Source organism: Haematobia irritans, chromosome 3 (genome assembly GCF_050003625.1).
Source record: "Haematobia irritans isolate KBUSLIRL chromosome 3, ASM5000362v1, whole genome shotgun sequence".
Taxonomy (NCBI): Eukaryota; Metazoa; Arthropoda; class Insecta; order Diptera; family Muscidae; genus Haematobia; species Haematobia irritans.
The window spans coordinates 233,052,743-233,196,921 of NC_134399.1; the positions used below are offsets into that span (position 1 = coordinate 233,052,743).

Genomic DNA, 144,179 nt, shown 5'->3' on the forward strand with positions numbered 1-144,179 from the left:
CATTCATATGAGCACAAAGGCCAACCAAAGGAGAAAAAGCTACTCTTGAAATTCTTTTAAATATTGCACAGAGAGTGTAATTAACTTTTTAGCGATGTGTCCCACATTTGGTCAAAATCGGTTCAGATTTGAATATAGCCTCTATAAATATATAGGATTGCTTGATGGGGAAATATGGCTGGAATTATCACATTTTTCCACCGAAATGAACGAGATTTTAGACCAGTACATTTGATATTGTACAAAGAAGATAGATTTAACATTCTTCTTAAATGAACCTATTTTTATCTAATTATACAATTATTTTTCGAGCTTTATGGACAGATATAGATTAAGGAACATGGTTAATAGAGCCATTGAAAAGAAAACGCCAGATACCAATCTATACACGCCTGGACTGTACATGTTTCGGTTCGGGCGAATGAACCTTTCCACAGCCTTTAGTATAGATCTGGCTGGGAGAGATAACTCAATTTTGGGCCCTTTATGCTAACTCCTTATGGAGAAAACATTTGGGAAATTTCCTCTTACAAATTGAATCATCTTTTCTCCCACTGTACATCATCTTTTCATATAACTTACAAGTCCCTTAATCTTATTTTTATTTCGTTTTGTTACATAGTAATGCAACAACCCGAAATTTATTTTTAGAAAGCTAATTTGTTAGAATTCACCTAAGTGGTGAACAGTCGAACAATGCTTATTGTTTCTACAGTCAACTACAACATATGACAATTAACAGAAACTGGTTTCCAGGATACAACAACAATTCTAACGCGTACATTAGTCGTGTTTTTCCTAGTTTTACGACGGGCTCATCGTTGCTTATTATATTTCATGTTAGCCTGATAATGAAACAGGCAATTGACGTCCAAATGCATTATATCTAATTATACAATTATTTTTCGAGCTTTATGGACAGATATAGATTAAGGAACATGGTTAATAGAGCCATTGAAAAGAAAACGCCAGATACCAATCTATACACGCCTGGACTGTACATGTTTCGGTTCGGGCGAATGAACCTTTCCACAGCCTTTAGTATAGATCTGGCTGGGAGAGATAACTCAATTTTGGGCCCTTTATGCTAACTCCTTATGGAGAAAACATTTGGGAAATTTCCTCTTACAAATTGAATCATCTTTTCTCCCACTGTACATCATCTTTTCATATAACTTACAAGTCCCTTAATCTTATTTTTATTTCGTTTTGTTACATAGTAATGCAACAACACGAAATTTATTTTTAGAAAGCTAATTTGTTAGAATTCACCTAAGTGGTGAACAGTCGAACAATGCTTATTGTTTCTACAGTCAACTACAACATATGACAATTAACAGAAACTGGTTTCCAGGATACAACAACAATTCTAACGCGTACATTAGTCGTGTTTTTCCTAGTTTTACGACGGGCTCATCGTTGCTTATTATATTTCATGTTAGCCTGATAATGAAACAGGCAATTGACGTCCAAATGCATTATATCTAATTATACAATTATTTTTCGAGCTTTATGGACAGATATAGATTAAGGAACATGGTTAATAGAGCCATTGAAAAGAAAACGCCAGATACCAATCTATACACGCCTGGACTGTACATGTTTCGGTTCGGGCGAATGAACCTTTCCACAGCCTTTAGTATAGATCTGGCTGGGAGAGATAACTCAATTTTGGGCCCTTTATGCTAACTCCTTATGGAGAAAACATTTGGGAAATTTCCTCTTACAAATTGAATCATCTTTTCTCCCACTGTACATCATCTTTTCATATAACTTACAAGTCCCTTAATCTTATTTTTATTTCGTTTTGTTACATAGTAATGCAACAACACGAAATTTATTTTTAGAAAGCTAATTTGTTAGAATTCACCTAAGTGGTGAATAGTCGAACAATGCTTATTGTTTCTACAGTCAACTACAACATATGACAATTAACAGAAACTGGTTTCCAGGATACAACAACAATTCTAACGCGTACATTAGTCGTGTTTTTCCTAGTTTTACGACGGGCTCATCGTTGCTTATTATATTTCATGTTAGCCTGATAATGAAACAGGCAATTGACGTCCAAATGCATTATATCTAATTATACAATTATTTTTCGAGCTTTATGGACAGATATAGATTAAGGAACATGGTTAATAGAGCCATTGAAAAGAAAACGCCAGATACCAATCTATACACGCCTGGACTGTACATGTTTCGGTTCGGGCGAATGAACCTTTCCACAGCCTTTAGTATAGATCTGGCTGGGAGAGATAACTCAATTTTGGGCCCTTTATGCTAACTCCTTATGGAGAAAACATTTGGGAAATTTCCTCTTACAAATTGAATCATCTTTTCTCCCACTGTACATCATCTTTTCATATAACTTACAAGTCCCTTAATCTTATTTTTATTTCGTTTTGTTACATAGTAATGCAACAACCCGAAATTTATTTTTAGAAAGCTAATTTGTTAGAATTCACCTAAGTGGTGAACAGTCGAACAATGCTTATTGTTTCTACAGTCAACTACAACATATGACAATTAACAGAAACTGGTTTCCAGGATACAACAACAATTCTAACGCGTACATTAGTCGTATTTTTCCTAGTTTTACGACGGGCTCATCGTTGCTTATTATATTTCATGTTAGTGTTTTCCAAATATTGGCAGAATACCCATTTTTCCCTGGTCAAAAAATTTCTTTCGAAAAATTGTATTTATTTTCTTCTTCTATATTTAACTACTCATCTGGGTTTGATACCATACTGGAGTCCGCAGACGATCATAAATGAAAACCTTGACGCCGTAACAGAACAAATTTTCATGTAAATCTATGGCAACCCTGGCGGAAGAAAAATAATTTTCAAAATCTAAAATTTAATACAAAATGGTCAAAATTCACCGTATTAATTAAATAGAAATGTTGTAGAAAGATGGCGGTTTAAAACAAACCGAAAAAAGGAAAATTTTTGTAAATGTACCGAAAATATCACAGTCCCTGAAACATGCGGAAAATAGCAGAAAATATCGGGGACTGTCCCCGAAACATCGAAATGTACCCAAAATATGCGATATACGGAAAAAATGTACCGAAAACATGCGGAAGGCATACATATATATATATATATATATATATATATATATATATATATATATATATATATATATATATATATATATATATATATATATATATATATATATATATATATATATATATATATATATATATATATATATATATATATATATATATATATATATATATATATATATATATATATATATATATATATATATATATATATATATATATATATATATATTGTTACGTTTTTATATTTAGGCGTTTTTAATTACCCGACAATTAAAACACAGTTCTTTTAAATAACGACAATCTACAATTTATTTACTATGACTTCACACTTTACAATTCGTTCACACTGAAGTTATTCGTTTGACGCTTTAATTAAGACTGACTCGTTAGCAGCATGCGAACGCTTTTATATATGACGGTGTGGCAATACGAGAACATTCTGGTAGCACTTCAATATTCTGGCAACGCCAGAACATTCTTAGACAATGCTAGAAGGATCTACGACCATTAAGTTGTTTACCTGGTGGCTGCCAAACACATACACACTCACATAGATATATGCTCGCATTACTACAACAACAATGACAATAGACAATGAGATGAAATGAGAAAGCAAAATAACAAAGCAAAGGGGTTGTTATTCTATGAGAGAGTAAGAACTAACATTTCGGTAAGCAAACAAAAGAACATAAAAGAAATTCAGGAAAATACTAGAAAATGAATAGATGATTCCAAGAAGTGATAGCGAAATTTTATCGTTACAATTTGAAATTTTAAATTAACGGAAACTAATTTAAATAAACTTATGTCTATAATTATCAAATTCGTAACACTGCCTCCCGCTTAAGCCTGTTCGTCCCGAACAGGCACAGAACCTGTTCCGTAAGGAGCTAATCGTTCCAGATGTACAACTTTCATCTTTGATCTAGGGCTGTCGTCCTTCTGAATCCGGTATACAACATCATTGATCTTCTTGATGACTTTGTATGGGCCTTCCCACTGTGTTTGCAGTTTAGGACACAATCCTTTCTTTCGTTGCGGGTTAAATAGCAGAACCAATTCTTCTTCTTGGAAGCCCTCAGTATTTACAGCACGATCGTATCTCGCCTTCATTCTGTTGCTGACCATTTTTATTTTGTTGCGCACTGATTCGTGAACTTCACCGAAAGTGTTTGGGATGTCGTTTCTGTTTTCTTCCATGGCAAGCTCATTAGGTTTAGCGCCGAATATAAGATCTCCAGGCAACTTCAACTCAGTTCCGAATAGAACATTGGCCGGTGTTCGAGAGGTGGAATCATGAATGGCAGATCTATACGACAGCAAAAACTTTGGTATATACTCGTCCCAGTCCCTCTGGCCGTTGTCCACTACTTTTCGAAGATGTTCCTCCAGAGTGCGATTAAACCTTTCTACCATGCCATCGGATTGTGGATGTAATGGCGTAGTCCTCGTTTTCTTGATACCAAGGGATTCACACATCTCTTTGAATATGGCCGATTCAAAATTTCTTCCCTGGTCTGAGTGAATCTCGGACGGCACACCGTAGCGACATATCCAGTTTTTGTTGACCACATCCACAATCGTTTTTGCCTCTTGGTTTGGAATTGCATACACCTCCGGCCATTTGCTGAAGTAATCCATGACCACAAGGACATAACGGTTTCCAGAATCACTTACTGGGAAAGGGCCTGCCACGTCCATTGCTATTCTTTCAAACGGGGCTCCTGGTCTATATTCTTGCATAGGACCTCGACTTCTCCTTGTTGGACCTTTCGCCTTCATGCACTTCTCGCAATTGGCTACCCATTCAGCAATTGATTTCTGGCATCCAACCCAGTAGAATCGTTGCTTCACTTTCTCGGCGGTTTTGGTTATTCCCAGATGACCTCCACTGGGACCATTATGGAACTCCGCCAAAACGTCTCTTATTTTGGAATCTGGAACGATGATCAAATTTCGGCTGCTCTTGCCATCTTCGCTTTCCCATTTACGTTGCAGGGATCCATTGACTAGAACTAAACTATCCCATTGAGCCCAGTATGATTTCATAAGTGGACTTTCGGCTGCTATGTCTTTCTTACTGGGCTTCTTGTTCTCTTCCTTTGCCGAAATAATTTTGTTCAAAATGGGATCTTTACGCTGTTCTGTTGGCCAGTCCACTCCAGATTCGATGTGTAACAGCCGAATATCAACAATCTCCTCCTTATGTTCAGCTTTCGAGCAGTGCTTGCATTCTATTCTGCAAGGTCGACGTGACAAAGCGTCAGCGTTACCGTGTTTTCCACCTTTTCTATGCTCGATACTGAAATCATAGCTTTGGAGCCTCTCGATCCAACGTGCCAGTTGAGCTTCCGGATTCTTGAATTGGAGCAACCATCGTAGAGCTGAGTGATCAGTCCTGAGCAAGAAGTGTTGTCCATACAAATATTTATGATAATGTTTTACACCCTCTATGACGGCTAGCAGCTCTCGTCGCGTTACACAGTAGTTCTTTTCGGGCTTGGACAACGTTCGGCTGAAATATCCGATGACCTTCTCCTTGCCGTCTATCTGTTGGGATAGCACACCTCCAATACCATGCGCGCTAGCATCTGTATCCAAAACAAATTTTTCGCCCGGAATAGGGTACGCTAGAACAGGAGCTGAACATAAAAGTTCTTTTAAATGTTGGAATGAATCCTCCTGTTCGTCGCTCCACTGGAACTTCTGACCTTTTCGCGTCAATTTATGGAGACTAGCGGCGATGCTGGCGAAGTTTGGGACGAATCGTCGGTAATATGTACATAACCCAAGGAAACTTCTTAATTCGTGGAGATTTCGAGGTCGTGGCCAATCTCTGACAGCTTGGATTTTGTCTTCATCGGTGGATATGCCCTCTGCAGTCACATGATGACCCAGGTATTTAACTTCCCGCTGGAAAAGGGAGCATTTCTTTGCGTTAAGGCGTAGACCAGCGGCTGACAATTGCTGGATAACGTCTTTCAAGTTCTTAAGGTGCTCGTCAAAAGTTTTGCCCATCACTATGATGTCGTCCAAGTATATCAAGCACGACTTCCAGTGCAACCCCTTCAGTACCCGCTCCATCAATCTTTCGAAGGTAGCCGGAGCGTTGCAGAGCCCGAACGGCATTACATTGAATTGCCAGAGACCGCCATTAACGCCAAAAGCCGTCTTTTCCTTGTCTTTCTCGGCGATCTCTACTTGCCAATATCCACTCTGCAAATCAAGCGTAGAAAACCATGTTGTTCCGGCTAGTGTGTCCAACGTGTCATCAATGCGTGGAAGCGGATAACTGTCCTTTTTGGTGACATCATTCAGTTTTCTGTAGTCCACGCAGAATCGGGTACTTCCATCTTTCTTTTTGACCAGCACAACTGGGGAACACCAAGGACTTGATGATGGCTCGATCACTCCACTCTCCGCCATTTCCTTTATGAGCTTTTGAACTTCGTCTCTTTTTGCCAGGGGAACACTTCGTGGTGCCTGTTTTATGTGCCTTTCTTCTGCGGTTTTAATTTCATGTTTCACTACAGATGTTCTTCCTTGATTTCCCTTTTCAGAAGCAAAAGCAGAGGCGTTTTTCCACAACAATTGCTTGGCTTTATTTCTCTCTGACGGCGATAGATGACGTGTCCAAGCCTCGAAATACCCTTCTAGGTGTTTTCTCACTGCTCCATGTGTCTTTGATGAGTTGCCTTCCAAATTGACTATTGCCTCGGCTGGTGTACATTTTCCAATATCAGAAAATTTTACAATTTGCTCATGATTGTCAGACAAGTTCAAGACACGAACTGGTATTAGTCTCTCTTCGTTCGTTGTTACCAGGGCATTTGCTATCAAGATGTTGTTGCTTTTGTTTTCTGCTGGTTCAACAACCCACAATTGGCCGACTTCACAATCTCCATTCATAGAAACCCATATAATTGCTTCGGCGTTCGGTGGTATAGACTCTGACTGGCTCGTTGTCAAACGTCTGACAGGTGTATTCTCGTCGTATCCCATGTTTACCGTTATTTCGGCATCGCACCATGTCATTACACGACGCTTCATATCCAGATTGAGGCCAAAAGCAATCATGAAATCCGCTCCAATTATAACTTCGTCTACTATATCGGCCACAATGAAATCATAAGTAACGGATTTGTTAGCAATAGTTAATTTTACGGCGACCTTTCCATATACGGTTGCGGGTTCCCCTGTAGCCGTGCGTAGCTTGACTCCAATCAGTGGTGTAACTTTTCCTTTTACTAAATCAGATCTAATGATAGACTTTGATGCACCAGTATCCAACGTCAAAGTACGCTTGTCGCCATTAATAACACCCGCAATAGTTAAATTGTTATTTTTCTGTTGAACTATTGCTATGGAGATGGTGGGGCCATCGTCTGTGGGAGCCAGCTCTTGCCCCGCTGAACTAGCTCGATTTAGTTTAAAGGTGACTCACTTGACTGTGGGGTCACCTTCTTATGGCTATTGTTTAATGGAGATGGTGATGTGGACCTTGACCGTTTGCGTCGTGCCTTGCATTCTCGAGCTAGATGTCCCGGCTTATCACAGTAATAGCATTTGATCCGGGATTTATTTGCCTCTTGCTTCATTTCTTGCATTGCCTGCTTAACGGCTTCTTTCACTGAATCAATCACGGAATTTGATTCGTCATTCTCGGTCTCCACCTTACGTACTTTGTGAATTTGAGGACGTGCTAGTACCCTCGCTGTCTCTTGTGTAAGGGCAAATGTTACAGTTTCCACAAATGTAGCTTTTTGTGACGCATATGTTGCACATTTTATGTCTGGGTCTCGAATGCCATTCACAAAGGTCTCAATTTTGATGCGGTCCACAAGTGGGTGACTCTCTCCTGGGTATGCCAATAGCACCAACCGCTCAACTTCTGTTGCAAAATCTTGTAGAGTCTCATTTGATTTCTGGACTCTTCCTCTTAATTCCATTCTGAAGATGTCTTGCTTATGTTCTCCACCGTACTTGCGTTGTAGCGCAGCTATTACTTCCTTATAGTTATTTCTGGAAGAAGTTGGGATACTTTGTATTACATCGGCAGCATTACCCTTCAATGCCAACAGAAGTTCAATTGCTCTGTCGTTGTCATTCCACATGTTTCTGGATGCCACCGTCTCAAATTGGAATTTGAAAACATCAAATGAAGATGAGCCATCAAAAACAGGAGTTTTGGTTTTTGGGCCCTCGATTACGCGCACTGGACCACCTTTCATTTCTAGTTCTGACATTTTTTTCTCAAGGTGTAGAAATTTTTCATCGTGAACCACAAATTTCTTATCCAATTCCACAATTTGACTTTCAATGTGGTCTACGCGTTTCTCCATACCTTCAGAAAGTTGTTGTAACTTTTCATTAAGAATTCTAGAATTTTCGTCAAATTTCTCCACCAAAAGAAGAGAATTTTCTTCCATCATTTTTCTAGAATTTTCTTGCATTTTTAGAGCGTTTTCTTCCAGCAATTTTCTAGAATTTTCTTCCATTTTTAGAGAATTTGCTTCCAGTTTTCTAGAATTTTCTTCCATTTTTCTAGAATTCTCATCCATGATTTTTCTAGAGTTTTCCTCCATCATTTTACTCAAAACACTGAGCATTGATGTGTAATCTACAACACTCGAAGCCACAGACGGAGTTTCTACACTGCTGGTATTGACGAGTATTGATTCATCAATGTCTTCCTTATAATCAAACTCATGCGTCGCAATGTCCATATTACGCCGTTCAAACTCTTCCAGTAGACGCTTTTGAAGCTGGGCCTTATTGCCTGTTGTCGGCAGCTCCAGTTTGCTCAATTCCTTTTTTAAGTCTTCCACTCGAAGCTCATTAAACTTCATTGTAGATTTTTTTCCCGTTATCCCACTTCTGACTCCAATTGTTACGTTTTTATATTTAGGCGTTTTTAATTACCCGACAATTAAAACACAGTTCTTTTAAATAACGACAATCTACAATTTATTTACTATGACTTCACACTTTACAATTCGTTCACACTGAAGTTATTCGTTTGACGCTTTAATTAAGACTGACTCGTTAGCAGCATGCGAACGCTTTTATATATGACGGTGTGGCAATACGAGAACATTCTGGTAGCACTTCAATATTCTGGCAACGCCAGAACATTCTTAGACAATGCTAGAAGGATCTACGACCATTAAGTTGTTTACCTGGTGGCTGCCAAACACATACACACTCACATAGATATATGCTCGCATTACTACAACAACAATGACAATAGACAATGAGATGAAATGAGAAAGCAAAATAACAAAGCAAAGGGGTTGTTATTCTATGAGAGAGTAAGAACTAACATTTCGGTAAGCAAACAAAAGAACATAAAAGAAATTCAGGAAAATACTAGAAAATGAATAGATGATTCCAAGAAGTGATAGCGAAATTTTATCGTTACAATTTGAAATTTTAAATTAACGGAAACTAATTTAAATAAACTTATGTCTATAATTATCAAATTCGTAACAATATATATATATATATATATATATATATATATATATATATATATATATATATATATATATATATATATATATATATATATATATATATATATATATATATATATATATATATATATATATATATATATATATATATATATATATATATATATATATATATATATATATATATATATATATATATATATATATATATATATATATATATATATATATATATATATATATATATATATATATATATATATATTAGATGTGTGAGAGGACTTCCTGTTAATGAAGATATAAAATTGATGAGATGTGGCAACATGGAATGGTATTAGGTTAGGTTAGGGTAGGTGGCAGCCCGACTATTCAGTCCATTGTGATACATTGGTGAACTTCTCTCTTATCACTGAGTGCTGCCCGATTCCATGTAAAGCTCAATGACAAATGGAATGGTATTATATTTTAATGTTTATAGGCAGTTGAAGGTAGATCCTGGGATACATTTGATTCCTTCATTTAATTTGCGCTACATACATACGTTAAATGTGGAATATTATGATATGATAATTGTAGACTAAGGTGATTATGATATGATAATTGTGGACTAAGGTGATTCATGTGGATTGGACCATGAGTGTGGAGTGTGTGTGGATGGTCCATTTCTCTCCGGGGAAATGTGTCAGCTCTGGTAATTGATTTCCTGACATTTTTGGTTTTGATTTATTCATAAGCAGCTAGTTCCATACCTTAGATTTCCAACATTTGTTTTTATGGTGTGCGAAAGGAACAATACTGCTCAGGGATGGAAATTCACATTTTCAGAGTTTGGTTCAAATATAAACCTTTATGCATCGTAAACGTTTCTAATTTGTGTAGGAATTGGCAAATTACAAAAGGGAAAACGAGAGAGAACATAGGCGTGCTCTTGTTTTTCTTCGTTTGTTCTTAATCGGCGGAACTGTCATACAGTGTTTGACACTGATAGATCATCTATTTATGTTCTATGGTATATGGATTGGCCTACTTGGATGTACGGAGCTAAGGACGTACCAGGGATACATAAAGTGACAAAGTCAGTTATGTTGGTTAATACCTATGATAATCCAAGATAGTAGTAAAGGTAGATTTGTTTGATAAGGCATGGGACCATTCATGTCCGATCATAATGCATCAGACAGGGTATGGACAAAGGCCATCGGGGAATATGCAAACATAATGCTTCTATATAAGAATATAGGTATATACATATATTGATGAATATATGACATGGATAGAGCTCACATAAGGTGGATATGTGATAATAGATCACGATGTGGGTAATAGGAAAGGACAAATAGGTAGGCGGGAGATAAATGTGGAGAAATCGCATTTCATCATTTAGCATACATAGTTGATGATGGTATGTGACCACACCTATAATAATTTACTTATTCTCTTCCATCACGCAGATATATGGTATTGTTGATTTTTGACATTAGTTATTTTAATTTTGATGCTCACTAGTTAGCCATATTTTAGCATATATCAATTACAGTTATTTAATTTATATTAATTATTTTTTTCTTCTGGTCCAGATTTGCACATTATACCATTTCCTTCGTGAATATCATTAATTTAAATTCTCTAATTGCACAATGTGGTTACTAATATTTACATCGCCGTATGAACAAACAATATTTACATTTTTTTCTTTTAAATGGTTCTATTGGCACTTCAATGTTATGGAAGTTATACCGTCCGTGAATGGTTTCGAGAAAACTGCGTTGTGGACAAATTACAGTGGGTGTTTTAAAATCTCCTATGCTAAGTATAATTCAGAAGTAATGTTTGAAGATCGTTTACTTCACGATTATTTGAAAAATACTGCAATGACAACAACATTCAAAATTAAGTTCGAACCCCGAGATATCTTCCCAATAAAGGGGGGGGGGTCTCCCCCTACAAAATAGCGTGCAGTATTTCTTCAAACTATGATTTTATATCATTGAATTAAATATTCTGGTTCCTTCCCAACTACAAGAATTTATTTTTTTTTTCTTTTTGAGGTATCTTCACAATGAACGCACAATGTAGCTTTAACCCTTTACGAGAATGTTGCTACCTACGACAATGTTTAATTGACAATTGTGACAAATAACATAAAAATTCAAAATAAAATTATTTTATACCAAAAATTTTGAAATATTCACTTTGACTTTTCCAATTGATAATTGTTGATAAAAAAATATATTTTTTTCATTTGAGCAGAACGTTGATTGTCGGTATTTGAATAATATCATAGGCGTAGCTAAAGGGGGTTTAAACTATGATTTTATATCATGCAGTATATTATATCATGCAGTTTCTTCCCAACTACAAAAATTTATTTTTTTTTCTTTTTGAGATATCTTCACAATGAACACACAATGTAGCTTTAAACCCCTTACGAGAATGTTGCTAGCTACGCCAATGTTTAATTGACAATTGTGACAAATAAAAACAAAAATTCAAAATAAATTTATTTTATACCAAAAATTTTTGTTTTTGTAATACTAAAACTATCTTGCTAAATATGACTTAATAGCAACATTAATAGTTTTATCATGGTTTGGAACAAACTGACTAAAAACATGAAATAATTTTGATATAAAGGTGGGTATTAAATTCGAGTTTAGGCGCTAAAATCGTCACAATTACTTTTCATTTTAAGGAGTATAAACGTTATGAAAAGTTGCTTTGGGCTATTCCCCATCAAATTATAATAAAATTGGCATCACCACCTTAAATTACTATTCAGTTTGACGATAAAGAAATAATTCGTTGCAAAAGATAGAGTAAAAATAAAAAGAAACAGCCACTCGTATAAAATACCATTGAAACATTTCATTGAAACGTTGATTGTCGGTATTTGAATAATATCATAGGCGTAGCTAAAGGGGTTTTAAACTATGATTTTATATCATGCAGTATATTATAGCATGCAGTTTCTTCCCAAACACAAGAATTTAATTTTTTTCTTTTTGAGATATCTTCACAATGAACACAAAATGTAGCTTTAAACCCCTTACGAGAATGTTGCTAGCTACGCCAATGTTTAATTGACAATTGTGACAAATAAAAACAAAAATTCAAAATAAATTTATTTTATACCAAAAATTTTTGTTTTTGTAATACTAAAACTATCTTATTAAATATGACTTAATAGCACCATTAATAGTTTTATCATGGTTTGGAACAAACTGACTAAAAACATGAAATAATTTTGATATAAAGGTGGGTATTAAGTTCGAGTTTAGGCGCTAAAATCGTCACCATTACTTTTCTTTAATAATCCATTTTAAGGAGTATAAACGTTGTGAAAAGTTGCTTTGGGCTATTCCCCATCAAATTATAATAAAATTTGCATCACCACCTTAAATTACTATTCAGTTTGACGATAAAGAAATAATTCGTTGCAAAAGATAGAGTAAAAATAAAAAGAAACAGCCACTCGTATAAAATACCATTGAAACATTTCATTGAAACGATTTATTATCTGTATGGTTTTTTTAACGTTAATGATTTTTTTTATATATTCAAATTATCCACTCAAATTATTTAAATTTGCTTTATACATCTTGTCTTATTAATTAAATTGATCAATAAATTAACCGTGAAAATCTGCTGGTTTTCGGCACGGAAACCGGACATAGTACCCAACACAAAAACATCTAATATACTATATAAATCGTCAAGTCTAGGGCTGGAATGGAATGGACCACCTTGAGGAAGAAACAGCTAGAGCCAGTTCATTCCCAAGCCGCGTATAGGCTCAAGTAACACAATGCAGGTGTCATGGAAACAATAGGGGAAGGCATATAATATGGATGTGGATATCGATGAGGTGGCCTCTGAAGTGGGCAGTAGGGAGATCTTCCACTCTGCAACAAACAATAAAATTTTGTGGAAACAAAAGAATAAATAAAATATGTGAAGCAATACAATTCATAAATATGGTTGCTCATGGAATAACAACAGATTGTTCGAATGTAAAACACAAATATAGTTTGTATAAAAACTTCAACAAAACTTCCTTGCCAAAAGCCATATTATTATTATTATTTTTTTAATTTTTGCACTTACGTATGGATATGAGTAGTCAGGTACACCAACCGCCATTGGCATAAAAGGCAGAAGCATAGGTGGTTTTGATTCATGTATTCTATTGTTGTATCTATCCTTATTTATTTCTCTTCTGGTCTTAGGATACGTGTAATGTCCTCCACTTTCGTGTAGCCGCCGATCATTGTTTGGGGATCGTAATCGTCTTTTTTCAGTGTGGGTTATTCCAGAACGATGCTGTGGAGAATAGCTATTATGGGAGGAATCAATTGGATGCGGTGAGCGTTTTCGGGTTCTGTACATCGAACAACTTCGTCGTAAAGAATGGCACCTAATCGCGAAAGCTCTGCGATCATTGGAACTACTCAGATACATAGAGCGGTTTCGCTTTCTGGAAAGACATCGGTCTCGGGATCGACTGCTTCGACTTGGCCTACTAAGTGACTTCCGTCTTGGATGACTAGAACGTGTCGTTTCGTAGTTCGGAGAAGAGCGAGGACCATTTTTATTATACATATGTTGAGGACCATTTTTATCATACATATTCGATTTGCGTTTGTCGGACGTTTTTGGTGTCTCCTTCTTAACATCATCGTTATCACTTTCGTGTTTAGAGATTGCATTCGCTTTAACATCAGCACGATCAAATATAGGTCTTACGCCTTCACCTACAGGGAATGGTTTTTAGATTACTACTTTTCGATTTGTTATGAATATTTATTACTTTTACCCCAAATAAAACTCAAAATTTATTATCACTCTAGATATATATTTATTACACACAAAATATACATATAGCCTCTAAATTGAAAAAAATCCAGCAACAGCATTCTTGTAGTGTGGTATGAGCTAAAGCAGGATCTTTGGTATTATGGAGCGTACGTAAAATTGTGAGCCGAAGTATGTATTTCCTATGGATTTAAATTAGAGAAAATGTATTCAGATTATGGATTTATGAAAAGCCCTTATATTATATCATGCTTTAGGTGGGTACTAAGTTCTAGTTTAGTTACTAAAGACAAAAACAATCTCTAGAAGTACAAACAGCATATAACTTTTTTAAAGGCAATTGGAAATGCGATCTTAGTACCGACCTTATGGAATGATATTATGTTAAAAAATTAATGAACTTACCTTTTTCGAAGCAAAATAATAAAAATACAAATTCCTGTATGACTTCACAAAATTATTTCAATTCCTTATTCCTTTCCTTTAAAAAGTGTGCTTTGCCATATACAATTTAACGAGTGTCTATTGACATTGAGCAATTCGATAATATGACAACTTAACATATTCTTGTATTTGTTTCCATATTTCATTGTAGTGATAAACGATAAAATTTGTAAAATTACCTAAGTATTAAAATGTGAAAATTTCATTAGAATATTACGAAATACTGAAGAAATTAGCATGAACCAAGTTTACTTTGCAAAATGTTCGAATATTTGTCTATGTTTTGTATACATAACTGAGATGCCATATTGTAAATTTTAAAATTTTTTCTAGGGAAACAATTGGAAATAAAATATGCAAATGTGTGGATAATAAAAAAATATGAAAGTATGTGAAAAAGTTTAGCAAAATTCAGAATAACCCCAATATTCATGAAAATTAACGTTAACTTTAAATCTACTGCTACCATACAAATTCCTTCGATAAACTGTCAGTATATTATTGTGTATATGAGCATAAGTGTGGAGCGTTCCGGAAGGCGGTAATCTGTCCTGTGTAGAACCAATTAAGACCCATAGAAAGAAAAAGGTTTAAAAAACAATCAAAATGTATCTGATTTCTTAAAAACGTTTGCATTTGAAAAAATTTGCATTGGGTGTAGGTGGGAGCTATAATTTAAGGCATCACATGGATCACGTCTCATGCGAATAGTATGAATAATAATGTCGTTGACTTAAGCTGGTTCAATCCAATTGTTTTCAGAGAAGGTACCCAAGCTTATTCAAAAACCCTTGGAAAATTTCAACATTGGGTCTCACGATAAAAATGATCGCTAAATATTTTCATCCACTGTCAATGGTGAATTTAAAAAGTTTGCAAATTGCAAGCATCAGTAATACACAATGACATTTAGATATACCCTGACGAAAAAATACCAAATAGTGAATATGAAATTGGCTCTAAAAATTTGAATGATTGGTGAAAATCTTTTTCTAACGAGACCCATATATCTACAACACTACATTTTATAACACTAGAATAAAACTGGATAATGTAATTTGCTTTTCTATACTGTTTTTAAATTTAAAAAAAGAGGAAGATATTATTAAAAAGTGCCCACAATGTCTTTTTTAATTTTTTTTTATAAAAGTAACGAGTAGTAACGAGTACTCAATTCAAAAGTAACGAGTAGTCAAAAGTAATCAAAATTTACAACACTACTCTCGATGATGTTGAAATATGTGGTATTGACACTTACATATAAAATTTACAAAAGCTTTAAAATAAAGGAAATTAACAGGAATTTTGTCTGCAAAGAAATTTTTGAAAATCAGCAATTTGCCGTACCAAAATGGATATTGGTAATTCGCCGTGGACAAATTTTCAAACCAATGAAAAGACTGGTAAAGCTGTTTGTAAAAAATGTAATCGATCAATGAAATCTTTAAAACTGGCTTACTATCGTGTTTAATATTTAGAGGGTTATATACAAATTGTATATGAACACAATAAAAAAAAAAAAACAAATTAGAACTCTCAACGTGTTTTCCCATCCATTCGTTTCATTTGTATTTCAACAAAAAATACACATATGGCATCACCAATTGCAATTTGTGTCACACATTCTACTACAGCATCGTCTGGAATTGCGGCGACTCTTCTAGATACCGGTTGTACTGCACATTCTGCGCTTAAGTTGCCACTCAATTTAAACACAACTGATACTCCAACATGGAATATTGAGTGCACAATGGTATATTAAAAATCAATTGAAGCACATAACTTCATACTGAAGGATCTTCGGCGAAGTAACATGCAGGCGATTTCAAGCAGACAGTGCCAGTAATTCTCCGTGGAACGCCTGCAGATGAATTGAATCATCACCTTTATGGAATAACGTAAAAACATTATCGCTAACAACTAATATGAGAGTTCAGAATGATCGAAGTGCTGCACAATTCTCAAAACAATTGTTAGCTCTTGGAAATGGAAAAGTCCCGGTTGATGCGACATCTGGATTAATTATTCTTACCAACGACTTTTGCCGATTTGTAGACTCTCAATTAGCTCTTATTGAGAATGTTTTTCCAAACATTAGTGGGAATTATCAGATTTATGCTGGCGATTTGGTAATATACAAATCCGTTGATTACGTAACAAATCCCGATTGTGTTGTAAATTATCCAACAGAGTTTTTGAACTCTCTGGACTTAACAGGATTTCCACCACATAACTTGAAACTCAAAATTGGTACGGTTATTATGATATTGCGTAATTTGAATCCAGCACGACTTTACAGCGGTACTCGACTTTCGGTAAAAAGACTTATGCCGAATTTGATTGAAGCAACCATTATTAACGGAAAGTAAGCATGTTAAAATGTATGTGTGTATTCGTCGAATACCAGTGATTCCGACTGATCTTCCGTTTGACTTCAAACTATTGCAATTTCCAGTTCACCTTGCGTTAGCAATGACAATTAACAAGTCGCAAGGCCAATCGCTTAGAGTTTGCGGGATAAATTTAGTAAATCATTGTTTTTCACATGGGCAGTTATAAAGGGTGATTTGTTAAGAGCTTGATAACTTTTTTTTAAAAAAAAACGCATAAAATTTGCAAAATCTCATCGGTTCTTTATTTGAAACGTTAGATTGGTCCATGACATTTACTTTTTGAAGATAATTTCATTTAAATGTTGACCGCGGCTGCGTCTTAGGTGGTCCATTCGGAAAGTCCAATTTTGGGCAACTTTTTCGAGCATTTCGGCCGGAATAGCCCGAATTTCTTCGGAAATGTTGTCTTCCAAAGCTGGAATAGTTGCTGGCTTATTTCTGTAGACTTTAGACTTGACGTAGCCCCACAAAAAATAGTCTAAAGGCGTCAAATCGCATGATCTTGGTGGCCAACTTACCGGTCCATTTCTTGAGATGAATTGTTCTCCGAAGTTTTCCCTCAAAATGGCCATAGAATCGCGAGCTGTGTGGCATGTAGCGCCATCTTGTTGAAACCACATGTCAACCAAGTTCAGTTCTTCCATTTTTGGCAACAAAAAGTTTGTTAGCATCGAACGATAGCGATCGCCATTCACCGTAACGTTGCGTCCAACAGCATCTTTGAAAAAATACGGTCCAATGATTCCACCAGCGTACAAACCACACCAAACAGTGCATTTTTCGGGATGCATGGGCAGTTCATGAACGGCTTCTGGTTGCTCTTCACTCCAAATGCGGCAATTTTGCTTATTTACGTAGCCATTCAACCAGAAATGAGCCTCATCGCTGAACAAAATTTGTCGATAAAAAAGCGGATTTTCTGCCAACTTTTCTAGGGCCCATTCACTGAAAATTCGACGTTGTGGCTCGTTAGTAAGTCTATTCATGATGAAATGTCAAAGCATACTGAGCATCTTTCTCTTTGACACCATGTCTGAAATCCCACGTGATCTGTCAAATACTAATGCATGAAAATCCTAACCTCAAAAGAATCACCCTTTACGTTGCGTGTTCACGAGTTGGTAAACCATCCGCTTTGTTTGTGTAAACGACAGACAAAAAACAAAAGATGTGGTTTACCAAAGAGCACTTCAATGAAACGGATGATTTGCGGACACGTATAACGCTTTGATTCATTAATTACTTTGATAAGTTCTACTAAATAACAATTCATTTTTGAACGGAGTACGCCTAGTTTGCTAGTGGTACATACATATAGGAAAATATTAACTAAAATATAGAATGCATTCTTCCTAATTTCTACGAAAATCATATCGTTCAAACAAATAAAATTGTCTTTGACGCTATACCAAGTTCAACTTTGTTCAAAATTATTTCATTTTATCTTAAAGAATGTGACTTTTTTCTGGGTGTGAAAATTACGATTAATGAGTTCACTTTTCTCCTTGATGAAATTTTATGGGTTTTGCCAGAGGAATCTGTGAAGGTCTGAGGAATCTCTGAAGGTATATATTTTATTCCAAAATAAAATATTTTTTATCGCCTTATTTTTTAATATAATTTACGTTAACTAAAAAAGAAAAATAACATAAATAAATGAAAAAAAGTATAAAGCAAAAAATACGTAATATAAACAAAATTAAATAAAATAAGAAAATACGACGAAATTACAAAATAGTAAAAAACTAGCAAATTGAAAGAGTAGAGAACAAAAAAGAACTAAAATGAAATTAAATAAATAACAATAATATAAAATTTAATAAACGAACTAAAATATTTTTATATATTTGACTTTATTATTTTTTTGTGTTTTATTTTTTTGTTTCTTATTTTATTTTATTTACTATATATTTCATTCTTCATATATTATGTTTGTTATTTTATTTTTATTTCAATTATTTGAATTTAATTTTCATATTAAGGATTATTTTATTCCCTGGGATGGGAGAGAGAACCCAAGTGGAAAATTATACGCAACATATAAAACCGCCGGGCAAAACGACTTGAATGCGACAAAAGCGCCTCAAAAATTGAGGAAGCGGTAATGGATATAGATATATGTGAGATTCCAGAAGTGGATGAGTTGGTAGCGACGTCCATTAAAACATGGAGAACATGAAGAACGTTCTCCGTTGTCTGTCAACTTCATGTAAATTTAAATAAAAATAAAATTATGTACGGAGTTCCCATTTATCGACAATCCTTTATTTTCTATTTTCAAAAAATCGGACAAAAGGGTACCCCCTCTTTCGCTCCTCCCCGACCAGATATCGTAAATTCATGTTCCCTATATTCATTTCACAAACTACCCACCTTCACTATTCCCCTTCCCCAACCAGACATCGAAAAATCATGTACCCTGTACAAATGTAATCATCTTCTCCCAATTTTAAGTAAATCGGAGAAGTTTAGATTTTGCTCTATTTTTTGTAAAGGGTCGTCACTTTCTCTGCAAATTCCAAGAAAATCTGTAAACTTTCCTTCAAGTTTCATCGTGTGTGGCACGATATTGATTTCACCATATTGATTTCATAACCTTCCCCTATGGCCTTTGTAAATTTCAAGTAATTCTAGTTTTTTTCAGTTTTAGAGGAGGTCTCCCAGAAAATCTCAAGCAAATTAAAGGTCCAATTTTAAAACAGCAGGTCAAGGGGAGGCCCCTCTTCCCTTCCGAATATCACAAAATCAGATATCCATTATAATAATAAACGTACCACACATCCTCTGTAAATTTCAAGTAAATTGGAAAAGTTTAATCGTTTCACGGTATGTACTTGAGAATAAATGAAGTCTCCCTATTCCCTTTTATTTCTCTCTGACCAAATATTAAAAAATCATATACCCCCAAGTTCTCCGAAAAATTTCAGTAAGCCGACAAATTTTAGTTTTTTCACTGTACTTAAAAAAAAGTCGGACAAATCGGATAATTTTGTTCCAATTTTCAAAAATAAATTCGTAACCTCACGGCACGTTCTCTGTAAATCACAAGTAAATCAGTTTACTGTTGGTCCACCTCTTCGACCAAATATCGAAAAATAAAGTAGCGGGTCTTTGTCTAGACATCACCCCTAATCTTTCTTGTAAATTTCACCCAATCGGGGGATGTCCCCCTCCCCCACCAGATATCAAAAAATGAGGTACCCTATTTGCACCACATTATTACTCTCTGCGTTCTCCGAACATTTTTCAAGTGAAAAAAAAAAAATACTTTATAACAAAAGTAACTGCGATGAATTCAAATTATAAATTTTTGTAATGTGCGCTGTATGTACAAAAATATTTTCCCGCTTTTCCGTTGAAACTTTTCTTGAATTTTCTTTGCTGTAAACTTCACAGAGCTCGAGACCTTTCCAACGAATGCAAAACCGTGGAGGAAATAAATTTGAACAGAATCCACCTCTTTGAAGTTTAGAATCCCCACAGCTGAGCAGCGTAATTTTGAATTGATCTACATACCGCTAGGTACATACAAAGTCTTTTGGAGGAAATACATTTTAAAGAATCCACCTCTTTGAAGTTTCAGAATCCCCACAGCTAAGCAGCATAATTTTGGATTGATCTACATACCGCTGTGTACACTTTCCATTTATTTGCCAGCGATATTTCTCTCTTCCCTAAAAAGTTCTTCCAGGTAGACTTTATGGCACATTTTGCCTGTAGCGTTCTATTTTCAACATGTGATGTGAACCTCATTTTTGGTGTTAGCAGTACTCCCAAATATTTATATTGATTTGTAATTTTCAGTTCGTTTCTTTTATAAAACCATTTTTCTTATCGCCGGATTCTTCCTCCATTTCTGAACACCATTACTTCCGACTTACTAATGTTAATTTCCAGATTCCACATGTCGCAATAAATTGCCAGGTTTCTAAGCATATTGTCACTATTACCATGTCGTCCGCATATATTAGTAGCAGAATATTCTCTTGTTCAATTTGGGTTCCTCCTCCAAGATTGTATATTGAGATGTGCAGCTTGCATTTTTAATTCCTTTACCCAAAATATGTCCTTTTTTAGTAGCAATAGAGCTGCAAAACTATCGATAGCACTATCGATAGTTTTATTTTTAATGTACTATCGATATTTATTTTCCGATAGCGATACTATCGGAGAACCCCAGATCACTAAAAAAATGCCACCGACGCTATGTACTAATGTAGGTAAAAATAAACCAAAAATGAACAATTCTGATTTTTTTTGTCTAAAGATTTATGCCCATATTCATAATAATTTATAGGCAGTTTATCAAAGAAATTTGTATGGTAATAGTAGGTTAAATAAAAGTTTACTTTTATGGCAATAAAAATTTTTCCTGTAGTTGACGACTTTGCATTTAAATGATTTGCCTCTCCTCTTATTTTGTAGCAAATATTTTTTCCATACAATAAACACCGGGCAGCTCAAGTTAACATCAATTAAAAAACTCAAATTCAACACGATAGGTTAAAGTTGCAGCCCGATTTATTTCAGTCTCACATATACAATTCAGTCCATTGTGATAAATTTTGCATTGATTTTCATCGGGACGTCGGTGAAAAATCTTGTTTTTTTTTTACATTCCAGCTTCCACGGAGTCTGGATGGATGTTCAGCAAAACTGTTTGAAATCAGATAATGTCAGCATGTTCTCAATCTACCATTATTCGTTTTGAATAATATAAACTCATAAAATGTGAGTTTCAATCGTACAAGAAAATCTTTCAATCGTTGAAAAATCTAGGACATTAGGTTTTTTTTATATTCCAGCTTCTACGGAGTCTGGACGGATGTTCAGCAAAACTGGATCCGCCATTTCAATAAGAAGGACTTGTTTGAAATCAAATAATGTCAGCATGTTCTCAATCTATCTTAGTAATTACCATTATTCGTTTTGAATAATATAAACTCATAAAATGTGAGTTTCAATCGTACAAGAATATCATACTTTTGTTTAATGAAAAAGATATCAAAACGGAAATAATTAGTTATTTCACAAAATCCGATAGTATCGATACTATCGATTATTTTTATTAAAACAATCGAAAATATCGAATGGTGCGACTATCGATAGTTTTGCAGCTCTAAGTAGCAATGTTAGCATATGTGGTAGTCTATTCGAGTTGTATAAAAACATAGTTCGTTCAATATACTTCAGATGAAGGCGTAGCGAAAATAGATGTGTGCTTCAATATTTGTTTCCAGCATAAGTGTATAGTTGGCAGTGTGGCTAGGTAAATACAAAATCTGTTTGAGGAAATAATTTTGAAAATAATCCACCTCTTTGAAGCAGAATCCACACACCTGAGCAGCATAATTTTGAATTGATCTACATACCGCCGTGTACACTTTCCATTTATGTGTCAGCGATATTTCTCTCTCCGACCTGTATTCACACTTGCACATGGAATTTTATTGATTGCCGACCGCTGGTGAGCAGAATATCGCACATTTTTTCAAAATATTATGTTATAAGCACAATATAAAGTCACTGGAAGGTGTTTTGTACACATATACTATTAAGTGGTTAATATTGCTTCAGCTGTGCTCTTCTATTAAAAGATATGAAGAGATGCTAATCGATAATACCCGATAGCACGCAAACCGTATGAATTATCGAATGACATATGCTAACATATTCTATAACCGATCAACCACCCCATCGTTTGGACTGGTATCCTAAATGTATGCTAGTAACTAATGAGTAATAAACGTCCGTTACTTTCAATATCTCCCGAACACAACCAATCAACAAGTAAGAAACATTCTCCATGCCAGAAAATGAGTCAAAAAAACCAAGCTGATGTTTTCTCTTGGAGCAAATTGTGTGATTTATTCGATAAAAAGTTAAAAGTTGTTGCAAAGAAGGAAGACCTCGTCAATATAAAGGCTGAACTGGATGAAATCAAACAGCAGAACGCTAAATTGAAAGAAGACATAAAAAAGCTTACTAACCGCTTAGAAACTATCGATCGCAAGACACGTTGTGTTAGTGTTATGGTCAACGGTCTCCGAAGCACGAACACATCAACTGCGAAGAACGAGTTTAGAGAACTTTGTAAAAATGAATTAAATATTGAAGTGAATATAACTGAAACCAAAAAGATATCCATGAAGAGATTTATTTTCACCTTAGAATCCAATGGCCAAACTCAGAATATCTTAAACGCAAGAAGAAACTTAAAGAGCAAAAACCTTTTCATACAAAAAGATTATACCGAAAATGAACGGAACACCCGTTTTCACCTCAGAACAGCAAAACCATCAACAAATCTCGCAAAGATGTGAAAGTCCGTCTTGGAGAGTTCTGCATATTTCTAAATGACAAACTATTTACTTGGGTAAACGGAAAAATGGTAGCAACATCGGAGAACGACTGCAAATTTTTAAGGAATATTATATCCGATTGTGATGGCTCCTTTGATATTATTACTAAGAATAATGTAGACATTAAGCAATTTAGCACGTGTCATTTAGTATCATATAACGTAGCAAACTTGCAAAACGCATAAAACTTTGGAAATTTTCTTAATTACTTGAATAAGTTCGACTACTTTTTCCTATTTGAAACGCATGTAATGAACGGCAGACAACCTTACTATTCTTCATTTTTCCGAAACTATCAAATCCAATGGGTAGATGCTACTAAGAGTCATAAAGCGGGCCGTGCAAGTGGAGGCTGTTTGTATGGGTTCAAAAAGGAAATACAAGAGAGAATGGGAATATACATTCTGCGGCGTAATGGGAAGCTCAGTCATCGATTTTTGTATTTGTTCAGCGAACTACTTAGACTAGTGATAGCCTCTAAACCATTCTCGGACCATATGCCACGATGCCTAGATATCAAATTCCCACTGCTGTCACGATATTCGAATCAATCGACCAGTGTTAAAAGATTGTATTGGGAGGACAGATATCGTTCGCAGTATCGGAATAGACTGGCAGCACTGGCTACAGGGATAGGGTTTAAGGATATTTCACCGGCTGATGACATGCTACGCCAAATAACATCGAGTATTGCGGATACACAGATCCGAAAATCTGGTAGGAAAGTCTTTGAGCCTAAGCAGAAATGGTTTGACTGGCAGTGTTTTCGCTTGAGAACACTTATGAAGAAGAGTCTAAAGGACTTTAGAAAACAACATACAACTGAGAATAAGGAACGCTATTATTCGTCTAGGGCAAAATTTCAGGCCTTATGCCGCGAGAAACGAGTATCGAGTTATAATCAAGACATTGCGAAGTTAGAGAGGGTAGCCGATGGAAGGGATTGGTGGAACCTCGCGAAGTCTTTGAGAGGAAAGTCAGGTAACGGAAGATCACATATAATCGCGGGGGATTTTCTATCACATTTTGGTTCATTACTACTTGACGACCCTAATCACTTAACTATGAGTTGGTGTTCGCCTTACTTACTAGATCCAATTTTGGACTCGCCGATTGAGTATTGTGAACTTTATCATGTCATAAAGGGTCTCAAGACAGGCAAATCACCCGTACGAGTTCTATAAGTATGCGCCACAGTGTTTCTTGCAACATGTTTTATAAATGTTCAACTACATCTTCCTCCACGAGGAAATCCCATTGTCTTTCAGGGAGTCTATTTTAATTCCCTTGTATAAGAAGGGAGATCCAAATGTACCTACGAATTATAGAGGTCTCCTTGATTGATACAATTTGCAAAATATTCTGCATAATGAATGAATCGACCATAACCAAATTTTAAATGAGTATCAAGCAGGATTCAGGAAGGAGTATTTCACCGTCGACAATATTTTTAATCTGACCAACATAGTTTACGTCAATAGATTAAATGGGAGGCCTACATACGCCTTTTTCTTCGATTTTACATCTCCCTTTGACTTAATCGCTCGAAACAGTCTATACTACAAACTTTCTTGTTTCGGACTATCGTCGAAGACTATCAGGTTAGTAAATCTTATATACAAGAACGCAAGGAGTAGAATTTGGGATGGTAGTGAATTTTCAAGTTATTTCGAAGCGCAGTGTGGAGTTCGACAAGGCTGCATTCTCAGCCCCATACTATTCTCTTTATATATTAACGACCTGCCCGAAATTCTGCAAGGGGGAATTGTCGTAGCTGGGACGACTATCAAGGTACTCCTGTATGCGGATGATATTGTTTTACTGTCTGATACGCCTAAAGGGCTGCAGCTAATCATAAGTAATTTACACGAATACTGTTTCACATGGAGCTTAAGGGTAAATTTAACTAAATCGAAGATTCTTATATTCCGCAAAGGGTCAAGGATCCCATCTGGCTTGAATTGGGTCTATGGAAATGAGAATATAGAGGTTGTAAATAGTTACACTTACCTTGGAGTTCACTTTTCGTACAACCTATCATTTAAAATACAATACATAGTAAACTTTCAGTCGCGAAGATTGCCATTAATTCAACTTGGTCTAAATATATGAAGCATGCTAGAATTTCAGCTAGGAACAAATTGAAGATTTTTGAGGGTTGTTCTCGATCCATTATGTTATATGCAGCTCAGGTCTGGGGGTATGAGCGTTACGATGATATAGAGAAACTTTTCCGGTTCTTTATAAAAAGAATTCTACACCTTCCACAAAATACTCCGAATTATATACTATACTTGGAGACTGGAATTAGCTCTATGTTCATATCAACACTAAAATTTCATTTTACGTACGTAAACAAGGTACTGCGACTTGGTCCCAATAGATTGCCATGCATACTAGCGGAAAGGATAATTGGACTTGAAGTGTTTTGGGCAAGTGAATGGAGGGCAATTTGCAGCTCGATACAACTTTCTATTTCGGATACAGGAACCCATTTATGTTTGTATGAACGTCAGATTCGATCATCTATCGAAATGGGAAATATCTGACTTTGCCAATCGCGCATTAAATTCACAATTTCATGATTTATACAGCAAACTTGAGTATACCGCTACTCATCGTTTCTGGTATGAATCTCCGACTCATATGACAAGTTTAATCATCAAGGCTAGAGGAGGACTTCTAAATTTGCAAGCTAGATGTTTCAAGAATAATACGGATTGGATATGCACTACATGTAACCTTGATCTCCCAGAGAATACTCTCCACTTCATCGGCATATGCCCAATATTTAAGGAATATAGAAAAATATACCTAGGTGAACACACACTCAGTGAGGAAAAGTAATAAATATACTAAATGGCACGGATTCTTTTTCTTTATTATATAAGTACATTAATATATGTTTGAAGTACAGAAACTTTATATTAAGTGAAGATAGTTAAGACTAACAGTTGAAGAAGAAAAATGTATTAATTTTCATACACAAGGCAAACAGCATATATGGTTTGCTAGATATAGGTTTTTTTCACAAAAATTTATAATCTGCATAGAAAATCTATTGTATGTAAATAAAATCTATTAATAAAATAAATCAAAAAATACAACAGATGAAGGGGTAGCGAAAATACATGTGCTGCTTCAATATTTGTTTACAGCATAAGTATATAGTTAGGAGTGTGGCTAGGTATATACAAAATCTTTTGGAGGAAATAAATTTGAAAAGAATCCACCTCTTTGAAGTTTCAGAATCCCCACAGCTGAGCAACATAATTTTGAATTGATCTACATACCGCTAGGTAAATACAAAATCTTTTGGAGGAAATAAATTTGAAAAGAATCCACCTCTTTGAAGTTTCAGAATCCTCACAGCTGAGCAACATAATTTTGAATTTATCTACATACCGCAAGGCAAATACAAAGTCTTTTGGAGGAAATAAATTTGAAAACAATCCACATCTTCGAAGTTTCAGAATCCCATAACCTGAGCAGCATAATTTTGAATTGATCTAAAGGGTGATTTGTTAAGAGCTTGATAACTTTTTTTTAAAAAAAAACGCATAAAATTTGCAAAATCTCATCGGTTCTTTATTTGAAACGTTAGATTGGTCCATGACATTTACTTTTTGAAGATAATTTCATTTAAATGTTGACCGCGGCTGCGTCTTAGGTGGTCCATTCGGAAAGTCCAATTTTGGGCAACTTTTTCGAGCATTTCGGCCGGAATAGCCCGAATTTCTTCGGAAATGTTGTCTTCCAAAGCTGGAATAGTTGCTGGCTTATTTCTGTAGACTTTAGACTTGACGTAGCCCCACAAAAAATAGTCTAAAGGCGTCAAATCGCATGATCTTGGTGGCCAACTTACCGGTCGATTTCTTGAGATGAATTGTTCTCCGAAGTTTTCCCTCAAAATGGCCATAGAATCGCGAGCTGTGTGGCATGTAGCGCCATCTTGTTGAAACCACATGTCAACCAAGTTCAGTTCTTCCATTTTTGGCAACAAAAAGTTTGTTAGCATCGAACGATAGCGATCGCCATTCACCGTAACGTTGCGTCCAACAGCATCTTTGAAAAAATACGGTCCAATGATTCCACCAGCGTACAAACCACACCAAACAGTGCATTTTTTGGGATGCATGGGCAGTTCTTGAACGGCTTCTGGTTGCTCTTCACTCCAAATGCGGCAATTTTGCTTATTTACGTAGCCATTCAACCAGAAATGAGCCTCATCGCTGAACAAAATTTGTCGATAAAAAAACGGATTTTCTGCCAACTTTTCTAGGGCCCATTCACTGAAAATTCGACGTTGTGGCTCGTTAGTAAGTCTATTCATGATGAAATGTCAAAGCACACTGAGCATCTTTCTCTTTGACACCATGTCTGAAATCCCACGTGATCTGTCAATGCATGAAAATCCTAACCTCAAAAGAATCACCCTTTACATACCGCTGTGTACACTTTCCATTTATTTGCCAGCGATATTTCTCTCTTCCCTAAAAAGTTCTTCCAGGTAGAGTTTATGGAGCTTTTTGCCTATAGCGTTCTATTTTCAACATGTGATGTGAACCTCATTTTTGGTGTTACCAGTACTCCCAGATATTTATATTGATTTGTAATTTTCAGTTCGTTTCTTTTATACTTCAGATGATTGTTGCTTACCGAACGTGGTGGATGTGTCGCGGAGGGTTACTGGCATACATCGTAATATCTTCAGAAAACAACATTGGTTATTGTTGAAAGACAGCTCTCCGACCTGTATTCACCCTTGCACATGGAATTTAATGATTGCCGACCGCTGGTTAGCAGAATATCGCACATTTTTTAGCAGTACTCCCAATTATTTATATTGATTTGTAATTTTCAGTTCGTTTCTTTTATACTTCAGATGAAGACGTAGCGAAAATAGATGTGCTGCTACAATATTTGTTTACAGCATAAGTATATAGTTAGGAGTGTGGCTAGGTAAATACAAAATCTTTTGGAGCATAATCTGAGCAGCATAATTTTGAATTGATCTACATACCGCCGTGTACACTTTCCATTTACGTGTCAGCGATATTTCTCTCTCCGACCTGTATTCACACTTGCACATGGAAATTTTATTGATTGCCGACCGCTGGTGAGCAGAATATCGCACATTTTTTCAAAATATTATGTTATAAGCACAATATAAAGTCACTGGAAGGTGTTTTGTACACAAATACTATTAAGTGGTTAATATTGCTTCAGCTGTGCTCTTCTATTAAAAGATATGAAGAGATGCTAATCGATAATACCCGATAGCGCGCAAACCGTATGAATTATCGAATGACATATGCTAACATATTCTATAACCGATCAACCACCCTATCGTTTGGACTGGTATCCTAAATGTATTCTAGTAACTAATGATAAATAAACGTCCGTTACTTTCAATATCTCCCGAACACAACCAATCAACAAGTAAGAAACATTCTCCATGCCAGAAAATGAGTCAAAAAAACCAAACTGATGTTTTCTCTTGGAGCAAATTGTGTGATTTATTCGATTAAAAGTTAAAAGTTGTTGCAAAGAAGGAAGACCTCGTCAATATAAAGGCTGAACTGGATGAAATCAAACAGCAGAACGCTAAATTGAAAGAAGACATAAAAAAGCTTACTAACCGCTTAGAAACTATCGATCGCAAGACACGTTGTGCTAGTGTTATGGTCAACGGTCTCCGAAGCACGAACACATCAACTGCGAAGAACGAGTTTAGAGAACTTTGTAAAAATGAATTAAATATTGAAGTGAATATAACTGAAACCAAAAAGATATCCATGAAGAGATTTATTTTCACCTTAGAATCCAATGGCCAAACTCAGAATATCTTAAACGCAAGAAGAAACTTAAAGAGCGAAAACCTTTTCATACAAAAAGATTATACCGAAAATGAACGGAACACCCGTTTTCACCTCAGAACAGCAAAACCATCAACAAATCTCGCAAAGATGTGAAAGTCCGTCTTGGAGAGTTCTGCATATTTCTAAATGACAAACGATTTACTTGGGTAAACGGAAAAATGGTAGCAACATCGGAGAACGACTGCAAATTTTTAAGGAATATTATATCCGATTGTGATGGCTCCTTTGATATTATTACTAAGAATAATGTAGACATTAAGCAATTTAGCACGTGTCATTTAGTATCATATAACGTAGCAAACTTGCAAAACGCATTAAACTTTGGAAATTTTCTTAATTACTTGAATAAGTTCGACTTCTTTTTCCTATTTGAAACGCATGTAATGAACGACAGACAACCTTACTATTCTTCATTTTTCCGAAACTATCAAATCCAATGGGTAGATGCTACTAAGAGTCATAAAGCGGGCCGTGCAAGTGGAGGCTGTTTGTATGGGTTCAAAAAGGAAATACAAGAGAGAATGGGAATATACATTCTGCGGCGTAATGGGAAGCTCAGTCATCGATTTTTGTATTTGTTCAGCGAACTTTTAGACTAGTGATAGCCTCTAAACCATTCTCTGACCATATGCCACGATGCCTAGATATCAAATTCCCACTGCTGTCACGATATTCGAATCAATCGACCAGTGTTAAAAGATTGTATTGGGAGGACAGATATCGTTCGCAGTATCGGAATAGACTGGCAGCACTGGCTACAGGGATAGGGTTTAAGGATATTTCACCGGCTGATGACATGCTACGCCAAATAACATCGAGTATTGCGGATACACAGATCCGAAAATCTGGTAGGAAAGTCTTTGAGCCTAAGCAGAAATGGTTTGACTGGCAGTGTTTTCGCTTGAGAACACTTATGAAGAAGAGTCTAAAGGACTTTAGAAAACAACATACAACTGAGAATAAGGAACGCTATTATTCGTCTAGGGCAAAATTTCAGGCCTTATGCCGCGAGAAACGAGTATCGAGTTATAATCAAGACATTGCGAAGTTAGAGAGGGTAGCCGATGGAAGGGATTGGTGGAACCTCGCGAAGTCTTTGAGAGGAAAGTCAGGTAACGGAAGATCACATATAATCGCGGGGGATTTTCTATCACATTTTGGTTCATTACTACTTGACGACCCTAATCACTTAACTATGAGTTGGTGTTCGCCTTACTTACTAGATCCAATTTTGGACTCGCCGATTGAGTATTGTGAACTTTATCATGTCATAAAGGGTCTCAAGACAGGCAAATCACCCGTACGAGTTCTATAAGTATGCGCCACAGTGTTTCTTGCAACATGTTTTATAAATGTTCAACTACATCTTCCTCCACGAGGAAATCCCATTGTCTTTCAGGGAGTCTATTTTAATTCCCTTGTATAAGAAGGGAGATCCAAATGTACCTACGAATTATAGAGGTCTCTCCTTGATTGATACAATTTGCAAAATATTCTGCATAATGAATGAATCGACCATAACCAAATTTTAAATGAGTATCAAGCAGGATTCAGGAAGGAGTATTTCACCGTCGACAATATTTTTAATCTGACCAACATAGTTTACCTCAATAGATTAAATGGGAGGCCTACATACGCCTTTTTCTTCGATTTTACATCTCCCTTTGACTTAATCGCTCGAAACAGTCTATACTACAAACTTTCTTGTTTCGGACTATCGTCGAAGACTATCAGGTTAGTAAATCTTATATACAAGAACGCAAGGAGTAGAATTTGGGATGGTAGTGAATTTTCAAGTTATTTCGAAGCGCAGTGTGGAGTTCGACAATGCTGCATTCTCAGCCCCATACTATTCTCTTTATATATTAACGACCTGCCCGAAATTCTGCAAGGGGGAATTGTCGTAGCTGGGACGACTATCAAGGTACTCCTGTATGCGGATGATATTGTTTTACTGTCTGATACGCCTAAAGGGCTGCAGCTAATGATAAGTAATTTACACGAATACTGTTTCACATGGAGCTTAAAGGTAAATTTAACTAAATCGAAGATTCTTATATTCCGCAAAGGATCAAGGATTCCATCTGGCTTGAATTGGGTCTATGGAAATGAGAATATAGAGGTTGTAAATAGTTACACTTACCTTGGAGTTCACTTTTCGTACAACCTATCATTTAAAATACAATACATAGTAAACTTTCAGCCGCGAAGATTGCCATTAATTCAACTTGGTCTAAATATATGAAGCATGCTAGAATTTCAGCTAGGAACAAATTGAAGATTTTCGAGGGTTGTTCTCGATCCATTATGTTATATGCAGCTCAGGTCTGGGGGTATGAGCGTTACGATGATATAGAGAAACTTTTCCGGTTCTTTATAAAAAGAATTCTACACCTTCCACAAAATACTCCGAATTATATACAATACTTGGGGACTGGAATTAGCTCTATGTTCATATCAACACTAAAATTTCATTTTACGTACGTAAACAAGGTACTGCGACTTGGTCCCAATAGATTGCCATGCATACTAGCGGAGAGGATAATTGAACTTGAAGTGTTTTGGGCAAGTGAATGGAGGGCAATTTGCAGCTCGATACAACTTTCTATTTCGGATACAGGAACCCTTTTATGTTTGTATGAACGTCAGATTCGATCATCTATCGAAATGGGAAATATCTGACTTTGCCAATCGCGCATTAAATTCACAATTTCATGATTTATACAGCAAACTTGAGTATACCGCTACTCATCGTTTCTGGTATGAATCTCCGACTCATATGACAAGTTTAATCATCAAGGCTAGAGGAGGACTTCTAAATTTGCAAGCTAGATGTTTCAAGAATAATACGGATTGGATATGCACTACATGTAACCTTGATCTCCCAGAGAATACTCTCCACTTCATCGGCATATGCCCAATATTTAAGGAATATCGAAAAATAAATATACTAAATGGCACGGATTCTTTTTCTTTATTATATAAGTACATTAATATATGTTTGAAGTACAGAAACTTTATATTAAGTGAAGATAGTTAAGACTAACAGTTGAAGAAGAAAAATGTATTAATTTTCATACACAAGGCAAGCAGCATATATGGTTTGCTAGATATAGGTTTTTTTCACAAAAATTTATAATCTGCATAGAAAATCTATTGTATGTAAATAAAATCTATTAATAAAATAAATAAAAAAATACATCAGATGAAGGCGTAGCGAAAATACATGTGCTGCTTCAATATTTGTTTACAGCATAAGTATATAGTTAGGAGTGTGGCTAGGTATATACAAAATCTTTTGGAGGAAATAAATTTGAAAAGAATCCACCACTTTGAAGTTTCAGAATCCCCACAGCTGAGCAGCATAATTTTGAATTGATCTACATACCGCTAGGTAAATACAAAGTCTTTTGGAGGAAATAAATTTGAAATGAATCCACCTCTTTGAAGTTTCAGAATCTTCACAGCTGAGCAGCATAATTTTGAATTGATCTACATACCGCAAGGTAAATACAAAGTCTTTTGGAGGAAATAAATTTGAAAAGAATCCACATCTTCGAAGTTTCAGAATCCCATAACCTGAAAAGAATCCACCTCTTTGAAGTTTCAGAATCTTCACAGCTGAGCAGCATAATTTTGAATTGATCTACAGCATAATTTTGAATTGATCTACATACCGCAAGGTAAATACAAAGTCTTTTGGAGGAAATAAATTTGAAAAGAATCCACATCTTCGAAGTTTCAGAATCCCATAACCTGAAAAGAATCCACCTCTTTGAAGTTTCAGAATCTTCACAGCTGAGCAGCATAATTTTGAATTGATCTACATACCGCAAGGTAAATACAAAGTCTTTTGGAGGAAATAAATTTGAAAAGAATCCACATCTTCGAAGTTTCAGAATCCCATAACCTGAGCAACATAATTTTGAATTGATCTACATACCGCTGTGTACACTTTCCATTTATTTGCCAGCGATATTTCTCTCTTCCCTATAAAGTTCTTCCAGGTAGAGTTTATGGAGCTTTTTGCCTGTAGCGTTCTATTTTCAACATGTGATGTGAACCTCATTTTTGGTGTTAGCAGTACTCCCAGATATTTATATTGATTTGTAATTTTCAGTTCGTTTCTTTTATACTTCAGATGATTGTTGCTTACCGAACGTTGTGGATGTGTCGCGGAGGGTTACTGGCATACATCGTAATATCTTCAGAAAACAACATTGGTTATTGGGTTACTGGCATACATCGTAATATCTTCAGAAAACAACATTGGTTATTGGTGTTGTATTCACCCTTGCACATGGAATTTAATGATTGCCGACCGCTGGTTAGCAGAATATTGCACATTTTTTAGCAGTACTCCCAAATATTTATATTGATTTGTAATTTTCAGTTCGTTTCTTTTATACTTCAGATGAAGACGTAGCGAAAATAGATGTGCTGCTTCAATATTTGTTTACAGCATAAGTATATAGTTAGGAGTGTGGCTAGGTAAATACAAAATCTTTTGGAGGAAATAAATTTGAAAAGAATCCACCTCTTTGAAGTTTCAGAATCCTCACAGCTGAGCAGCATAATTTTGAATTGATCTACATACCGCTAGGTAAATACAAATGCTTATATGCAAAACAATTTATTGACAGTTTATCGAATGAATTTATATGGTAAAAGTAGGCTTGAAGTTTTCTTTAGCTTTTTTGCATATGGGGGAGTCTTTTGGAGGAAATAAATTTTAAAAGAATACACATCTTTGAAGTTTCAGAATCCCATCACCTGAGCAGCATAATTTTGAATTGATCTACACACCGCTGTGTACACTTTCCATTTATTTGCCAGCGATATTTCTCTCTTCCCTAAAAAGTTCTTCCAGGTAGAGTTTATGGCCCTTTTTCCTGTAGCGTTCTATTTTCAACATGTGATGTGAACCTCATTTTTGGTGTTAGCAGTACTCCCAAATATTTATATTGATTTGTAATTTTCAGTTCGTTTCTTTTTTAAAACCATTGTTCTTGCCGCCGGATTCTTCCTCCATTTCTGAACGCCATTACTTCCGACTTACTAATGTTCATTTCCAGATTCCACATGTCGCAATAAATTTCCAGGTTTCTATTGTGTAACACTATATCATCTTCTGTCAATATTACAATGTCGTCCGCATATATTAGTAGCAGAATATTCTCTTGTTCAATTTGGGTTCCTCCCCCAAGACTGTATATTGAGATGTGCAGCTTGCATTTTTAATTAATTTACCCAAAATATGTCCTTTTGTAGTAACAATAGAGCTGCAAAACTATCGATAGTATCTATAGTTTTATTTTTAATGTACTATCGATATTTATTTTCCGATAGCGATACTATTGAAGAATCCCAGATCACTAAAAAATACCACCGACGCTATGTACTAATGTAGGTAAAAATAAACCAAAAATGAACAATTCTGATTTTTTTTAAGTCTAGAGATTTATGCCCATATTCATAATAATTTATAGGCAGTTTATCATAGAAATTTGTATGGTAATAGTAGGTTAAATAAGAGTTTACTTTTATGGCAATAAAATTTTTTTCTGTAGTTGACGACTTTGCATTTAAATGAATTACCTCTCCTCTTATTTTGTAGCAAATATTTTTTCCATACAATAAACAGCGGGAAGCTCAAGTTAACATCAATTAAAAAACTCAAATTCAGCACGGTAGGTTAAAGTGGCAGCCCGATTTATTTCAGTCTCACATATACTATTAAGTCCATTGTGATAAATTTTGCATTGATTTTCATCGGGACGTCGGCGAAAAATCTTGGACCTTAGTTTTTTTAAATACCAGCTTCCATGGAGTCTGGACGGATGTTCAGCAAAACTGGATCCGCCATTTCAAAAAGAATGACTTGTTTGAAATCAAATAATTTCAGCATGTTCTCAAACTACCATTATTCGTTTTGAATAATATAAACTCATAAAATGTGTTGAGTGAGTTTCAATCGTACAAGTAAATATTTCAATCGGTGAAAAATCTTTGACCTTAGGTTTTTTACATTCCAGCTTCCACGGAGTCTGGACGGATGTTCAGTAAAACTGGATCCGCTATTTCAATACGAAGGACTTGTTTGAAATCAAATAATGTCAGCACGTTCTCAATCTACCTTAGCAATTACCATTATTCGTTTTGAATAATATAAACTCATAAAATGTGAGTTTCAATCGTACAAGAATATCATACTTTTGTTTAATGAAAAAGATTTCAAAACGGAAATAATTAGTTATTTCACAAAATCCGATAGTATCGATACTATCGATTATTTTTATTAAAAGAATCGAAAATATCGAATGGTGCGTGTTTGGAATTTTATACTGTTTTATATATTTTCTTTAAATTGAAACTTATGGTTAAAATTATTTAAATGTAACGGTCGATATAGTATGTGTTGTTATGTAGTGTTTATGATTCTTAGTATTACGATAATAATCATTGCTGAAAGCTTAGTTATAAGAAAAAGAACGAACGTTAAATTTTCTCTATATTAAGGCGATAAATGAGATGTGTGAGAGTTGTTGTCGTCAGTCCTCTGTAGCTGCAAGTAGTGTTACACAATCTGGAACACCAATAAAATTTTGTAAAAAGTAGAACTAAAGATTTTTATTTATCCGTAAAACAACGTGATAACATTTTGGTGCCGAAACCCGGGAAGAATGATATTTCCTCCAAACAAGAAAAGTTAATTGGATAAAAATTATGTGCATGTAAAACAGTTTGTGGCTAATGTACGCATATACTAGTACATGCTGTAAAGTTGACATCCATGTAATGCAAAGATTATCTATTAGCACAGACGTAAACCACTGTTATCGCTGATAATTGCACTCAACACATCTCTTAATCATCTGTTAATTATTTATGGCATGTGTCAATTGAGTTGACGTATGAGCACATAAACGAGAGTCAAAACAAAACAAAAATTATAAAGAAGTTAGAAGTATTTAACAGATGTAAACAAAATCATTGCTTTTGAGAGAAAAGCTAATTGAATTGTGGTTTAGATCATTGTAAGTTAAATACAAATAAGATGGCTCCACCAGATGGAACAAGTGAAAGTGAAACGAATGGGGTTGCAAGGCCACAGCAAAAAATGGAGCAATTGAAAGCATTGCGGACAACAACAAAAAATTGTATGTTAAGAATTCAAAAGCTGATTGCAAAAAAGGGTGTTACATTGGCCACGGCTGAGCTAAACTGCAGATTGGATATGTTAGAAGAATTATTTAAGAAAATAAAAACTGTGCAAGATGGGATTGATCAGATGTGTGTGGACGAAGAGGCTGAGGCAAACGAAATGTTCACCATCGAAACAGAGGATTTGTATGTGGCCACCAAAACGAAAATTATGGGTTTGCTGTCCAAGAGGCGACCGGTAGTAGACGATGTGAGCGTTCTGAATACAACCGCAGCTGGGACGGTAGCTAGACCGCGACGTGAAGTGAAACTTCCGAAATTTGAAGGGAAGTATTCCGATTTTCCTAATTTTATTTCTCTTTTCACCAAACTTATACACCAGGATGAATCTTTCGACAACTGTGAGCGATTTTTAATACTTAAAGAGCACTTGGGATCTAAACCGCTGTCGGCTATAGATGACTTCGATGTGACCGAAGAAAAGGCACTAATGTTCGAGGAACATATTTCAGCTTTATTTTCTTTACCAAAGTCATCGAAAATATCCTCGGCTCATTTGAGATATGTGATTAACTCGGTTAATGCACATTTAAGCGCAATGTTGTCACTAGGTGATTACACAGCCATAGCGAATGCGATGGTAATACACATCGCCATGGAATGTGTCGATGCGGATACACAAGTGAAATGGGAAGAAAATGTAGATTAGTAAGCTTTCTACGTGGGAGGAATGCTCCTCCATTTTAACAAGGCGTTGTGAGAACCTTGAGGCCCGTGAATCGAAGCTTAAACAGGACGACAAAAAGCAGACAAATAGTCATAAGGTCCACGGTGGCAAACGTTACAATCCAACTACTCTCGCTGTGACTAAATCTTCGTGTGTACAATGTGGTGGCAATGGGCACAGTTTGCCCCAATGCTATCGATTTAAGGCATTAACCATACAAGAGCTAAACCTAAACCTAAACCTAATCGGCTTCAAATACGACCTAAACCTAATCGGCTTCAAATACGAGTGAATATGTGCCTTCTACGTCGACTCAAGCAACGGCCATAACGCAAATAGAACCTAGAAATGCAGTATTGAATCTTGTGGCCAAACCGGAGGTGCTTCTTGCTACTGCTGTTGTGTTGGTTAGAGATAATTGTGGAAAATATCACCGTGCTCGAGCTGTGTTAGATGCTGGAGTTCAGGTTAATTTAATGTGCGAAAACCTTGCTCAGAAGCTGCTTCTAAAAAAGAAGGTCTGTAACATTGAAGCCAGCTTAGCGGGGGAAGTGCCAACGTGTTTCAAGAGGAGACAATCACCAGCATTAAATCATGTTTTAATGAATTTGAAGCCAGCTTAGAATTTTATGTATTGCCAAAAATTACAAGCAATAAACCGTCGGCGTTTTACGACATCGCTTCCTGGAACATACCTAAAAACATTCAATTAGCAGATCCGATGTTTAACAAACCATCTCGTGTCGATTTGTTGATCGGTGCAGAAATATTCTTTGACATGCTATGTGTTGGAAGAATTCATCTTCGTGACGACTTACCACGGCTGCATAAAACGTTACTGGGATGGATCGTAGCTGGCAAAAGCAAAGAAAACGTCACCAGTTTGCCAAAAATAGGAAATGTGTCTGTGAACAAAGTACAGATGGACACTGATTATGTAAATACTTTGGTGGAAAAATTTTGGCAAATGGAGCAAATTCCAAATAATACCGTTTTCCTGACTGAAGAAGAATTGCAATGTGAACAGATTTTCAACGAAAATATAAAGAGAGATAACAATGGCAGATTCATAACAAAAATTCCGTTCAAATCGGTAAGTGAATTGGGTTCGTCCTAAAGTGCTGCCGAACGCCGATTTGTAAGCCTTGAGCAAAAATTAATAAATGATGACGAGACAAAGAGAGCCTATAACCAATTTATGGAAGAGTATTTAGCTTTGGGGCATATGTCTCGAGTAGAAGAGAGTGAGAGAAACAAAATAAAATATTATGCTCCCCACCAGATTGTGTTGCGTCCCGATTCCACCAGCACCAAGCTGCGAGTGGTGTTTGATTGTAGTTGTAAAACAGATAGTGGGTGGTCATTAAATGAAGTTATGATGAAAGGGCCACGTGTGCAAGACGATTTGCTATCTATAATACTACGTTTTCGGTGCTATAAGTATGCTCTCACTGCCGATGTGACCAAAATGTACAGGCAGGCTTGGGTTACTGAGGAGGACTCATATTATCAAGCAATTTTGTGGAGAGCTGCACCAAATGAAAAAATACAAGTCTACAAGTTACAAACGATTACATACGGCACTACAGCCGCACCATATCTAGCAACAAAATGTTTACAAAAGTTGGGTGAAGATTGTAGAAACCAATTTCCTCTCGCATTAGCAAAGATTTTGTCCGACTTCTATATGGATGATTTTATAAGTGGAGCAAATGATGAAAATGGGCTTGCTGAAATTTATAGGCAAGTCGCGGCTGTAATGGAGTCAGCTAAGTTTACACTGAGAAAATGGTTTTCCAATAGTAAAGTTTTCAATAAATTTGTACCGGATGCGGATAGAGAAAAAACAATACGGTTGTATGATGAGGAAATCATAAAGACACTTGGCATTGTCTGGGCGCCATTAAGCGACTCCTTTCATTACGTGTGGCCAAAATTAGATAGCTCGAGAGGCATTACAAAACGCATCGTCCTAGCAGAATTGTCGACGCTTTTTGACCCACTTGGTCTCATTAACCCAATTATAGTAAAAGCAAAAATATTTATGCAGGATTTATGGATTTTGAAAGTCGACTGGGACGAATCACTTCCCGTAAATCTGCATACTCAATGGGCCGATTTTCGAGAACGGCTAAAGGAAGTCGAAAAAGTTAAAATTCCGAGATCTGTTGTAGCCAAAAGTAAAGCGGTTCGAATTGAAATGCATGGATTTTCGGATGCATCAAAAAGAGCTTATGGCTGCTGTATCTACATAAGGTCATTTTCCGAAGACAACGTCGTTAGTGTCCATTTGTGGACAGCAAAGTCCAAAGTTTCACCTCTAAAGACACAATCACTACCTAGACTAGAGCTACTAGGGGCTGAACTCTTAACAAAGTTGGTGATAAAATCTAAGCACAATTTCCCAGTCGATTTTGACGCTACTTACTTGTGGACCGATTCGGAAATAGTTTTGGCCTGGTTGAGCGAACACCCTTCACAGTGGAATGTATTCGTAGCCAATAGAGTTTCTTTCATCCAAGAGAAAACGAAAAGTTGTGTGTGGGGTCACGTACCAACTAAAGATAACCCTGCGGATATTATTTCTCGAGGTGCGTATGGTGATGAATTAATTAACTCCATTTGGTTCACAGGTCCACAGTTCCTAAAAAAAACCCTTTGGCGAGTGGCCTCAAAATAAGATCAGAAAGCGGAACCCTATAATTGATATTGAGAGAAGCCAACAAGCAGTTCTATTTGTTGATATGTATAAGGACAAACAAAGTTTAGGAAATACTTCATTGATTCCTACTGAGAAATCAGAAATGTTGATCTGGATGGAAAAATACAGTGATTTCGAGAAACTGCAGCGTGTTGTCGTGAAATTACTTTGTACTCGGCGGCAAGCGAAAACACCATGTGAAGAAAGAGAAGAAGCATTGATTCGCATTTGTTTTTGTCTACAACAATTTTATTTTCGAGATGAGTTAGAGCTGTTGTTAAATCATAAAACATTACCTGCAACAAGCAAATACAAAAGCTTAAGTCTTTTTGTAGAAAAAGGAAGTGGTGTACCACTTCTGCGAGTTGGTGGTAGATTGGCTCAATCTGATTTGCCGTATGATGCTAAGCACCAAATCTTGTTACCGACACAGTCAGAGACGGTTCGAGCATTGGTTCGCTTTCTTCACTATAAAAACCTGCATGCGGGCACACAAGCACTTATGGCCATACTCAGGCAACGATTTTGGATCGTCCACTCCCGAGGATTGGTGCGTTCGGTTACTCGAAGTTGTGTTCGGTGTTTTCGATGTCGACCAAAACTAAGCCAGCAGGTCATGGGGGATTTACCAGCTGCTAGAGTGTCTGTGGCTAAACCGTTCGCAAGCACTGGTGTAGATTTCTGTGGCCCAGTGACAACATACAAGCTACGTGGTTGCCGCACTACTAAAAGCTACATCGCCGTGTTTATTTGCTTTGCGACAAAAGCGGTGCACATGGAGGTGGTTTCAGATTTGACAGAAAAAGCATTCCTAGCATCGTTGAAGAGGTTTGTAGCACGGCGTGGGTTGTGTTCAAGATTGTTTTGCGATAACGCCACAAATTTTGTGGGTACTCGGAGAGAATTAGAAGAAATGAAAAACGATTTTTTGATGAACAAGTGCAAGGTAAAATCTCCAAATATTGTGCGGCGAATAATATCAACTTTCACCACATACCCCCAAGGTCACCACACTTTGGAGGTCTATGGGAGGCCGCGGTGAAGTCGGCCAAATACCACCTCAGCAGAATCTTAGGAAACGCTTTCCTAACTTTTGAAGAACTGTCGACAGTGGTGGCGGAAGTTGAGGCGGTGCTCAATTCACGACCGTTGACCATAATATCCAACGATCCAAATGACGAGCAAGTTCTAACTCCAGCGCATTTTTTGGTTGGAATATCTGAGTCGACAACAGACAGCAAAGAATGGTCTCACTTAGAAAGATGCACACAAAAAAAAAAATTTCTGATTCAATCACCAAATTAATTGATCCAATTAATTTTTTAATTGAAATGTCTTCAATCACGAAAATGATAGTATCAATCACAGTTTTAATTGGGCATAGAAAAAATTCTTGATTAAAGAATTAATTGATTTTTTCAGCAAATTTCAATTAATTTTTTAATTGATTCAATTAAAAATTTAATTGATGTTGATTGCAAAACTCAATTAATTTATTAATTAAAAAAGGTAACTATTTTTAATTACTTTCTGAATTGACTTAGAGTTTTATTTGGATTAACAAATCATTGTTTGAAATACATTTTTAATTAAAAATTAAAAAAAAATCAGCACTTTTTTTAACTGAATAAGTCTTCCGAATTTGATTAAAAAGTTAATTGTATCAATTAATTTTTTAATTAAAAATTTTAAAATTTTCAATCACTGGCTTAATTAACTTAATGTTTCCATCATGATTAAAAAGTTAATTGTATCAATTAATTTATTAATTGAAAACATTTTCAACTTCAATTAACTTTTTAATTGGAAATATTTTGGTGATATTTTTTTCTGTGTGGTTACGAATTTCTGCAATAAAACAGCATTTCTGGAAGAGGTGGTCTTTCGAATACCTGCACGAACTCCAGCAAAAGGTCAAATGGACAGAAGTCAAAAACAACTTAATGGAAGGTGACATGGTTTTAGTCGCAGAAGATACCTTACCACCCAAGTGGCTTATGGGGAGGGTAATCAACGTTATTAAAGATGAAAGGGGTTCAGTGCGAGTAGCAGACGTCAAAACGAAGCATGGAGAAATACGAAGAGCGATCCAGAAACTATCCCCACTACCGAAAGAGATTTGATGTATTTATAGATACATCAAGGGCGCCGGCATGTTTGGAATTTTATACTGTTTTATATATTTTCTTTAAATTGAAACTTAAGGTTAAAATTATTTAAATGTAACGGTCGATATAGTATGTGTTGTTATGTAGTGTTTATGATTCTTAGTATTACGATAATAATCATTGCTGAAAGCTTAGTTATAAGAAAAAGAACGAACGTTAAATTTTCTCTATATTAAGGCGATAAATGAGATGTGTGAGAGTTGTTGTCGTCAGTCCTCTGTAGCTGCAAGTAGTGTTACGCAATCTGGAACACCAATAAAATTTTGTAAAAAGTAGAACTAAAGATTTTTATTTATCCGTAAAACAACGTGATAACAGTGCGACTATCGATAGTTTTGCAGCTCTAAGTAGCAATGTTAGCATATGTGGTAGTCTATTCGAGTTGTATTTGTTTCCAGCATAAGTGTATAGTTGGCATTGTGGCTAGGTAAATACAAAATCTTTTTGAGGAAATAATTTTGAAAAGAATCCATCTCTTTGAAGTTTCAGAATCCCCACACCTGAGCGGCATAATTTTGAATTGATCTACATACCGCCGTGTACACTTTCCATTTATGTGGCAGCGATATTTCTCTCTCCCCTAAAAATTTCTTCCAGGTAGAGTTTATGGCACTTTTTGCCAGTACCGTTCTATTTTAAACGTGCGATGTGAACCTCATTTTTGGTGTTAGCAGAACTCCCAAATACTTATATTGATTTGTAATTTTCAGTTCGTTTCTTTTATACTTCAGATGAAGGAGTAGCGAAAATAGATGTGCTGCTTCAATATTTGTTTAAAGCATAAGCATATAGTTAGGAGTGTGGCTTTGAAGTTTCAGAATCCCCACACCTGAGCGGCATAATTTTGAATTGATCTACATACCGCCGTGTACACTTTCCATTTATGTGGCAGCGATATTTCTCTCTTCCCTAAAAAGTTCTTCCAGGTAGAATTTTGGCACTTTATGCATGTAGCGTTCTATTTTCAACATGTGAAACTCATTTTTGGTGTTAGCAGTACTCCCAAATATTTATGTTGATTTGTAATTTTCAGTTCGTTTCTTTTATGAAACCATTTTTCTTGTCGCCGGATTCTTCCTCCATTTCTGAACATCATTACTTCCGACATACTAATGTTCATTTCCAGATTCCACATGTCTCAATAAATTTTCAGGTTTCTAATCATATTGTGTAACACTATATCATTTTCTGCCAATATTACAATGTCGTCCACATATATTAGTAGCAGAATATTCTCTTGTTCAATTTGGGTTCCTTCCCCAAGATTGTAATGTATATAATTTACATACAAGGCAAACAACAAATACGACATTAAACAACCTTGTTTAACTCCGGATTTTGCGGTAAAATAATCCGGTATTTCTTACCCAATTCAAACCGCCGATTTCGTGATTTTATAAATATCTTCAATGAGGTTTGTAAATTTTGTTGAAACAACCATTGTATGAAGTTTAAAAATAAGTGCTTGCCTCGATATTTTATCAAACGCTGCCTTGAAGTCTACGGAAAATGTAAAGATTTTTTCCTTTATGTGAATTTTAAATTTACTGTAGCAGATAAGTTAAGACAATAGCCCAGTATTTCTCAATTGGGCGGAGCTCTGGCGTGTTGGCAGGGTTCTTGTCCTTGGCAACCACCTGCACGTTTTTGGCGGCGTACCACTCCATGGCCTTTTACCGTAATGGCAAGATGCCAAATCCGGCCAAAACAGTACAGAACAACCGTGTTTATTCAAACACTCTTTTCACGTAAATTTCTTGGTTGACAGTCCCGGAAGCTATGAAAATGCTGCTTTTCAAGCCACAGGTACAGATGGCTTGCCAAACTAGATATTTCTTTGCGAACTTTGACAGTTTTATGTGCTTGAAAATATCTGCTACTTTTCCCTTCCTTTTGCCGTATAAAACTCCTGTCCCGGAAGCTGCTTTTAGTCGGCTTTGACGTAGGTTTCGTCGTCCATTACCATTACGCTTGAAACTACCGGCAACTCTCTTTGCTGACTCAGCGGCTTCCGGTTTTCGATTTCCCCCCGATCCAGACTTCCTGGCTGTCGACAAACGTTCCCCAAACACTTTAATTACATTTGTAACAGTTGATTTGGCAACTTTTAGCGATTTTGCCAGCTTTGCTTGCGAGTAGCTCGGATTTTCGCGATGCGCGAGCAAAATTTTGGTACGCTGCTCTTCTTGCTTGGACGGCATTTTGACAACTGAAGAGTGAATACCAAAATCAAAATAGGAGCAACATTCTATACACACACACCTTCAAAATGAGGGGTGTTCAGGTTTTTTAAATGCAAAATTGAAAGAAATACGTCAAGTTTATATTGACCAAATTTTGACCGTATCACCCTTTATAGCAGATAAGTTATATAAATTACCACTAGGAGAATAGTTCTTGCGGAAGCCGGCTTGATATTCAATTAAGATTTCCCTGTTATCTGTCCAATTTACCAGTCTTCCATTTAAAATTCCCATCATACTTTTTACAAGGCTATTCGCGAAAGAAATACCTGGATAGTTGTTTGGCTACCTTGGGTCTTCTTTTTTGTGAATTGGGAATATAACATTTTTCGAAAAACACTCTTCGGCTTTACCGCTTTCCAATATCTTGTTATATACCTTTATTAACTTATTGTGAAATATATCTCTTGCATTTACAATGTGTTCATATGGAATACCATCTTCCCTTTTAAACCAATTCAGTTATGGAACAAATACAGACGACATATGTGAAGATATTTTGCTGAATGAACAGCAAAAACAAATATACGAAACATTAATGCAAGCGGTAGACAATAATACTGGTGGTCTATGCTTCCTGGATGCACCTGGAGGAACAGGGAAAACGTTTGTCATTTCATTGATTTTGGCCACTATTCGATCAAGATGTTGATGAAATGCAAGCTCACTGTTTGGGATGAGTGCACAATGGCACATCAGAAATCACTTGAAGCACTTAACTTCACACTGAAGGATCTTCGGCGAAGTAACAACGTCTTTGGCGGTTTGATTATATTGTTGGCAGGCGATTTCAGGAAGACGTTTCCAGTAATTCCCCGTGGAACGCTTGCAGATGAATTGAATGCTTGTCTGAAGGCATCACCTTAATGGAATAACGTGAAAACATTATCGCTAACCACCAATATGAGAGTTCAACTTCAGAATGATCAAAGTGCTGCACAATTTTCCAAACAATTGTTAGCTGTTGGAAATGGAAAAGTCCCAGTTGATGCCATATCTGGATTAATTACTCTTACCAACGACTTTTGCCAATTTGTAGACTCTCAATTAAATCTTATTGATTTCCAAAAACATTAGTGACAATTATCAGTATTATGCTTGGTTAAGTCAACGAGCAATTCTTGCCGCAAAGAATAATGATGTACACACACAGTATTTCTAGAGATGCAAAACTATCGATAGTATCGATAGTTTTATTTTTAATGTACAATCGATATTTATTTTCCGATAGCGATACTATCGAAGAACCCCAGATCACTAAAAAATGCCACCGACGCTATGTACTAATGTAGGTAAAAATAAACCAAAAATGAACAATTCTGATTTTTTTAAGTCTAAAGATTTATGCCCATATCCATAATAATTTATAGGCAGTTTATCAAAAAATTTGTTTGAAATCAAATAATTTCAGCATGTTCTCAATCTACCATTATTCGTTTTGAATAATATAAACTCATAAAATGTGAGTTTCAATCGTACAGGAAAATCTTTCAATCGGTGAAAAATCTTGGACCTTGGGTTTTTTTTACATTCCAGCTTCTGCGGAGTCTGGACGGATGTTCAGCAAAACTGGATCCGCCATTTCAATACGAAGGACTTGTTTGAAATCAAATAATGTCAGCATCGTACAAGAATATCATACTTTTGTTTAATGATAAAGATTTCAAAACGGAAATAATTAGTTATTTCACAAAATCCGATAGTATCGATACTATCGATTATTTTTATTAAAACAATCGAAAATATCGAATGGTGCGACTATCGATAGTTTTGCAGCTCTAGTTAACATGCGTAAAGATAGCGACGTCGCTAACTTTCGATAACTCTGTTATAAAATAACTGGATGACACAGATACGGAAAAAAACCGAATTAACTTAAAACGGAGACAGAATATTTACAGCCTTTTCTATATGTCGAACCAGTGATGGCAGGAAGTTTTTTGAAAATTCCCTACGCCCAAATTTTTTCCCTACATTTTTCGCTACGGTAAAAAATTGACTAAATTAAAAGAATGGCAATATCCTTCAATAAAAGGACCAAATGTACAATGATATTTATATTGACATTCTTAATCGGATTTCAAACTTTGCCACATTTTCTTGTGAACTTTAAAGGCCGCGTATTTCTTCGGGTGAGATTTTCCACAATTTCTAGTCTATCTTTAATTCAACAGGGAGCCAATTTGCACAAAGAGTTTTTTTTTTTTTTTCAAATTTTGCTGGAATGGTTTTTGTTGATGGCATTTTTGTTTAAATTAAAAACTCTTATGAATGTAATTTGCCCATAGGTAAACAGCGTAAAACAGTTATTTAAAGATATTCCGGAATAAATATTCTACATTTATATAAGCGAACCGCAAATGCACTGCTGAAGTGATCTTTGTATTAGAAAATATTGAGAAACACCAATCCATCACCAATTTATGTACCTAAATGGAAGCGTTCATTCCTGCAAAAGTAAATCTAGTTCATGTAATTACATACCAATGCAAAAAATCTTGTAACGATACCGCTGACCTTTTTTAAATTTCATTACAATAACATCGTTGACGGTGAATTACGTAATTAGTTGTAATTAGTTGATGCCTTGACTACCACATATTTTGGATCTTATAATATTTGAAATATTAAGCAAAAGTAATCTCCTTGTTGCAAAATATAGTAAAATCTGAAAATTGGAAAATTTCCCTACATTTGTATAAAAAATTAAAAATCTGTCTATTTTTCCCTACAGTTGTAATTTTAGGAAAAATCCCTACAAAAAAAGGATTTTCCCTAAGCATGGCATCACTGTGTCGAACAAGCACTATCGATCGACTGAAATGGAGACAAACAAATGCATATATAACGAAAAATCAGATGTTTCTGTGCATTTCCGTCGATCCATAGAGCTCGTTCAACATACAGAAACAGGCTGTTAATGATTGAATTTTCGCCTATTAATGACTATAGCCGGTACCATGTTCCCTGCCAACATTTCAAAGTTCCATTTTAACCTCGTCGCTACCACAGACTCGTAAATGACACTACAACAATCGCCAACTGTGATGGGGGAAGCATATCAAAAAGTACAAAATGTACATGAAAGTGTTTTGCCATCACTATTGTTAAAAGAGCCACTAGCTTATTATAATTTATTTAAATAAAAAGGAAAATGAAGTGCTGAAAACATTGTTACTATGCTTAAAATTGTGAAAGGTAAGGAACTAGTTCCTCAGTCGGTCCGGAACTAAAAAGATCGATCACTCAAGAGAACGACATTGCCCAAGACTAATGTTTATGCAAGTTTATAAAATTTTATTTGAGTTTTATTTTACATGTGAAAGAGAGAGGTATTTAGCACTTGCGGATTCAGTTATTTCATCAAATGCGTACCAAATACGAACGCTGTTCGCAATTATCATCACCACATGTTTTCCATCACAACCAATCCAGTTTTTTTGTATGTAGTATTCTTCTTTATTGTACTAATTTTCATATATGCCCCTAAAAGTTGCTTGCGCTTACACAAAATGCAGGACACTCACACAAGAGGTGTTTAATTGATTCCTTTTCCTCCGCATCATGACAGCTCATACAATAGTCATTATACTTCGCGCCTATAGTTTTTGCAAAATCGCCTATCATGCAGCGACCCGTTATAGCAGATATCAGGAGTGATATCTGACGTCTCGAGCACACTAGCATATCTAGTGTGCGGTTTAAGTTTAAATGGGGCCATATTTGCTTGGTGTCGTTACAGCCCTTGCAATTCTCCCATCGAACATTTGCCATCATAACAGCCTTCTCACGCAGCATGTGCTTGCAGGTAGCCAGGGGCATACCAACAGATTCTAGTTCCCCTGGAATATGTAAGGTAGTCCCTAGCCTTGCCAATTCATCCGCTTCGCAGTTCCCCGGTATGTTCCTATGGCGAGGCACCCATATTAGGTGAATATTGTACTGCTCAGCCATCTCATTGAGAGATTTGCGGCAGTCGATGGCCATTTTCGAGTTGAGGAACACAGAGTCCAAGGATTTTATTGCAGGTTGACTGTCTGAGTATATATTAATGCACACATTTTCCAGATCTTTAGATCACATCAACAGTTATGAAACGAAGTTCCAGATCTTTAGAATATACTCCGAAACCCAATTGTCCATCCAATTTGGAACCATCAGTGTAGAAATCTATATATTCTTTATTTCCCGGGGTCTGTGTGCACGCCTCACTGTTGTGGATTAGAGTCTCAAACTTTCTGTCGAAAAGTGGACTCGCCAAAGTTTAATCCACTACGTTAGGCTCATCTGGCATTATTTTGAGGACCGAACTGTGACTGTAACTTTTTTTCCGACCACAGCGATAGCTCGCGCAACCGCACAGTCGTTGTTGCAGCTGACTGTTTGGCCAAAATGTCTAAAGGCAATAGATGCAGCATGACATTAAGGGAATTTGTTCCTGTCTTGCTGAATGCACCTGAGATACACAAACACGCCATACGCTGAACTTTGTCTAAACTTGTTGGCTGGTGAAGTGCAGGCCACCAGACTACAACACCATATAGCATTATAGATCTAACCACTGCCGTGTATAGCCATTGCACAATTTTTGGTTTTAGTCCCCACTTTTTTCCTATTGCCTTTTTGCACGAGTACAAAGCTACCGTTGCTTTTCTCGCCCTTTCTTCAATATTAAGCTTAAAGTTCAGCTTCCTGTCCAAAATAACGCCAAGGTATTTTGCACACTCACCAAAGGGAATTTCAATACCCCCTAAGGAAATGGGCCTAACCGTGGGAGTTTTGCGATCTTTGCAGTACATGACTAGTTCTGTCTTTGCAGGATTTACCCTAAGACTATTGTCTTTCGCCCATTTCTGGTTCATCCAGGGGGCCCTCTGAATAATATCTCTGATTGTGGATGGGAATTTTCCCCTGACTGCTAGAGCCACATCATCTGCGTATGCCACCACTTTTATCCTTTCTTTTTCTAGGGTAACCAGAAGGTTATTTATAGCAACATTCCAAAGAATAGGAGGAAGAGGGAGTGCCTCTGTTCACATACCTTTGTATGTTTGCTTGTCCTAGTTTGGCTGAAATACGTCTCTTCATTAGAAGTTCGTCTAACAGCCTAAGTATACATGGATCAACATTCAGAGTTGTCAGTCCATTTAATATCGAGCTCGGATGGACATTATTGAACGTCCCTTCGATGTCTAGAAACGATGTCTAGAATACACAATCGTATTCTTTGACAGATAGTGAGTTTTCAATAAAGCTGACTAGTTCATGTAATGCGGTCTCAGTGGACCTGCCCTTCGAGTATACATGCTGTCGTTTCGAGAACAAACTTGAATCGATGCTAGTTCTAAGATAAATATCTATCATCCTCTCCAGAGTCTTAAGTAGGAATGAGGATAAGCTGATTGGTCGGAAATCCTTCGCCCTCGAGTGGAGGCTTTTCCCGCTTTAGGTATGAAAACGACTTTTGTTTCCCTCCACTTTCCTGGGATATATGATAAGTTGACACATCCTTTATATATCGCCGACAACCAGGGGATAATTTTGTCAGTCACTGCTTGTAACTCCGCCGGAGTAATTCCATCAAGTCCGGGGGATTTGAATGGTCCTAAGCTATTTAACGCCCATCTTATTCCAGATTCCGATACAATTTCCTCGATAGGAAACGACCGCTGAGCCACTGTGACACCGCCAGAACCTGGTTCAACCGTCTGATTTCCAGGAAAATGTGTGTCCAATAGTACCTCCAACGTATCCTCTCTGGACGTTGTCCAATTGCCCTCCTATATTTTAATGAAACCAGGAGCGGAGTTCGTGGATGCTAGAACCTTCCGTAGTCTGGAAGCCTCGGACGTATTCTCAGACTAGTACGCAAAATAAACTCTATTAGCAACTCTCTCCTTGCATTAGTATCACTACTTCCCCATATACTATGATGCGCATTCGCATCGCATCCCATAATGAGTTTCGTCTTTGTTTTCAGTGACTCCTCAACTAAGGTCTCTCTCGCAATAACCATAGGTTCAACTTTGGTGAGTTCTGAGGCAGTAGAAACCTCCTCACGCATACGGTATCTATCCATGTCTTCAACTTTGGTATCTCCCTCGACTTCGCAAGAGGATCCGCTTACTTCTGATTCAGACAGAGGCATGTCCATTTCTGAATCCTTTAGTTGATCGTTTTTATATACCTTAATTTGGATATAATGGAAGTCATAACATACACGGCCTTGAGACTTTGCTAGATGTGGCAAAGACTGAGTGTTCAATATAAACACTGCATGCCGTCTTGGTCCATCCACTTCATCCAAACGGCCAACCATCCAATCAGCTGTTGGAAGATCTGGATTGCATCGTTCAGCCTATTTAAAATAGATTCAGGGTCAGAAGGGATTGCAGGTATCCACGCATGTGCTCAAGGTCTAGCCGGTATGTCTTTCTTCTCGACTAACCTAGAGCAGCTCCTTCCCAAACTTCACCAATTAGTATCAGGGCAGCTTTAAAACATTCTATAGACCTCCGGTCCTCAAATGCGACTAGCTTCAATCGTCCTTGATACCAACCACCCTCTTGGTGTCGAGGATCTTGGCCGGAAAACTTTTCCAGCACCTGTGACTAGACGACAGACAGAGCATTCTCAATTTCCCCCCATTTTTCTCCTTTATTAATGATAGCCATCACAAGGTTGTCTTTAGCAACTGGGGCAAACGATCTTTGATCCCTTTTGGAGGATGGAAGCAGCTTAAATCGTCCTTGATACCAACCAGGATTTCCACCACATAACTGGCAAAGGTAATCTACTTTTGGTAAAAAGACGTATGCCGAATTTGATCCAAATTTATGAGCCCGGCTCTTGCTTTGAATAAAATTGTGATGCAGTCTTGAGAATAGTTTCCATTGATATAAATAAAGTTCTGCTCCCAAATGGTTTAAATATTTGTAGTATCTTGAATGACTCTTTTTTTCTTAGTAGATTGTATGAAAGAATGCGCATTTTTGTTCTATAGAGTAATTCTAAACACTTTCCACTCCACATGAGTAATTAAATTTCCCGGCCATTGTATATTGCGATGTGCAGCTTGCATTTTTCTATAGAGTAATTCTAAACACTTTCCACTCCACATGAGTAATTAAATTTCCCGGCCATTGTATATTGCGATGTGCAGCTTGCATTTTTAATTCCTTTACCCAAAATATGTCCTTTTGTAGTAGCAATAGAGCTGCAAAACTATCGATAGTTTTATTTTTAATGTAGTATCGATATTTATTTTTCGATAGCGATACTATCGGAGAACCCCAGATCACTAAAAAATGCCACCGACGCTATGTACTAATGTAGGTAAAAATAACCCAAAAATGAACAATTCTGATTTTGATTCTAAAGATTTATGCCCATATTCATAATAATTTATAGGCAGTTTATCAAAGAAATTTGTATGGTAATAGTAGGTAATAGTAATACCATTATTCGTTTTGAATAATATAAACTCATAAAATGTGAGTTTCAATCGTACAAGAAAATCTTTCAATCGGTGAAAAATCTTGGACCTTAGGTTTTTTTACATTCCAGCTTCCACGGAGTCTGGACGGATGTTCAGCAAAACTGGATCCGCCATTTCAATAAGAAGGACTTGTTTAAAATCAAATAAGGTCAGCATGTTCTCAATCTAACTTAGTAATTACCATTATTCGTTTTGTATAATATAAACTCATAAAATGTGTTTCAATCGTACAAGAATATCATACTTTTGTTTAATGAAAAAGATTTCAAAACGGAAATAATTAGTTATTTCACAAAATCCGATAGTATCGATACTATCGATTATTTTTATTAAAACAATCGAAAATATCGAATGGTGCGACTATCGATAGTTTTGCAGCTCTAAGTAGCAATGTTAGCATACGTGGTAGTCTATTCGAGTTGTATAAAAACATAGTTCGTTCAATATACTTCAGATGAAGGCGTAGCGAAAATAGATGTGCTGCTTCAATATTTGTTTCCAGAATAAGTTTATAGTTGGGAGTGTGGCTAGATAAATACAAAATCTTTTTGAGGAAATAATTTTGAAAAGAATCCACCTCTTTGAAGTTTCAGAATCCCCACACCTGAGCAGCATAATTTTGAATTGATCTACATACCGGCGTGTACACTTTCCATTTATGTGTCAGCGATAATTCTCTCTTCCCTAACAATTTTTTCCAGGTAGAGTTTATGGCGCTTTTTGCCTGTACCGTTATATTTGCAACGTGTGATGTGAACCTTATTTTTGGTGTTAGCAGTACTCCCAAATATTTATATTGATTTGTAATTTTCAATTCGTTTCTTTTATACTTCAGATGAAGGCGTAGCGAAAATAGATGTCCTGCTTCAATATTTGTTTACAGCATAAGTATATAGTTGGGAGTGTGGCTAGATAAATACAAAATCTTTTTGAGGAAATAATTTTGAAAAGAATCCACCTCTTTGAAGTTTCAGAATCCCCACACCTGAGCAGCATAATTTTGAATTGATCTACATACCGGCGTGTACACTTTCCATTTATGTGTCAGCGATAATTCTCTCTTCCCTAACAATTTTTTCCAGGTAGAGTTTATGGCGCTTTTTGCCTGTACCGTTATATTTGCAACGTGTGATGTGAACCTTATTTTTGGTGTTAGCAGTACTCCCAAATATTTATATTGATTTGTAATTTTCAATTCGTTTCTTTTATACTTCAGATGAAGGCGTAGCGAAAATAGATGTCCTGCTTCAATATTTGTTTACAGCATAAGTATATAGTTAGGAGTGTGGCTAGGTAAATACAAAATCTTTTGGAGGAAATAAATTTGAAAAGAATCCACCTCTTTGAAGTTTCAGAATCCCCACACTTGAGCAGCATAATTTTGAATTGATCTATATACCGCTAGGTAAATGCAAAGTCTTTTGGAGGAAATACGTTTTAAAAGAATCCACCTCTTTGAAGTTTCAGAATCCCCTCACCTGGGCAGCATAATTTTGAATTGATCTACATACCGCTGTGTACACTTTCCATTTATTTGCCAGCGATATTTCTCTCTTCCCTAAAAAGTTCCTCCAGGTAGAGTTTATGACACTTTTTGCCTGTAGCGTTCTATTTTCAACATGTGATGTGAACCTCATTTTTGGTGTTAGTACTCCCAAATATTTATATTGATTTGTAATTTTCAGTTCGTTTCTTTTATAAAACCATTTTTCTTTTCGCCGGATTCTTCCTCCATTTCTGAACAACATTACTTCCGACTTACTAATGTTCATTTCCAGATTCCACATGTCGCAATAAATTTCCAGGTTTCTAATCATATTGTGTAACACTATATCATCTTCTGCCAATATTACAATGTCGTCCGCATATATTAGTAGCAGAATATTATCTTGTTCAATTTGGGTTCCTCCCCCAAGATTGTAATGTATATCATTTACATACAAGGCAAACGACAAATACGACATTAAACAACCTTGTTTAACTCCGGATTTTGCGGCAAAATAATCCGATATTTCTTCCCCAATTCAAACCGCCGATTTCGTGATTTTATAAATATCTTCAATGAGGTTTGTACATTTTGTTGAAACACCCATTGTATGAAGTTTAAAAATAAGTGCTTGCCTCGATATTTTATCAAACGTTGTTTTGAAGTCTACGGAATATGTAGATTTGTTTCCTTTATGCGAATTTTAAATTTACTATAGCAGATAGTTATATAAATTATAACTAGTAGAATATCCTCTGACTTTGGCTACCTAATGGCCCCGGCCATCCTCAGTCTAGGGGCGGTTCTTAGTCAGAGAAGATAGTTTTGGATACATTATCATAAACTAAAAGTGTACAATAGGTAGCCAGTTAATATAGTGTTCGTGTAGGTAAATTAATAGAATGACAGTACTATTTTGGTATTAAATCCACTTTGCCCAGGGTGTTATATGGCATACATCTTACCTCTGATTAGGCTAACCTTTCCTTTCGCGAATCCCAAACAAAATTTAGAATTTCATATTAAATTTCATTTAATACAATGAATGTAAGTGTCGTAGATTAAACATATGAAAGTATAAAGAAAGGTCTTATAGCTGACTGAATATAATGGCATGTAAAATGATAAATTTATGTATGGATATATATAAAATATTAGTAAACTATATGTTTTGACTAAAAGGTATAATAATATGTATAACAACGAAATAGCGAGCTAATTCCATATGTATTAGGAGAATGTCAAATACGGTTGACTTACCATTTAAAATCCATCGCAGTCCTCAGGCCTGATGAAGGAGGATAGTGAAGTCGGGGCTTTATAATTTTAGGATCGAATTAACTCGCTCGAAGTGTACGTTCAGTGGAGGTAAATTAGTTGTGAACAATAAAATGTATTAGATTAAGAAAAAGCTCTATTATATTAATCTTGCATAGACAGGGTATGGTTCCAGATACAAATATCGATCTTGCATTGCATTAGTATCACTACTTCCCCATATACTATGATGCGCATTCGCATCGCATCCCATAATGAGTTTCGTCTTTGTTTTCAGTGACTCCTCAACTAAGGTCTTAACGGCCATGTCCCATGTAGACCAAAGATACCCAATATTTGCATTTGGCTATTTCTAAATTGGCAACTACAGTGTCTGCATTGCACATTGAAGGAAGCAGAAACAAGTTAATCTCGTTCTTAGCAATTATACAGGCTCGATTTACATCATTGCCAGTATACTGCAATAGTTTGAACCCCGGAGTACTTAATTCACATATTTTGTTTCTATAGACATAGGGTTCTTGAATAAGAACTATGTCTATGTCCCCTTTCATCAGGAGAACTTTTAAGGCAGCACATGCAGCCTTACAATGATGAAGATTTATCTGGAGGATCCAAAGGACCATCGAGATTTTCAACAACCGTCACATCAGCCGCTTCAATCGAGTCATTAAGAATGTCCTCTTCAATGATCTCGGTGACTCTCGCAATAACCATAGGTTCAACTTTGGTGAGTTCTGAGGCAGTAGAAACCTCCTCACGCATACGGTATCTATCCATGTCTTCAACTTTGGTATCTCCCTCGACTTCGCAAGAAGATCCGCTTACTTCTGATTCAGACAGAGGCATGTCCATTTCTGAATCCTTTAGTTGATCGTTTTTATATACCTTTATTTGGATATAATGGAAGTCATAACATACACGGCCTTGAGACTTTGCTAGATGTGGCAAAGACTGAGTGTTCAATATAAACACTGCATGCCGTCTTGGTCCATCCACTTCATCCAAACGGCCAACCATCCAATCAGCTGTTGGAAGATCTGGATTGCATCGTTCAGCCTATTTAAAATAGATTCAGGGTCAGAAGGGATTGCAGGTATCCACGCATGTGCTCAAGGTCTAGGCGGTATGTCTTTCTTCTCGACTAACCTAGAGCAGCTCCTTCCCAAACTTCACCAATTAGTATCAGGGCAGCTTTAAAACATTCTATAGACCTCCGGTCCTCAAATGCGACTAGCTTAAATCGTCCTTGATACCAACCACCCTCTTGGTGTCGAGGATCTTGGCCGGAAAACTTTTCCAGCACCTGTGACTAGACGACAGACAGAGCATTCTCAATTTCCCCCCATTTTTCTACTTTATTAATGATAGCCATCACAAGGTTGTCTTTAGCAACTGGGGCAAACGATCTTTGATCCCTTTTGGAGGATGGAAGCAGCTTAAATCGTCCTTGATACCAACCAGGATTTCCACCACATAACTGGCAAAGGTAATCTACTTTTGGTAAAAAGACGTATGCCGAATTTGATCCAAATTTATGAGCCCGGCTCTTGCTTTGAATAAAATTGTGATGCAGTCTTGAGAATAGTTTCCATTGATATAAATAAAGTTCTGCTCCCAAATGGTTTAAATATTTGTAGTATCTTGAATGACTCTTTTTTTCTTAGTAGATTGTATGAAAGAATGCGCATTTTTGTTCTATAGAGTAATTCTAAACACTTTCCACTCCACATGAGTAATTAAATTGTATATTGCGATGTGCAGCTTGCATTTTTAATTCCTTTACCCAAAATATGTCCTTTTGTAGTAGCAATAGAGCTGCAAAACTATCGATAGTTTTATTTTTAATGTAGTATCGATATTTATTTTTCGATAGCGATACTATCGGAGAACCCCAGATCACTAAAAAATGCCACCGACGCTATGTACTAATGTAGGTAAAAATAACCCAAAAATGAACAATTCTGATTTTGATTCTAAAGATTTATGCCCATATTCATAATAATTTATAGGCAGTTTATCAAAGAAATTTGTATGGTAATAGTAGGTAATAGTAATACCATTATTCGTTTTGAATAATATAAACTCATAAAATGTGAGTTTCAATCGTACAAGAAAATCTTTCAATCGGTGAAAAATCTTGGACCTTAGGTTTTTTTACATTCCAGCTTCCACGGAGTCTGGACGGATGTTCAGCAAAACTGGATCCGCCATTTCAATAAGAAGGACTTGTTTAAAATCAAATAAGGTCAGCATGTTCTCAATCTAACTTAGTAATTACCATTATTCGTTTTGTATAATATAAACTCATAAAATGTGTTTCAATCGTACAAGAATATCATACTTTTGTTTAATGAAAAAGATTTCAAAACGGAAATAATTAGTTATTTCACAAAATCCGATAGTATCGATACTATCGATTATTTTTATTAAAACAATCGAAAATATCGAATGGTGCGACTATCGATAGTTTTGCAGCTCTAAGTAGCAATGTTAGCATACGTGGTAGTCTATTCGAGTTGTATAAAAACATAGTTCGTTCAATATACTTCAGATGAAGGCGTAGCGAAAATAGATGTGCTGCTTCAATATTTGTTTCCAGCATAAGTGTATAGTTGGGAGTGTGGCTAGATAAATACAAAATCTTTTTGAGGAAATAATTTTGAAAAGAATCCACCTCTTTGAAGTTTCAGAATCCCCACACCTGAGCAGCATAATTTTGAATTGATCTACATACCGGCGTGTACACTTTCCATTTATGTGTCAGCGATATTTCTCTCTTCCCTAACAATTTTTTCCAGGTAGAGTTTATGGCGCTTTTTGCCTGTACCGTTATATTTGCAACGTGTGATGTGAACCTTATTTTTGGTGTTAGCACTACTCCCAAATATTTATATTGATTTGTAATTTTCAATTCGTTTCTTTTATACTTCAGATGAAGGCGTAGCGAAAATAGATGTGCTGCTTCAATATTTGTTTACAGCATAAGTATATAGTTAGGAGTGTGGCTAGGTAAATACAAAATCTTTTGGAGGAAATAAATTTGAAAAGAATCCACCTCTTTGAAGTTTCAGAATCCCCACACTTGAGCAGCATAATTTTGAATTGATCTATATACCGCTAGGTAAATGCAAAGTCTTTTGGAGGAAATACGTTTTAAAAGAATCCACCTCTTTGAAGTTTCAGAATCCCCTCACCTGGGCAGCATAATTTTGAATTGATCTACATACCGCTGTGTACACTTTCCATTTATTTGCCAGCGATATTTCTCTCTTCCCTAAAAAGTTCCTCCAGGTAGAGTTTATGACACTTTTTGCCTGTAGCGTTCTATTTTCAACATGTGATGTGAACCTCATTTTTGGTGTTAGTACTCCCAAATATTTATATTGATTTGTAATTTTCAGTTCGTTTCTTTTATAAAACCATTTTTCCTTTCGCCGGATTCTTCCTCCATTTCTGAACAACATTACTTCCGACTTACTAATGTTCATTTCCAGACTCCACATGTCGCAATAAATTTCCAGGTTTCTAATCATATTGTGTAACACTATATCATCTTCTGCCAATATTACAATGTCGTCCGCATATATTAGTAGCAGAATATTATCTTGTTCAATTTGGGTTCCTCCCCCAAGATTGTAATGTATATCATTTACATACAAGGCAAACAACAAATACGACATTAAACAACCTTGTTTAACTCCGGATTTTGCGGCAAAATAATCCGATATTTCTTCCCCAATTCAAACCGCCGATTTCGTGATTTTATAAATATCTTCAATGAGGTTTGTACATTTTGTTGAAACACCCATTGTATGAAGTTTAAAAATAAGTGCTTGCCTCGATATTTTATCAAACGTTGTTTTGAAGTCTACGGAATATGTAGATTTGTTTCCTTTATGCGAATTTTAAATTTACTATAGCAGATAGTTATATAAATTATTACTAGTAGAATATCCTCTGACTTTGGCTACCTAATGGCCCCGGCCATCCTCAGTCTAGGGGCGGTTCTTAGTCAGAGAAGATAGTTTTCGATACATTATCATAAACTAAAAGTGTACAATAGGTAGCCAGTTAATATAGTGTTCGTGTAGGTAAATTAATAGAATGACAGTACTATTTTGGTATTAAATCCACTTTGCCCAGGGTGTTATATGGCATACATCTTACCTCTGATTAGGCTAACCTTTCCTTTCGCGAATCCCAAACAAAATTTAGAATTTCATATTAAATTTCATTTAATACAATGAATGTAAGTGTCGTAGATTAAACATATGAAAGTATAAAGAAAGGTCTTATAGCTGACTGAATATAATGGCATGTAAAATGATAAATTTATGTATGGATATATATATATATATAAAATATTAGTAAACTATATGTTTTGACTAAAAGGTATAATAATATGTATAACAACGAAATAGCGAGCTAATTCCATATGTATTAGGAGAATGTCAAATACGGTTGACTTACCATTTAAAATCCATCGCAGTCCTCAGGCCTGATGAAGGAGGATAGTGAAGTCGGGGCTTTATAATTTTAGGATCAAATTAACTCGCTCGAAGTGTACGTTCAGTGGAGGTAAATTAGTTGTGAACAATAAAATGTATTAGATTAAGAAAAAGCTCTATTATATTAATCTTGCATAGACAGGGTATGGTTCCAGATACAAATATCGATCTTGCATTTACAGTGATATAGTTCCCGAGATAATTCAGAGACACTTTTATTTGTCGGAAGATTAAATATTAATATTGTTGATTTGGTACTTAAGAGGACGATATGTAGTATGAACCAAATGATCTTTGATCTTCCTTTTCCAGGTTTATTGTTGGAATTCTTGAAATTCAACCACGTAACGGCAATTTACAATTTTTCTAATTAATATTTGTTCCTGCCGCAGGCCAAACTGATCGATATTCGTATATATATTTTTTTGGAGTTCTATATTTTTATTATGTATTTTTGGTATTTTTTCCAATTAATTTTCAATCATACATTTTTTTATTTTTTTTTCGACATAAGAATTTTATGACTCCTTTCTCACCCTCTTTTTTTCAATCTCATCAATTTTTTTTCTTTTGACACATTATAAATTTTTTTCAAAATTTTCTATTTCATTTCAACAGCTCCTATAATTTTTATTTTTTTTTTTTTTAAGTAGCACTTTTCGTCGGCACAATCCTTCTTACAGCCAACTTGATAATTCATTAAGATTTCCCTGTTTCCTGTCCAATTTACCAGTCTTTCATTTAAAATTCCCATCATACTTTTTACAAGGCTATTCGTGAAAGAAATACCTGGATAGTTGTTTGGCTACCTTGGGTCTTCTTTTTTGTGAAGTGGGAATATAACATTTTTCGAAAAACACTCTTCGGCTTTACCGCTTTCCAATATCTTGTTATATACCTTTATTAACTTATTGTGAAATATATCTCTTGCATTTACAATGTGTTCATATGAAATACCATCTTCCCTTTTAAACCAATTCAGTATTGGCCACTATTCGATCAAGATGTAGATGAAATGCAAGCTCACTGTTTGGGATGAGTGCACAATGGCACATAAGAAATCACTTGAAGCACTTAACTTCACACTGAAGAATCTTCGGCGAAGTAACAACGTCTTTGGCGGTTTGATTATATTGTTGGCAGGCGATTTCAGGGAGACATTGCCAGTAATTCCCCGTGGAACGCTTGCAGATGAATTGATTGCTTGTCTGAAGGCATCACCTTAATGGAATAACGTGAAAACATTATCGCTAACCACCAATATGAGAGTTCAACTTCAGAATGATCAAAGTTCTGCACAATTTTTCAAACAATTGTAAGTTGTTGGAAATCGAAAAGTCCCAGTTGATGCGATATCTGGATTAATTACTCTTACTAACGAATTTTGCCAATTTATAGACTCTCAATTAGCTCTTATTGAAAATGATTTCCCAAACATTAGTGACAATTATCAGAATTATGCTTGGTTAAGTCAACGAGCAATTCTTGCCGCAAAGAATAATGATGTACACACACTGTATTTCACCATTTAATCAAAAATTGCTGGCGATTTGGTAACATACAAATCCGTTGATTCCGTAACAAATCCCGGTGATGTAGTAAATCCAAACAAGTATTTGAACCCTCTGGATTTACCAGGAGTAAAAATAAACCAAAAATGAACAATTCTGATTTTTTTAAAGTCTAAAGATTTATGCCCATATTCATAATAATTTATAGGCAGTGTTTACGCTGAGAATCTTTTTTCCCAACGGAGCTTGTACACTTCAGCCTTTTTCTAAAAACTCGATTTCTTTATAAAAAGAAGTTAAAGACTTGAGTTGGTATATACTGAGCTGTTCAATGTAAGACTGACTTTATTTCAATTTCTTCGCTATCAAATAAGTTACATTCATTTCATTTTACTTTATGATGTGTACCGTTTCTTTTTATGATGGTAAGCAATCCTTTGTATATTCAATTCTTTGTATATTCAAACCATGTCAATCCAAAAACAAATGTTCAATGCAGTAATGCGCGCAAAAAACCAGTATTTTATTCGCATTTCTTTTCGTCTATTGGTTTTGCTCTCATTAGTTCATATATCCCTAGTTATTATTGCGTTTGCATTTGCTTTTGATCGTTGATAACTTTATGTTTTTAATGAGAATAAATGTATGCAAAGACAGTGTAGACAATTCATTTAAATACAGAGAATTCAATAGTTACAATAATGAAAAATTAATAAAAAGGCCGCAACATAGTCCCCCCTTGTAAGCTCCTTACAACTTCATAGAGCTACAGCGGCCTAATCGAGGGGTAAAGGACAAAGGCGATGGATACTTCGTTTCAGCAATCCAGATTTAGTTTGAAGTGTCGCTACACGAACTAGTCCGTCAGTCCCACTGTGAATTTCTATGACTCGTCCCAGCAACCAATTGTAAGGAGCAATGTTGTCTTCCGATATAATAGCTAGAGTTCCAATTTCAATATTCTTCGTGGCTTTATTCCACTTCATTCTCTCTTGCATCAATGTAATGTATTCCTTCGACCATCTTCGCCAGAACATTGCTTGAACCGCTTGAATTCGCTTCCATCTATTGTGGTGTGTGACGCTCAATTCTTGGTCATCTATGTCTTCAGATAATGCATTTAGTGGTCGGCCTATCAAAAAATGGCCCGGCGTTAGTGCTTCTAGATCATTGGCATCAGAAGATATCGGACACAGTGGCCTCGAGTTCATTACAGCTTCTATTTGAACTACAACTGTGTTGAGTTCTTCATATGTCAAGGAAGCAGAGTTGCAGTGGCGCACTAATAACTGTTTTGCGATCTTAACAGCACTTTCCCACAAGCCACCGAAATGTGGAGTGCGAGGTGGTATAAAATGAAACTGTACGCTTCTCTTTCCACATTCTTTCTCAATGTCGTCCTTCTCTTGATTGGTGAACATGCTACAACCAATTCTTCGGGATGCACCAACAAAGTTGGTGGCGTTATCGCAATATAGATGTGAGCTTAGTCCACGTCGAGCAAAAAAGCGCTTAAGTGATGCAATAAATGTATCAGTGCTTAGATCCGAAACCACCTCTATATGGCAAGCCTTAGTGAGGAAACAAACAAAAACGGCTATATACGCCTTATATGGCCTTTTACCTCTAATTTTATAATGAACGGTAATAGGACCGGCGAAATCTACCCCGGCATGTTCAAAAGGACGCGAATTTCCCTTTACTCTATTCGAAGGTAAATCCCCCATCATTTGAACTAATGGTTTTGGATTAGCTTTAAAACAACGCATACATTTTCTAACAACCTTTCGTGCAATTTTTCTAATATTGATAATCCAAAACCTTTGTCGTACGAAAGCCGATAATGCGACAGCACCTACATGTAAGTTGAGTCTATGGATGTGGTCGACTAACGAAGTCACTACCTCATGATTCCCGGGCAAAAGAATGGGATGTTTTGTTTCATATGGAAACTCTGACTTTGTTAGTCGTCCACCAACTCTCATTAATTGAATCGTAGAATCATCCATAAACGGATTAAGCCGCTGTATAGTAGCAGATTTAACATTTTTATTAAACCTTAGATTTCTTTTTTCTGCACCGAAGCATACCTCTTGAATATTAAATAAAATATAATTAAGACCTCCAACCAATTCTGGTACAGTTAAATATGATTTAGACTTGCATTTCGACCTCATGCGCCATCGATAAATAAACCCAAACACTCTTTGCAATTTGGGAAAATTATTACAATATTTGCAGGAAGAAACCAGATCAGTTATAGTGTTCCCCGCATTACCAACTATCAGACTGAATTCTCCTTTACGTTCCTCCAATTCCTCAATATTACCGTATATCTCTTTTCGAAGCCTTGGCCAATTATCCTCGGGGTCTAATAAAAATTTGGGTCCATTCAACCAGAGTTGAGACGACCCTAGCTCAGACGGATACATCCCACGGGATACAATATCGGCAGGATTCTGTTTCCCGTCTACCTTATACCAATTAGTGACTCGAGATAAACCATGAATTTTAGCGGTTCGATTCGCTATAAAAGTTGACCATCTGGAAGGATGAGAAGCTAGCCATTGAAGGACTAGTGTTGAATCGGTCCAATAATAGGTGTCAGCAACATCTAACTGTATACTTTCCATTACCCGATTCATTACTCTGGCCAATAACAAAGCTCCCTCTAGCTCCAACCGGGGTAGTGATACGGATTTAAGAGGAGCGACACGAGATTTTGCCGTAAGTAACTGCACATGAGCATTTCCATCCCTATCGATGATGCGGGTATATATGACCGCTCCATATGCCCTCATGGAGGCATCCGAGAAGCCATGTAGTTCCAAGGAAACAAAATCATGTTCTGTCCAGAAAGTTCTGGGAAATTTCAGATCTCTCAATAACACAAGTTCATGTCTAAATTTTGCCCACTGAGTCGCCAGCTCCTGGGGCAAAGACTCATCCCAACTCAACTTCAATAGCCATAGTTGTTGTAAGAAGATCTTACCTAAAACTACCACAGGGTTAATTAGACCCAGAGGATCAAAAAGACGTGCAACCTCAGATAGAACTGTTCGCTTTGTACATTTTGTCCCCTTCAAATCGACATATGAAAAACCGAAAACGTCATCTCTGGAATCCCACAAAATACCCAGGGTCTTAGCACAATCTTCGGTTTTTATCGAGAGCGTATCTCGGGTTGAGTTAAATTCCGAACAATTCGATCTCCATTTATGCAGTTCGAATTCACCATAATTGAGTATTTTCAACACTTCCAATTTCAGGCGACGCAACTCATCTTTGGAATTAGCCCCAGCTAACATATCATCCATATAAAAGTTATTATGAATAGCTCTACTTCCGAGCTCATACGTTTCGGAATACATGTCGGCCAAATATTTCATGCATCGGACGGATAGAAATGGAGCACAACTAGTACCATAAGTAACGGTCTTTAATTTCAAAACTCTAACAGTTTCCGCCTTGTTAGAACGCCATAATATGCACTGGTAGAGACAATCGTCGTCATGAACTCGAATTTGTCTGAACATTTTTGCAATATCTGCCGTTAAGGCATATCTATAAGAACGAAAACGTAGTAAGATATCAAACAAGTCAGGTTGCAAACGAGAACCAACGAGCAGCTGATCATTCAGCGAGAAACCGTTATCCGTCTTACAAGAGGCATCAAATACAACGCGAAATTTAGTAGTTGTACTATCAAGCCGAATAACAGGATGATGTGGCATAAAATACCTCACAGACCCTATATCGCAATTTACATTTATAACTTCCAAATGACCCATTGACTTATATTCCTCAATGAATTTAATATATTCATCTTGTAGAACAGGGTTGCCATACAGTTTTCGTTCCAAATTTAGAAACCTTTTCAGGGCGATATTGTAGGAACTACCGAGTGTGCAATGTTCACTCCGAAAAGGCAACCGAACAATGAACCGACCACTATCCGAGCGTGTGACAGTAGCAGTAAAAATATTTTCACATCTCTGTTCGTCGGGTGTTAGTGAATGTTCGGTGCCCAGGGCAACATCTTCACATTTCCAAAATCGTTCTACTAAATCCTTAAGCTTGCATTCATTGTCATATTTCGAATTGGAAGCCACAATCAACGAGTTCATTGATTGGCCACTGCACTCCCCAACAACTATCCAGCCCAATAAAGACTTTTGAAGGAGCGGAAGATTTTCAGCCAATCTAATCTGGCCTACAGACAATAACTTGAAAAACAGTCCAATTCCTACTAATATTTCTATTTTACGATTTTTATTGAAAAAGGGATCGGCAAGTTTGATGTTCCTTGGTAAATTCCATGAACTGATATCAACTAAACTATTTCCAGAGTAATTCGTTATTTCTGGAATTACGTGCATTTCCAAATTACAAGTGAACTCTGAAGTCCTAGATTTTATTTGCGTAGAGACCTTTTTACTGATTTCACTGCTCAAATTTCCTATACCACTTATTTTGGCAAACGACTCAATGCATGGTAGTCCTAATCGATCTGCAAGGCCCGCAGTTATAAAATTCAATTGGCTCCCAGAATCTAAAACGCATCTGGTTTCATGAAAACCTCCAGAAGCGTCTTTGACCAAAACCAAAGCGGTGGCCAAAAAGTTCGCAGTAGACACTTGTAACATGGAACTGTATAAAGCTGCATTATTACTACCTTTGCCAACCTCTCCCCTATTATCGACCGGAGTTCTAGGAACTGATACCTTGGAATTTTCTCTGTGCAGCATAGTGTGATGCGGCTTTGAACACTTTTCGCATTTTTCAGCCTTGCAATCACGAACTGGGTGCCTATGGCATAGGCACAAAATACACAGAGAATATTTTTTGGCTTCAAAATATTTCTGACTCGGTGATAGGTTCAGAAATATGGGACATTGCATAATTGAATGGCCTTTACTACAACTTGGACACATAGTATCAGAAACACTCATTGAGGCAGTCAAAACCTTGGCTCTAACCTTTCGTCCATTCCGTCTGTCATCGTTACGCTTAAATGAATTCTCCACCACTCTTCCGGAATTTACCTCACTATTTTCCAAAGACAAACATCTAGACGTGAGGAATGCCTCAAGACGGCCCCATGAAGGCAATTCCCCCACGTTCGTATATTCATGCCATTTCATTAGGGTATCTTCATCAAGTTTCAGTCGAGCTAAATAAAATATCATTACCTCCTTTAACTCCTCGACGGAGCCTAAGCTTTCTAGCGAGTGTAAATGAGAATTTATTACATCTATTAAACGACGGAGAGATTCAGAAGATGGCCGAGAGATACGTTCTAATTCAAACAATTCTTTAACATGAGATTGAAATATAACCGACTTATTTTCGAATCTCTTTTTTAGTAAATTCATGGCCTTGGAATAATTTGCTCCAGTAAGTTCTAAGAACTCAATCGTTCCTAATGGAACAGAACCCAGGCACGACCTAAGGTGGACGAATTTTGATAAATCATCTATGTCGGTATCTGAATCGACTATCGAATTGAACGTGTTGAACCAATTGGTCCATTCAGTGTATTTTCCTGAAAATACCGGTAATTTAAGTTTAGGAAGATTTGACGATGGCTTGGTAACTGAACCCGACGAGTTTAGTGTTTGGTTAAATACCGATGACTCCTGAGTGCCTGAACTTTTTTGCTTTTGTGATATAGTCGATAAAATTTTAGATTTTATTTCGCAATACAGGTCTTCAAAGCGCTGTCGCTTATCGAACTCACTTTCGTCACCCGTTTCCTGTTCAATTGATGCCTGGATATTACATAATTGAGTAAAGACGGATTCTATCAACCCTAGGCGTGTCTCTAGTTCCGACACTGTCATAGACGCATTATTTTTAAAAACATAAGTTCTGTTGCGACTTAAAGAATTAAATAAACTATCTCGCGATTTAGAAAGTTCTTTTGAACTTTTGACCATTTTTAACAATTATATTATGCGAATTCGATACAAATGTAAATTTCCTTTTTCGGCTATAGATCGGAGCACTTGACAGCTATTACACAACTCTAGACTCTTTTGCCGACGGCAATTACTCACTGCATATAATGGTTATGAAACGGCAGTCAGCAGCAACAACCTCAATGGTTCGATTAATATGATGATGGGCAACAACGAGCAGAGTGGCTAATATTATAGCGAGTTTTTTCCGGATCGAATTTATTTTTTTTTTTTTTTTTTTAATTAATTATTGATTATTAGGTTTAAACGTAATAGTCCCTGCTCGGGCGCCAATGTTTACGCTGAGAATCTTTTTTCCCAACGGAGCTTGTACACTTCAGCCTTTTTCTAAAAACTCGATTTCTTTATAAAAAGAAGTTAAAGACTTGAGTTGGTATATACTGAGCTGTTCAATGTAAGACTGACTTTATTTCAATTTCTTCGCTATCAAATAAGTTACATTCATTTCATTTTACTTTATGATGTGTACCGTTTCTTTTTATGATGGTAAGCAATCCTTTGTATATTCAATTCTTTGTATATTCAAACCATGTCAATCCAAAAACAAATGTTCAATGCAGTAATGCGCGCAAAAAACCAGTATTTTATTCGCATTTCTTTTCGTCTATTGGTTTTGCTCTCATTAGTTCATATATCCCTAGTTATTATTGCGTTTGCATTTGCTTTTGATCGTTGATAACTTTATGTTTTTAATGAGAATAAATGTATGCAAAGACAGTGTAGACAATTCATTTAAATACAGAGAATTCAATAGTTACAATAATGAAAAATTAATAAAAAGGCCGCAACAGGCAGTTTATCAAAGAAATTTGTATGGTAATAGTAGGTTAAATAAGAGTTTACTTTTATGGCAATAAAAATTTTTTTCTGTAGTTGACGACTTTGCATTTAAATGAATTACCTCTCCTCTTATTTTGTAGCAAATATTTTTTCAATACAATAAACACCGGGAAGCTCAAGTTAACATCAATTAAAAAACTCAAATTCATCACGGTAGGTTAAAGTGGCAGCCCGATTTATTTCAGTGTCACATATACTATTTAGTCCATTGTGATAAATTTTGCATTGATTTTCATCGGGACGTCGGTGAACAATCTTGGACCTTAGGTTTTTTTACATTCCAGCTTCCACGGAGTCTGGACGGATGTTCAGCAAAACTGGATCCGCCATTTCAAAAAGAATGACTTGTTTGAAATCAAATAAAGTCAGCATTTTCTCAATCTACCTTAGTAATTACCATTATTCGTTTTGTATAATATAAACTCATAAAATGTGTTTCAATCGTACAAGAATATCATACTTTTGTTTAATGAAAAAGATTTCAAAACGGAAATAATTAGTTATTTCACAAAATACGATAGTATCGATACTATCGATTATTTTTATTAAAACAATCGAAAATATCGAATGGTGCGACTATCGATAGTTTTGCAGCTCTAAGTAGCAATGTTAGCATACGTTGTAGTTTATTCGAGTTGTATAAAAACATATTTCGTTCAATATACTTCAGATGAAGGCGTAGCGAAAATAGATGTGCTGCTTCAATATTTGTTTCCAGCATAAGTGTATAAAGGGTGATTTGTTAAGAGCTTGATAACTTTTTTTTTAAAAAAAACGCATAAAATTTGCAAAATCTCATCGGTTCTTTATTTGAAACGTTAGATTGGTCCATGGCATTTACTTTTTGAAGATAATTTCATTTAAATGTTGACCGCGGCTGCGTCTTAGGTGGTCCATTCGGAAAGTCCAATTTTGGGCAACTTTTTCGAGCATTTCGGCCGGAATAGCCCGAATTTCTTCGGAAATGTTGTCTTCCAAAGCTGGAATAGTTGCTGGCTTATTTCTGTAGACTTTAGACTTGACGTAGCCCCACAAAAAATAGTCTAAAGGCGTCAAATCGCATGATCTTGGTGGCCAACTTACCGGTCCATTTCTTGAGATGAATTGTTCTCCGAAGTTTTCCCTCAAAATGGCCATAGAATCGCGAGCTGTGTGGCATGTAGCGCCATCTTGTTGAAACCACATGTCAACCAAGTTCAGTTCTTCCATTTTTGGCAACAAAAAGTTTGTTAGCATCGAACGATAGCGATCGCCATTCACCGTAACGTTGCGTCCAAAATCATCTTTGAAAAAATACGGTCCAATGATTCCACCAGCGTACAAACCACACCAAACAGTGCATTTTTCGGGATGCATGGGCAGTTCTTGAACGGCTTCTGGTTGCTCTTCACTCCAAATGCGGCAATTTTGCTTATTTACGTAGCCATTCAACCAGAAATGAGCCTCATCGCTGAACAAAATTTGTCGATAAAAAAGCGGATTTTCTGCCAACTTTTCTAGGGCCCATTCACTGAAAATTCGACGTTGTGGCAGATCGTAAGTCTGTTCATGATGAAATGTCAAAGCATACTGAGCATCTTTCTCTTTGACACCATGTCTGAAATCCCACGTGATCTGTCAAATACTAATGCATGAAAATCCTAACCTCAAAAGAATCACCCTTTAGTTGGGAGTGTGGCTAGATAAATACAAAATATTTTTGAGGAAATAATTTTGAAAAGAATCCACCTCTTTGAAGTTTCAAAATCCCCACACCTGAGCAGCATAATTTTGAATTGATCTACATACCGCAGTGTACACTTTCCATTTATGTGCCAGCGATATTTCTCTCTTCCCTAACAATTTCTCCCAGGTAGAGTTTATAGCACTTTTTGCCTGTACCGTTCTATTTGCAACGTGTGATGTGAACCTCATTTTTGGTGTAAGCAGTACTCCCAAATATTTATATTGATTTGTAATTTTCAATTCGTTTCTTTTATACTTCAGATGAAGGCGTAGCGAAAATAGATGTGCTGCTGCAATATTTGTTTACAGCATAAGTATATAGTTAGGAGTGTGGCTAGGTAAATACAAAATCTTTTGGAGGAAATAAATTTGAAAATAATCCACCTCTTTGAAGTTTCAGAATCCCCACACTTGAGCAGCATAATTTTGAATTGATCTATATACCGCTAGGTAAATACAAAGTCTTTTGGAGGAAATACATTTTAAAGAATCCACCTCTTTGAAGTTTCAGAATCCCCTCACCTGAGCAGCATAATTTTGAATTGATCTAAATACCGCTGTGTACACTTTCCATTTATTTGCCAGCGATATTTCTCTCTTCCCTAAAAAGTTCTTCCAGGTATAGTTTATGGCACTTTTTGCCTGTAGCGTTCTATTTTCAACATGTGATGTGAACCTCATTTTTGGTGTTAGTACTCCCAAATATTTATATTGATTTGTAATTTTCAGTTCGTTTCTTTTATAAAACCGTTTTTCTTTTCGCCGGATTCTTCCTCCATTTCTGAACAACATTACTTCCGACTTAGTAATGTTCATTTCCAGATTCCACATGTCGCAATAAATTTCCAGGTTTCTAATCATATTGTGTAACACTATATCATCTTCTGCCAATATTACAATGTCGTCCGCATATATTAGTAGCAGAATATTATCTTGTTCAGTTTGGGTTCCTCCCCCAAGATTGTAATGTATATCATTTACATACAAGGCAAACAACAAATACGATATTAAACAACCTTGTTTAGCTTTATAAGCTCTATTATATTAATCTTGCATAGACAGGGTATGGTTCCAGATACAATTAACGATCTTGCATTTACAGTGATATAGTTCCCGAGATAATTCAGAGACACTTTTATTTGTCGGAAGATTAATTATTAATATTGTTGATTTGGTACTTAAGAGGACGATATGTAGTATGAACCAAATGATCTTTGATCTTCCTTTTCCAGGTTTATTATTGGAATTCTTGAAATTCAACCACGTAACGGCAATTTACAATTTTTCTAAATTGTTGTCCTCTATGGCTAAGGGCTGCTTGACTATTCGTAAAATTAATATTTGTTCCTGCCGCAGGCCAAACTGGTCGATATTCGTATATATATTTTTGTGAAGTTCTATATTTTTTTTATTTTATTATGTATTTTTGGTATTTTTCCAATTAATTTTCAATTATACATTTTTTCAATTTTTTTTTTTCGACATAAAAATTTTATGACTCCTTTCTCTCCCTCTTTTTTTTCAATCTAATCAATTTTTTTTTCTTTTGACACATTATAAATTCTTTTCAAAAATGTCTATTTCATTTCAACAGCTCCTATAATTTTTATTTATTTTTTTCAAGTAGCAATTTTCGTCGGCACAATCCTTCTTGCAGCCGGCTTGATATTCCATTAAGATTTCCTTGTTTTCTGTTCAATTTACCAGTCTTTCGTTTAAAATTCCCATCATATGGTTTAAAAATAAGTGCTTGCCTCAATATTTTATCAAACGCTGCCTTGACGTCTACGGAAAATGCAAAGATTTTTTTCCTTTATGCGAATTTTAAATTTACTATAGCAGATAAGTTATATAAATTATCACTAGTATAATAATAATGTACACACACTGTATTTCACCATTTAATCAAAAATTGCTGGCGATTTGGTAACATACAAATCCGTTGATTCCGTAACAAATCCCGGTGATGTCGTAAATCCAGACAAGTATTTGAACTCTCTGGATTTACAAGGATTTCCACCACATAACTTGCAAAGGTAATCTACTTTTGGTAAAAAGACGTATGCCGAATTTGATCCAAATTTATGAGCCCGGCTCTTGCTTTGAATAAAATTGTGATGCAGTCTTGAAAATAGTTTCCATTGATATAAATAAAGTTCTGCTCCCAAATGGTTTAAATATTTGTAGTATCTTGAATGACTCTTTTTTTCTTTGAAGATTGTATGAAAGAATGCGCATTCCACTCCGCATGAGTAATTAAATTTCCCGGCCATTGTATATTGAGATGTGCAGCTTGCATTTTTAATTCATTTACCCAAAATATGTCCTTTTGTAGTAGCAATAGAGCTGCAAAACTATCGATAGTATCGATAGTTTTATTTTTAATGTACTATCGATATTTATTTTCCGATAGCGATACTATCGGAGAACCCCAGATCACTAAAAAATGCCACCGACGCTATGTACTAATGTAGGTAAAAATAAACCAAAAATGAACAATTCTAATTTTTTTAAAGTCTAAAGATTTATGCCCATATTCATAATAATTTATAGGCAGTTTATCATAGAAATTTGTATGGTAATAGTAGGTTAAATAAGAGTTTACTTTTATGGCAATAAAATTTTTTTCTGTAGTTGACGACTTTGCATTTAAATGAATTGCCTCTCCTCTTATTTTGTAGAAAATATTTTTTTCCATACAATAAACACCGGGAAGCTCAAGTTAACATCAATTAAAAAACTCAAATTCATCACGGTAGGTTAAAGTGGCAGCCCGATTTATTTCAGTGTCACATATACAATTCAGTCCATTGTGATAAATTTTGCATTGATTTTCATCGGGACGTCGGTGAACAATCTTGGACCTTAGGTTTTTTTACATTCCAGCTTCTACGGAGTCTGGACGGATGTTCAGCAAAACTGGATCCGCCATTTCAATAAGAAGGACTTGTTTAAAATCAAATAAGGTCAGCATGTTCTCAATCTACCTTAGTAATTACCATTATTCGTTTTGTATAATATAAACTCATAAAATGTGTTTCAATCGTACAAGAATATCATACTTTTGTTTAATGAAAAAGATTTCAAAACGGAAATAATTAGTTATTTCACAAAATACGATAGTATCGATACTATCGATTATTTTTATTAAAACAATCGAAAATATCGAATGGTGCGACTATCGATAGTTTTGCAGCTCTAAGTAGCAATGTTAGCATACGTTGTAGTTTATTCGAGTTGTATAAAAACATATTTCGTTCAATATACTTCAGATGAAGGCGTAGCGAAAATAGATGTGCTGCTTCAATATTTGTTTCCAGCATAAGTGTATAGTTGGGAGTGTGGCTAGATAAATACAAAATCTTTTTGAGGAAATAATTTTGAAAAGAATCCACCTCTTTGAAGTTTCAAAATCCCCACACCTGAGCAGCATAATTTTGAATTGATCTACATACCGCAGTGTACACTTTCCATTTATGTGCCAGCGATATTTCTCTCTTCCCTAACAATTTCTCCCAGGTAGAGTTTATAGCACTTTTTGCCTGTACCGTTCTATTTGCAACGTGTGATGTGAACCTCATTTTTGGTGTAAGCAGTACTCCCAAATATTTATATTGATTTGTAATTTTCAATTCGTTTCTTTTATACTTCAGATGAAGGCGTAGCGAAAATAGATGTGCTGCTGCAATATTTGTTTACAGCATAAGTATATAGTTAGGAGTGTGGCTAGGTAAATACAAAATCTTTTGGAGGAAATAAATTTGAAAATAATCCACCTCTTTGAAGTTTCAGAATCCCCACACTTGAGCAGCATAATTTTGAATTGATCTATATACCGCTAGGTAAATACAAAGTCTTTTGGAGGAAATACATTTTAAAGAATCCACCTCTTTGAAGTTTCAGAATCCCCTCACCTGAGCAGCATAATTTTGAATTGATCTAAATACCGCTGTGTACACTTTCCATTTATTTGCCAGCGATATTTCTCTCTTCCCTAAAAAGTTCTTCCAGGTATAGTTTATGGCACTTTTTGCCTGTAGCGTTCTATTTTCAACATGTGATGTGAACCTCATTTTTGGTGTTAGTACTCCCAAATATTTATATTGATTTGTAATTTTCAGTTCGTTTCTTTTATAAAACCGTTTTTCTTTTCGCCGGATTCTTCCTCCATTTCTGAACAACATTACTTCCGAGTAATGTTCATTTCCAGATTCCACAAGTCGCAATAAATTTCCAGGTTTCTAATCATATTGTGTAACACTATATCATCTTCAGCCAATATTACAATGTCGTCCGCATATATCAGTAGCAGAATATTATCTTGTTCAGTTTGGGTTCCTCCCCCAAGATTGTAATGTATATCATTTACATACAAGGCAAACAACAAATACGACATTAAACAACCTTGCTTAACTCCGGATTTTGTTAAGCAAGTTCGTCCGCATATATTAGTAGCAGAATATTCTCTTGTTCAATTTGGGTTCCTCCCCCAAGATTGTAATGTATATCATTTACATACAAGGCAAACAACAAATACGATATTAAACAACCTTGTTTAGCTTTATAAGCTCTATTATATTAATCTTGCATAGACAGGGTATGGTTCCAGATACAAATATCGATCTTGCATTTACAGTGATATAGTTCCCGAGATAATTCAGAGACACTTTTATTTGTCGGAAGATTAAATATTAATATTGTTGATTTGGTACTTAAGAGGACGATATGTAGTATGAACCAAATGATCTTTGATCTTCCTTTTCCAGGTTTATTATTGGAATTCTTGAAATTCAACCACGTAACGGCAATTTACAATTTTTCTAAATTGTTGTCCTCTATGGCTAAGGGCTGCTTGACTATTCGTAAAATTAATATATGTTCCTGCCGCAGGCCAAACTGGTCGATATTCGTATATATATTTTTGTGGAGTTCTATATTTTTTTTTATTTTATTATGTATTTTTGGTATTTTTCCAATTAATTTTCAATTATACATTTTTTCAATTTTTTTTTCGACATAAAAATTTTATGACTCCTTTCTCTCCCTCTTTTTTTTCAATCTAATCAATTTTTTTTTCTTTTGAGACATTATAAATTCTTTTCAAAAATTTCTATTTCATTTCAACAGCTCCTATAATTTTTATTTTTTTTTCAAGTAGCACTTTTCGTCGGCACAATCCTTCTTGCAGCCGGCTTGATATTCCATTAAGATTTCCTTGTTTTTTGATCAATTTACCAGTCTTTCGTTTAAAATTCCCATCATATGGTTTAAAAATAAGTGCTTGCCTCAATATTTTATCAAACGCTGCCTTGAAGTCTACGGAAAATGCAAAGATTTTTTTCCTTTATGCGAATTTTAAATTTACGATAGCAGATAAGTTATATAAATTATCACTAGTATAATAATAATGTACACACACTGTATTTCACCATTTAATCAAAATTTGCTGGCGATTTGGTAACATACAAATCCGTTGATTCCGTAACAAATCCCGGTGATGTAGTAAATCCAAACAAGTATTTGAACTCTCTGGATTTACAAGGATTTCAACCACATAACTTGCAAAGGTAATCTACTTTTGGTAAAAAGACGTATGCCGAATTTGATCCAAATTTATGAGCCCGGCTCTTGCTTTGAATAAAATTGTGATGCAGTCTTGAGAATAGTTTCCATTGATATAAATAAAGTTCTGCTCCCAAATGGTTTAAATATTTGTAGTATCTTGAATGACTCTTTTTTTCTTTGAAGATTGTATGAAAGAATGCGCATTCCACTCCGCATGAGTATCGATAGTTTTATTTTTAATGTACTATCGATATTTATTTTCCTTTAGCGATACTATCGGAGAACCCCAGATCACTAAAAAATGCCACCGACGCTATGTACTAATGTAGGTAAAAATAAACCAAAAATGAACAATTCTAATTTTTTTAAAGTCTAAAGATTTATGCCCATATTCATAATAATTTATAGGCAGTTTATCATAGAAATTTGTATGGTAATAGTAGGTTAAATAAGAGTTTACTTTTATGGCAATGAAAATTTTTTCTGTAGTTGACGACTTTGCATTTAAATGAATTGCCTCTCCTCTTATTTTGTAGAAAATATTTTTTTCCATACAATAAACACCGGGAAGCTCAAGTTAACATCAATTAAAAAACTCAAATTCATCACGGTAGGTTAAAGTGGCAGCCCGATTTATTTCAGTGTCACATATACAATTCAGTCCATTGTGATAAATTTTGCATTGATTTTCATCGGGACGTCGGTGAAAAATCTTGGACCTTAGGTTTTTTTTACATTCCAGCTTCCACGGAGTCTGGACGGATGTTCAGCAAAAATTGGTCCCGCCATTTCAAAAAGAATGACTTGTTTGAAATCAAATAATGTCAGCATGTTCTCAATCTACCTTAGTAATTACCATTATTCGTTTTGAATAATATAAACTCATAAAATGTGAGTTTCAATCGTACAAGAAAATCTTTCAATCGGTGAAAAATCTTGGACCTTAGGTTTTTTTACATTCCAGCTTCCACGGAGTCTGGACGGATGTTCAGCAAAACTGGATCCGCCATTTCAATAAGAAGGACTTGTTTAAAATCAAATAAGGTCAGCATGTTCTCAATCTACCTTAGTAATTACTATTATTCGTTTTGTATAATATAAACTCATAAAATGTGTTTCAATCGTACAAGAATATCATACTTTTGTTTAATGAAAAAGATTTCAAAACGGAAATAATTAGTTATTTCACAAAATACGATAGTATCGATACTATCGATTATTTTTATTAAAACAATCGAAAATATCGAATGGTGCGACTATCGATAGTTTTGCAGCTCTAAGTAGCAATGTTAGCATACGTTGTAGTTTATTCGAGTTGTATAAAAACATATTTCGTTCAATATACTTCAGATGAAGGCGTAGCGAAAATAGATGTGCTGCTTCAATATTTGTTTCCAGCATAAGTGTATAGTTGGGAGTTTGGCTAGATAAATACAAAATCTTTTTGAGGAAATAATTTTGAAAAGAATCCACCTCTTTGAAGTTTCAAAATCCCCACACCTGAGCAGCATAATTTTGAATTGATCTACATACCGCAGTGTACACTTTCCATTTATGTACTTCAGATGAAGGCGTAGCGAAAATAGATGTGCTGCTGCAATATTTGTTTACAGCATAAGTATATAGTTAGGAGTGTGGCTAGGTAAATACAAAATCTTTTGGAGGAAATAAATTTGAAAATAATCCACCTCTTTGAAGTTTCAGAATCCCCACACTTGAGCATCATAATTTTGAATTGATCTATATACCGCTAGGTAAATACAAAGTCTTTTGGAGGAAATACATTTTAAAGAATCCACCTCTTTGAAGTTTCAGAATCCCCTCACCTGAGCAGCATAATTTTGAATTGATCTAAATACCGCTGTGTACACTTTCCATTTATTTGCCAGCGATATTTCTCTCTTCCCTAAAAAGTTCTTCCAGGTAGAGTTTATGGCACTTTTTACCTGTAGCGTTCTATTTTCAACATGTGATGTGAACCTCATTTTTGGTGTTAGTACTCCCAAATATTTATATTGATTTGTAATTTTCAGTTCGTTTCTTTTATAAAACCATTTTTCTTTTCGCCGGATTCTTCCTCCATTTCTGAACAACATTACTTCCGACTTAGTAATGTTCATTTCCAGATTCCACATGTCGCAATAAATTTCCAGGTTTCTAATCATATTGTGTAACACTATATCATCTTCTGCCAATATTACAATGTCGTCCGCATATATTAGTAGCAGAATATTATCTTGTTCAGTTTGGGTTCCTCCCCCAAGATTGTAATGTATATCATTTACATACAAGGCAAACAACAAATACGACATTAAACAACCTTGCTTAACTCCGGATTTTGTTAAGCAAGTTCGTCCGCATATATTAGTAGCAGAATATTCTCTTGTTCAATTTGGGTTCCTCCCCCAAGATTGTAATGTATATCATTTACATACAAGGCAAACAACAAATACGATGTTAAACAACCTTGTTTAGCTTTATAAGCTCTATTATATTAATCTTGCATAGACAGGGTATGGTTCCAGATACAAATATCGATCTTGCATTTACAGTGATATAGTTCCCGAGATAATTCAGAGACACTTTTATTTGTCGGAAGATTAAATATTAATATTGTTGATTTGGTACTTAAGAGGACGATATGTAGTATGAACCAAATGATCTTTGATCTTCCTTTTCCAGGTTTATTATTGGAATTCTTGAAATTCAACCACGTAACGGCAATTTACAATTTTTCTAAATTGTTGTCCTCTATGGCTAAGGGCTGCTTGACTATTCGTAAAATTAATATTTGTTCCTGCAGGCCAAACTGGTCGATATTCGTATATATATTTTTGTGGAGTTCTATATTTTTTTTATTTGATTATGTATTTTTGGTATTTTTCCAATTAATTTTCAATTATACATTTTTTCAATTTTTTTTTTCGACATAAAAATTTTATGACTCCTTTCTCTCCCTCTTTTTTTTCAATCTAATCAATTTTTTTTTCTTTTGACACATTATAAATTCTTTTCAAAAATTTCTATTTCATTTCAACAGCTCCTATAATTTTTATTTTTTTTTTTTTCAAGTAGCACTTTTCGTCGGCACAATCCTTCTTGCAGCCGGCTTGATATTCCATTAAGATTTCCTTGTTTTTTGTTCAATTTACCAGTCTTTCGTTTAAAATTCCCATCATATGGTTTAAAAATAAGTGCTTGCCTCAATATTTTATCAAACGCTGCCTTGAAGTCTACGGAAAATGCAAAGATTTTTTTCCTTTATGCGAATTTTAAATTTACGATAGCAGATAAGTTATATAAATTATCACTAGTATAATAATAATGTACACACACTGTATTTCACCATTTAATCAAAAATTGCTGGCGATTTGGTAACATACATATCCGTTGATTCCGTAACAAATCCCGGTGATGTAGTAAATCCAAACAAGTATTTGAACTCTCTGGATTTACAAGGATTTCAACCACATAACTTGCAAAGGTAATCTACTTTTGGTAAAAAGACGTATGCCGAATTTGATCCAAATTTATGAGCCCGGCTCTTGCTTTGAATAAAATTGTGATGCAGTCTTGAGAATAGTTTCCATTGATATAAATAAAGTTCTGCTCCCAAATGGTTTAAATATTTGTAGTATCTTGAATGACTCTTTTTTTCTTTGAAGATTGTATGAAAGAATGCGCATTCCACTCCGCATGAGTATCGATAGTTTTATTTTTAATGTACTATCGATATTTATTTTCCGATAGCGATACTATCGGAGAACCCCAGATCACTAAAAAATGCCACCGACGCTATGTACTAATGTAGGTAAAAATAAACCAAAAATGAACAATTCTGATTTTTTTAAAGTCTAAAGATTTATGCCCATATTCATAATAATTTATAGGCAGTTTATCATAGAAATTTGTATGGTAATAGTAGGTTAAATAAGAGTTTACTTTTATGGCAATAAAAATTTTTTCTGTAGTTGACGACTTTGCATTTAAATGAATTGCCTCTCATCTTATTTTGTACAAAATATATTTTTCCATACAATAAACACCGGGAAGCTCAAGTTAACATCAATTAAAAAACTCAAATTCATCACGGTAGGTTAAAGTGGCAGCCCGATTTATTTCAGTGTCACATATACAATTCAGTCCATTGTGATAAATTTTGCATTGATTTTCATCGGGACGTCGGTGAAAAATCTTGGACCTTAGGTTTTTTTTACATTCCAGCTTCCACGGAGTCTGGACGGATGTTCAGCAAAACTGGATCCGCCATTTCAAAAAGAATGACTTGTTTGAAATCATATAATGTCAGCATGTTCTCAATCTACCTTAGTAATTACCATTATTCGTTTTGAATAATATAAACTCATAAAATGTGAGTTTCAATCGTACAAGAAAATCTTTCAATCGGTGAAAAATCTTGGACCTTAGGTTTTTTACATTCCAGCTTCCACGGAGTCTGGACGGATGTTCAGCAAAACTGGATCCGCCATTTCAATAAGAAGGACTTGTTTAAAATCAAATAAGGTCAGCATGTTCTCAATCTACCTTAGTAATTACCATTATTCGTTTTGTATAATATAAACTCATAAAATGTGTTTCAATCGTACAAGAATATCATACTTTTGTTTAATGAAAAAGATTTCAAAACGGAAATAATTAGTTATTTCACAAAATACGATAGTATCGATACTATCGATTATTTTTATTAAAACAATCGAAAATATCGAATGGTGCGACTATCGATAGTTTTGCAGCTCTAAGTAGCAATGTTAGCATACGTTGTAGTTTATTCGAGTTGTATAAAAACATATTTCGTTCAATATACTTCAGATGAAGGCGTAGCGAAAATAGATGTGCTGCTTCAATATTTGTTTCCAGCATAAGTGTATAGTTGGGAGTGTGGCTAGATAAATACAAAATCTTTTTGAGGAAATAATTTTGAAAAGAATCCACCTCTTTGAAGTTTCAAAATCCCCACACCTGAGCAGCATAATTTTGAATTGATCTACATACCGCAGTGTACACTTTCCATTTATGTGACAGCGATATTTCTCTCTTCCCTAACAATTTCTCCCTGGTAGAGTTTATAGCACTTTTTGCCTGTACCGTTCTATTTGCAACGTGTGATGTGAACCTCATTTTTGGTGTAAGCAGTACTCCCAAATATTTAGGTAAATACAAAATCTTTTGGAGGAAATAAATTTGAAAATAATCCACCTCTTTGAAGTTTCAGAATCCCCTCACCTGAGCAGCATAATTTTGAATTGATCTAAATACCGCTGTGTACACTTTCCATTTATTTGCCAGCGATATTTCTCTCTTCCCTAAAAAGTTCTTCCTGGTAGAGTTTATGGCACTTTTTGCCTGTAGCGTTCTATTTTCAACATGTGATGTGAACCTCATTTTTGGTGTTAGTACTCCCAAATATTTATATTGATTTGTAATTTTCAGTTCGTTTCTTTTATAAAACCATTTTTCTTTTCGCCGGATTCTTCCTCCATTTCTGAACAACATTACTTCCGACTTAGTAATGTTCATTTCCAGATTCCACATGTCGCAATAAATTTCCAGGTTTCTAATCATATTGTGTAACACTATATCATCTTCTGCCAATATTACAATGTCGTCCGCATATATTAGTAGCAGAATATTATCTTGTTCAGTTTGGGTTCCTCCCCCAAGATTGTAATGTATATCATTTACATACAAGGCAAACAACAAATACGACATTAAACAACCTTGCTTAACTCCGGATTTTGTTAAGCAAGTTCGTCCGCATATATTAGTAGCAGAATATTCTCTTGTTCAATTTGGGTTCCTCCCCCAAGATTGTAATGTATATCATTTACATACAAGGCAAACAACATATACGATATTAAACAACCTTGTTTAACTCCGGATTTTGCGGCAAAATAATCCGATATTTCTTCCCCAATTCAAACTGCCGATTTCGTGATTTGATAAATATCTTCAATGAGGTTTGTACATTTTGTTGAAACACCCTTTGTATGAAGTTTAAAAATAAGTGCTTGCCTCGATATTTTATCAAACGTTGTCTTGAAGTCTACGGAATATGTAGATTTTTTCCTTTATGCGAATTTTAAATTTACTATAACAGATAGTTATATAAATTATTACTCGTAGAGTAGTTCTTGCGGAAGCCGTGTAACGATCCCCCTTCTTGGTCTAATATCCTCTGACTATGGCTACCTAATGGCCCCGGCCATGCTCAGTCTAGGGGCGGTTCTTAGTCAGAGAAGATAGTTTTGGATAATTATCATAAACTGAAAGTGTACAATAGGTAGCCAGTTAATATAGTGTTCGTGTAGATAAATTAATAGAATGACAGTACTATTTTGGTATTAAATCCACTTTGTCCAGGGTGTTATATGGCATACATCTTACCTCTGATTAGGCTAACCTTTTCTTTCGCGAATCCCAAACAAAATTTAGAATTTCATATTAAATTTCATTTAATACAATGAAAGTAAGTGTCGTAGATTAAACATATGAAAGTATAACAAATGAGAGTTCTTATAGCTGACTGAATATAATGGCATGTAAAATGATAAATTTATGTATGGATATATATAAAATATTAGTAAACTATATGTTTTGACTAAAAGGTATAATAATATGTATAGCAACGAAGTAGCGAGCTAATTCCATATGTATTAGGAGGATGTCAAATACGGTTGACTTACCATTTAAAATCCATCGCAGTCCTCAGGCCTGATGAAGGAGGATAGTGAAGTCGGGGCTTTATAATTTTAGGATCGAATTAACTCGCTCGAAGTGTACGTTCAGTGGAGGTAAATTAGTTGTGAACAATAAAATGTATTAGATTAAGAAAAAGCTCTATTATATTAATCTTGCATAGACAGGGTATGGTTCCAGATACAAATATCGATCTTGCATTTACAGTGATATAGTTCCCGAGATAATTCAGAGACACTTTTATTTGTCGGAAGATTAAATATTAATATTGTTGATTTGGTACTTAAGAGGACGATATGTAGTATGAACCAAATGATCTTTGATCTTCCTTTTCCAGGTTTATTATTGGAATTCTTGAAATTCAACCACGTAACGGCAATTTACAATTTTTCTAATTAATATTTGTTCCTGCCGCAGGCCAAACTGATCGATATTCGTATATATATTTTTTTGGAGTTCTATATTTTTATTATGTATTTTTGGTATTTTTCCAATTAATTTTCAATCATACATTTTTTTATTTTTTTTTTCGACATAAGAATTTTATGACTCCTTTCTCACCCTCTTTTTTTCAATCTCATCAATTTTTTTTCTTTTGACACATTATACATTTTTTTCAAAAATTTCTATTTCATTTCAACAGCTCCTATAATTTTTATTTTTTTTTTAAGTAGCACTTTTCGTCGGCACAATCCTTCTTACAGCCAACTTGATAATTCATTAAGATTTCCCTGTTTCCTGTCCAATTTACCAGTCTTTCATTTAAAATTCCCATCATACTTTTTACAAGGCTATTCGTGAAAGAAATACCTGGATAGTTGTTTGGCTACCTTGGGTCTTCTTTTTTGAGAAGTGGGAATATAACATTTTTCGAAAAACACTCTTCGGCTTTACCGCTTTCCAATATCTTGTTATATACCTTTATTAACTTATTGTGAAATATATCTCTTGCATTTACAATGTGTTCATATGAAATACCATCTTCCCTTTTAAACCAATTCAGTATTGGCCACTATTCGATCAAGATGTAGATGAAATGCAAGCTCACTGTTTGGGATGAGTGCACAATGGCACATAAGAAATCACTTGAAGCACTTAACTTCACACTGAAGAATCTTCGGCGAAGTAACAACGTCTTTGGCGGTTTGATTATATTGTTGGCAGGCGATTTCAGGGAGACATTGCCAGTAATTCCCCGTGGAATGCTTGCAGATGAATTGATTGCTTGTCTGAAGGCATCACCTTAATGGAATAACGTGAAAACATTATCGCTAACCACCAATATGAGAGTTCAACTTCAGAATGATCAAAGTTCTGCACAATTTTTCAAACAATTGTAAGTTGTTGGAAATCGAAAAGTCCCAGTTGATGCGATATCTGGATTAATTACTCTTACTAACGAATTTTGCCAATTTGTAGACTCTCAATTAGCTCTTATTGAAAATGATTTCCCAAACATTAGTGGCAATTATCAGAATTATGCTTGGTTAAGTCAACGAGCAATTCTTGCCGCAAAGAATAATGATGTACACACACTCTATTTCACCATTTAATCAAAAATTGCTGGCGATTTGGTAACATACAAATCCGTTGATTCCGTAACAAATCCCGGTGATGTAGTAAATCCAAACAAGTATTTGAACCCTCTGGATTTACCAGGATTTCCACCACATAACTTACAAAGGTAATCTACTTTTGGTAAAAAGACGTATGCCGAATTTGATCCAAATTTATGAGCCCGGCTCTTGCTTTGCATAAAATTGTGATGCAGTCTTGAGAATAGTTTCCATTGATATAAGTAAAGTTCTGCTCCCAAATGGTTTAAATATTTGTAGTATCTTGAATGACTCATTTTTTTCTTTGTAGATTGTATGAAAGAATGCGTATTTTTGTTCTATAGAGTAATTCTAAACTCATTCCACTCCGCATGAGTAATTAAATTTCCCTGCCATTGTATATTGAGATGTGCAGCTTGCATTTTTAATTCCTTTACCCAAAATATGTCCTTTTGTAGTAGCAATAGAGCTGCAAAACTATCGATAGTTTTATTTTTAATGTACTATTGATATTTATTTTCCGATAGCGATACTGTCGGAGAACCCCAGATCACTAAAAAATGCCACCGACGCTACGTACTAATGTAGGTAAAAATAAACCAAAAATGAACAATTCTGATTTTTTAAATTCTAAATATTTATGCCCATATTCATAATAATTTATAGGCAGTTTATCAAAGAAATTTGTATGGTAATAGTAGGTTAAATAAGAGTTTACTTTTATGGCAATAAAAATTTTTTTCTGTAGTTGATGACTTTGCATTTAAATGAATTACCTCTCCTCTTATTTTGTAGCAAATATTTTTTCAATACAATAAACACCGGGAAGCTCAAGTTAACATCAATTAAAAAACTCAAATTCATCACGGTAGGTTAAAGTGGCAGCCCGATTTATTTCAGTCTCACATATACTATTTAGTCCATTGTGATAAATTTTGCATTGATTTTCATCGGGACGTCGGTGAACAATATTGGACCTTAGGTTTTTTTACATTCCAGCTTCCACGGAGTCTGGACGGATGTTCAGCAAAACTGGATCCGCCATTTCAAAAAGAATGACTTGTTTGAAATCAAATAAAGTCAGCATTTTCTCAATCTACCTTAGTAATTACCATCATTCTTTTTGAAAAATATAAACTCATAAAACGTGAGTTTCAATCGTACAAGAAAATCTTTCAATCGGTGAAAAATCTTGGACCTTAAGTTTTTTTTGTACATTCCAGCTTCCACCGAGTCTGGACGAATGTTCAGCAAAACTGGATCCGCCATTTCAATAAGAAGGACTTGTTTGAAATTAAATAAGGTCAGAATGTTCTCAATCTACCTTAGTAATTACCATTATTCGTTTTGAATAATATAAACTCATAAAATGTTTTTCAATCGTACAAGAATATCATACTTTTGTTTAATGAAAAAGATTTCAAAACGGAAATAATTAGTTATTTCACAAAAATTTCACAAAAATTGAAAATATCGAATGGTGCGACTATCGATAGTTTTGCAGCTCTAAGTAGCAATGTTAGCGTACGTGGTAGTCTATTCGATTTGTATAAAAACATAGTTCGTTCAATATACTTCAGATGAAGACGTAGCGAAAATAGATGTGCTGCTTCAATATTTGTTTCCAGCATAAGTGTTTAGTTGGGAGTGTGGCTAGATAAATACAAAATCTTTTTGAGGAAATAATTTTGAAAAGAATCCACCTCTTTGAAGTTTCAGAATCCACACACCTGAGCAGCATAATTTTGAATTGATCTACATACCGCCGTGTACATATTCCATTTATGTGCCAGCGATATTTCTCCCTTCCCTAAAAATTTCTTCCAGGTAGAGTTTATGGCACTTTTTGCCTGTACCGTTCTATTTCCAACGTGTGATGTGAACCTCATTTTTGGTGTTAGCAGTACTCCCAAATATTTATATTGATTTGTAATTTTCAATTCGTTTCTTTTATACTTCAGATGAAGGCGTAGCGAAAATAGACGTGCTGCTTCAATATTTGTTTACAGCATAAGTATATAGTTAGGAGTGTGGATAGGTAAATACAAAATCTTTTGGAGGAAATAAATTTGAAAAGAATCCACCTCTTTGAAGTTTCATAATCCCCACACCTGAGCAGCATAATTTTGAATTGATCTACATACCGCTAGGTAAATACAAAGTCTTTTGGAGGAAATACATTTTAAAAGAATCCACCTCTTGGAAGTTTCAGAATCCCCTCACCTGAGCAGCATAATTTTGAATTGATCTACATACCGCTGTGTACACTTTCCATTTATTTGCCAGCGATATTTCTCTCTTCCCTAAAAAGATCTTCCAGGTAGAGTTTATGACACTTTTTGCCTGTAGCTTTTCATTTTCAACATGTGATGTGAACCTCATTTTTGGTGTTAGCAGTACTCCCAAATATTTATATTGATTTGTAATTTTCAGTTCGTTTCTTTTATAAAACCATTTTTCTTGTCGCCGGATTCTTCCTCCATTTCTGAACACCATTACTTCCGACTTGCTAATGTTCATTCCAGATTCCACATGTCGCAATAAATTTCCAGGTTTCTAATCATATTGTGTAACACTATATCATCTTCTGCCAATATTACAATGTCGTCCGCATATATTAGTAGCAGAATATTATCTTTTTCAATTTGGGTTCCTTCCCCAAGATTGTAATGTATATCATTTACATACAAGGCAAACAAATACGACATTAAACAACCTTGCTTAACTCCGGATTTTGTTAAGCAAGTTCGTCCGCATATATTAGTAGCAGAATATTCTCTTGTTCAATTTGGGTTCGTCCTCCAAGATTCTAATGTATATCATTTTCATACAAGGCAAACAACAAATACGACATTAAACAACTTTGTTTAACTCCGGATTTTGCGGCAAAATAATCCGATATTTCTTCCCCAATTCAAACCGCCGATTTCGTGATTTTATAAATATCTTCAATGAGGTTTGTAAATTTTGTTGAAACACCCGTTGTATGAAGTTTAAAAATAAGTGCTGATTTTTTTCCTTTATGCGAATTTTAAATTTACTATAGCAGATAAGTTATATAAATTATCACTATTAGAATAGTTCTTGCGGAAGCCGGCTTGATATTCCATTAAGATTTCCCTGTTTTCTGTCCAATTTACCAGTCTTTCATTTAAAATTCCCATCATACTTTTTACAAGGCTATTCGTGAAAGAAATACCTGGGTAGTTGTTTGGCTGCCTTGGGTCTTCTTTTTTATGAATTGGGAAATGTGTTTTACCATAGAGCACTTCAATGAAACGAGGACACGTACAACGCTTCGATTCAGTAATTACTTTGGATTCACTTGTATTTACTTTGACAAGTTCAAATAAATAACACTTTATTTTTTGTAATCGAAAGAAATTCATTACTGCTGTGAAATGAAATACAATTTTTCGTTTTCAAATATAAAACAAAACAAACAATATTTCTTCATTTTTTAATCACCAAACGAAATGTTACGTAAAACGAAGCTAGGAAAAACGTCGAACGGATTACGCCGAGTTTGTTAGTCAATATATAGTTAGATCTACATATAGTTGCCCAAAAAAGTTGAGCCTTTTTGGGGTATTATTTAAAGCTCGTACTCAACAACTAGAAAAACAAATTTGGACAATTCTACATGTACTAAGGTACAGATAAAAAAATTGCGCATGATATATGATAAATAAATAAGTACCGTCGCATATAAATAGCTATAATCTTGAAATACATACGAATACTTTAGCAAATATCAAAACCAAACTAAACAAAAATAATTGTATTTTCTTTTCATATCGAAGCTAGCGGCCTCTTTTTTATAGGCGAGTCCGAACGGCGTGCAACACAATTTAGAGAATCGATGAAACTCTTGTAGCGGTATATTTCGCATACAAGTCACAGAATGTATCGAAGTAGAATCAGAACTATTTAAAATTACAAAATTTCTTAGTAAATTATTGCTAAATTAAGAAATTGTTTAGGTCAAATAATACTATCTAAATGTTCTTAATATGTATAAACAATTCAATATTGTTAAATTCATAATTGTGTGCAAAGTAAGTACGGCTATATTAAAATAACGATGTACTTACTTGACGTAAACTTGATTGAGTGTTGATTGATGATCTATGTTGTCGATTGGTAAGTATCAATCTCAAGACATAGTCAACCCTTTTCTGTTATTTTAGAATTGTTGATATTTTTCTTGTAACATGGCACAATTAATCATAAGGTAGTCAATGCTTATTTATAAATGAACTTTCATGATATCAAGTGATTATAATTTTTTCATTTGAGCAGGACTTTCTTTGTCAGCATTTGCTTATATTCAAGTATTTGCTTAAATTTGTTGTCATGGCACAATTATTTATAAGGCAGCCTTAATTCATCAGATGAGGGTCCATCATCAGGGTCCATCAAAACTTCAAAACATATTATTAAATTTTTGACTTTTGTTATTGTTAAAATATTAAATTGAAATTTCGGAAATAACTCAAATACAAGTAAGATATACGTAAATATTGACTTTGTTAGAATCAGGTAAGTTGTGAAAATGACCAAAAATCTTGCACTCAATTGAACACTCAAAATATGTTTCCATAACATTAATAAACACATTTCATGGGTGATACTGATATCAAGAAGATATTTTTGAATATATTATTTACTTTTTAATGATATTGTGGTGAGCTGTTTTTATAAATTTGTTATTTTTGGGCTAGTGGGGCTTCCTTACAAATAATTGTACCATGTCTTGTAACAATATTGAATGAATTTATATATTGAGACAGATGTTTATTGGGAAATAAGTCCTGGAAAAGTCGAAAGGAAAATTACCAAATCGTCTGTTTATTGTAATGCCCTCATTTAAATCGACCGATCGCACAGTAACATTATGTCGTTTTGGGTCTGCTGCGTCCATTGCAGGCTGAAGTGTTTTCAGAGTTTTCATCATGTCTAATTGAAGTCCATCGGGCTTGAGTCTAATTATAACCTTGCTGCTGTTTTTATGGACTGGCGATTCGTTTTTTGATGTCGTCTCCATTTCAATGGTATTGTATTGTCCAATTTCTTTTCTTTCTTCAAACTTTCCCATTAGTTGACATGCGTAAAGATAGCGACGTCGCTAACTTTCGATAACAGAGTTATCGAAAAAATAACTGGATGACACAGATACGGCAAAAACCGAATTAATTTAAAACGGACCCAATAAACACAAACGTTTGAAAAATACTAAAATTCAATAATTTTTCAAACATTTTTTCAAAGGATTAGGGTAATATTCAAGTTGAGAAATTGTTGAGAAAATCGCGTTCTCAACAAAAAACAGACATTACCCTCAACAGTAAAATTCAACACAATAGCAATAATTTCTCAATTGTAATCCTCAAATTGAAATGCATCGCTACTCAATAATTTCTCAAACAGTTTTCAATGTGAGAAAAATAAAAAACTAGCATTGTTGCGAATACTTTCAAACCACAATTTGTATGAAAGTCAATCCTAGTTCTAACTGAAAGTCAATACTAAATTTCTAGAGATTTTGTAAATTTTATTATTTTTTCGTTAACAAATATAAAAATCTTAAAAATAACATTAATAATATATGAAAATAATAATATTATACCAATCAAAATGTAATTATCTTATTAAACGTATTAATAAATAAAACTATGAATACAACTTTAAATATCTTAAACAATTTTACATGTATAATTCCATTTCCTCCATAATGTTGGTGTCATTAATATGCTGGCAATTTGAAATAATTACTATCGAGGAACTTGCTGGCTTGTGTGTTAGATAGATTCCAGCAAGAGGAAATCACAAAATATCAAACTGATGACGGGATGTAAATTGATGTAATGCACATTTTCATCCAGAAGTTCTTGATATAGGAATTGTTGCACTTTGTTTTAATTGGTTGCACTTTATAAGTTTTCTGAAAACTTTTCTTTGTTGTTTCCTTCATCGGTTTTTCATCGGCCAACATCTTCCAAGAATATACCATTCAATGATTTTAGTTTTCTGCAAAACAATCGAGTTTTGTGATTTCCATTATGTTTTCATTTCACTTTTTATTTTGACTTACCAATTTGTATTTCTTCCAACTGACCACGTACTTCGTGATTTCCTCAAGAACGTTGGTGTTACAAAATTGTTGTTATTAAAATACTGGCAATTTTCAGGAACTTGATGACCAGATAATTGGAATAAATTTCCAGCAATTTCAATTCACAAAATAACAAATTAAACCGATGATGCACATTTTCATCCAGAAGTTCTTGATATAGGAATTGTTGCACTTTGTTTTAGTTGGTTGCACTTTGTAAGTTTTCTGAAAACTTTTCTTTGTTGTTTCCTTCATCGGTTTTTCATCGGCCAACATCTTCCAAGAATATACCATTCAATGATTTTAGTTTTCTGCAAAACAATCGAGTTTTGTGATTTCCATTATGTTTTCATTTCACTTTTTATTTTGACTTACCAATTTGTATTTCTTCTAACTGACCAGGTACTTCGTGATTTCCTCAAGAACGTTGGTATTACAAAATTGTTGTTATTAAAATACTGGCAATTTTCAGGAACTTGATGGCCAGATAATTGGAATAAATTTCCAGCAATTTCAATTCACAAAATAACAAATTAAACCGATGATGCGATATAAATTAAACTATCGATGTGATGCGAATTATCATCCAGTAGTTGTTGATATGGTTCGTTAGGCTACCCCCCCCCCCCCCCCCCCCAAACATGACCCTTTTATAGATCATCCTTGAGATCCTTTTAGCCATTTATTTATATAAGGCATCTCCCAAGAAATTGCCGCGACACTTCTCTTACAAACCAGCTACATCCTCAATCCATTAATTAAAAACTCAGCACATTTTTAATTTCAAAAATCGATTCACATTTCAATATATTGTTTCGAATTCATTACAATGGGTTTCGTGAAAATTTGTATAAATAAATTTGTATAAAAACTTATTTCTAGATATCAATTAGAAATAGAAAAAAATATATATAATATAAAAATTAATAAAGAAATGATAATAATAAAATCCAAATTGTATCAAGTTTATATACCATCAAAATCATTCGTTATACTTTTTATTTCACTAAACTTATTTTTATTTTACAAAATATTGAAAATGAATTTGGATGTTATTATTATTATTATTCGAATACAAAAAATGATTTTTATAGATTAAAGGTTTTCATATGAGCTTTTTTCTCTTTTTTTGGTTATATTTTTTTTTCAGTAACAATTTTTCAAATAATTTTTAAATTTGCATGCTTTTTACATAATCGTGTTTGTTTTGTTTTCTTTCATAAAATGTTTTTATTTGAATAATAATATTTCAAATATTTTCTCAATGATTTGCCTTTTTAGCTTTTTGTACATAATTCAGTAATTAAAGCCTTCAAACTGTTTTCAAAAATTTGCTTTTTTTGATTTCAGTATTTATTTTTTTAAATGCGATTTCAAATATTTTTTCAAAAAACAATTTACTTTTTACTGTTTGCATTTTTATGAGTTTTTCTTTCTTTTAATTTTTTTTTAATTTAATTGAATCATTTTTAATTTTTTTTTAATAAATTTTGAAGATTTACTGATTTTTCTTTTTTTTCTTGTTCTTTTTCTGTTCCGTTTTACAAAATGGCGAAGTTAAAATAGTGAAGCCACGTGAATTTCAAGTTACGTAAGAAAGTTTATGCAAAATTTACGTTTTCTTTTTTTTTCGAATATTTTTATAATTTATTAATTTTGGGTGGTAAATTTTTAAAGAATTTGCTCATTGTTGTTGTTTTTTATTTCAGCTTAAAACCATACATTGACTAAACTACAAGAGTAGCTTAACCAACAGAGGAAAAGAATGTTTGTCAAATTTATTTGGGCAAAGCCCTATAGACTGCAAGATGGTTGGATGGACGCACGTTTCGGAATTACCACATTCCTCATCAGCATCCTCTACTTGCAGCAAAACTATTAACCAATTATCAGAATAAATTCAGGCAGTTTATTAAACCCAACAAAAACCACACTTGAACCCTCCGAAAAAAGGTTTTACATTGATAGCCGGCTTATGCCGAAATAAATTCGAAACAAACATATCTCTTTTCCTATGCCACTGTCAAATCATCGATTTGAATTCACATGGCTGGGTTTATTTTGAGCGTGCCTCCTCTTCTTTTTCCATTTGTTTTGTTTTGTTATTGTTGGTTTTGTTCTTTAAGCATTGTTGTTGTTTTTTATTTCAGCTTAAAACCATACATTGACTAAACTACAAGAGTAGCTTAACCAACAGAGGAAAAGAATGTTTGTCAAATTTATTTGGGCAAAGCCCTATAGACTGCAAGATGGTTGGATGGACGCACGTTTCGGAATTACCACATTCCTCATCAGCATCCTCTACTTGCAGCAAAACTATTAACCAATTATCAGAATAAATTCAGGCAGTTTATTAAACCCAACAAAAACCACACTTGAACCCTCCGAAAAAAGGTTTTACATTGATAGCCGGCTTATGCCGAAATAAATTCGAAACAAACATATCTCTTTTCCTATGCCACTGTCAAATCATCGATTTGAATTCACATGGCTGGGTTTATTTTGAGCGTGCCTCCTCTTCTTTTTCCATTTGTTTTGTTTTGTTATTGTTGGTTTTGTTCTTTAAGCATTGTTGTTGTTTTTTATTTCAGCTTAAAACCATACATTGACTAAACTACAAGAGTAGCTTAACCAACAGAGGAAAAGAATGTTTGTCAAATTTATTTGGGCAAAGCCCTATAGACTGCAAGATGGTTGGATGGACGCACGTTTCGGAATTACCACATTCCTCATCAGCATCCTCTACTTGCAGCAAAACTATTAACCAATTATCAGAATAAATTCAGGCAGTTTATTAAACCCAACAAAAACCACACTTGAACCCTCCGAAAAAAGGTTTTACATTGATAGCCGGCTTATGCCGAAATAAATTCGAAACAAACATATCTCTTTTCCTATGCCACTGTCAAATCATCGATTTGAATTCACATGGCTGGGTTTATTTTGAGCGTGCATCCTCTTCTTTTTCCATTTGTTTTGTTTTGTTATTGTTGGTTTTGTTCTTTAAGCATTGTTGTTGTTTTTTATTTCAGCTTAAAACCATACATTGACTAAACTACAAGAGTAGCTTAACCAACAGAGGAAAAGAATGTTTGTCAAATTTATTTGGGCAAAGCCCTATAGACTGCAAGATGGTTGGATGGACGCACGTTTCGGAATTACCACATTCCTCATCAGCATCCTCTACTTGCAGCAAAACTATTAACCAATTATCAGAATAAATTCAGGCAGTTTATTAAACCCAACAAAAACCACACTTGAACCCTCCGAAAAAAGGTTTTACATTGATAGCCGGCTTATGCCGAAATAAATTCGAAACAAACATATCTCTTTTCCTATGCCACTGTCAAATCATCGATTTGAATTCACATGGCTGGGTTTATTTTGAGCGTGCCTCCTCTTCTTTTTCCATTTGTTTTGTTTTGTTATTGTTGGTTTTGTTCTTTAAGCATTGTTGTTGTTTTTTATTTCAGCTTAAAACCATACATTGACTAAACTACAAGAGTAGCTTAACCAACAGAGGAAAAGAATGTTTGTCAAATTTATTTGGGCAAAGCCCTATAGACTGCAAGATGGTTGGATGGACGCACGTTTCGGAATTACCACATTCCTCATCAGCATCCTCTACTTGCAGCAAAACTATTAACCAATTATCAGAATAAATTCAGGCAGTTTATTAAACCCAACAAAAACCACACTTGAACCCTCCGAAAAAAGGTTTTACATTGATAGCCGGCTTATGCCGAAATAAATTCGAAACAAACATATCTCTTTTCCTATGCCACTGTCAAATCATCGATTTGAATTCACATGGCTGGGTTTATTTTGAGCGTGCCTCCTCTTCTTTTTCCATTTGTTTTGTTTTGTTATTGTTGGTTTTGTTCTTTAAGCATTGCTCATATGTATATTGTTTCTGCATGTTGTAATGCTTCTACTCACTTAACATTGTTTCCGTGTAGTAGAGGTTATTAACCTCGGGATTTCGTGTGCCTTCAGGGTAGATATGTCCCAAGTTGTCACTGACCAAATCACAGACGAATTCCCAATTAGTGAAACTAGTACCTTCATAGGGTTTCCTAAACCCAAACGTCTCGACACAAATCTTATAACTCCCAATATACCATATACAAAAAAATTAGATAGGAAGAAATGTAACCTTTGTGCTGGCGCACATTGTTCATCATATCATAAACTATCATATTTCAAATGTTCAGGTTATCTCGCACTAACAACAATAACGTCACATAAACTCCTATAAGGGAGTACCTTATTTGCACACACTGGCTTTGACTTCAACTTCACTAATGACAAGCGTGAGTTGCTATAAGTTGTGCTATGCCTGTCTCACGACTTTGTGAAAGGTCAGTCTCCACAACTCTCTTTTTTCATCACAACTCTGCATTTGCTATTCCCCTTTCTATACAACCATGTATGATATGTGCGTTGCTCATTCTAACCAACAGATGGCACCCATGTATACATAATGGTATTTTTAGATGTGATGTCTGGTAAGGTATAGGGTAATACTACCGAAACCTTCCTATCAAAGCATGATGATGGCAACAGTTAATAAAGGGAAATGGCGAATCAGCCTTAATATAGACGTGTTGCGCAAAGAAAAGTTGCTGAATATGAGACATGCCAGAAATTACCCAGTAGGCAATGAAATACCTTATATATTTACAAGTTGTACGATAAATCATACGAATGGTAAAAACAGTTCGGAATATAATTAATGTATTATGGTGGCCGTGTTCTGAAGCAATGAAGAAACAAAATTTGGGAAGTACGAAGTCGGACACCAAGTTATTTGAATATAGTATTATTCCTTTGTCCGTTACTCAGCAAAACAACAAACAAATCTTTCTACTTGAACAGAAGTTTCCTCTTTTAACTACCATAACCATTTAAATGCGTAAAATTGACATTCAACTACCTGTATTCTACTAAAAAAAATTGTGTGAACAGCCTTAATGTAAGTATACGCTGTCCCATAACGCCCCCATTCAGGTATAGTCTGCGCGTGTCCAAGACGTATCGGAAGGCAGTGTTGCCAACTCCCGAAGGGCAAAAAGCACCTAAACTATATTAGAAATTTTAACATGTCAGTGGCCCGCCTGGATAAATGATAAATCAATGTTTGACTAAAAAAAAAAACAGGATGTCTTAAATTTTGGACAGTGATTTATATACATTTGCAAACATTCCAATTGTTATCCCACCAAAACCATTTTTTGTTTAATTCAGTCTATTTATTAAGAAAGCTTGAAAGTTTTATAACCATTTTGTACTTTTTGTTAATAACATTGGCAAAACATAAGTACAAATTTTTTACTTCACAGTTTATGGCTTTTACACCTTTTATTATTAAGTATTATATGTATTAATATTCGGTATTTAAAATACATTTTCATCTAAGAATGTTATATCATTTTCTTTTCATCCTTTGAGAATTTTTTTACAAAAAAAATTACAAAGATATCCCTTCTAAAATTCAGTCTGTTTATTAGGAATGCTTTACAGTTTCATCAACATTTTGTACTTTTGTTAATAACACCTAAAAATCTTTACGTACATTCACAAAGCCATAAAAAACATAAAAAAACATAAGTAACATAAAAATTGCTTAGTTCAAGGTTTATGGTATTTAAACCATTTAGTATTACGTATTAATACATATATTTCAATATTTAAAATACATTTTCATCGAAGAATGTTACATCATTTTCTTCTTCATCCTCTGGGAACAATAACGACTTAATGTAGTACTGAGATTTTTTATATGTTTCGTTTGAATTTATTTTTAAACAAATTTTGTCAGGAATTTCATAATCACAACAACAAGAATTTTGATATTTTAATCCATATTTGATATGAATTAAAGAATTAATTGTATTGAGACATATTCTATTTCTCCTTTTATTTTTAAAAAAATTCATAACACTAAATGTTCTCTCCACTTCTGCATTAGAATATGGATAACTTAAAAGATCTATTACAAAACCAGATAACTTTTGAAATGGGTATTGATTTGAAGCATTTTGGAAATTATGAACTTCTATCCAAAATGAATCGGTTCGTTGCACGTTATTCCAAGTACACAGCTTTATATTTTTAATGCATATTTCAATTTCACTTAATTCATTTTTATCAGTAATGAATTCCTCGACAAATTTTAAAATATTTTTCTCGGAAGACGAGATAAATTTGTCGACATTAAATATGGAAATATTCTCGAGTATCTTAATATTTGAAGGGAGTCTATTCCTTATTTCAATTATAAGTGATTTGGTAAAGTTAATACAAACGTTTTTTACTACATTTTTATCAAGCGCAGAAATGTTACACTCATCGCAAGACTTTTCAAAAGAATATCCTAAATAACAATATTGATTATCAATATCACCTTCATAATAATCAAAATCAATATTTGGCAATATAATTGAATTAGTTAAGCTTTTTAGCAGTCTAATTAGATCTTTAAAAAGTTTTGTATGGTCTGCATTTTGAGACTCAAAAGCCATATTTACTTTTTGAACTTCTAATAAAACTGATTATAAATAATTTAAGTATACAAAATTTTTTTGGTCGTTATACATATTTTTCAAACTTGTTGCTTCAAATGAACTTTCATTTATGACATTAAAATGTGTTTTTAACTCCAGCCATATATTTAAAATTGATCTTATTGCTTTTTCAATTGATAACCATCTGGTTGGTGCCGCCATGAGAATCTTAGTTGGACTTTCAGAATCACTGTTAATAACTTTGTATATTTTAGTATACAACTTTTGTCTAACAGTGGAATACGCAAACCAATTATGGGTCTCTTTAACCAAAAAATTTAAATGCGATGGTAGTGATTTTTCAGTTGCTGCACAGACTGCCAGTTGCAGTGAATGGCAAACGCATCTAATAAGGGCTAGATTTTTAATATTGTATTTATCCCTTATTTTTTTATGTAAGCCATTATTGATACCGGTCATCGATGCAGCATTGTCAGTTCCGATAGCAACTAAATTTTTAAAATCCAAATGGTAGAGATTTTTTAATCTTTCTAAACCATCTAAAAGGTCTTCAGATTTTCCCCCGTTTAAATCAATCAGTCCTAAAAACGTTGTAACGAAATCTTGCTTCTGCTTGCTATAAAATCGGACGACAACACCCAATAGTTTTTCTACTGATATATCTGCACCTAATAAATAAATCGAGAGAAATATTTTTACACCTACATAGAAAAAATATCACCAAAATATTTCCAATTAAAAAGTTTATTAAAAAATTTATGAAAAAATATTCAATTGATAAATTAATTGGTATAATTAATTTTTTAATCAAAATAGAAACATTAAGTCAATGATTAAAAATTTAAAATTTTTAATTAAAAAATTAATTGACAATATTAACTTTTTAATCAAACTCGAAAAGTTAGTTGAAAAAGTGAAGGATTGTTTTTAATCAAAAATTTATTTCAAACTTTCAATTTTTTATTCCAACAGAAAATATTAAGTCAGTTACAAAATTTAAAATAGTTATGACCAGTTTCTCATCCTCCGATTAATTTTAACCGGTGGATAGACCTCCTGTTAGTAAAATTTTTGTATGGGATCAGCTGTTTTATCGACACGATAAATAATAACAAGACATTGAGAAACTGGCCCTTAGGTTTTTAATTAAAAAATTAATTGGGTTTGTAATCAACATCAATTCAATTTTTAATTGAATCAAGTTATAATATTATTATGCTTTTACAGATTTATTTTCGATTTTAGTGTCTAAACTCGAACTTAATATAGGTATTAACTTTGGATGAAATAATTTTCTTGTAAATGGAAAAATGTTTCATAATATTTTTTATTTCATACAAACAGTAATTATCCCATTTAATATTTTAATTAAAAAACTAACTTCTTTTCGTTATTAATCTTATTTTTTTAAATTTAATTAAAAAGTAAATTTTTTAATTGATTATAACTTCAATCAACTTTCTAATTGGAAATATGTTAGTGATATTTTTTTTGTGTAATATCAGAAATAGGCAGTTATTCACATTGTGTGTGTTTAGTTTACTATTGCACAAACCGGTTATGCTTTCAATATTTTTTAAATACTTAGGGCCAGTTTCTCAATGTTGTTTTATTATTTATCGTGTCGATAAAACAGCTGATCCCATACAAAAATTTTACTAACCGGAGGTCTATCCTCCGGTTAAAATTAATCGGAGGATGAGAAACTGGCCATTACTTATGTTAAATATTAAATAATGTTAATAATATATGCTACTATGTTAAAAAAATTAAGATTACACATTTGTTGTAGGTTTAGGTTTCTTTTGTTTAAACGATTAATTTATGGAATACGTCACTAATTTATAAAATATTTACTTAATCAGTTAATAATTTTTACTATTACGTTAAAAAAACTGGGTTAGAACGAGTATTACAAAATGATGAGCAACTTTCATACCTTCGTCTAGAATAAGGCTAAATTTAGATTCATTGAGATCTGCCAAAAGAGTTCAAAAAGCACTAAATTTGGTGCTAAAAGCACCAAATTGGCATCACTGTCGTAAGGTGATACATTGCAGGCACTAATCGACACTACGAAAAGCCAAGAAGAAATGAAAACGTTTGCATCATATTGCCTAGCGTCTCTGGCCTCTATAAATAATAATTTTGCGAACAATACGATACTAAGCCTAAAAATAATAAAGAAAACGAATGGCAAAGATAACCACTCAGCACAGGAGTTAACTTGTTTTATAAAATTCACAAATGCCATTGTGCCACTATATCTACAACAGCTCTGGCCAATACATGTAAAAATACAGCCTACACTAAAAGGCGCAAATGCTTACCCGCAAAACGGCGAAATGCAACAAACAAACGTGTCCATGCGAAAGACTTGTGTCAAATGGCTTCATTGGAAAACGTCTCATGGATCGCTGGACGATCTCCATCGTACGAATTGCTATATCCTACATTGGCCGTAATGCCGACAAATAAACGCCCGTTTCCTCATTGGCAAATGTTATTTCCTTTGCACCAAGTTTCAGCTGGACCATTTACCATATGGCACATGCATCGCCTTCACAGTAGAATGGCCATCAATTACATTTGGAGTAACTATATAATTTATAGTTTATTATATCATATATATTAATAATTATCCATTTATAGCGTTCGGATGGGACTACAAACACACCCGTACCATTACTGGAGGAGGAATAAAAGAAATCTAAGACTTCTGCTTTCCAAAATCGGAAAATTATCTAGAGTTCCCAATGCCTGGTACAAATACTGTTCGGGGACAAGCATCAAGGTAACCGATTGGTAAAATCAAGAGTCGCAAAAAATGGTTCCAATAAAACAAATTTATTGACGTTGACCCCTAATGCCTAGTACCAAGTTCGTTTATGCGAAAAACGTTTCAGTTTTCCGCGTGAAAACGTGATCTTAGTACTAGGCTTAAGCAAAAAAAAAAAAAACAATCGGTATAATAAACTTTTGTATTAAAAAAAAATGATTGAAAATGTTACATATTTAATTAAAATATTAACTTTCCCAATTAACACTTTAATTAAATAAAGAAAGCATTTACAATATATAAGACATGCATATGCTCGAAAATGGTTATTGGAACTATTCATCGATCCATGACATTGTGACTCAACTCTAAATAAATCCTCAACTAACCGAAACACTCATGAGAGGAGTATAGACTTTTGTGAAATTACAATTATGTTATTTTAACTAGCAGTTGTGATGTGATTGATGCTCTTATGCTACAGTTGTCTACACTTATCTACAAACTGTGCTCTCAGATGCTCATATAATTGCATAAGCCTATCAAGTAAAATTTTGTAAATTTGATTGTCGAGTATCCAGCCTACATAATGTACCTCTACAAAATTTCCTACAGAAATAAAATTTTCAAAAAAATTATAGAGAAAGTCTAAGTCTAAGTAAAAAAAAGGTGAGGGACATTTTTTTTTTTAATTTTTAACTAAAAAGTTATTTCAAACAATTATTAACTTCAAACTAAAAAAAACACAAAGTCAGTTCAGAAAGTAATTGAAAATAGTTACGTTTTTGAGTTATATGATTAATTAAAAAAAATCACACTTCAAAATTTTCTAAAAAATTTTTCTCTTTTCAGGTAATTCAAGGATTATTCGGATTGAGGTGTTTTTGTAGCTGACTTCTTGAGAAGTGGCGAAAAAAAATCAACGAATTTGGAACCTGTTTCTACTTTTTACCTTTTCTATAATTTTTAATTAAATAAGTTTTGATCAATTTCCAATACTTTAGTATATAAGAAATTGTTTATATTATTCTCAAATTCATTTCATATGTATATCAAATCATTAAAATAAATCGTTCCATATTCCTAGAATTTTTAGAAACTATAATCATATTACTTTTTGTATCTTTTTTCTGTGATTATTTTTTTTTATAATGAATTGTTATCTGTTTTTTAGTTTCTCTATAAAAACAATTTAAAGAATTTGGCTTTACAAATTACAAAACATATAAACATATATTGTTAACTACATTAACCATCAATCTATGCATAAAAATATAGTCGCAAATAATCAAAAAAAAAGTAATTATTTAATTATGACTTACTACATTTGTTATACATAGTCGAAAGTTAAATAGTTAGCCATGTATGAATATCTATCAATGTGTGTCGCTACACTGGTATAACAAAAGACACTTGTTTCCCTGGACTTACAAACATATCTAGTATAGTCAAACATGGGAGAAAGTGGGTTTACGAAAACCATGCCTAGTAGCAAAAATTTAAGACTCCACTTCCTTAAGGTAGACAGTAAATGGTTCGACTGCACTATACAGACTTATACCTTGTTATTTAGAATTCAAATGATATAGACTGCACAGCGTAGCAAGCTAAAACCATACTCGTGCCCCACATTGGGCGCCAAAATGTGATGGACAAGGTTTGTGGTATTAACGGTGGTACTATGAATTTAAGCTGCGGCTGTAGCTCGCCGGAAATGTGGGTTTCGATCCGTTATTATCCATCCATTTAAAAATAAGTGCCTGGTATTGATAATAATTTCTCTTTTAATTTTCTTAACGATGGACAAATAGAAATTTGAATTTTAAGACGGACAGACGGACACACTTTAAACGTTTCTATAAAATTCAGGAAATGAAATTGGGATTGTTAATGATTTATCGAATGTTGGATGTGGTTCGTTAGGCTACCCCCCCCCCCCCCCTAAACATGACCCTTTTATAGATCATCCTTGAGATCCTTTTAGCCATTTATTTATATAAGGCATCTCCCAAGAAATTGCCGCGACACTTCTCTTACAAACCAGCTACATCCTCAATCCATTAATTAAAAACAGCACATTTTTAATTTCAAAAATCGATTCACATTTCAATATATTGTTTCGAATTCATTACAATGGGTTTCGTGAAAATTTGTATAAATAAATTTGTATATAAACTTATTTCTAGATTTTTTTTTTTTTCAGTAACAATTTTTCAAATAATTTTTAAATTTGCATGCTTTTTACATAATCGTGTTTGTTTTGTTTTCTTTCATAAAATGTTTTTATTTGAATAATAATATTTCAAATATTTTCTCAATGATTTGCCTTTTTAGCTTTTTGTACATAATTCAGTAATTAAAGCCTTCAAACTGTTTTCAAAAATTTGCTTTTTTTGATTTCAGTATTTATTTTTTTAAATGCGATTTCAAATATTTAAAAAAAAATACTTTTTACTGTTTGAATTTTTATGAGTTTTTCTTTCTTTAAATTTTTTAAAATTTAATTGAATCATTTTTAATTTTTTAATAAATTTTGAAGTTTTACTGATTTTTCTTTTTTTTCTTGTTCTTTTTCTGTTCCGTTTTACAAAATGGCGAAGTTAAAATAGTGAAGTCACGTGAATTTCAAGTTACGTAAGAAGGTTTATGCAAAATTTACGTTTTCTTTTTTTCGAATATTTTTATAATTTATTAATTTTGGGAGGTAAATTTTTAAAGAATTTGCTCATATGTATATTGTTTCTGCATGTTGTAATGCTTCTACTCACTTAACATTATTTCCGTGTAGTAGAGGTTATTAACCTCGGGATTTCGTATGTCCCAAGTTGTCACTGACCAAATCACAGACGAATTCCCAATTAGTGAAACTAGTACCTTCATAGGGTTTCCTGAACCCAAACGTCTCGACACAAATCCTATAATTCCCAATATACCATATACAAAAAAATTAGATAGGAAGAAATGTAACCTTTGTGCTGGCGCACATTGTTCATTTATTCTTACCAGAGGTGTATTTCATAAAATGACGAAAAGTTCTCATAAACCAATGAATCCACTTATTAATGTCGCAATAATATCTATATTTAAAATAAATGAAACACTATAACACCATTCAGAATACCCTGCCAACATTTTTTGAATTTGGGGGCGCTTCAGAGAATCCCCACTACGTCGAAAACAGTCGTATACGATATCCAAAACTCCTCGGAAAAGCGCCGTCACTATTGAGAAGTTGTACCACGCCAAGTTACTACAAAAAAGTATCGCATGAGTGCAATTATTAGGAGCCCTTCTGGATACATTTAGAAGGACACCGATAAGAGCCCCTTCAAACAATCAGACAAAGTGCATTTTAAGATAGTTGTAAAAGAATCATTGTGGTCAAATAAAACACGATTGTTTAGATGCTTATTAATTTTATGAAACATTTATAAATTCTCATAAATATAACATTTATACGGCTATCACATCACATTTAACACATTTTTATGCATTAATAAGATATTGATGTTGAGTTACAAGTTGTAAGTTAAATGTTGTAGCGTCTATCAGCCAGTACTTTTATTCCCAATGGAGGCAGAAATGTTACACTCATCGCAAGACTTTTCAAAAGAATATCCTAAATAACAATATTGATTATCAATATCACCTTCATAATAATCAAAATCAATATTTGGCAATATAATTGAATTAGTTAAGCTTTTTAGCAGTCTAATTAGATCTTTAAAAAGTTTTGTATGGTCTGCATTTTGAGACTCAAAAGCCATATTTACTTTTTGAACTTCTAATAAAACTGATTATAAATAATTTAAGTATACAAAATTTTTTTGGTCGTTATACATATTTTTCAAACTTGTTGCTTCAAATGAACTTTCATTTATGACATTAAAATGTGTTTTTAACTCCAGCCATATATTTAAAATTGATCTTATTGCTTTTTCAATTGATAACCATCTGGTTGGTGCCGCCATGAGAATCTTAGTTGGACTTTCAGAATCACTGTTAATAACTTTGTATATTTTAGTATACAACTTTTGTCTAACAGTGGAATACGCAAACCAATTATGGGTCTCTTTAACCAAAAAATTTAAATGCGATGGTAGTGATTTTTCAGTTGCTGCACAGACTGCCAGTTGCAGTGAATGGCAAACGCATCTAATAAGGGCTAGATTTTTAATATTGTATTTATCCCTTATTTTTTTATGTAAGCCATTATTGATACCGGTCATCGATGCAGCATTGTCAGTTCCGATAGCAACTAAATTTTTAAAATCCAAATGGTAGAGATTTTTTAATCTTTCTAAACCATCTAAAAGGTCTTCAGATTTTCCCCCGTTTAAATCAATCAGTCCTAAAAACGTTGTAACGAAATCTTGCTTCTGCTTGCTATAAAATCGGACGACAACACCCAATAGTTTTTCTACTGATATATCTGCACCTAATAAATAAATCGAGAGAAATATTTTTACACCTACATAGAAAAAATATCACCAAAATATTTCCAATTAAAAAGTTTATTAAAAAATTTATGAAAAAATATTCAATTGATAAATTAATTGGTATAATTAATTTTTTAATCAAAATAGAAACATTAAGTCAATGATTAAAAATTTAAAATTTTTAATTAAAAAATTAATTGACAATATTAACTTTTTAATCAAACTCGAAAAGTTAGTTGAAAAAGTGAAGGATTGTTTTTAATCAAAAATTTATTTCAAACTTTCAATTTTTTATTCCAACAGAAAATATTAAGTCAGTTACAAAATTTAAAATAGTTATGACCAGTTTCTCATCCTCCGATTAATTTTAACCGGTGGATAGACCTCCTGTTAGTAAAATTTTTGTATGGGATCAGCTGTTTTATCGACACGATAAATAATAACAAGACATTGAGAAACTGGCCCTTAGGTTTTTAATTAAAAAATTAATTGGGTTTGTAATCAACATCAATTCAATTTTTAATTGAATCAAGTTATAATATTATTATGCTTTTACAGATTTATTTTCGATTTTAGTGTCTAAACTCGAACTTAATATAGGTATTAACTTTGGATGAAATAATTTTCTTGTAAATGGAAAAATGTTTCATAATATTTTTTATTTCATACAAACAGTAATTATCCCATTTAATATTTTAATTAAAAAACTAACTTCTTTTCGTTATTAATCTTATTTTTTTAAATTTAATTAAAAAGTAAATTTTTTAATTGATTATAACTTCAATCAACTTTCTAATTGGAAATATGTTAGTGATATTTTTTTTGTGTAATATCAGAAATAGGCAGTTATTCACATTGTGTGTGTTTAGTTTACTATTGCACAAACCGGTTATGCTTTCAATATTTTTTAAATACTTAGGGCCAGTTTCTCAATGTTGTTTTATTATTTATCGTGTCGATAAAACAGCTGATCCCATACAAAAATTTTACTAACCGGAGGTCTATCCTCCGGTTAAAATTAATCGGAGGATGAGAAACTGGCCATTACTTATGTTAAATATTAAATAATGTTAATAATATATGCTACTATGTTAAAAAAAATTAAGATTACACATTTGTTGTAGGTTTAGGTTTCTTTTGTTTAAACGATTAATTTATGGAATACGTCACTAATTTATAAAATATTTACTTAATCAGTTAATAATTTTTACTATTACGTTAAAAAAACTGGGTTAGAACGAGTATTACAAAATGATGAGCAACTTTCATACCTTCGTCTAGAATAAGGCTAAATTTAGATTCATTGAGATCTGCCAAAAGAGTTCAAAAAGCACTAAATTTGGTGCTAAAAGCACCAAATTGGCATCACTGTCGTAAGGTGATACATTGCAGGCACTAATCGACACTACGAAAAGCCAAGAAGAAATGAAAACGTTTGCATCATATTGCCTAGCGTCTCTGGCCTCTATAAATAATAATTTTGCGAACAATACGATACTAAGCCTAAAAATAATAAAGAAAACGAATGGCAAAGATAACCACTCAGCACAGGAGTTAACTTGTTTTATAAAATTCACAAATGCCATTGTGCCACTATATCTACAACAGCTCTGGCCAATACATGTAAAAATACAGCCTACACTAAAAGGCGCAAATGCTTACCCGCAAAACGGCGAAATGCAACAAACAAACGTGTCCATGCGAAAGACTTGTGTCAAATGGCTTCATTGGAAAACGTCTCATGGATCGCTGGACGATCTCCATCGTACGAATTGCTATATCCTCCATTGGCCGTAATGCCGACAAATAAACGCCCGTTTCCTCATTGGCAAATGTTATTTCCTTTGCACCAAGTTTCAGCTGGACCATTTACCATATGGCACATGCATCGCCTTCACAGTAGAATGGCCATCAATTACATTTGGAGTAACTATATAATTTATAGTTTATTATATCATATATATTAATAATTATCCATTTATAGCGTTCGGATGGGACTACAAACACACCCGTACCATTACTGGAGGAGGAATAAAAGAAATCTAAGACTTCTGCTTTCCAAAATCGGAAAATTATCTAGAGTTCCCAATGCCTGGTACAAATACTGTTCGGGGACAAGCATCAAGGTAACCGATTGGTAAAATCAAGAGTCGCAAAAAATGGTTCCAATAAAACAAATTTATTGACGTTGACCCCTAATGCCTAGTACCAAGTTCGTTTATGCGAAAAACGTTTCAGTTTTTCGCGTGAAAACGTGAGTACTAGGCTTAAGCGTGAGTACTAGGCTTAAGCAAAAAAAAAAAAAAAACAATCGGTATAATAAACTTTTGTATTAAAAAAAATGATTGAAAATGTTACATATTTAATTAAAATATTAACTATCCCAATTAACACTTTAATTAAATAAAGAAAACATTTACAATATATAAGACATGCATATGCTCGAAAATGGTTATTGGAACTATTCATCGATCCATGACATTGTGACTCAACTCTAAATAAATCCTCAACTAACCGAAACACTCATGAGAGGAGTATAGACTTTTGTGAAATTACAATTATGTTATTTTAACTAGCAGTTGTGATGTGATTGATGCTCTTATGCTACAGTTGTCTACACTTATCTACAAACTGTGCTCTCAGATGCTCATATAATTGCATAAGCCTATCAAGTAAAATTTTGTAAATTTGATTGTCGAGTATCCAGCCTACATAATGTACCTCTACAAAATTTCCTACAGAAATAAAATTTTCAAAAAAATTATAGAGAAAGTCTAAGTCTAAGTAAAAAAAAGGTGAGGGACATTTTTTTTTTTAATTTTTAACTAAAAAGTTATTTCAAACAATTATTAACTTCAAACTAAAAAAAACACAAAGTCAGTTCAGAAAGTAATTGAAAATAGTTACGTTTTTGAGTTATATGATTAATTAAAAAAAAATCACACTTCAAAATTTTCTAAAAAATTTTTCTCTTTTCAGGTAATTCAAGGATTATTCGGATTGAGGTGTTTTTGTAGCTGACTTCTTGAGAAGTGGCGAAAAAAAATCAACGAATTTGGAACCTGTTTCTACTTTTTACTTTTTCTATAATTTTTAATTAAATAAGTTTTGATCAATTTCCAATACTTTAGTATATAAGAAATTGTTTATATTATTCTCAAATTCATTTCATATGTATATCAAATCATTAAAATAAATCGTTCCATATTCCTAGAATTTTTAGAAACTATAATCATATTACTTTTTGTATCTTTTTTCTGTGATTATTTTTTTTTATAATGAATTGTTATCTGTTTTATAGTTTCTCTATAAAAACAATTTAAAGAATTTGGCTTTACAAATTACAAAACATATAAACATATATTGTTAACTACATTAACCATCAATCTATGCATAAAAATATAGTCGCAAATAATCAAAAAAAAAGTAATTATTTAATTATGACTTACTACATTTGTTATACATAGTCGAAAGTTAAATAGTTAGCCATGTATGAATATCTATCAATGTGTGTCGCTACACTGGTATAACAAAAGACACTTGTTTCCCTGGACTTACAAACATATCTAGTATAGTCAAACATGGGAGAAAGTGGGTTTACGAAAACCATGCCTAGTAGCAAAAATTTAAGACTCCACTTCCTTAAGGTAGACAGTAAATGGTTCGACTGCACTATACAGACTTATACCTTGTTATTTAGAATTCAAATGATATAGACTGCACAGCGTAGCAAGCTAAAACCATACTCGTGCCCCACATTGGGCGCCAAAATGTGATGGACAAGGTTTGTGGTATTAACGGTGGTACTATGAATTTAAGCTGCGGCTGTAGCTCGCCGGAAATGTGGGTTTCGATCCGTTATTATCCATCCATTTAAAAATAAGTGCCTGGTATTGATAATAATTTCTCTTTTAATTTTCTTAACGATGGACAAATAGAAATTTGAATTTTAAGACGGACAGACGGACACACTTTAAACGTTTCTATAAAATTCAGGAAATGAAATTGGGATTGTTAATGATTTATCGAATGTTGGATGTGGTTCGTTAGGCTACCCCCCCCCCCCCCCCCTAAACATGACCCTTTTATAGATCATCCTTGAGATCCTTTTAGCCATTTATTTATATAAGGCATCTCCCAAGAAATTGCCGCGACACTTCTCTTACAAACCAGCTACATCCTCAATCCATTAATTAAAAACAGCACATTTTTAATTTCAAAAATCGATTCACATTTCAATATATTGTTTCGAATTCATTACAATGGGTTTCGTGAAAATTTGTATAAATAAATTTGTATATAAACTTATTTCTAGATATCAGTTAGAAATAGAAAAAAATATATATAATAATATAAAATTTAATAATCAAGTTTATATACCATCAAAATCATTCGTTATACTTTTTATGAATTTCAAGTTACGTAAGAAGGTTTATGCAAAATTTACGTTTTCTTTTTTTTCGAATATTTTTATAATTTATTAATTTTGGGTGTAAATTTTTAAAGAATTTGCTCATATGTATATTGTTTCTGCATGTTGTAATGCTTCTACTCACTTAACATTATTTCCGTGTAGTAGAGGTTATTAACCTCGGGATTTCGTATGTCCCAAGTTGTCACTGACCAAATCACAGACGAATTCCCAATTAGTGAAACTAGTACCTTCATAGGGTTTCCTGAACCCAAACGTCTCGACACAAATCCTATAATTCCCAATATACCATATACAAAAAAAATTAGATAGGAAGAAATGTAACCTTTGTGCTGGCGCACATTGTTCATTTATTCTTACCAGAGGTGTATTTCATAAAATGACGAAAAGTTCTCATAAACCAATGAATCCACTTATTAATGTCGCAATAATATCTATATTTAAAATAAATGAAACACTATAACACCATTCAGAATACCCTGCCAACATTTTTTGAATTTGGGGGCGCTTCAGAGAATCCCCACTACGTCGAAAACAGTCGTATACGATATCCAAAACTCCTCGGAAAAGCGCCGTCACTATTGAGAAGTTGTACCACGCCAAGTTACTACAAAAAAGTATCGCATGAGTGCAATTATTAGGAGCCCTTCTGGATACATATAGAAGGACACCGATAAGAGCCCCTTCAAACAATCAGACAAAGTGCATTTTAAGATAGTTGTAAAAGAATCATTGTGGTCAAATAAAACACGATTGTTTAGATGCTTATTAATTTTATGAAACATTTATAAATTCTCATAAATATAACATTTATACGGCTATCACATCACATTTAACACATTTTTATGCATTAATAAGATATTGATGTTGAGTTACAAGTTGTAAGTTAAATGTTGTAGCGTCTATCAGCCAGTACTTTTATTCCCAATGGAGGCAGCGTGTCTGGAAAATATTTGAAAAACTATCACTTTATTCCATTTGGAAAGTCAAAAATTGTTCACCAATTTACTTTTCACAATTTTAAGCGTAATAACTATGTTTGCAGCATTTTATTTTCGTTTTTATTTAAATAAAATATAACAAGCTGGTTGCGCTTGGCGTTTCACAAAAAATAAAATGGCTCTTCTAACAGTAGTGATGGCAAAATACTTTCATGAACATTTTGTACTTTTTTATATGCTTCCCCCATCACAGTTCACGATGGTTGTGGTGACATTTACGAGTCTGTGGTAGCGATGAGGATGAAATGGAACTTTGAAATGCTGGCAGGGTATTTAGAAATGTCCAAAACTTTACCGAAACTATCATATTTCAAATGTTCAGGTTATCTCGCACTAACAACAATAACGTCACATAAACTCCTATATGGGAGTACCTTATTTGCACACACTGGCTTTGACTTCAACTTCACTAATGACAAGCGTGAGTTGCTATAAGTTGTGCTATGCCTGTCTCACGACTTTGTGAAAGGTCAGTCTCCACAACTCTCTTTTTTCATCACAACTCTGCATTTGCTACTCCCCTTTCTATACAACCATGTATGATATGTGCGTTGCTCATTCTAACCAACAGATGGCACTCATGTATACATAATGGTATTTTTGGATGTGATGTCTGGTAAGGTATAGGGTAATACTACCGAAACCTTCCTATCAAAGCATGATGATGGCAACAGTTAATAAAGGGAAATGGCGAATCAGCCTTAATATAGACGTGTTGCGCAAAGAAAAGTTGCTGAATATGAGACATGCCAGAAATTCCCCAGTAGGCAATGAAATACCTTATATATTTACAAGTTGTACGATAAATCATACGAATGGTAAAAACAGTTCGGAATATATTTAATGTATTATGGTGGCCGTCACAAGGCTCACTTAGACTACTTACTTACACTTACACTTAGAAAGTACCTATTACATATGGGCACTTCTAGTTTTAACCGCTGAACCGTCTTTATTATTTTTCTTTGTTGTACCAACCAGATTGTTCCAAAATCATTAGCAGACTGCTTAAGTTAACGTTTTCCAGATCCGCCAGTAATCTGAAGCTATATGCTCCTAAAAGTTGCTTGCGTTTTACACAAAATGCAGGATTCCTATACTTCGCGCCTTTAGTTTTTGCAAAATCGCCTATCATGCAGCGACCCGTTACAGCAGATATCAAGAGTGATATCTGACGTCTCGAGAACACTAGCATATCTAGTGTGCGGTTTAAGTTTAAATGGGGCCATATTTGCTTGGTGTCGTTACAACCCTTGCAATTCTCCCATCGAACATTTGCCATCATAACAGCCTTCTCACGCAGCATGAGCTTGCGGGGGCATACCAACAGATTCTAGTTCCCCTGGAATATGTAAGGTAGTCCCTAGCCTTGCCAACTCATCCGCTTCGCAGTTCCCCGGTATGTTCCTATGGCCAGGCACCCATATTAGGTGAATATTGTACTGCTCGATGGCCATTTTCGAGTTGAGGAACACAGAGTCCAAGGATTTTATTGCACGTTGACTGTCTGAGCATATATTAATGCCCACATTTTTTGGAACATTACTTCTCAGCCAATTCGCCACCTCTTTTATTGCTAATATTTCAGCCTGAAAAACACTACAGTGATAAGGTAATTTCTTCGCTATTCGAATTTTCAGATCCTTAGAATATATGTACTCCGAAACCCAATTGTCCATCCAATTTGGAACCATCAGTGTAGAAATCTATATATTCTTTATTCCCCGGGGTCTGTGTGCACTAATCCACTGTTGTGGATTAGAGTCTCAAACTTTTTGTCGAAAAGTGGACTCGCCAAAGTGTAATCCACTACGTTAGGCACATCTGTCATTATTTTGAGGATCGAACTGTGACCGTAACTTTTTTTCCGACCACAGCGATAGCTCGCGCAACCGCACAGCCGTTATTGCAGCTGACTGTTTGGCCAAAATGTCTAAAGGCTATAGATGCAGCATGACATTAAGGGAATTTGTTCCTGTCTTGCTGAATGCGCCTGACATACACAAACACGCCATACGCTGAACATTTAGTCTAAACTTGTTGGCTGATGAAGTGCCGGCCACCAGACTACAACACCATATAGCATTATAGATCTAACCACTGCCGTGTATAGCCAATGCACAATTTTTGGTTTTAGTCCCCACTTTTTTCCTATTGCCGTTTGCTAGTGTGGCTGAAATACGTCTCTTCATTAGAAGTTCGTCTAACAGCCTAAGTATACATGGATCAACATTCAGAGTTGTCAGTCCATTTAATATCGAGCTCGGATGGACATTATTGAACGCCCCTTCGATGTCTAGAAACGCCACGATTGTGTATTCTTTGACAGATAGTGAGCTTTCAATAAAGCTGACTAGTTCATGTAATACGGTCTCAGTAGACCTGCCCTTCGAGTATGCATGCTGTCGTTTCGAGAACAAACTTGAATCGATGCTAGTTCTAAGATAAATATCCTCCAGAGTCTTAAGTAGAATGAGGATAAGCTGATTGGCCGGAGTGAGAGGCTTTTCCCGCTTTAGGTATGAAAAGGACTTTTGTTTCCCTCCACTTTCCTGGGATATATCATAAGTTGATACATCCTTTATATATCGCCGACAACCAGGGGATTATTTTGGAAGTCACTGCTGGCAACTCCGCCGGAGTAATTCCATAAGGTCCGGGAGATTTGAATGGTCCAAAGCTATTATATTATATTACTTAATTCTGTCTCTGTTATTTCCGGTATCATCATATTGAACGATTCCCTATACCTATTCCAGTCAGCTTTCCTAACATTTGGCGGAATATGGTCTTGGTGGTATGAACATCAAATTTGGAACTGATGTAGCGATGATCTGAGAAGCTGTGTTCACTTCAAATCTGCCACTCAGATATCATTTCATTCAGATCTTGCGAGGCCAAGGTGATGTCCAAAACCTCTTGCCTGTTTTTAGTGATAAAGGTTGGGGCATCACCCTTGTTGCACACTACCAGATTAGTACGCAAAATAAACTCGCTTAGCGACTCTCCCCTTGTATTAGTATCACTACTTCCCAAATACTATGATGCGCATTCGCATCGCATCCCATAATGAGTTTCGTCTTTGTTTTCAGTGACTCCTCAACTAAGGTCTTAACGGCACATGGAGGCAACTCCCTGTCATGTCCCATGTAGACCGAAGATACCCAATATTTGTATTTGGCTATTTCTAAATTGGCAACGACAGTGTCTGCATTGCATATTGAAGGAAGCAGGAACAAGTTAAGCTCATTTTTAGCAATTATACAGGCTCGATTTACATCATTACCAGTATACTGCAATAGTTTGAACCCAAGAGTACTTAATTCACATATTTTGTTTCTATAAACATATGGTTCTTGAATAAGAACTATGTCTATGTCCCCTTTCATCAGGAGAACTTTTAAGGCAGCACATGCAGCCTTACAATGATGAAGATTTTTCTGGAGCATCCATAGGACCATCGAGATTTTCAACAACCGTCACATCAGCCGCTTCAATCGAGTCATCAAGAATGTCCTCTTCAGAGATCTCGGTGACTCTCGCAATAACCATAGGTTCAACTTTGGTGAGTTCTGAGGCAGTATAAACCTCCTCACGCATACGGTATCTATCCATGTCTTCAACCTTGGTATCTCCCTCGACTTCGCAAGAGGATCCGCTTACTTCTAATTCAGACAGAGGCATGTCCATTTCTGAATCCTTTAGCTGATCGTTTTTATATACCTTCATTTGGATATAATGAAAGCCATAACATACACGACCCTGAGACTTTGCCAGATGTGGCAAAGACTGAGTTTTCAATATAAACACCGCATGCCGTCTTGGCCCATCCACTTCATCCAATCGGCCAACCTTCCAATCAGCTGTTGGAAGATCTGGATTGCATCGTTTCAGCCTATTTAAAATAGATTCAAAGTCAGAAGGGTTTGCAGGTATCCACGCATGTGCTCTAGGTCTAGCCGGTATGTTTTTCTTCTCGACTAACCTAGAGCAGCTCCTTCCCAAACTTCACCAATTAGTATCAGAGCAGCTTTAAAACATTCTATAGACCTCCGGTCCTCAAATGCGACTAGCTTAAATCGTCCTTGATACCAACCAGCCTCTTGGTGTCGAGGATCTTGGCCGGGAAACTTTTCCAGTACCTGTGAGTAGACGACAGACAGCATTCTCAATTTCCCCCCATTTTTCTTTGGAACCATATCGTCCAATGCTCCTTTATTAATGATAGCCATCACAAGGCTGTCTTTAGCAACTGAGGCAAACGATCTTTGATCCCTTTTGGAAGATGGCAGCAGCTTAAATCGTCCTTGATACCAACCAGCCTCTTGGTGTCGAGGATCTTGGCCGGGAAACTTTTCCAGCACCTGTGAGTAGACGACAGACAGAGCATTCTCAATTGTCCCCCATTTTTCCTTTGGAACCATACCTTCCAATGCTCCTTTATTAATGATAGCCTTCACAAGGATGTCTTTAGCAAGTGAGGCAAACGATCTTTGATCCCTTTTGGAGAATGGCAGCTCATCCGGCGATCGTTCCCTTTTTCCAGTCTCAAGAATTCCTTGAGCCCATTTTAAGGAATCGCTTTGTTTAGCCGACAGCGTGCTTGGATCGAATGATCCTAACTTCTTTAGGACAAACAAAGCATTTCTGCGTTCCTTGAATCTCTGTCATGAGGGATTACCTCCTTTTGATGTCGTTACCTTAGAAAAATCTCGACTTGTCAGAGTGTCGCCACCTGTCGACCCGTCTGCAGGTCGACTAATTGGGCCTAACTGTTGGTCATTGCCAAGATTTATAACTCCAGTTGATACCCGTCCACTGGGCCCTGAAGTTACCAACCCAGTGGATGACTCAAGGCATATTAATTAAAGGTAAAGTCACGAGCAAGCGTGTGTACACCCCATGATATTTAGAAATTCAAACTAAAATGACAGGTCACTTAAGTTGACATTTTGTGTATGTGTAGTGTTGTTGTATTGTAACACAATGTAAATAAAAGCAGTACTTATTTACACAAAGAATGTAAACAAACCTACTAAACGTAAACAAAGCCTTTGACAAGATGAATGTCAATATTAGTCACCTGATTGCATGACTTTACCTCTTTAATATGCCTTGTGGATGACTTTGAATTTCGCTGCATGGTGGCTTAATATCCCACCACACTTGAAATTGTTAGTAGGTACCTATTACGATGAGTTTATCCGCTATTAAAAAATCACGTCCATTCCGTTCGACGGTTGAATAGAAAAGTATTGGAGCAATATTTTATATATGTTATTAAATTTTGCCAATCAGTAACATAGTTGTCATCGAGGATATGTAGAATTTCCGACTCTATAAGGACGTTTCGGTTGAATACGGCTCTTTTATTATATTGAAATATTGGGCAACGTCCAAGAAAATGATACAGGGTTTCGCTCTCATTCATATTACAGAGACTGCATAATTTGCTCTCGTTTGAAGTGCCAAAACGGTTACTGTTCAAATTTAAGAGCCCGCCTCTTGCTTTAAATAAAATTGTGATGCAGTCTTGAGAAAAGTTTCCATTGATATAAATAAAGTTCTGCTCCCAAATGGTTTAAATATTTGTAGTATCTTGAATGACTCATTTTTTTCTTTGTAGATTGTATGAAAGAATGCGCACTTTTGTTCTATAGAGTAATTCTAAACTCATTCCACTCCGCATGAGTAATTAAATTTCCCGGCCATTGTATATTGAGATGTGCAGCTTGCATTTTTAATTCCTTTACCCAAATTATGTCCTTTTGTGGTAGCAATAGATCTGCAAAACTATCGATAGCACTATCGATAGTATCGATAGTTTTATTTTTAATGTACTATCGATATTTATTTTCCGATAGCGATACTATCGAAGAACCCCAGATCACTAAAAAATGCCACCGACGCTATGTGCCAAGGCATATTAATTAAAGGTAAAGTCACGAGCAAACGTGTGTACACCCCATGATATTTATAAAGTCAAACTAAAATGACATCACTTAAGTTGACATTTTGTGTATGTGTAGTGTTGTTGTATTGTTGAACGACATTACATTAAATATCAAGTAATTAAGTGCCCAATTTTTTGATTTATATCAATAATGGATGGATGAAATGGATATGGACTGATGATGGATAAAGGTGAGTGCTAAGTTTGACTTTAACCCCCAAAATCAAAAATAAATGTGTAAAAACCAGTATAAAATTAAACCTGTGTGAAGCAAATTTTATTATATTTTGAAGGGCAATAGCCCAAAGAAACTTTTCACAAAGATTAAAATGGATTATAAAAGAAAATTAATAGTAGAAAACTGGTGATTTTGGCAGCTAAACTCTATCTTAAAACCATCCTTAAGAGTAAGAATAAACATTCTTCTGTACTGACTGGCGGAAATATTGCTGCCCGACAAGACGACAATAGCAGATGGCCAATTGAAAGCCAACCCCACAAAGCATTCACTCAGCTGGACTTCAAGGGTAATATCTTGGGCATTACTCATTTATTGGAATCAGCATCCAACGAAAAATCTACCAGGACCACAAAAAGCGCATTTTGTTTCCGTATTATGTAAGTAACAAGTAATTTTTTACATGTTGCACAATGCAATCTTGAACTAATTTAAACATTTCCTCAACTCTAGGATAATTGTTACATTTTACTGTAGTGTAGGTGGATGGCGAAGTTATGACGAGGACGGAATCTTATTTGTTGTTGTTGATTTCCGCTTTAAACCTTTGTGTTTGACCAAACGACAAGTGTAGCTTAACAAACAGAGGAAAAGAATTTTTGTCAAATTTATTTGGGCAAAGCCCTACAGACTGGTTTAGGACCACTAGGAGGACCATTTGGTGCATTGGGTGCTTCCATGGGTTTACCCTATGGACCACAGGGTCTGTTAAAAGCCCCACCGGAGCTCCATAGACCCGATATTATGAGAAATCCACAGATACACTTACCCAGCAAATGGAAAGTTTACCAAGCAGTATGCAGAGCGATTCAAAGTTATTCAGCGCAGGTGTGGGGTTTTGGCAATTTCGAAGAAGTGGACAAGCTTCAGAGATTTTTTATTAAAAAAGTGCTCAACCTACCAAAACATACACCGAACTATGCTTTGATGTTAGAAACAGCTGCTGAGGAGAGCCATATATATACACTAAGCTTGCATATTAAATACATAGAAAAGATACTTGTGAATTACTCTGATCGTAGACTGCCAAAGTTATTAACAAATATCTTACTACATCAAGAAGTTTTCTGGGTTAAAGAACTCAAGCTAAAAGCACAGTACTTTAACATATGTTGGCCAAATATGGATAATATTAAAGAACAATGGAACATGTTTGGAAACGATCTATTAATAGCGATCAAATTGGATAATATCCATAAAAACCTGGAAAGAAAGAGTAGAAGTGGTCGGCTTTATAGAGACCTGAACTACTTTAGAGGTTTAGAATACATCTCTGATGAAAATTCTCTAGAAAATATTGGACTGATTTTCAGAGCACGATGTGGAGTAATACCATTAAATGGAAACAAATACGGAGCTACTGAGCAGGACAGACTTTGCAATATATGTAATTTGGGAGAACCAGAAACACTACAACACTTTTTAGGAGTTTGTCCCGGATTTAGAGAATTTAGACTACGATACTTTCAAAAAACTACACTGAACACGGCGGAAATTATTGGAATTCTGAATGGTGACTGCAGGGATGATTGGCTGAATCTAGTTAAATACCTGAAACTAGCGAATAACTATAGGCAATTTTTGGTAAACCAAGAAATTTAACAAGTAATTAATTTGTGGTGACAGACGTTTGTGCACAACATTGTCAATATTACAAATTCTTTGTTGAATCCCCGAAAAATTGTTATATAAATTATATTCTAAGCTAATAGTAATAATAATAATGTATTCAATAAAGAGCATTGAAAGAAAGAAAGAAAGACCCGATATAAAGCCAACAGGCTTGGAAGGTCCAGCGAGTGCAGAAGAACGAATAGTAAGTTCATATGGTCATATGTTGGAAGATATGTGTGGAAAACATCAATGTAATTACCGGATTATTCGTTATATTTTCTATTAGTTTTTAATGTTTGTCACACATAGCGTTTGATTGAGAGCTGCTAATTGAATGCGTTTGTAAAGTTTTGATTTCATTTTAACTATGTTTTTTTTTTTCATTTTAGCGCAACTCCGTTTTTCCAGCAGATCGTGAAAAATACCGTACACGCTCTTCCCTCGACATAGGGTTTTTTCTTTTTTGTTATTGTTGTAGGAATCACATTCACCTCGACCAAATGGCGAACTATGTCTATGAAAGGTCGGGACAGGAAAAGTCTAAATGGAGAACGATTTGAGATCAAGATCAACTCTCAGCCTTAAGACAAAAGATGTAAGAAAAGCTTTTCAAATCGAATTGTTTTGTATGTAAGATTTAAAATTATGTTTCTTTTTTCGAAAAGTTAGATTATTTCTTTCTTTAGCTACAGCAAAAAGAAACTATTTTTATTTTATTTTTGTTTTTATTTTATTAAATGTAAGAATTTAATTAAAGTTTTAAAATATACCAATAACTGTAATATAAATGTTCAAAATATCAAGTAAGTCAGAATCAATCTTTGTTCTTTGTGGTCATGTGAGTATATATAAGACAAAAATATATATGGGAGCTAATCCGTTGTGCATAATTTAAAGTACATAAACGTAAAACTATGTCAAATTTTGTATTAAATTAGATTACAACTGCGAGCAACACTTGCGGCCTGTTTAAAACTGAAACTATTTACTATGGTGAGATATCAATTTACTATCGTGAAAAACTATTGCTAATTTGGCGCACTCATTTCTCTTTTGCAGTAACCTGCAATCCTTTTATCTGTTATTTTTGATTCTGCAACGTTCCTTGTGGAGGGCATTCTTAAGTGCACTGATAAAAATCATATTTTGTTGTTCGCCCAATTAACTCATGCACAGAAAAAAATATCACCAAAATATTTCCAATTAAAAAGTTATTTGAAGTTGAAAATTTTTTCAATTAATAAATTAATTGATACAATTAACTTTTTAATCATGATAGAAACATTAAGTTAATTAAGTCAATGATTGATAATTTTTGAAATTTTTAATTAAAAAATTAATTGATACAATTAACTTTTTAATCAAATTCGGAAGACTAATTCAGTTAAAAAAAGTGCTGATTTTTTTTAATTTTTAATTAAAAATGTATTTCAAACAATCATTTGTTCCAAATAAAATACGCTAAGCCAATTCAGAAAGTAATTAAAAATAGTTACCTTTTTTAATTAATAAATTAATTGAGTTTTGCAATCAACATCAATTAAAATTTTAATTGAATCAATTAAAAAATTAATTGAAATTTGCTGAAAAAATCAATTAATTTTTTAATCAAGAATTTTTCTATGCCCAATTAAAACTGTGATTGATACTATCATTTTCGTGATTGAAGACATTTCAATTAAAAAATTAATTGGATCAATTAATTTCGTGATTGAATCAGAACAAAATTTTTTTGTGTGTGGCTAGCAGGCAGTATATATTCACGGAGGGTTTTAGCAGTAAATTTGGTAAAATAAACGTCTTATTCCATAATGTTGGGATTTCGTATTGTACATAACTATGGATTCGCTATTGCTGTTTTTAATACAGATTTCAAGTCATCTTATTGCTTAAGCTTGAATACGGCCAATGTTTCAAGCATTTGTTTTAAACGCTGCAATACCTTGGAACGCTATTTATACTTTTCTGTTTTTGGTCCATATTTTTGTTAACATTCGACCAGCTTTGTCACCTTTGGCCCTAAAGGCCGGTATGCACCTCTAGCGAAAAATTTCATTCCCATAAGAAATGCATTGCTATTTATGCTAACGAAATTTTCGGTAGCGTTCAATTTCGTAAGTTGGTACGCATCTCTAATGAAAATAACAGGGTTGTCAAAAGCATATTTTGGCAGCAAACATTTAATTTATTACAATCATTGTGTGCGTAAAAGTTTTAAAAGGTCTGTAAATAATAAACAATTTATTTGAGGAATATTTGGAACATATATTAACAATTTTTAAAAGCGATTAGCTGGTTTATAATTTGTGTACACAGCCCTGTTTTTTTGTTGTAGACTTAAATAAATTTTTGCTACCGAAAATTTCGCTAGAGGTGCATACCGGCCTTAACTTGATATATCATTTATAGACAATTTTGTAAAATGTTTGCTCTATGAGTCGCCACTAGGGTGTATATGTGTATTAGCAAAACATCTAAGAATAACAATGAATCCTTTTGTATGTTGGGTCGTTCCTGATCCAAATAAACGGCTGATATACCTTGTATGAGATCACTAAGATTTGCCAGAAGTCCCATATGATTTATTGCATCTCTTTGATTCCTTAATGCCTCGATTCAATATGTAATTGTAATTTTGTGCACTTTGAATTCGGTTTTTTGGGAACATAGAATATATAAATAATAGTTTTTTTAAGAAAATTCTTTTATAAAACCAACCCCATACAAATAACACAATGTGTATAATAAACAATATGTATGTAAACAAAGAAAGTAAACAAACCTACTAAACGTAAACAAAGCCTTTGATAAGATGAATGTCGATATTAGTCACCTGATTGCATGACTTTACCTCTTTAATATGCCTTGGCTATGTGCTAATGTAGTTAAAAATAAACCAAAAATGAACAATTCTGATTTTTTTTAAGTCTAAAGATTTTTGCCCATATTCATAATAATTTATAGGCAGTTTATCAAAGAAATTTGTATGGTAATAACAGGTTGGCTGATAAGTCCCCTGTCTAGCAAAGAAAAACACAAAATTTAAAATTCGTTTTTATTATTCAACATAGTTCCCTTCAATAGCGATACAACGATTATAACGACCTTCCAATCTTTTGATACCATTTTGGTAGTACTCCTTCGGTTTTGCCTCAAAATAGGCCTAAGTTTCGGCGATCACGTCTTCATTGCAGCTAAATTTTTTCCCTGCGAGTATCCTTTTGAGGTCTGAGAACAAGAAAAAGTCGCTGGGGGTCAGATCTGGAGAATACGGTGGGTGGGGAAGCAATTCGAAGCCCAATTCATGAATTTTTGCCGTCGTTCTCAATGACTTGTGGCACGGTGCGTTGCCTTGGTGGAACAACACTTTTTTCTTCTTCATATGGGGCCGTTTTGCCGCGATTTCGACCTTCAAACGCTCCAATAACGCCATATAAAAGTCACTGTTGATGGTTTTTCCCTTCTCAAGATAATCGATAAAAATTATTCCATGCGCATCCCAAAAAACAGAGGCCATTACTTTGCCAGCGGACTTTTGAGTCTTTCCACGCTTCGGAGACGGTTCACCGGTCGCTGTCCCCTCAGCCGACTATCGATTGGACTCAGGAGTGTAGTGATGGAGCCATGTTTCATCCATTGTCACATATCGACGGAAAAACTCGAGTGTATTACGAGCTAACAGCTGCAAACACCGCTCAGAATCATCAACACGTTGTTGTTTTTGGTCAAATGTGAGCTCGCGCGGCATCCATTTTGCACAGAGCTTCCGCATATCCAAATATTGATGAATGATATGACCAACACGTTCCTTTAATATCTTTAAGGCCTCTGCTATCTCGATCAACTTAATTTTACGGTCATTCAAAATCATTTTGTGGATTTTTTTGATGTTTTCGTCGGTAACCACCTATTTCGGGCGCCCACTGCGTTCACCGTCCTCCGTACTCATTTCACCACGCTTGAATTTTACATACCAATCAATTATTGTTGATTTCCCTGGGGCAGAGTCCGGAAACGCATTATAAAGCCAAGTTTTTGCTTCCACCGTATTTTTTCCCTTCAGAAAACAGTATTTTATCAAAACACGAAATTCCTTTTTTCCATTTTTTCACAATAACAAAAGTAGCTTCACAAAAGACGGTATATCTCACAAACTAATTGACTTACAGACGTCAAATTTTGACACGAATCATTTGAAGGTTGGTACTATATAAAAATAATATGCATTTAATACGAGCGACGCCATCTATGTGTCAGACCGGCGACTTATTAGCCAACCTGTTAGTAGTAAATAAAAGTTTACTTTTATGGCAATAAACATTTTTCCTGTAGTTGACGACTTTGCATTTAAATGAATTGCCTCTCCTCTTATTTTGTAGCAAATATTTTTTTCTATACAATAAACACCGGGAAGCTCGATTATTTCAGTCTCACCTATACTATTCAGTCCATTGTGATACATTTTGCATTGATTTTCATTGGGACGTCGATGAAAAATATTGGACCTTAGGTTTTTTTACATTCCAGCTTCCACAGAGTCTGGGAAGATGTTCAGCAAAATCCGATCCGCCATTTCAAAAAGAATGACTTGTTTGAAATCAAATAATCTCAGCATGTTATCAATCTACCTTAGTAATTACCATTATTCGTTTTGAATAATATAAACTCATAAAATGTAAGTTTCAATCGTACAAGAAAATCTTTCAATCGGTGAAAAATCTTGGACCTTATGTTTTTTTACATTCCAGCTTCCACGGAGTATGGACGGATCGTAAAAGAACATCATACTTCTGTTTAATGAAAAAGATTTCAAAACGAAAATAATTAGTTATTTCACAAAATCCGATAGTATCGATTATTTTTATTAAAACAATCGAAAATATCGAATGGCGCGACTATCGATAGTTTTGCAGCTCTAAGTAGTAATGTTAGCATATGTGGTAGTCTATTCGAGTTGTATAAAAACATAGTTCGTTCAATATACTTCAGATGAAGGCGTAGCGAAAATATATGTGTTGCTTCCATATTTGTTTCCAGCATAAGTGTATAGTTGGGAGTGTGGCTAGGTAAATACAAAATCTTTTTGAGGAAATAATTTTGAAAAGAATCCACCTCTTTGAAGTTTCAGAATCCCCACACCCGAGCAGCATAATTTTGAATTGATCTACATACCGCCGTGTACACTTTCCATTTATGTGCCAGTGATATTTCTCCCATCCCTAAAAATTTCTTCCAGGTAGAGTTTATGACACTTTTTGCCTGTACCGTTCTATTTTCAACGTGTGATGTGAACCTCATTTTTGGTGTTAGCAGTTCTCCCAAATATTTATATTGATTTGTAATTTTCAGTTCGTTTCTTGTATACTTCAGATGAAGGCGTAGCGAAAATAGATGTGCTGCTTATATTTGTGCTGCAATATTTGTTTACAGCATAAGTATATAGTTACGAGTGTTGCTAGGTAAATACAAATTCTTTTGGAAGAAATAAATTTGAAAAGAATCCACCTCTTTGAAGTTTCAGAATCCCCACAGCTGAGCAGCATAATTTTGAATTGATCTACACACCGCTAGGTAAATACAAAGTCTTTTGGAGGAAATAAATGTGAAAAGAATCCACCTCTTTGAAGGTTCAGAATCCCCACACCCGAGCAGCATAATTTTGAACTGTGATAGTATTTTGCCATCACTATTCGCATGAAAGTATTTTGCCATAACTATTGTTACAAGAACCATTTTATATTTTGTGAAATACCAAGCGCAACTAGCTTCTTATAATTTGTTTAAATAAAAACGATAATGAAGTGCTGAAAACATAGTTATTCGTTTAAAATTGTGAAAGGTATATTAGTGAAAAATTTTTGACTTTCCAAATGGAATAAAGTGATTGTTTTTCAGATATTTTAGAAACACGCTGCCTCCATCGAGAATAAAAACACTGGCTGATAGACCCTGTGTTGCAGATGGTCACCTCAATGTCGGTAACAAAAGTTGAAGAAATGGACTTACCGCAAAATATCCCAAGCTGAGAAGAGCGCAGCCGTATTGTTTTTTTATATTGCATATGTATTAAATTGTTATTATTGTTTTATACATATTCATATAATGCATTATTTAGTACTTACCAATCATATGAATAGGCCCATCCGGCAAACAATCGCCCCTTTTTGCTTCTAACCAAAACAACAAGTAAGATTAATTATTGTTAATTTATTAAATTTTCTTTTTATAATTATTCATTACAGTGATTTAACATGTGAACATTTTGTATCTTTTGTAGTGAATAAACACCCTCACCATTGAACATATGTTTTGTATTAATTTAATTTCCAAAACATACTTACCTTTGATAGTGCCAAATAAATAAAACCAACAATTTTGTGAAACACCCAAATCGACATCACTTTTTATTTAGAAAGGCAATGGGAATTAAATAATTACAGATTAAATGCTGTTTATTCATCGGTAAAGCAAAAGGACATATTTATTCATTGTTGCCTTGCCTGACGTGGACAACATTTCTCATCATAACGTCAACGTCAAATTAAATGTTGTAAAACCTGAAAGTGTGATATTTTAATGTCTATTTCTGCCACGAAATATTTGTATTTGATTCGTACTACTTACTTGTTATTGTGATCTCGTCGGTTTTATGTCAGAAGACCAGGATCAGCCCAGAAGAAGTAGTAGACGAACACAAGGAATTCCACCAGCCTATTTGAACACCTACATCATCGAAATGCCGACTGAACACTCACCACAAAAAGACACAACTGGTAAAGTGAGTAAGTCGCAGTGTCCACCAGGAGCAAATACACAAAATGTTTCAAAAAATAACACGCCGTCTGCTAAAAATTACCCTACCGTCACTTCTTCGCCAACCATATCTGATTGTTTTTCAGATATTTTAGAAACACGCTGCCTCCATCGAGAATAAAAACACTGGCTGATAGACCCTGTGTTGCAGATGGTCACCTCAATGTCGGTAACAAAAGTTGAAGAAATGGACTTACCGCAAAATATCCCAAGCTGAGAAGAGCGCAGCCGTATTGTTTTTTTATATTGCATATGTATTAAATTGTTATTATTGTTTTATACATATTCATATAATGCATTATTTAGTACTTACCAATCTATGAATAGGCCCATCCGGCAAACAATCGCCCCTTTTTGCTTCTAACCAAAACAACAAGTAAGATTAATTATTGTTAATTTATTAAATTTTCTTTTTATAATTATTCATTACAGTGATTTAACATGTGAACATTTTGTATCTTTTGTAGTGAATAAACACCCTCACTATTGAACATATGTTTTGTATTAATTTAATTTCCAAAACATACTTACCTTTGATAGTGCCAAATAAATAAAACCAACAATTTTGTGAAACACCCAAATCGACATCACTTTTTATTTAGAAAGGCAATGGGAATTAATTAATTACGGATTAAATGCTGTTTATTCATCGGTAAAGCAAAAGGACATATTTATTCATTGTTGCCTTGCCTGACGTGGACAACATTTCTCATCATAAGCCGAGAACGTCAAATTAAATGTTGTAAAACCTGAAAGTGTGATATTTTAATGTATATTTCTGCCACGAAATATTTGTATTTGATTCGTACTACTTACTTGTTATTGTGATCTCGTCGGTTTTATGTCAGAAGACCAGGATCAGCCCAGAAGAAGCAGTAGACGAACACAAGGAATTCCACCAGCCTATTTGAACACCTACATCATCGAAATGCCGACTGAACACTCACCACAAAAAGACACAACTGGTAAAGTGAGTAAGTCGCAGTGTCCACCAGGAGCAAATACACAAAATGTTTCAAAAAATAACACGCCGTCTGCTAAAAATTACCCTACCGTCACTTCTTCGCCAACCAGGGAAAATCGTGAGTTAAAAAAACAAATGGACCAACTTCAACGCCAAATGCAAGCAATGGAAACAAACTATATAACCTCAGCACAACAGATGCAAGTCCAACTCACTGCCACATTACAACAAATGCAAAGTCTTGTTAACAATCAACAGTCAAACACAACAACACCATCAATGTCACAACCAATCTCACAAAATCCACCTCCACTCGCACAACAGCCACTAACATCTTCCGCTTCTGAAATATCATATGCACAAAATTATGTTCCACACAAAAAAATTTATCCACTTCCTATATTTACAGGTCTTCCAGAGGAATGGCACATAGGTCTTAACGGCACATGGAGGCATCTCCCTGTCATGTCCCATGTAGACGGAAGATACCCAATATTTGCATTTGGCTATTTCTAAATTGGCAACAACAGTGTCTGCATTGCACATTGAAGGAAGCAGGAACAAGTTAAGCTCATTTTTAGCAATTATACAGGCTCGATTTACATCATTACCAGTATACTGCAATAGTTTCAACCCAAGAGTACTTAATTCACATATTTTGTTTCTATAAACATATAGTTCTTGAATAAGAACTATGTCTATGTCCCCTTTCATCAGGAGAACTTTTAAGGCAGCACATGCAGCCTTACAATGATGAAGATTTATCTGGAGGATCCATAGGACCATCGAGATTTTCAACAATCGTCACATCAGCCTCTTCAATCGAGTCATCAAGAATGTCCTCTTCAGAGATCTCGGTGACTCTCGCAATAACCACACTGTTATAAAAATATGTTTTTCATATGCTCTGATATAAACAAAATGTGTTTCGGGCACAATTTTTAAACACAAAATATTTAAGTGCAAACATGTAATGTTCCTAAACTAACTCTAAATGTTTGGGACACATATGTTAGTATGTTAGAATATATTATGTTTGGGGCATGAATGTTACATAAAAATAATATGTGTGAATGCAAATATATATACATTTACAAATTTCGAGTAAACACATATATGTTGTGATATTTTATTCAGAGAGCGACAGAGAGAGAGTGTAGAGAAAGAAATAGAGATGGAAATCGAAAGATATCAACATAACACAGAATCAAAAGAGAGCAACTTCTGTGAAACCGCTTGTATGTTGTTTCGGAAAACTGTTTTATGGTAAGGCCAACAATTTGATATGCTTAAGTCTAAATATTATTTAATTTGAATATTAGAATGAGTATTCGGAGTAAAGAGAATAGACATTAAAAAAAAAAAAAAAAAACAGCATGTGTTTTCGTCTTGAGAGCAGAATTTTTTGTATGTGTGGACCTGTGTTTTGTTTATCATTTTGGCATTATGGGCACATTTTTTTCTCGGTTTGTTAAAAGAAATCGGAACGTACGAGGAGTAAGTCAAAATATTCAGACAAAGGAAATTAAAAAGAAACGGTGGAAAATATACAAACATTACAAAGGGATCTTCATAAAAATAACGAAAGGGCACTATACTCTTTTTAGAGTTGGGACAGTAAAATGAAAAAAGGAGGAAACAGTGAAAAATTAAACAGTAAAATATATAAAAGCAAAGTTTAGTTCCCCTTTATTAATAAGTAGTCCAATAGGACTTGACGGACACCTTCAAATATAAAAGCGGGCATTTAGTTCGAGTTTTGCAGCTACAACAATTGAAAAAGTTTATTTTCTTTAAAATGAATTATTAAAGAAAAGTAAAATGCAAAACAGGGTAATTTTAGAGCAATAATGCCAACTTAATACCGGCCTTAAAGGTAAAAATGAAATTAAGTACAAAACACGATAAGTTTTAAATGCATCTAAAATGGTGTTAAATGCTAGTAAAAACTGCATACGCCTAAATAAATTTATGTGTATATTATAAAATTATGTATGTATGTTTATACTCGACTCCACGTTCTTCTTTTGTTAGAGTTTTTAAATTCCTTCCAAAATTTCAAACTTTTATACCAAAAACAGTTTTTTATTACAAAATTGTTATTTTTCCAATAAAAAAATAATGATATTTTATCCAAAAGCTCAGTCCATTTCGTTTATATCAAGCACTGTTTCTGACTGTAAATATTTAATAACCCACATTTCGAAGTTTTATTAAACAATTTAATATAGTATAAATATAAATGTGTAACGTAAATTAAAAAAAAATGGTGTTTATTCGGAGCAGGGATTGAACCCACGACCCTTTGCATGCAAGGCAGATATGCTAACTACTGCTCCACGTGGCCAACAAATGTATGTTTCTGTTTAATAATGTTTTGTTTGCATCGGCTCGTGGGCGCTGCAGACTATGCTACATAAATATAACTTATAACGATAATTGTCTATTGATGGCCATAACAGCTAAGTAGCTCAGTAGATAGTGTGATGGCTTACAAACTGTATGGTCCTCGGTTCGATTCTGAATAATTTCTTCAAAATTATTTGTATTACAGAAAAAGGTGCCAAGAACTAAACAATTTCGTGGAAATGAAAATTATGTGAGGGAATGAGCACAATCTTCTTTGGGGAAAATTCTTCCAAGCATATACTATTTTTGGGCTCCAAATGCTTCCAAACATATAATATGTTCACATAAAACAAACATATTAATGTTTTGGCAGTATCCAATAATATATATGCTTCCTGCAAAATATGTTTGGAACATATGTTAGAGAAGCGATTTTTTTTGAGGGTGCATAGGTTCAACTTTGGTGAGTTCTGAGGCAGTAGAAACCTCCTCACGCATACGGTATCTATCCATGTCTTCAACTTTGGTATCTCCCTCGACTTCGCAAGAGGATCCGCGTACTTCTGATTCAGACAGAGGCATGTCCATTTCTGAATCCTTTAGCTGATCGTTTTTATATACCTTCATTTGGATATAATGAAAGCCATAACATACACGGCCCTGAGACTTTTCTTAGGCTGTCCATTACATCTCTTTTAAAGAGAACATGTTCTCTTTTTGTGTTCGTATCTTTTTGTTCACTCTCTTTTTATGGTGCTGTATTTTTATGTCCAACAGTGCTCTTTATGTACTCTATTTTAAAAAAAATCCTAGATGGATGGAATTTTATTTATATAGAAGGAATTCTCCACTAATTGTTTACTGGGTTAAATCTGTTGACAAATTAAAGGGCGGAACACAATTGCGACGTTTCGACGTACGTAAAAATTAGAAATAGATGTAATTGAACGTACGACGTAAATACGCCAATACGATGTCGTCGTCAATTGTGAGCGAGATCATAGGAACATGTGTGTTTTATTTTTGACAGCGTATTATTGAATTTATTTTGTTTATTTTTTAAGAAAATGTAACTCTTTTTGTTATACCCTCCACCATAGGATTCTGGGTCGTGGTGAAATTCTGAGTCGATCTGAGCATGTCCGTCCGTCCGTCTGTTGAAATCCCGCTAACGTCCGAACGAAACAAGCTATCGACTTGAAACTTGGCACAAGTAGTTGTTATTGCTGTAGGTCGGATGGTATTGCAAATGAGCCATATCGGTCCATTTTTACGTATAGCCCCCATATAAACGGACCCCCCAATTTGGCTTGCGAGGCCTCTAAGAGAAGCACATTTCATCCGATCCGGCTGAAATTTGGTACATGGTATTACTATATGGTCTCTAACAACCATGCAAAAATTGGTCCGTATCGGTCCACTTTTACGTATAGCCCCCATATAAACGGACCCCCAAATTTGGCTTGCGATTGCTCTAAAAGAACCAAATTTCATCCGATCAGGCCGAAATTTGGTACATGGTGTTAGTATATGGTCTCTAACAACCATGCAAAAATTGGTCCATATCGGTCCACTTTTACGTATAGCCCCCATATAAACGGATCCCCAAATTTGGCTTGCGATTGCTCTAAGAGAAGTAAATTTACTCCGATTCGGCTGAAATTTGATACATGGTGTTAGTATATGGTCTCTAACAACCATGCAAAAATTGGTCCATATCGGTCCACTTTTACGTATAGCCCCCATATAAACGGACCCCCAAATTTGGCTTGCGATCGCTCTAAGAGAACCAAATTTCATCCGATCCGGTTGAAATTTGGTACATGGTGTTAGTATGTGGTCTCTAACAACCATGCAAAAATTGGTCCACATCGGTCCATAATTATATATAGCCCCCATATAAACCGATCCCCAGATTTGGCTTGCGGAGCCTCTTAGAGGAGCAAAATTCATCCGATCCGGTTGAAATTTGGTACGTGGTGTTAGTATATGGTCTCTAACAACCATGCAAAAATTGGTCCATATCGGTCCATAATTATATATATCCCCCATATAAACCGATTCCCAGATTTGGTTTGCGGATCCTCTAAGAGAAGCAAATTTCATCCGATCCGGCTGAAATTTGGTACATGGTATTAGTATATAGTCTCTAAGAGTCATTCAAAAATTGGTCCATATCAGTCCATAATTATATATAGCCCCTATATAAACCGATCCCCAGATTTGATCTCCGGAGCCACTTGGACGAGCAAAATTCATCCGATCCGGTTGAAATTTGCAACGTGGTGTTGATATATGGTCGCTAATAACCATGCCAAAATTGGTCCATATCGATCTATAGTTATATATAGCCGATCCCCAATCACACAAAAATTGGTCCATATCGGTTCATAATCATGGTTGCGACTCGAGCCAAAAATAATCTACCAACATTTTATTTCTTTTTGTCGAAATTTTATTCCTGTAGAAAATTTTGTCAAATTTTATTTCTATAGAAAATTTTGTCAAATTTTATTTCTATAGAAAATATTGGCAAAATTTTATTTCTATAGAAAATGTTGTCAAAATTTTAATTCTATAGAGAATGTTGTCAAAATTTTAAATCTTTTGAAAATTTTGTAAAAATTTTATTTCTATAGAAAATTTTGTCAAACTTAATTATATATGTATTTAATCGGTCATTTTAAGTTTAATATATACCACGTATGGACTACGTGGTATATATTTAGGGTTTAGGAAGTTTTAAGATACCTTGTCATCGGCAAAAGTTACCGCAACCTAAGTAATTCGATTGTGGATGACAGTTTTCAGTAGTAGTTTCTACGCAATCCATGGTGGAGGGTACATAAGCTTCGGCCTGGCCGAACTTACGGCCGTATATACTTGTTTTTTATTGTTTTATTATATATGTATTTATTTCGTTGTTTCTATCATTAGTAACTATTATTATTTTAATTTTAACATCAATAATAATTAATTATTTAATAAAGAATTTTTATTGTAAACTCTTTTTTAGTTGAAATGTTCTCTTTTTTTAAAGCGAGAGTTCTCTTTTGAAAATTATCTATATGGAAACCCTATCCCAGACCTATATGTTACCCCACAAATGCTTATGATTACTAATTCTGTAATGATGGTTTAGGGTATGATATAGTCGGCCCCGCCCGACTTTCTACTTTACTTACTTGTTTAAATTTAAAAACAGTATAGAAAAGCAAATTACATTATCCAGTTTTATTCTAGTGTTATAAAATGTGGTGTTGTAGATATATGGATCTCGTTAGAAAAAGATTTTCACCAATCATTCAAATTTTTAGAGCCAATTTCGTATTCACTATTTGGTATTTTTTCGTCAGGGTATATCTAAATGGCATTGTGTATTGCTGATGCTTGCAATTTGTTGTAGATATATGGATCTCGTTAGAAAAAGATTTTCACCAATCATTCAAATTTTTAGAGCCAATTTCGTATTCACTATTTGGTATTTTTTCGTCAGGGTATATCTAAATGGCATTATGTATTGCTGATGCTTGCAATTTGCAAACTTTTTAAATCCACCATTGACAGTGGATGAAAATATTTAGCGATCATTTTTATCGTGAGACCCAATGTTGAAATTTTCCAAGGGTTTTTGAATAAGCTTGGGTACCTTCTCTGAAAACAATTGGATTGAACCAGCTGAAGTCAACGACATTATTATTCATACTATTCGCATGAGACGTGATCCATGTGATGCTTTAAATTATAGCTCCCACCTACACCCAATGCAAATTTTTTCAAATGCAAACGTTTTTAAGAAACAGATAAATTTTTCACTTTCTTCAAAGGTGAAGCCATAAATCCTTTTCGTGTTATTTTAACTGATAAAACGATTTTCGAAAACTTCAATTAATATTTTCCAAGAAGTCAAGAATTTTACTTCCAAATTACTTACCGTCAGAAGAAAAAACTGGCATTGAAGATATTGAGTACTCTTTTACTTGTAACGAGTACTCAAAAAATTAGTCAGTAACGAGTACTTGTAATCAAATACTCGTTACTTTCCCAACACTAGGATATGACATCAAAAAACGAATCGCCAGTCCATAACAACAGCAGCAAGGTTATAATTAGATTCAAGACCGATGGACTTTAATTAGACATGATGAAAACTCTGAAAACACTTCAGCCTGCAATGGACGCAGCAGACCCAAAACGACATAATGTTATTGTGCGATCGGTCGATTTAAATGAGGGCATTAAAATAAACCGACGATTTGGTAATTTTTCTTCGACTTTTCCAGGACTTATTTCCCAATAAACATCTGCCTCAATATATGAATTCATTCAATATTGTTACAAGACATGGTACAAGTATTTGTAAGGAAGCCCCACTAGCCCAAAAATAACATTTATAGAAACAGCTCATCACAATGCCATTAAAAAGTAAATAATAAATACAAAAATATCTATTTGAAATCAGTATCACCCATGAAATGTGTTTATTAATGTTATGGAAATACATTTTGGGTGAAAAGTTCAATTGTGGGCAAGATTTTTGGTCATTTTCACAACTTACCTGATTCTAACAAAGACAATATTTACGTATATCTTACTTGTATTTGAGTTATTTCCGAAATTCCAATTTCAATTTAATATTTTAACAATAACAAAAGTCAAAAATGTAATAATATGTTTTGAAGTTTTGATGGGCTCTTTAGTGTCATCTGATGAATTAAGGCTGCCTTATAAATAATTGTGCCATGACAACAAATTGAACCCTGGAAAGTCATCCTTGATTTTTGTACACTAACGTCATCCTTCGTCATTTTGACTACGGCCTATTTCCAGGCTCTATAAATTGCATCGTGAAGAAAAATGATATCCAAAATTTCGTTTACTATTTTACTCCGTTCATTTTTAATTAATAATAAACAAAAAGTCATATTTTGGTTGAATTAGTATAACTTGAATTTATCATTTTACAAACGACCGAAACCCCCTTTATGCCGAAAATCAAATTAAGCGTCGTCATTTTGACGAAGGATGACTGTCCAGGGTTAAGCAAATACTTGAATATAAGCAAATACTGACAAAGAAAGTCCTGCTCAAATGAAAAAATTGTAATCACTTGATATCATGAAAGTTCATTTATAAATAAGCATTGACTACCTTATAAATAATTGTGCCATGTTACAAGAAAAATATCAACAATTACAAAATAACAGAAATGGGTTGACTATGTCTCGAGATTAATACTTACCAATCGACAACATAGATCATCAATCAACACCAATCAAGTTTACGTCAAGTAAGTACATCGTTATTTTAATATAGCCGTATTTACTTTGCACACAATTATGAATTTAACAATATTGAATTGTTTATACATATTAAGAACATTTAGATAGTATTATTTGACCTAAACACTTTCTTAATTTAGCAATAATTTACTAAGAAATTTTGTAATTTTAAATAGTTCTGATTCTACTTCGATTCTGTGACTTGTATGCGAAATATATCGCTACAAGAGTTTCATCGATTCTCTAAATTGTGTTGCACGCCGTTCGGACTCGCCTATAAAAAAGAGGCCGCTAGCTTCGATATGAAAAAGGTTTAAATGTATCAGGGAATTTGTTGAAAAGTCTGACTTCCAAGAAAATACAGATAATGAACTACTCAGTTAAATGCAAGCCCAAGAAGTTTTATATACTCTTTTGTATTACAACAAACCCGTGCAATACAGTATAGATCAGGAGATACCCAAATAGACACCTTATATATGTAGTGTATACAAATTTAATTACAAATGCACGCAAAATAGGTTTTATGTCATTGGATTCTCTATTTTTTTACTTTTCTTTTAGACGGGTTTTTTCGCATATCTTATAATTATAGTAATATTTTTATATATGAAATAAAAAATTGGTGTCTTATAGTTGCCCTTTAATTATTTTTGTTTAGTTTGGTTTTGATATTTGCCAAAGTATTCGTATGTATTTCAAGATTATAGCTATTTATATGCGACGGTAATTATTTATTTATCATATATCATGCGCAATTTTTTTATCTGTACCTTAGTACGTGTAGAATTGCTGTCCAAATTTGTTTTTTCTAGTTGTTGAGTACGAGCTTTAAATAATACCCCAAAAAGGCTCAACTTTTTTGGGCACCTATATGTAGATCTAAATATAAATTGACTAACAAACTCGGCGTAATCCGTTTGCCGTTTTTCCTAGCTTCGTTTTACGTAACATTTCGTTTGGTGATTAAAAACGAATAGCCTTATAAAAAGTATGATGGGAATTTTAAATGAAGGACTGGTAAATTGGACAGCAAACAGGGAAATCTTAATGGAATATCAAGCCGGCTTCCGTAAGAACTATTCTACTAGTGATAATTCATATAACTTATACGCTATAGTAAATTTAAAATTCGCATAAAGGAAAAAATCTTTGCATTTTCCGTAGGCTTCAAGGCAGCGTTTGATAAAATATCGAGGCAAGCACTTATTTTTAAACCATATGACGGGAATTTTAAATGAAAAAAATTGTAAATTGAACCAAAAAACGAAGAAATCTTAATGGAATATCAAGCCGGCTTCCCCAAGAACTATTCTACCAGTGATAATTATATAACTTATCTGCTACAGTAAATTTAAAATTCACATAAAGGAAAAAAAATTTACATTTTCCATAGACTTCAAGGCAGCGTTTGATAAAATATCGAGGCAAGCACTTATTTTTAAACTTCATACAATGGGTGTTTCAACAAAATTTACAAACCTCATTGAAGATATTTATAAAATCACGAAATCGGCGGTTTGAATTGGTGAAGAAATATCGGATTATTTTGCGGCAAAATCCGGAGTTAAGCAAGGTTTTTTAATGTCGTATTTGTTGTTTGCCTTGTATGTAAATGATATACATTACGATCTTGGGGGAGGAACCCAAATTGAACAAGAGAATATTCTGCTACTAATATATGCGGACGACATTGTAATATTGGCAGAAGATGATATAGTGTTACACAATATGATTAGAAACCTGGAAATTTATTGCGACATGTGGAATCTGGAATGAACATCAGCAAGTCGGAAGTAATGGTGTTCAGAAATGGAGGAAGAATCCGGCGACAAGAAAAATGGTTTTATAAAAGAAACGAACTGAAAATTACAAATCAATATAAATATTTGGGAGTACTGCTAACACCAAAAATGAGGTTCACATCACATGTTGAAAATGGAACGCTACAGGCAAAAAGTGCCATAAACTCTACCTGGAAGAACTTTTTAGGGAAGAGAGAAATATCGGTGGCAAATAAATGGAAAGTGTACACAGCGGTATGTAGATCAATTCAAAATTATGCTGCTCAGGTGATGGGATTCTGAAATTTCAACGAGGTGGATTCTTTTCAAATTTATTTCCTCCAAAAGACTTTGTATTTACCTAGCGGTGTGTAGATCAATTCAAAATTATGCTGCTCAGCTGTGGGGATTCTCCAACTTCAAAGAGGTGGATTTTTTCAAATTTATTTCTTCCAAAAGATTTTGTATTTACCTAGCCACACTCGTAACTATATACTTATGCTGTAAACAAATATTGAAGCAGCACATCTATTTTCGCTTCGCCTTCATTAGCTCATAACAATGTCATTAAAAAGTAAATAATAAATACGAAAATATCTGTTTGAAATCAGTATCTATTGTAATACTTGTTACAATCAATAGAGGTTTCAATTATTTCTTAATTGAAATAGGCCTTGCATTTTCTACATGTTTTTTTTGTTTAGATATTTTTCCATTCTGAAAAATCCCGTATAGAGAATAAGTACATTTTGTTTTTCCTTGTCAAAAACTTTTAATAAATTCGTTGTGTGTTTCAATTACAAGAGGTTATGGGCGACGCAAAGGAGACACACGGAATCCCTCAGTTTAAAGGAGATGGGTTCGACGATTGGCAGTTCCGGGTAAAAGTACATCTGGATTCGTTAAATTTGAAGGAAGTTCTGACCGGCGACCCACCAAATGAAGCAGCTGCCATAGCTGAATTTAACCAAAATGACAAGAAAGCTAAAGAAAGGATTGTAAGCTTTGTTCACTCAGATTGCTTAAGCTTTATACGAGAAAAGGAAACAGCTAGATGTGGACCAATTTGCAGAATTCGTTTGCTAAGAAATCGGTGGTAAACCAGCTTCTTTTAAGAAAAAAAACTGACGAAACTAAAAATGAATGAAGGTGATACTATCATATCTCATATCCTTGCGTTTGATAACTTGGTGAGGCAATTAAAACTTGCCGGGGCTACGATGGAAGACTCCGATGTTTTGGCGCAGCTATTTCTGACCCTCTTGTTACAGCATTGCAAAACATGGATAAAGGAAAATTAGATTTGAATTTGGTAAAAGAGCGATTAATATCAGAAGAGGCTAAAATGACAGACCGAAGCGACGGTAATGTGGATGATAAGACAGCGTTTTCTACAAGAAAGTATCGTTTATGGTGAATACAAAACAAATTGCTACTAATGTTGTAGGTGTGGCCATATGCCATCATAAACCACACACGATAAAATGATGGCATGTGCTTACTCCACATTTATCCCGCCAGCCTACCTATTACGTCCTTATCTCCCACTGTGATATATATCACATGCCCCATCAATGGGAGGCCCAGTCTCTGTACTATGCCCAGCATAAAATAATAAAATAAATAATAAATAAATATAATCAAAATACGATACAAAAATATTAAAATTGTAAATATATAATAATATATAAATAATACCCTATGCGACACTCCCATCTTAATAAAGAGTGTATCGCCCTCATTTCTGAGGAAATCTCCTACATCTACCTCAACATATCGCCGTGTAGGCCCCTAATTGGTCTGCCTATAACGTTTTCGACCCACACCACCGGGTCTCATCGGCAGGCTTTTTTACCCCCACAAATAAAAATATAATACAATATAATAAAATTATCTATAATATAAATAATAATAATAAATAAATAATTTATAATATGAATACCAAATAATTATAATACAGATGTTGGACTCCAAGGACTCGACACAACCATTCTGTGGAATCCTTAGACTCCTCCAACTGATATACCTATATCCTAGACATTGGACCCAGAGGACTCAAACACAACCAAACATTGTTGTGGAATCCCCCGATTCCCACGTCCGTATGTCAATGTCATACATATACCCACCCATCAGTCCGCTCCTAGACACCCTATCAGTCCTATAGTCCTAAACCCACCTTACTAGTCACAGTAATTCTAACCCCAGCCTCGTCCCCTACACTTATATGCGGACATAAATGGAAAACCTAATATAGAAGTCCAAAAACCAACTTCTATCAAAACTCCTAATGTTTATACTGCTCAGTAACATAACACCAATTGTGTTACTAGACCACTATACCAACATCTTGGAAGTGGCCCTCCTCCACAGTTCAGAAACAGACAATAGAATGAAAAATACCGTGTCCTATATCCCACCCCACCCCTCCCCTCCTAAACCCCATACAGTCCTGTCAGACCGTCCCGTACGTCCCCCGTACCAATACGCGCCAAGTCATAAACCAATCATGTCACATATGATCGGCATACCCTACCATGTGTCAACACAACTTGAGTCATAGTCCAATCAAGTCACATATGACTGGAACCCTACCATATGTCCAATCAAGTCACATATGACTGGAACCCTACCATGTGTCCATTAACCATGATATACATTAATCGTAATCATGGCTACTCATCCGTCTTGTCATTTTCCTATACCCACCAAAAACCAATTACACGTCCCCTCCCTCCCACACTGGCACCTAATCCCCTATCCCTATAAAATATACCAAATCCTCAAACAATCGAATACCTAAACCACTTTTCAGTGCTAATTTCATGCGTCCTTAAATGTTGTAGGTGTGGCCACATGCCATCATAAACCACACACGATAAAATGATGGCATGTGCTTACTCCACATTTATCCCGCCAGCCTACCTATTACGTCCTTATCTCCCACTGTGATATATATCACATGCCCCACCAATGGGAGGCCCTATATCCCAGTCTCTGTACTATGCCCAGCATAAAATAATAAAATAAATAATAAATAAATATAATCAAAATACGATACAAATATATTAAAATTGTAAATATATAATAATATATAAATAATACCCTATGCGACACTTCCATCCTAATAAAGAGTATATCGCCCTCATTTCTGAGGAAATCTCCTACATCTACCTCAACATATCGCCGTGTAGGCCCCGTAATTGGTCTGCCTATAACGTTTTCGACCCACACCACCGGGTCTCATCAGTAGGCTTCTTTACCCGCACAAATAAAATAAAATAAAAATATAATACAATATAATAAAATTATCTATAATATAAATAATAGTAATAAATAAATAATTTGTAATATGAATACCAAATAATTATAATACAGATGTTGGACTCCAAGGACTCAACACAACCATTCTGTGGAATCCTTAGACTCCTCCAACTGATATACCTATACCCTAGACATGGGACCCAGAGGACTCAAACACAACCAAACATTGTTGTGGAATCCCCCGATTCCCACGTCCGTATGTCAATGTCATACATATACCCACCCATCAGTCCGCTCCTAGACACCCTATCTGTCCTATAGTCCTAAACCCACCCTACTAGTCACAGTAATTCTGACCCCAGCCTCGTCCCCTACACTTGTATGCGGACATAAATGGATAACCTAATATAGAAGTCGAAAAACCAACTTCTATCAAAACTCCTAATGTTTATACTGCTCAGTAACGTAACACCAATTGTGTTACTAGACCACTATACCAACATCTTGGAAGTGGCACTACTCCACAGTCCAGAAACAGACAATAGAATGAAAAATACCGTGTCCTATATCCCACCCCTCCCATCCTAAACCCCATACAGTCCTGTCAGACCGTCCCGTACGTCCCCGTACCCATACGCGCCAAGTCATAAACCAATCATGTCACATATGATCGGCATACCCTACCATGTGTCTATTAACCATGATCTACATAATTGTAATCATGGCTAATTGACCGTCTTGTCATCCCCCTATACCCATCACCGTCCAATTAACCGTTACCACAACTTGAGTCATAGTCCAATCAAGTCACATATGACTGGAACCCTACCATATGTCCAATCAAGTCACATATGACTGGAACCCTACCATGTGTCCATTAACCATGATATACATTAATCGTAATCATGGCTACTCATCCGTCTTGTCATTTTCCTATACCCACCAAAAACCAATTACACGTCTCCTCCAACCCTACACTTAATAATATCCCTACCATCCCCACCCCCTTCAAAGACAGGTACGTAGATATAACCCTCCCTCCCACACTGGCACCTAATCCCCTATCCCTATAAAATATACCAAATCCTCAACAAATCGAATACCTAAACCACTTTTCAGTGCTAATTTCATGCGTCCATAAATGTTGTAGGTGTGGCCACATGCCATCATAAACCACACACGATAAAATGATGGCATGTGCTTACTCCACATTTATCCCGCCAGCCTACCTATTACGTCCTTATCTCCCACTTGGATATATATCACATGCCCCACCAATGGGAGGCCCTATATCCCAGTCACTGTACTATGCCCAGCATAAAATAATAAAATAAATAATAAATAAATATAATCAAGATACGAAACAAAAATATTAAAATTGTAAATATATAATAATATATAAATAATACCCTATGCGACACTCCTATCCTAATAAAGAGTATATCGCCCTCATTTCTGAGGAAATCTCCTACATCTACCTCAACATATCGCCGTGTAGGCCACTAATTGGTCTGCCTATAGCGTTTTCGACCCACACCACCGGGTCTCATCAGTACGCTTTTTTACCCCCACAAATAAAATAAAATAAAAATATAATACAATATAATAAAATTATCTATAATATAAATAATAATAATAAATAAATAATTTATAATATGAATACCAAATAATTATAATACAGATGTTAGACTCCGAGGACTCAACACAACCATTCTGTGGAATCCTTAGACTCCTCCAACTGATATACCTATATCCTAGACATTGGACTCAGAGGACTCAAACACAACCAAACATTGTTGTGGAATCCCCCGATTCCCACGTCCGTATGTCAATGTCATACATATACCCACCCATCAGTCCGCTCCTAGACACCCTATCAGTCCTATAGTCCTAAACCCACCCTACTAGTCACAGTAATTCTAATCCCAGCCTCGTCCCCTACACTTATATGCGGACATAAATGGAAAACCTAATATAGAAGTCGAAAAACCAGCCTCTATCAAAACTCCTAATGTTTATACTGCTCAGTAACGTAACACCAATTGTGGTACTAGACCACTATACCAACATCTTGGAAGTGGCCCTACTCCACATTCCAGAAACAGACAATAGAATGAAAAATACCGTGTCCTATATCCCACCCCTCCCCTCCTAAACCCCATACAGTCCTGTCAGACCGTCCCGTACGTCCCCGTACCCATACGCGCCAAGTCATAAACCAATCATGTCGCATATGATCGGCATACCCTACCATGTGTCTATTAACCATGATCTACATAATTGTAATCATGGCTAATTGTCCGTCTTGTCATCCCCCTATACCCATCACCGTCCAATTAACCGTTACCACAACTTGAGTCATAGTCCAATCAAGTCACATATGACTGGAGCCCTACCATATGTCCAATCAAGTCACATATGACTGGAACCCTACCATGTGTCCATTAACCATGATATACATTAATCCTAATCATGGCTACTCATCCGTCTTGTCATTTTCCTATACCTACCAAAAACCAATTACACGTTTCATCCAACCCTACACCTAATAATATCCCTACCATCCCCACCACCTTCAAAGACAGGTACGTAGATATAACCCTCCCTCCCACACTGGCACCTAATCCCATATCCCTATAAAATATACCAAATCCTCAAACAATCGAATACCTAAACCACTTTTCAGTGCTAATTTCATGCGTCCTTAAATGTTGTAGGTGTGGCCACATGCCATCATAAACCACACACGATAAAATGATGGCATGTGCTTACTCCACATTTATCCCGCCAGCCTACCTATTACGTCCTTATCTCCCACTGTGATATATATCACATGCCCCACCAATGGGAGGCCCTATATCCCAGTCTCTGTACTATGCCCAGCATAAAATAATAAAATAAATAATAAATAAATATAGTCAAAATACGATACAAAAATATTAAAATTGTAAATATATAATAATATATAAATAATACCCTATGCGACACTTCCATCCTAATAAAGAGTATATCGCCCTCATTTCTGAGGAAATCTCCTACATCTACCTCAACATATCGCCGTGTAGGCCACGTAATTGGTCTGCCTATAACGTTTTCGACCCACACCACCGGGTCTCATCAGTAGGCTTCTTTACCCCCACAAATAAAATAAAATAAAAATATAATACAATATAATAAAATTATCTATAATATAAATAATAATAATAAATAAATAATTTATAATATGAATACCAAATAATTATAATACAGATGTTGGACTCCAAGGACTCAACACAACCATTCTGTGGAATCCTTAGACTCCTCCAACTGATATACCTATACCCTAGACATTGGACCCAGAGGACTCAAACACAACCAAACATTGTTGTGGAATCCCCCGATTCCCACGTCCGTATGTCAATGTCATACATATACCCACCCATCAGTCCGCTCCTAGACACCCTATCAGTCCTATAGTCCTAAACCCACCTTACTAGTCACAGCAATTCTAACCCCAGCCTCGTCCCCTACACTTATATGCGGACATAAATGGAAAACCTAATATAGAAGTCCAAAAACCAACTTCTATCAAAACTCCTAATGTTTATACTGCTCAGTAACGTAACACCAATTGTGTTACTAGACCACTATACCAACATCTTGGAAGTGGCCCTACTCCACAGTCCAGAAACAGACAATAGAATGAAAAATACCGTGTCCTATATCCCACCCCTCCCCTCCTAAACCCCATACAATCCTGTCAGAACGTCCCGTACGTCCCCCGTACCAATACGCGCCAAGTTATAAACCAATCATGTCACATATGATCGGCATACCCTACCATGTGTCAACACAACTTGAGTCATAGTCCAATCAAGTCACATATGACTGGAACCCTACCATATGTCCAATCAAGTCACATATGACTGGAACCCTACCATGTGTCCATTAACCATGATATACATTAATCGTAATCATGGCTACTCATGCGTCTTGTCATTTTCCTATACCCACCAAAAACCAATTACACGTCTCCTCCAACCCTACACCTAATAATATCCCTACCATCCCCACCCCCTTCAAAGGCAGGTACGTAGATATAACCCTCCCTCCCACACTGGCACCTGTTCCCCTATCCCTATAAAATATACCAAATCCTCAAACAATCGAATACCTAAACCACTTTTCAGTGCTAATTTCATGCGTCCTTAAATGTTCTAGGTGTGGCCACATGCCATCATAAACCACACACGATAAAATGATGGCATGTGCTTACTCCACATTTATCCCGCCAGCCTACCTATTACGTCCTTATCTCCCACTGTGATATATATCACATGCCCCACCAATGGGAGGCCCTATATCCCAGTCTCTGTACTATGCCCAGCATAAAACAATAAAATAAATAATAAATAAATATAATCAAAATACGATACAAAAATATTAAAATTGTAAATATATAATAATATATAAATAATACCCTATGCGACACTCCCTCCTAATAAAGAGTATATCGCTCTCATTTCTGAGGAAATCTCCTACATCTACCTCAACATATCGCCGTGTAGGCCCCGTAATTGGTCTGCCTATAACGTTTTCGACCCACACCACCGGGTCTCATCAGTAAGCTTCTTTACCCCCACAAATAAAATAAAATAAAAATATAATACAATATAATAAAATTATCTATAATATAAATAATAATAATAAATAAATAATTTATAATATGAATACCAAATAATTATAATACAGATGTTGGACTCCAAGGACTCAACACAACCATTCTGTGGAATCCTTAGACTCCTCCAACTGATATACCTATATCCTAGACATTGGACCCAGAGGACTCAAACACAACCAAACATTGTTGTGGAATCCCCCGATTCCCACGTCCGTATGTCAATGTCATACATATACCCACCCATCAGTCCGCTCCTAGACACCCTATCTGTCCTATAGTCCTAAACCCACCCTACTAGTCACAGTAATTCTAACCCCAGCCTCGTCCCCTACACTTGTATGCGGACATAACTGGAAAACCTAATATAGAAGTCGAAAAACCAACTTCTATCAAAACTCCTAATGTTTATACTGCTCAGTAACGTAACACCAATTGTGTTACTAGACCACTATACCAACATCTTGGAAGTGGCCCTACTCCACAGTCCAGAAACAGACAATAGAATGAAAAATACCGTGTCCTATATCCCACCCCTCCCCTCCTAAACCCCATACAGTCCTGTCAGACCGTCCCATACCCATACGCGCCAAGTCATAAACCAATCATGTCACATATGATCGGCATACCCTACCATGTGTCTATTAACCATGATCTACATAATTGTAATCATGGCTAATTGTCCGTCTTGTCATCCCCCTATACCCATCACCGTCCAATTAACCGTTACCACAACTTGAGTCATAGTCCAATCAAGTCACATATGACTGGAACCCTATCATATGTCCAATCAAGTCACATATGACTGGAACCCTACCATGTGTCCATTAACCATGATATACATTAATCCTAATCATGGCTACTCATCCGTCTTGTCATTTTCCTATACCCACCAAAAACCAATTACACGTCTCCTCCAACCCTACACCTAATAATATCCCTACCATCCCCACCCCCTTCAAAGACAGGTACGTAGATATAACCCTCCCTCCCATACTGGCACCTAATCCCCTATCCCTATAAAATATACCAAATCCTCAAACAATCGAATACCTAAACCACTTTTCAGTGCTAATTTCATGCGTCCATAAATGTTGTAGGTGTGGCCACATGCCATCATAAACCACACACGATAAAATGATGGCATGTGCTTACTCCACATTTATCCCGTCAGCCTACCTATTACGTCCTTATCTCCCACTGTGATATATATCACATGCCCCACCAATGGGAGGCCCTATATCCCAGTCACTGTACTATGCCCAGCATAAAATAATAAAATAAATAATAAATAAATATAATCAAAATACGATACAAAAATATTAAAATTGTAAATATATAATAATATATAAATAATACCCTATGCGACACTCCCATCCTAATAAAGAGTATATCGCCCTCATTTCTGAGGAAATCTCCTACATCTACCTCAACATATCGCCGTGTAGGCCACTAATTGGTCTGCCTATAGCGTTTTCGACCCACACCACCGGGTCTCATCAGTAGGCTTTTTTACCCCCACAAATAAAATAAAATAAAAAATATAATACAATATAATAAAATTATCTATAATATAAATAATAATAATAAATAAATAATTTATAATATGAATACCAAATAATTATAATACAGATGTTGGACTCCAAGGACTCAACACAACCATTCTGTGGAATCCTTAGACTCCTCCAACTGATATACCTATATCCTAGACATTGGACCCAGAGGACTCAAACACAACCAAACATTGTTGTGGAATCCCCCGATTCCCACGTCCGTATGTCAATGTCATACATATACCCACCCATCAGTCCGCTCCTAGACACCCTATCTGTCCTATAGTCCTAAACCCACCCTACTAGTCACAGTAATTCTAACCCCAGCCTCGTCCCCTACACTTGTATGCGGACATAACTGGAAAACCTAATATAGAAGTCGAAAAACCAACTTCTATCAAAACTCCTAATGTTTATACTGCTCAGTAACGTAACACCAATTGTGTTACTAGACCACTATACCAACATCTTGGAAGTGGCCCTACTCCACAGTCCAGAAACAGACAATAGAATGAAAAATACCGTGTCCTATATCCCACCCCTCCCCTCCTAAACCCCATACAGTCCTGTCAGACCGTCCCGTACGTCCCCGTACCCATACGCGCCAAGTCATAAACCAATCATGTCACATATGATCGGCATACCCTACCATGTGTCTATTAACCATGATCTACATAATTGTAATCATGGCTAATTGTCCGTCTTGTCATCCCCCTATACCCATCACCGTCCAATTAACCGTTACCACAACTTGAGTCATAGTCCAATCAAGTCACATATGACTGGAACCCTATCATATGTCCAATCAAGTCACATATGACTGGAACCCTACCATGTGTCCATTAACCATGATATACATTAATCCTAATCATGGCTACTCATCCGTCTTGTCATTTTCCTATACCCACCAAAAACCAATTACACGTCTCCTCCAACCCTACACCTAATAATATCCCTACCATCCCCACCCCCTTCAAAGACAGGTACGTAGATATAACCCTCCCTCCCATACTGGCACCTAATCCCCTATCCCTATAAAATATACCAAATCCTCAAACAATCGAATACCTAAACCACTTTTCAGTGCTAATTTCATGCGTCCATAAATGTTGTAGGTGTGGCCACATGCCATCATAAACCACACACGATAAAATGATGGCATGTGCTTACTCCACATTTATCCCGTCAGCCTACCTATTACGTCCTTATCTCCCACTGTGATATATATCACATGCCCCACCAATGGGAGGCCCTATATCCCAGTCACTGTACTATGCCCAGCATAAAATA

The 144,179-nt window shown here is 34.9% G+C and overlaps 2 protein-coding genes across 4 annotated transcripts; one reads left to right on the plus strand and one right to left on the minus strand.

Annotated features, from left to right (window-relative positions):
- Nucleotides 1-13,043: 13,043 nt before the first annotated feature.
- Nucleotides 13,044-88,240, minus strand: LOC142228208 (uncharacterized). The gene is made up of 3 exons (XM_075298574.1): nt 87,965-88,240; nt 13,666-14,312; nt 13,044-13,463 (listed from the first exon to the last, which is right to left on the minus strand). Exons 1-3 carry the CDS (start codon nt 88,221-88,223, stop codon nt 13,332-13,334), a joined length of 1,038 nt encoding a protein of 345 aa, XP_075154689.1. The 5' UTR covers nt 88,224-88,240; the 3' UTR covers nt 13,044-13,331.
- A 26,181-nt stretch (nt 88,241-114,421) lies between these two features.
- On the plus strand, nt 114,422-117,135 carry LOC142230471 (uncharacterized). 3 transcript variants are annotated; one of them, XR_012720699.1, is made up of 4 exons: nt 114,422-114,562; nt 114,749-114,989; nt 115,063-116,425; nt 116,613-117,135. XR_012720699.1 is itself a non-coding variant. In XM_075301110.1 (3 exons), exons 1-3 carry the CDS (start codon nt 114,550-114,552, stop codon nt 116,671-116,673), a joined length of 315 nt encoding a protein of 104 aa, XP_075157225.1. In that variant the 5' UTR covers nt 114,422-114,549; the 3' UTR covers nt 116,674-117,135. The 3 variants fall into 3 exon arrangements, 1 of the variants encoding a protein (XP_075157225.1); XM_075301110.1 differs by lacking the exon at nt 115,063-116,425; XR_012720698.1 differs by lacking the exon at nt 114,422-114,562 and having other exon boundaries at nt 114,856-114,989.
- The last annotated feature ends 27,044 nt before the right edge of the window (nt 117,136-144,179 follow it).

What these genes read in the sequence shown, in the direction of transcription:
- LOC142228208 (XM_075298574.1), bottom strand. Translation starts at nt 88,223, where the DNA reads ATGGGAAAGTTTGAAGAAAGAAAAGAAATTGGACAATACAATACCATT. An exon ending in TACAATAAACAGACGATTTG is followed by an intron (nt 14,313 to 87,964) that starts GTAATTTTCCTT and finishes CATTCCCTGTAG; the next exon opens with GTGAAGGCGTAAGACCTATA. An exon ending in CTGACTACTCATATCCATAC is followed by an intron (nt 13,464 to 13,665) that starts GTAAGTGCAAAA and finishes TGTTTGTTGCAG; the next exon opens with AGTGGAAGATCTCCCTACTG.
- LOC142230471 (XM_075301110.1), top strand. An exon ending in GCATTTTGTTTCCGTATTAT is followed by an intron (nt 114,990 to 116,612) that starts GTAAGTAACAAG and finishes TTTTCATTTTAG; the next exon opens with CGCAACTCCGTTTTTCCAGC.